The sequence below is a fragment of the Acanthochromis polyacanthus genome, chromosome 2, assembly GCF_021347895.1.
Source record: "Acanthochromis polyacanthus isolate Apoly-LR-REF ecotype Palm Island chromosome 2, KAUST_Apoly_ChrSc, whole genome shotgun sequence".
NCBI classification, from domain to species: domain Eukaryota; kingdom Metazoa; phylum Chordata; class Actinopteri; family Pomacentridae; genus Acanthochromis; species Acanthochromis polyacanthus.
The window spans coordinates 43982306-44126484 of NC_067114.1; the positions used below are offsets into that span (position 1 = coordinate 43982306).

Consider the following 144179-nt stretch of genomic DNA (forward strand, 5'->3'; position numbering starts at 1 on the left):
TGATTATAATATTGGACAATCTGTGCAACAAATGAGCAAGCAAGTAAGTAAACACAGTAAAATAAACTAAGTATTGCAGTTCCAGCAGAACATATTAAAAAGAATCTTGGAGAGGAAACAAAACAAAAATTATGTTTTTTTTTTTCTGGACTTGGCCAGAACTCTGCAATATAATGCAGAGATGAAAAACAAATCACGAACCTCCTCCATCCACAAAGTCATCCGGGGGCAGTAAAAGTCGTGACACCATCAGATTCTGTGTGAAACTTCCTGGACATGAGAAGAAACTCAGCAGAAAAGGAGGAGATGACTCACGAACAACAAACAGTTTGTGTTTCTGCTTTTAGACGGGGATGCCTTTGTGGAATTGAACTGATCTGCCTCGTGCATTCATTCCAAAGAAATTTATTTTTGAAGTTCCCGTCTGAACGGCAAACCACATTACCATAATGCATCCTGGACCGTTTCCATGGCAACAGTCTCTCTGAGCGTTCCTTTGGTGAACTGATATATTTATAGTGTTTTGTCATTTGATGGAAAAACAAAAGCAAAAACACTGCCAAAGTTAATTTTAGACGCTGATAATGAAGTAATTTGCTTGAATGGCATATTGCACCACAGCTTTTGTGACTTTTCTCACTCGCTGAAGTACTAAAGTAAGAAACTGTTTCCTGATGTGGTATTATTACTTAAAGCTATGTCTTTGTATATAAATCATTGGACGACTCTGTAATTGTGAATTATTGATCGATACTGGACTGGATATTGATACGATTTTAGAGTCCAACAACAAACACAAAACAAGAACGCATCTTGAGAATATTTACTTTACCAGGCGCCATTCTCACAAAACAAACCAAGCGATTCTTCTTTTCTTTCTTTTATTTTGCCTGTTTCTACTTGCACAAGCAGAAAGCTGAGCACTGCTCGACGGTCCGACACTCGCTCAGGTGTTTCCACTTATTCTGGCTGATTAAGCAAATAGTAGGTTAGAGGATGGAGCTGTGCAGAAAGTCTGCTGAGGTGAACAAACTGAATGTCCTCCACCTGAATGCACAATAATGGAGGGTTTTTTTTCCTTTCTCAGAAGACATTTAGACATGTCACAGTAAGAAAACCATCGGTGCAGATGATACAATTAATGAATTTCATTTAGCTGTGTCGGTTTCACGGCTCTGCTTCTGTGCATGTCGGCTCACCGTCACACTTGAACAGAAGTTTTTTTTAAATTCCTTAACCGTTTTCTGCCATGCAAAAGGCCTGTCATAAACAGATTGTGTGGGACGTGAGGCCCAATCAGGTGTAATAAGTGCAAACACCTGTGTGGCCATTGGAGCATGGAGCAGGTGGGAGAACACAAACAGCAATGACTGAGAGTTTAAGAACAACATGTGAGGTTGATCTGGTGCCTTAAGCTGCATAAATTACTAAAAAGCAGGAAAATGTTTAGTATTTCTGTTAGCCAAGAGAGCAGAGTTAGCTTTTAATGAGGGTGTTTGTTGGTTTTGCACTGAAATCACAGGAGTAAAAGTTGGATTTAAGGTTAGAGAATAGATTCTGTTATTCTTTAAGGCTGTTTAGTGACGTTTCATATTTTTCCTTTCTAAGGCGCTCCTGGAGCACTCTCATAATCATTTACTGTTTATTTATTTATATTTCTTTCATTGTATTGCATCATAGAAGAACGCAGCAATAAGTGTCACAAATCCAAGGAGTCATAGAAGCAAAAATAAAAATTTGTTTTCTACCCTTCTGCTGCTACTTATCCTTAATTATCTGCAAACATGAAACTTTCCAACACTGGCTGTACACAGTATAAGCAGTTAATATGCCTTAAATATGCATATTTACATGGCATTTCATCTAACAGGAGAATTTGCACAGCCTGCTGTTAATCCAATTGTGACTTTAAAATGTTAGCTACATGTAAAGGGCATCTAAATGTTTTCCAAAAGTTTCATATTCTTGCTAGCAGAGGTGCTCCTGGAGCTCTCTCACCATCATCTACTGTTTATTTCTTTTTTTTTTTTGCATTGCATCATGGGAGAATGCAACAATAACTCACAAGTCCAAGAAGTCATAAAATCAAAAGTTAAAAATTTGCATTACATTTTTCTACCCCTCTGCTACCACTTATCCTTAATTATTTGCAAACATGAAACCCTCCCACACTGTCTGTGTACATTATGAGCAGTTAATATACCATAAATCTGCATATTTACATGGCATTTTATCCAACAGGAGTATTTGCACAGTCTACTGTTAATCTAATTGTGACTAAAATGTCACTAACTTCTGATATTCTCTCACTATTTTTTGCATTGCATTATGGGATAATTGTGCACATCAGCAGCAGACTCCTGCATTCGTGCACACTCATGGTCTGGAGTCTACTTTGTTTTGTCACTTTGCCAGAGCACAAAGTACAAATCCAAACCCTGCTCACAATTAGTCTATCAAGTTTGGGCACGCGGCCGTAATTAATGGTGTAATTAATAAAATTAACGACGTCTCTTCTTCCGTTTAAGAGTCAGAGCGAGTTGTTCACAGCCAGATCTGTAACAAGAGCGTCTGAATGGAAAGCAGACGTCGTTGTTGCTCTTAATTACACCTCCACTCTGCAGAAAAGTCCATTACACAACCCGCTTTGAGAGAAATCTGTTGCTTAATGGATCACTGTGGTTTCAGAGTGAATTCTCATATTGTACAATGTGGAGTTGTTAATTGACCATAGCTACGATTACAGTATAAATGGCAGCTAAGATCATAAATTGTGCTCTTATTTTCACATATAAAATCATTGCATTTTTTTTTTCTGTGTTCTTGTGTGTCAGGTTTTTATTGCAGTCTGTGTTTTGTGTGACAAATCCGATGGAATTTCTGATAAATAATTGGCTTATTTAGTGCGACCCATCTCCAATGTAACCCTCGATACATTGCCTTAAATGAGGGGTGTCAAACATGTGGCCCACGGGCCAAAACCGGCCCGTCAGAGGGTCCAATCCAGCCCGCAAGATGAATTTGTAAAGTGTAAAAATTACAGAGAAGACATTAACTGCAATTTGTAACACTATAAATTTAAAATAATTTCCTGACCATGACAAGTCGTTTGATCATAAAGTACAGTAGTATATTGCTCATTGTTCTCCTGTCATTTTGTCTCATTTTTGTAATATTTTTTCTTTTTTTTGCTGTTTTTTTTGTCTGGTTTTTGTCTGGTTTTTGTAGTTTGTCTCATGTTTTTGTCGTAAGATTTTTGTCAAATTTGTGTCTCTTTTTTGTTTTGTTTCATGTCATTTGTCTCATTTTTTATTCCTTTGTGTCTTGTTTTTGTTGTTTTTTTGTCTTTTTGAAAGTAAAATACTACACTGTTCAGTTGAAGACACCTGTGGCTAAATGTTTTGTGTCTTTTTGTAGATACACTATGATCCGTAAGTTGTATTGTGTAAATAATAAACTGAGGCATAATGTTGAAATCTAAATTATCTTTCTTAAATTTCAGTTTGTTCATAATATTTTGGAAAAAGCAGAATTCCTTAAATGTGAACATTTCCAGAATGTACTTTATTGCACTAAAACAAAGGAAACGTTTGGAGCTGTCATTATTATTTTTAGGTTATTACGCTCTGATTTTACTGGTCCGGTCCCCTTGAGATCAAATTAGGCTGAAACTAATAGACGTTTGCATATTTCTCTCTACCTTCGAGAAGGATGTGAGGTCATTAATAAATCCACTCTGTAATTTCCATTTGGTAATATTTATTTTGTTTGCTACGTGTACATATCGCCGGCTTGGTTTGTCCTTAAAAACGTAATCGTTTAAGTCACATTATGTAATGCAGAGAGAAGTTCATATGAAGTTTAATTCACTCTGGGGTGAAAGTGGCAATGCAGGATTTTTCCAACAGACTGTGTAGTGTTTATGAGAATCCTATAGCGAGTCACACAAGGAAGGAGGAGTTTGAGGGGTTTAAACGTCTTCCTCACTCACCACAAGGAAATAATCATACATTAACATGCAGTATATTACTTCAGATGTCACATACACATATTATTTGCCTTTCAGCTCAAGCATTTCACTCTATTTGAGTAAGAGCGCTTCATGACGGCATATCTTTACTTATTGCACAATGCACCGCAGTAATGCACTTTGACGTGGTGATTAGCATTTATATTTCCTTCAGTAAATGCCACGTCAGTCTATTCAAAATGAATAGTTCGTGATCCATCTCCTCAATTCAAACACAGAGACATCACTGAAAATGGACACTTGAAAGCAGGACATGTTCAATACGTCAGGCAAATGAAATTCAATTCTTCCCCACATTAGACGAGATCTAATACATCTGGTTCTCTTGCGCAGGGAAAAAAGAGGAGAAAAAAGGCTGGGAATAGGGGAAAATGTTTAAGAGGAATTCTGTTTGATATGTGCCTCGGCAAAGATAAGAGAGTTAATGAAGTTGGAGATAAGTAATTTAATTTCTCTGCCACCTCGGTGGGGAGAGATAAAAGCATAATGGAGAGGAGGAAAATGTTAGCTGAAACTGAAGGAAAAGGCCAAGCTTTTAGCCCGCGAGAGGAGATTTCTGCTGGTCAATAATTAAAAGTCACTTCTGAGATGAGACGCGACTCATTTCAAGTTAACGTCTGGCAGCACTGAGAGGCGCTTTGTCCGACGTCACCAGCACTGCTCCGCTTTTGCCAAAATAACATCCTAAAAAAGAATGAATGCCTTTTTAGTCCAGATGAATCGACTCTAATTGAATGCACGCTGATGCCCCACAGAGGTCGTTGTTGAAAAGCAGCCTTAAAGCTGCAGAAAATGTACAAAAATCGACAGAATGCACTGTGGACTGACATGAACTGAACCAAATCTTATCAAATGGTGATGTGACCATCTCAGTCGGAGCATCTGTGTTCTTCTTCTGCTCCAAAATAATGAGCCGACAAAAAAAGAAAGCACTTTTGTTTGCCTGAATTTGGCTGCCAGATTGTTTTTCTTTTCCATTCTGTGTATTTTTGGCCTCCAACACTCAGTAGACGAGTCCCTTGGCTGACAACAAGCAGCGAGTCGGTGCCACAGTTCACACAGACTGATTTTCAAATTTACTAGAAGCTTCTTATTTCCTGCAGATCCTCTCCTCTCATTCCTTTCCCTCCTGTTACTCTGCATTCATGAAGCCATACAGCTAGAAATCTTGCCTTCAGCTGGAGCACACATCGGTTCACCTGAAATTGCAGAGTGTGCAGCAAATCTGATCCTGTTAGAGGGCTGATTTTGGTTGCATTCGAGCCTCACCTTTCTATCAGTTTGTGCTGTAAACTTCAACTTGCTATGGACAGGGAGGCATGTGCCAACTAAAAGTGTTTGTCAAACTTTTATCATTTTGTTGCAACTTTTTTGGCATCAGGTTTAGTTGTTTAAAACTGTTTCTTTATTGAATTCTGTACTGACATCTTTTTGCACCTTTTTGCTAATATTGACTCTACTTAGACCATGATACCTGCTGGAGCACACATCCGTTCACCCTAAATTACAGACTGAAGCAAATCTAATCCTGTTTGTGCCTCATCTTTGTATTGAAGCTGTAAGCTTCAATTTCTCATTGACGGTGCTGTTTGTCATCTTGTTGCAGCTTTTTTAGCATTCTGTTCTGATTTATTTACCCTTTTATTACAGTTCCTTCTTTGCATTTTGCACTGAAATCGAAAAAAATGCTAAATAATCTCCTCTTTTTCATGTTTTTCCTAATATAGTGACTTGACTAAGACCATGATATCTGCTGGAGCACACAGTCTGCAGCGAATCTGATCCTGTTTTTGTGCTGAATTTGATTGCATTTGTGCATCACATTTGTATTATTTTGTGCTGTACACCGTGTCCCAAAAGTTTGTTCTCCCCAGAAAAACAAATTTCAAACACTGAATATCTAACACAATCAATTCAATACCCAGTATTTCTCCCTTTCACTTTGATCTTGGCTTTCAATCTTTCATCCATGGAACATACAAGGTTCTTCAGTGTGGATGGTTCTATGTTCCCTCACTCCTGCACAGCCCTAGAGTTGAGCTGTTTCATGGTGGTTGGTGGTGGACTGGTAAAGATTGTTCAGGACTCCCCAACAATTCTCAACTGGGTTGAGGTCAGGGGAGCTTGGTGGCCATTCCTCCTTAAAGCCAGGTAGATGCTCAGAGCATCATTGCTGAGTCATTTGGGCTTCACCTTACAAAAACACCAATTCTAAGCGTCTGGTAAACATTTTCCGTTCACTCACAAGCCCTGATTTTTTTTCCTCCTGACCAAAACTGGAAGCCGTACCTTTTCTAGAATGTTATTGGTATAATATTGTGCATTAACAGTGGAACCTTGAGGAACAATGTGCAGCTCTCACAGACCTGAAGTGGACATAAAACCCCAAACCACACAATGGGCACTGAATTTCACTGCTCAGCAGATGGTGCTTTTTCACCATCATCTGTATAGATACAGTGGTTTTGGCTTTTGAGTGTCAGAAATAAGTAGAGAGGGCATTCATCAGAGACAATCCAGTTCTCCCAGTCCTTTTTTAGTCAGAGTTATGGACTTCTTTGCGACAGCCAGTCTCTTCTTCTTCTGTAGTTTGGTGAGTCATGGGGTACGCTGCCTCTTGTAAGCTTTCAGCCCCAATGTTTCTGTTAAATAATGATGCACAGAGCTCTTAGAAACATTTTCTCCAAGATTTTTCATCGTCTGACTAAGTCAATGGTATGACTGGTGTCTTTTACGCTTAGCCTTTCTCATCAGATCTTTAGTTCTTCTAGGAAAGATGGACGTCCTGAGGGAGGCAAGTCTTTGAAGGATTGTTGCCCTTTGTTGTGCCTCTGTCACCACTTCTGCACCCAGCAGATACTTCTACCAAGGGCTTGAGCTACCTGCTGACTAGTTTTTTTTTTCTGCATTTCAAAGAGCAATGGCCTGTGCACGACTCTCAGACTTTGAAAGAGTAGCTTACTCTTGGCCATGGTACCAACGCTTCCACAATTTGGTTGTGAGTGTAATGCATTTTGGTCAAGCAACACATTTGTATACTGGGACTTCACAGTTTGAGCAGACGAACAACCAAACGGTACCTGACTGAGCAGGTGTAACTCATTTTATTCAGAGCAAACTTTTAGGACATTGACATTCGTGTAGCTTTTTTGGGATTGCATTATGATTTATTTACCCTTTTATAACAGTTCCTTCTTTGCATTTTGTACTGAAATCTAAAAAATACTAAAAAGCCTCTTCTTTTTGCATGCTACTCCAATATATTGACTCGACTTAGACCACGATCTCTGCTGGAGCACACATCAGTTTACGTGAAATCGCAGCCTGGAGCAATTCTGATCGTGTTCTGATTTATTTAGTTGTATAAAACAGTTTCTTATTTACATTTTGTACTGAAATCTAAAAAGAAAAGCTACAAAATAACCTCCTCTTTTTACACACTATTCCAATATATTGACTCCACTGACACGATGATCTCTCCTTTCAAAGTCAATCAAAGCTGACTGCAGCACCGAACACTTGAGAAAAGACACACTTTATATAGGAAGCATAACCTTCAGTGTGCTGCAGCTTCAAAAACTGTGACAAAAGCCAGATTTTTCCACTATAGAAGACAGGATTAGTCCTTCTTTGAAATTTGCAGTAGTGTGAACTTGCATTGCTCAAACCAGACGGCATCCTCACAACATCAGCTTGCTTTTCATCGTGAAATTCTGTTCCGAGGTCTCACATTTCCAAACAGAACAAACTGTTCTCTCATCTCGCAGCAATAAGCGTCCACCACGGCACACATTTAAGTGTCTCGTGAGCCCGAAACAAACAGGAGGAGCAGTGAATCTATGGAGAACATGAAAAAGGCAGATTTAAGAAAGAGGCCGGGTAAACCGCAGTGTGATTTCCCACCGGGCCAGAAAGGATAAACTCCATGGGATTTCTCGCCGTGTTTTTTCATATTGAAGTTTGCCCAGCAATCGACCCAGCGCCACACAACTTCCTCCCAAGAATGATTACCTGCTAAAAAAAGCGGACCTACTTAGATGCCACTTTTTTTTTCTCCCTTCACCTTTATTTCCTTTTTTTGTGTGCGTGTTCTCTATTTTGCTCCACCTTTACTATGCTAATGCCACAGTTTCCCTTTAGAGAGTTGGGATGAATTGAGTGGTTATACAGGGAAAAAAAATTACCCTCATGAATGTTAAAAAATGAGAGATTGACAGCTCAGTGTTTTGGCTCTGAAAAGCAGTGACACTAGTAATTACCCTCACTGTTTTGTCTAATGCAATCATAAAATATGACATTTGGAGCCTTCATTTACATTTTCTTTTCAAACGCTATTATTCCCTTTACAGCAGTATAATCCATTGTAATATTTATGTCATTTTGAAAGACAAGACCTTTTTTATTTTAGAGCAGAATGGGTGATATACACAGCAGGTATGCCGGTGTATGACTTCAATAAAGATGTATAAAGAAGGTCGTCTATTTCATTCATTTTTCAACACTTCTTCTCTCACATTCTCCACGTTGCTATGTGCTGTTGTCACCATGCTCACTTACACTCTGTAACTGGATGGTTCGAAACTAGGGATGCAAATTATCGAGTAATTCATTAGTCGATAGTTATTTCATCTTATCAATCAATGATCGACTAATTGATAAGCGGCTATTTTTCTGAGAAGCTGAATTTCCCTCTGAATCAATAGGTTCCTTTCTACGAAAATGCTATCTTATGAAAGAGAAAATGCAAATCATATTCCTTAATAAAAGATTTATTCTTAACAGCAGGGAACAACACATTCACAAATGGAACAATGCAATAACAAGGCTACTTTAAGGCTACTTGAAACATGAAAATAAATAAGTGCACTGTTTGTTGATAGACTGACGGAGCACAGCACACACGGCCCAGTCTATTAAATCAGTCTATTAAACATGTCACTGACCGAATTCCACCTGGTTTTGCAGGATTGGATGAGTTTATGAGACAGCAGCTGCATTTGTTGCCGTTTTGCTACAAAAGCTTTGTTTGCTGTATTACTGTGACTGAAGTGTTGTACCAGTCTGCTTGCAGCTACAATGACTCAGTTCATGTAGGTGGAGAAACTGTCGTTAATGGCCAGCAGCAGGGTGTGAGAGAAACAATGGAACTGAGTGCCAACTGACTCGTGTGGGAATGTTTGCTGAGACAATATTCCGTGGCGTCTTTGTCGTCATTAACCAACTCAGAGTGGTTCCATACCGAACTCCGTCTCGTCCTCTTCATCCTGTCAGCTTACCGCTTCTCGTTTGTCTTGTTGTTGTCGTCAGAGGCCAGCTTTTCTTGTGTTCCCGTGTGTGCGTCAAGGACGTCTGGCGTCAAGTGCGCCCTCATGCGGGCTGGTGGGGAATTACGGATTCAAAACGCAATTAATTGCAATTAATTAATTTTTTTAATCGAGTAATTTCCTGTCAACAATTAATCGATAATCGATTGTTTGCATCCCTATTCGAAACCCATTGACTCTGTGTTGTGTTATTTTTGTAAAAAGAAGTCGGAAGGCTGAAATGTCGTCTTTCTGCCGTTATTTCTGATAAATGTAACAAACACTCTGATCAGCGGGCTCGGGTGTCTCGTGCACAGCAACTCATGCACGTCTCTCCGAAACTGACAGTTTATTTTACACAATTATACAATATTAAAACAAAGCAATACAGCAGAATAGATACCTGTTAAATATAAGAAAACACTCTGGTCAGTGGGCCCAGGTGTGTCGTACATAGCAGGCTAATGGATAGATAGATATAGCTTATGGAGTGTCTCAAACTCCCCAAAAACATCCATCCATCATCTATACACTGCATTATCCTCATTAGGGTCTGGAGTCCCTAATGAGTCTATGAGCTGGAGTCTATCCCAGCTGACTTAGGGTGAAGAAAGGGGAGACCCTGGACAGGTCCCCAGTCTATCACAGGGCTACATACTAAACCATATACCAGAATTACAGAGACAATCACACATCGCATTCACACCTACGGTCAATTTAGAGTTACCGGTTGACCTCAGCATGTTTTCAGACTGTGGGAGGAAGTCAGAGTTCCCGGAGAAAACTCATGCATGCACAGAGAGAACATGCAAACTCCATGCAGAAAGATCCCAGGAAGGTGGGGATCTTTCTAGTTGCAAGGTGACAGTAGTAACCACCAAGACACTGTGCAGCCCCCCATAAACATATTTAAAGAAATAAAAACATTGAATACACCACCGTTCAAAAGTCTGGGGTCACTCAGACAATTCTATGTTTTCCATGAAAGCTCACACTTTTATTCATGTGCTAACATAACTGCACAAGGGTTTTCTAATCATCAATGAGCCTTTCAACAGCATTAGCTAACACAATGTAGCATTAGAACACAGGAGTGATGGTTGCTGGAAATGTTCCTCTGTATCCCGATGGAGATGTTCCATTAAAAATCAGTTGTTTCCAGCTACAATAGTCATTTACCACATTAATAATGTCTAGACTGTATTTCTGATAAATTTAATGTTATCTTCATTGACATAAACTGCTTTTCTTTCAGAAATGACAACATTTCTAAGTGACACCAACGTTTGAATGGTAGTGCATGTGTCAACACATTCCAGTGAACATCCCAGTAGATCATAGTGGACATATTTTCATAAATACACACAAGGAACTCAAGAAAACGATCATTTATGAGACTGTGCTGCAAAAACTGAAGTTGAAAAGTGAAAGGTAGAAAATGGCGGCTACACGTGAATTGCAAGGTTAAACAAATGTGAACGAAGTGGCTGCTGAATGGGCAGAACACTTCTTAAAGAGCTTTACTGGAGACGCTGCATAGTCTAGTTTAAAATGCTTCCTGTAGATGGGAGGATTCTTTATGAATGCAGGTATGAATTCCATTGATTAGTTAAGAAATGCAGCAGAGCTGTTGGTGAATTACTTGTCTGCTAATCGACGCTGCAGAAAAGCAGCTAAAATAAAGAGAAATGTGCAATCTAAGTTTACAAATCAGCACTACAGCACTGAAGAGCAACGGAAAGCAATTTCCTGAGCTGATCTTTGCTACACAGCCATGGTCAGTTTCCACTTAGAGGATTTTGTCGGACAGGTGTGAACCTGATAACAATTGGATCCTCTGCAACTGCTATTGAGTGATATATACTTTTATCCACCGCAACCAAGCGGAGTGTGACAGATGGAAATGTGGGGAAAAGGGGGTCGGAACAGCTTGCTGCCACACGCTATCTTTTTCCTCTCTCTCTGACGCACACACACACACACACACACACACACCCACACACACACTCTCCAGTCAGTAGGAAGTCCTGAAACTGTCTGCTGCTAGCCCATGAAATAAGCTGCTCCCACACTGTTCCACCATGTGCTTTAATTTTGGGCTTCAGTGGACAGAACTTCATTCTGTGACCTGGATTCTCTCAGCTGAACTTCAGAGGTGTGGCTTTTTTCCCCAAACTTACTTCTCAAGTGAATTTTAAAAGTAAAAGTGAACATTTTGTTGACGGTTACTTTGCAATTAAGCCCTGACATACTGATTCTGTTACAGGAGACATTAAACAACAGAAGCTATATCGATTCTAATGTGAGGATTTGCCTCAAAAAGTAGCTTTTTATACCCACAGTCCACATGAGTCCATTACTAAATCATGCATAGAAAGTGCAATAAAAGAATGACTACAACCCTCATTTTTTATACTTGCCATGGATGACAAATAACAACTGCAGTTTTGCTGATCCGATGTCTGTTAGATGAATATCATGTTTTTAAATTTTTATACATGCATTTTTTTCCAAGTTTATTTTTTCATGAACTTCGCATTAGGCCATGCATCAGCTGCATCTGGCAACAGATTGAATTCGACTCGGCTGGAATGTCTCCAGGAACTCTGCATTGGGCTGACTCCATATTTTGACGTGTTCTGTGCCTCCGCCTGCCAAGATTGTCACTAAAATATGCACGGTTACGGGTGTTGCTTGTTTGCACGCTGCATGTCGAATATCGCGCTACAACACATGTAGGGCTGATATGAAGCCTGATCTCACAAGGTACTCAGCTAACATAGCTCCTTCAGCAGTGCATTTACAAACTACTACGCTGGCTCCGTCTCAGAGCGCGTCATGAATCAAAAGCTGCAGCCAGCGCAGTTCGGTTTATCAGCAATCCAGGTAATGAAACTCCAGAGTGGCTGCAAAGCTTTCACTCTGCAGACAGTTAGGGCCACCTTGTGTGAGCAATGCAAGACATAAAATATCTGCAGAAATGAAAATGGCTGTCAGTAATGGGGAAAAAGCATCACAGTTCTGAAAAGGATGATTTATTTATTTCATATCGGCTTCTACCTCGAGGAAAACGGAGGAAATAGTGGTTTGCTTTGAGGTATATGACGTATACCTTTGGATGAGTAATCACTATGAAAGGAAACTGTATTTTTGGGTCATAATGTTCTGCTATTTTGCTAGAAATGGACTGTTTTTGCCTTCTACATTTAGCAACACATTTGACCTCTGAATGCTCTTTCTTAAAAAGGAAAAGACATTGGATCTGATGCATCAAAAACTGAAAAATCAGCTGCTGAACCAAATTCCCTTTGTGCATCAGTTCCTCTAAAGCCCACAAAAAAGAATAATGTGTATGTTGTTGCACCTATACACACTATTGCATTCAAAATAGAATATCTGGGTAAATATATGGGACTTTTGAAGTCCTGTGATATTCTTCATTGCAGTTTTATTAAAAGTAAAAACAAAACTAGTGTTCATTTTGATCATGTTTTTACAAATTCCATAATTATTTATTATGGAAACAATCACATAGTAATTAAAATGACTGGATATCACTAAAATGTCAACTAAATAACCATCCGATTGTTGATTTTAGGCCTGAAAACAGCAAAAATCTCACCAATGATGTTACAAAAAGTCCCGCAATTATATAGTGACTCATCCATCCTTGTTTTTGGTACCATTTCCATGGAACTACACTTCACAACTGCTAATAGCTAATCAAATTTTTACAGCAAAGTCATACTTTTTACATCTGAAGCTAAAAGCATCACACTTCAAGAGTCGACTCAGTGAACGGACCCCACAGAAACACTGTAAATGGCATATGTATAGACGATAAAGCAGAATGCAATTCGTTTTGTGCCCCGGAAACGGATTTAAAGGACCAGTGTGCAGGATTTAGTGGTATCTAGCTGTGAGGTTGCAGAAAGCCCTTCTTTTCCAGTCACATAGGAGAACATATGGTGGCTGCCGCTTCAGTATAAATACACAAAGCTCTCTCTAAAGCCAGTGTTTGGTTTGTCCATTCTGGGCTACTGTAGAACGATGTTAGCAACACATGACAGGCAGCACTGTGCAGGTTCACACCTCAGAGGAGCACTTTACACAGATTAATATGTTCACTTTTTCACAATATTGAATTTTTAACATATCATTGCCTCAATACAGCAATTTTTGGTTGTAAAATATGCATTTTTATGTGTAAGCTGTGACACCATGAAGCCTATTGGGGATACTTTGTGGTTTGGACAGTGAAAACCTGCTGGTATGACTCGACTCACATCTAAATATAATAGTGTATTTAGGTGCAATTACTACTAAAAGAATGACTTTTTGCAATAAGCTACTAAATTAGCATTATCCTTTTTGTCTTTTGTGGGTTTTAGATGCATCAGTTCCACCGTCTTATCCTTTCATAAAAGAAAATATTCAGTGAAGACTCAACGTAGAAGATGAATGTCTGTAATTTCTGGAAACGGAGCCGATAAATATGACAAGAAATATGATTTTCTGTTGTGGCGATTACTCATACAAAGGTATAAATCATATATTCACCTTTAAATCCAGCTCTACTGAGGGATTAACTCAAATAAGCCACTATCTCCTCTGTTCTCCTCGAGGTAAAAGCCAATATGAAGTAAAAAAATCATCCTTTTCAAAACTCTGATGCGCCATCACTGACAGCTGTTTTTATGTCTGCAGATATTTTATGTCTTACATTCCTCACACACGGAGGCTCTAACTCCAGTATCGCTCCCACAAAGATGTAACAAAGATAACAAAGCAAACATTTAAGATTGCTGTTGTCTTTTAATGGCGGATTCTTCAGGTGGAGGTCTGAACTCTGCATTGAAGCGAACTAAACCCAACAGGACTAAAGTTCCTTGAACCCAATGTCTCTCTTAGCTCTGCGTCAATAATGCTGTCCACATTTTTTTTGTTGTAATCTGATCATTCACTGGAAATATACAGCAATATTTTAACATTCTCAGCACGGATGGAAGAGAACCCGCCTATGTGCACATGAAGAGCTCATTGTAAGCTAAAGCAAACATTATTCACAGTCTCAGGTGATTATAGTCTAATAAAAACAGAATTATGTCAGCAGATCTATCTAAAATCAACACCCTGCTCCTTTAAAGTCTCTCCTACAACGACCAAACAAAGTGTTTTTCAGGCCTTCCTTGTTGAACTCCACACCAACGTCCCCTCGACAAATGCCATTCACTCGTCCTTCACACCCTGATCAGACGGTATTGTGCTCACGCTATTGTGAGTGACATCAGAAGATTCACTGCTCACACTTCTGCTGACGTACGAAAATCCAATACAGTCTATGACAAAATTGATTGCGGATTTGTAATGACGTTCGGAGCTGCCGGCCCTGGTTAAAATGAAATTAGTCCTGCCGTCCGGAATCCCCACCCCCCGCTTTCAGTCAAGAGCCCATTAGTAAACCGGTGACAGACTCCATTCTGTTCCAGAAATATATGGCCCTTCGCTGGCCCTGTTTGATTGCATCGCTGCTCACCATTTCTCTTTTGTGTGTCCAAGAAAGGACCTCCTTAGTCAGGTTACTTACCCAAGTATCAGTTCCTGGATTGATTTCTGGCGCACTCTTCTCGTCATTAGCATTGAGAGTGAGCAAAAACCCATGAAAATAGATGGGAGGCTTTGCATTTTCTGCTTATTTTAACAGACAAAGACAACAAAGAAGGTTTTTCTTCACTGCTTCATAGCACCGAATGACAACCAGGAGCTGATTCTGTTATTGATTGATTAATATTGGACTCCCGTAGCATTAGGTATTATTACCTCCGCCAAGGAGGTTATGTGACACCCGGCATTTGTGTGTCCGTCTGTCTGTCTGTCTGTCTGTCTGTCTGTTAGCAGGATAACTATAAAATGCCTGGGCAGATTCACATGAAATTTTGAGGGGATGTAGACTATGGTAAGAGGAAGAGCTGATTTAATTTTGGTGGCAATCCGGAAAGGATCCTGGATTCTGGATCACTTTGAATTTTTTAGTATGTTTTAGTATGTGGTCCAAAATAGGACAAAAACATCATAGGTTATTATGTCGTCCAACAAATTGGAGCAAGGTGTCCAGATAGCTCAACTGGTTAAGAAGGTGATTTGTAAACAGAACTGTGTCAGAGACACAGGTTTGATTCCAGCTCATGATCCATTACTGCATGGGTTTCCTGTTTTCCTCTCTATCCTTGGTGGAGGTCTGCACTCTATGAGTGCTTTTGTAGTTATCAGATGTGAGAAACCAAATGGAGTAAAGACATTTTAATTTGTGTGAAATTGGACTAATCATGGCATTGAAATACATTCTGCAGTCTCAGTCACATGGAAAAATGTTGCTGTTATTTATTTGCAGGCTCCTTTATTTACATGTGCACACAAAACAGCTGCATATCCGGTAACGATGACGTGACACGACGGCGAGATGCGCACACCAATCTCTTGTCTGTGACACTTCCCGACTGTTGCACCCGTGAAAAACCGGATAAATACAAGACTGCGATATGGCTCTGCAAGCTCAGCCGTCAGTGTCACATTTCAAAGGCGATTTGTGGATGTTCACTTGAGCCAGCGCCCAGCTCTCCGTACTCACCGACGGTAACAAAGAACAGAGCAAACTGGTCCATTTTATCTGGCTGAGTGGCATCTTGGAGTCGTTTTTTCCAGAGTGCATCTTTGTGTTTGTGCTGAAAGACGGCGTGTATTTACATCCGTCTTGGTTAGAAGGGTTGCACTGTTTGGATACCAAATACCCAAACTGTGTTGAATAAATAACATATCAAAGCAGCTCTGGGTGTTCACAGGATCTTGAATTGTCATTATCTGTTTTGGTAAAAGCATCTTAATATGGATGGATTTAACCTGCTTGAGTGCAGATCTCTTTCCTGCTGCACAAAATCAAATATATAATAATATAATCATGCAAATATCTATATAACCTTCCAGTTAAAATGATTTACATGACTCTTCTGTTGGTTTATGAATATTTAGAGGCTCTATAATCGTCTCCTGTCCAAACAAGGAACCAACATAATCATCCAGTAAGCATGAATTTTAAATGAGAAGAAACATTTCCTTACCGGCCTGAATAAGTGAAGCTATTTTGGCCTCGGTTTACATGCACAGCTGTGGAAACTTTGTAAAAGGGTCACCCATTTGCATTTTTGAACTCCAGAGGTAATGACCTACCAGTGCAAACACGCAGATCCCAATGACAAACAAACAGTGGCGTGTTTGCTCGCAAGCTGAGCATCTGTGATAATTCTGCTCTCTCTGCTTGTTATCTAAACAGGTAGCAGCGCACGCATATAATAGCGGTTTGCAGCTCCGAAGTGTGCCAGTGTGATAATAGCGGCGTGATAGACTATTTATCCCCTCAGTGTAAACACCGCCGCCTTTTGTCTCCCCCCCAGTAAACACAGAGTTCAGACGCATTAGGCTATGAGGCCCGTATGCAAATGGTAGCTATCACAGTAATAAGATGATGTATTTAAGCTAAGCTTTGAGAGCTAAGCTGGGATTGTTTATACGCTGTCTTGAGTCAGATAGCATCGCATTCCACTACAGGAACAAGGATGACTGAAGTGGATGGAGGGTTTCTCAGGTCAAATGTAAATCTACACTGAACAATAAAACTTCTTGGTCCTCATTGTGCCAACAAAATAATTCAGACCCAACATGATATGGTCTCTGCAAGGACTATAAAAATGTCCTGTGGTTTCAGGCACCAAGACTTTCCTAAAGTCTTGGAAGTTGTCAGGTGGAGTCTCCATCATGGATCAGACTTTTTCAGAACATCCCACTGATTTTCTGAACCGTAATTGCGATGTAACCCACTTCTGTGTATGTACACGTCGCTACCTAGGTTTGTAGGAGCTGGAAGTAATAGTAACAACCACTGGACACAGGTATATGTTGTTATTGTGATGAAGCTGAAACGTCATCAAGAACTTAAAAGAGAAGTCCAACTGCTTTCTACCAAATCTCCAAGGGTCTCCAACAATGTTTAGGTAGGTGTCAAAGTTGCGTCCATATAAATGCCAGGACTCAAAGTTTCTGAGTAGTATCATACTGTCTCTGTCCTTTTTCTTATAGTGGATTCTGCTGCCATCTCTTCTCCAGATAAACACTGCACACACAGTTGACCAGGAAACGCATTCCATTGCACGGTCCAGTTCTGATGTTCATGTGTCCATTGTAAGTATTTTTGGTAGTCGACTATGTGGCTACGCAGCTCTATGAACTCATTCGCTGCCATTGACGTCTATAGACGTCAATTGAAATCCAAACGTTCGCTGCCAATGACGTCTATAGACTTCAATCATGTTTTTTGACTGGGGGGGCTGCAGGACAGTCTGTCGGAGCTTGTCGGTGAAAATCCTGGAGTTTTGGAACGTGAGAGTGTTGCGGTGGGCCAAAAGAATGACAAAGACAGTGACCATGGTGGGGCGACAGCAAAAAGTGCCGTTGCCAACAGCCGCTGGCGATCAAAGCCGCGCTAGTTTTCGGTTTCGGTTTCGCCACCACCGATCTCTTGAGCTCATCTGACGAAGCCGAGTCAGATGAGTTTAGAGCGAGCACACATACACACACAGACACACACACCTAAAAATAGATTGTTTACATTTTGTAAGATGTACTGTTCTGAACCAAAATGTTGACTTGTGTTGTTTGTTTGTAAATAAATGATTTAGCTAACAAAAGGTTAAAAAGTTGACCTCAAAATGCTTTTTCCGAGTTGTTTTTGTTGTTTCGTATAAGTAAGCAACTGTTCAGTTGTGTGGGATGTCACTAAACCAAAAAATATTGGCATCAAAGTGATTGATGTGCCGCTCTGTACAAAAAGCTCGTTATCTCTGTTTTTTGGTCAAAAACAGGTGTTTTTGCTGAAACTACCCTATGTTCTGCTGCCGATAACTTTAGAACCGAAAATGCGAGAAAGAAACTTTTTTTTCCTGATGAAAGAAGAGAATCTACACTTTCTTTCGATAGGTTCAATGTTTATGTAGTCTAAAAACTTGATATTCTGTAGGTCTTGAAAAATCTGTCAAAATTCTTAAAAACTCTGGCAGTAGGGGGCTCTTTGCTCTGAAAACAGCTGGCAGCCAATGAGTTAACAGCAAGCTGCAATACACTGTGTTCTGATACTTTTCTATCATAGTGGGGGTGAGGTTTTCAGTAATTTGTGGTATAGCAGTTTTTTCTGTGGGATCAGACCTCATGCATCAGTGAGCCTGAGGCAGCAGTGACTTTGTCACTGGTTCACTGGTTGTCCTCCCTTCTAACACTTTTGGTCTGTCCTAACCTCTACATACCAGGAACACCTTACAAGAGCTATCATGTGCCTTGGCAGAGTCACTCAGATCCTTCAGTTCCACTATGATCCTGCTTCCAGTGCATCAACTTCAAGACATGAGCATAAAAACGCAGCCTCCTCGTTTCCATAAAAGCACAGCATTAGCAAAGGCAGTGTAAAAATAAAGATCTTTATCATGCAGTAAACTTTAACCGTGCTCAACTTTAACAGGACACAATGCAGCATCATCCAACAACACACTTCACTGCCAATCAGATAAGTGAAAACATGTCTGCTGTTGATGCAGAGTGATTAACCACGCCTGACAAATGTCAGCGGGGTTACTGCATTTGGTGCAGTATCTGGCTGGGTAAGTATGTATGTATGTATGTATGTATATATGTCTGTATGTATGTATGTGGCTATGTCCATTCCGATATCTCTGCAAGTGCTGAGGTCAGGATAATCAAACTTGGCACTGAAGATCAGTCTAAGGTCCCCTGCTAAGTTGTGGAGTTACAGGTCAGCAGATCAGGTAGGAAGAGAGATACGTAGGATGATCAAAATTGATACATATTGCATCATTTGTATAGGGAGGACAGGGTTTTCGCCAGTAGAGGGCGTGGTTCTGCCTTCTACTGAGGGCTCGTCGAGTTGTCTCTGTGATGACTTCTTATTTTTGTGCACATTACAAGCTTTCTAAACACAAGGATGTGCTGCTGAAACCGAATGAGCTGATCATACATCATCATCTTACTGGCACCTGAAAAACATGTCTATACCAACTAGTTTTACGTCTGAGCTGGTAAATAAATCCTTGTCATATGCTAATGTTAGCATTTCTGCTATTGCAGCAAGGAGGTCTGAGTTGACACTTACTTATTATTTCAAATGTTCAAAATGTAAATTGAGGTACAGAAACAGTCTGGAGGTCAAGGAGGAAGTTAACTTTTTGCTCAGTTTCAAATCATTCATTTTTAATATCTGCAACGTTTTCCAAGAAGTTTTATTTCAGTATGAGACATTGTCTCAATTAAAGCCTTTAGATATGTGCATTGGGATGCAAAACATGGAAGGAAACTTGCAAAAAATACACTTTTTTTTTAAGTTTCATTGGAATAAATGGTCCAGTATCTAGGTCTGCTTTGGTAGAGATGAATGTTCTTCAGTTCATCTGGTGTGATTTTACAATAAAAAGCGATCCTCCACACACACTCCTTCTGCACCATATTTAATAAAAATACTGAAGTAAAACTACGTTTACCCGGGAAATAAAATGACAGCTCCGGAGATGAATTTGACACAATAGTTGGCTGTCAGTCAAAACTCTGGGAGATTCGGTCTTTTGTGAGTTGCACCAAACTGCACAGGCTCCATTCAAAAACTGCACCATTGGAGGCTGAGATATCGCATAATACGAATAATGAAGGACTGAAAATACTATCAACCTTTCGGAGGAGATAAGTTGTGCTTTTATTGTAGAGGAGAATACGTATTTCATATTCATCTGCTGATCTGTGTGTCAGTCATCTGTATGCATCTACATCTTCAACAATGCTTAAGTCCAAAGTGAAAATGGCACCGCTGACTGCTCTGCCAACTTTATTTCCCTCCTCCCACTCATCACTGACGGACGGGCGACAGCCAGCCAGATTGTTTTTGACCGTTTCATCAATCAAATTCTCAAAACACCCAGCGGCGCTTCATGAGTTTGCACATTAAGCGATAAACCTTGGGGTGATGTTAATGTGCAATGTGATTCACAAGTAGCCGCCGTTATCTGAGATCACTCCTCGACGCTGTTATTGCTGTGATGGATTTCACAGGTTTGTCAAAGGTAACTTCGCTGCACTCTGCAGCGTAATGAGCCTGTCTTTTTTTAGTTGATTGAGAAATTTAAACTCACACGTGTTCTGTTCTTCACATTGTAGCTGATCACAAATCTTAAGCTCGGATTCTTTGCTTTTGTTGGTAAATTCAAGCTGAAATTTCTGATTATGGTGCAGAAAAAGCTTAAAGTCTGCACTATGTACTACAAATCCTATTGGTTTTTGATTCATTAATCGGTGCTTTCTTAGCTATGTGTTCTTTCTGTTATATAGATTTTTAGGTTGTTTATTTATTTATCAGAGGTCTAACCTGCATTTACTGCTAAATTTATTCTGTACGCTGCCAGGACTGAGTATAAATTTCATTCCCTCATGTTTTTTACATAAATAAACTGAACTGACCTGAGAAATGCACAGAAATGTTTCCTCTCTAGTGTTTTTTATTTTATTTTATAAATTCTACTGCTACTGCTTCAAATTATATTTGTAAAACTTTCCAAAAACGTTTCCATATGAGACATTATCTCAATTAAAGCCTTTGAGCATGTGTTTGTTCAGGGGGAATGAATCAATACTAAATATCCAAATTGACTCAAAATGACTATTGAAAAAATGTCCAAAACAACGTAAGAATTGTCCAAAATAACATAAAATCTGTCCTAAATGACTCAATTTGGGGGAAAACAATGAATTTAAAAAAAAACATATATAAAAGGTGGTTTTAAACTTGTCCTAAGTAAATCTTGCTGTCAAAATAACTCACAAAACTCCCCATTTGAAACATCTTAAATGACTCAAGCATTGCCCAGATTGTTTTGAAATATGTTTTATGCTCAAAATGACAAAAAAAAAAATCCAGTATGACTAAAAATGCATCCAAAATGATTTTAAAATTGTCCAAAAGTGACTAAACAGCTGTTTAAATCAACTGGAAACATGTCCTCAATTACTCCAAAAATTATTTCAACGATGCAGTATTTCCAAAATGACTTAGTACTTATCAAAAATGATTTGTTACCTTTTCCACCTTACCTTGACACGTGCCAGAAATGACTCAAAAGTTGACCAAGTGGATGTTGAATATGTCCTAAAATACTGAAAAATAGTCAATAAAAGTGTTCAATAGAATTAAAAACCCATCCAAAATAATTTAAATGTGCCCTAAATGACAAAATAAAATTGCCCAAAAATGGCAAAAATGACTATGTCCAAACAGATTGAACTTTTATCCAAAATTATTTGAAACATGTTCAAAATCACAAAAACATTGTCCAAAATGGTTTGAAACTTGCCTTAGATGATTCAAAAACTGTCAAAATGACTCAATAAATACCAAAAATCAACTAAAAATGTCCAAACCCAGAGAAAAACCCAACTATTTTTGCCTTTGTTAGTAAATTCATGCTTAAATACTGCTGCCTTTATACCATCACCTATAGTAGTAGTAGTATCAATAGTAATTTCTGATTATGGTGCAGAAATACACAGAAATGTTCCCTCTCTACCTCTTTTAGTGCATCCGTTTCTATGAAATCCAGTGCTTCTCATGCAACAGGTGCTCTATCAGACAATACTGCTTTAAAAACTATTAGATTTTGACTCCTCTCCTTTATTCTGAAACTCTAAAGCAGTAAAGTCAGCCAGACAACCCTGAGTGTTCCGAGACGTTGTTAGTTTGATGAGCTGAGAAGAATTAACGACACTTTACAGGCTCGTTGCAGACAAAGAATGTACTGTCTAAACAAATTCAGCTTTTATGGGTCTAACGGTTTGTTCTTGAGCAGACGTATCATTGAAGTCTGGCAATGTGACATTTAATAGACTCTTTATTTCAAAATGAGTCACAAATGGATGACGTGGATGAGTCCAGTCAGTGTTTGTAAAACTGCACAGACCAATTAAGACTTCTGCTTTTAGGATACTTTTAGAGGAGAAAAACTAAAAACCTAAGTGATAAGTGATGGAGGGCCATGAAACTGATGCTTCTCTTTCCATAAACTCTAATAACGGTTGGTAATCTTTGTTGCTTTTTTGTCTGGTGCTGAATCATTTTTTCATAATTTCTGTTTTCTATGACCACATATGTATTTGCAAACCTGCACAAGTCAAACCAATTCATCTTTTTATAGTATATTTAATATAAATATGTAAGTTTTTCTCATTTCTCCCCAATTTAACCTAAAACATCTTTTTGTTTTATCATCTTTCAACCACTTCAGAATTAAAAACATCTTACAACTTGAGACATCACGACTAAAAATGGTTATTTGATTGAATGAACAGCGAAGAGTTCACACAACTCATTTAATTAAGTTTTTTAAGAAATGTAATTAGCACATAGTTCCCAGGATGCTTGTTAAAGAGAGTTTTAAAAAATGGCAGTTAGAAATAAAAGACCAACTGTTGTGTGTCTTTTTTTAATTAAATTAAGGTTGTTTCTTTTCAAAATACTAACAAACAAATAAGCTTATTATGCAAAAGTTGCCAATGAATTCAGTCTCTACACCACCAGGTGCAGAACCACAGATTGTATTTGATCAAAAATGGTTTGAGGCTGTAAGTTTTCAATGATAAAGAAAAAACTCTTTAAATTCAGGAAATGTGGAATTAAAGCAACTTTCTAAGCACTGACTTGTTGATTTAACTCAATTTTAAGTTTATTGAACCTGTTTCCTGAAGTTATGTTCATTTAAAGGGGAACTTCGGTTTTTTTCAACCTGGGGTCTGTTTTCATGTCATTTCATACATGTGAGTGATGGAGAAATGAATTTTCGACATAGCTCCAGTATTTAGCAAGGCAGGCAGCTTAGCAGCTCAGCTAGCGAAAAGTATGGGGCAACTGGCCCCCCCACGTCAAAGTCCGCCCTAACGTGCTTTTTGCCCATACTGACCGGCTCGGATAGTCTCAACGAGTGTCCCACAACATACTAGAGATGAGAAGTGAACAAAAACCTCCACATTACCTGGCGATCACTATTTGTTGTGGTCTGTATCCAAAGCTCAGGACACTAGAAGGCAAATCTTGTTCCAAAATCGTACGATAGCTCGCGCTATCACCGGTGTTTTGGCGCGAGCTATCGTACGATTTTGGAACAAGATTTGTGTTCTAGTGTCCTGAGCTTTGGATACAGACCACAACAAAGAGCGATCACCAGGTAATGTGGAGGTTTTCGTTCACTTCTCATCTCTAGTATGTTGTGGGACACTCATTGAGACTATCTGAGCCGGTCAGTGTGGGGCAAAAGCACGTTAGGGCGGACTTTGACGCGGGGGGGCAAGTTGCCCCATACTTTTTGCTAGCTGAGCTGCTAAGCTGTCAGCCTGGCTAAATACTGGAGCTATGTCGAAAATTCATTTCTCCATCACTCACATGTATGAAATGACATGAAAACAGACCCCAGGTTGAAAAAAAAACGAAGTTCCCCTTTAAGTCAGCTAGTTTTACACTTTTACCATTCATAAGGTGACTTTAAGGTAACTTAAACTTAAGTTGCATTTCAAACTTAGAATTTTTGGTTGAATGAACTTAAAATCATTTACAGTTTATCTGCTAACAACAGCATGTCAGCAGTTTTAATGTGAACGTGACATAGGGGCTGTTGTTCCACCCTCAGAACCCTTTATTGCCCTTTTTCTGTTAGCAACTTAAAGCCTCATGAATTAAACTACAGCAGGTTGCAAAAAATGACTGTAAAACAAACATTAAATGGATTAGGTGCACAAATTTTGCATATGCAGATGCAATATTATATATAATATTCAAAATATTTCCTATACCAACGATCTCATTTCAATTTTCCACAAATTGTGTCTGGATAACACAACAGCTCTACTAGTTAAAACAGCACACCACTTCAATTATCCTATAATACCTGGCTCTATTACACAATTTAGGCTCCATCACCCCCAAAAAACTCATTTTTCTTTTCTATTGAGCCTTCTAACAAAAGTAGTTCATATTTATAAGGCTGTGAACCGCGGCACATCAGAGGGAGCAGCCATATGGCTCAGATCAAAACGTCCCCCTCGACTGAAAAGAAAACTCCGCTAATTAAACGCTTCCCGATTAATTCAGCTGCTCTAATTAGATGGGAATTTATTCCGCATCAATATTTCACCATGTCAGCAGAAACAGTGCCGGAGCCACGAGAGAACCGAGGATACAGCTTCTTTTTACCTCCCCATCACATCCACACGAAGACTGGATGCCCCACTTCTATAAGCATTTGTCTTTTTACGCTGATGAGTTGTTTTCCCTGGCGGCTGAATTTAAAGGACGAGGTGAAGCAGGAGATGAAAAGTCAAAAGCTGACCCCAAAATCACACGAACCACCACTTAATGAGTGCTAAAAGACTTAATTAACACAATAGAAAACAACAGTTCTACAGTGAAATCACAACATATTGAGTATTTTTCTAAACTTTATGCTTTTATTCTGTTGGATTTAAATGAAAACCGTGAGAGTGTTGTCTTCTTTTGAATGGTTAGTGCCTTATTGAGCACAAACAATTTTAGACTTTAAAAAAATCATCAAATATCTGACAAAGTTGTAGCAGCTGCTATTGTGCAGATAGATGCAAGAAGCTCACAGAATTTAAGAAAAAAACAAAAACTGTATGAGGCTGATGGGTTTATTTAAGACATCTTTCAAGAGAAGTTAATGAAAGATTTACGTAGTCAGACATTAACTTTGACTCGTATTAAGGCAGAATTTGATCCAGTAGTTGTGTTTGGTTTATTTTCAAGTTTTATTCTAAATGTCCCAATGTGTTGTGATTCACACGGAAAAATGACATTTTGGCTCAACAACATAAGTTAGTGAAACAGTTTCCATCAGTGCTTTTAGGTTATTAAACCCTATAATAAACTTATGGGGGCTGCACAGTGGAGTAGTGGTTAGCACTTTTGCCTTGCAGCAAGAAGATCCCCGGTTGATGTCCCGGGGTGGGCCTGGGATCTTTCTGAGTTTGCATGTTCTCCCTGTGCACGCGTGGGTTTTCTCCGGGTACTCCGGCTTCCTCCCACAGTCCAAAAATATGCTGAGGTTAATTGATTATTCTAAATTGTCCGTAGGTGTGAATGTGAGTGTGATTGTGTGTCTGTATATGTAGCCCTGTGACAGACTGGTGACCTGTCCAGGGTGTCCCCTGCCTTCGCCCGAGTCAGCTGAGATAGACTCCAGCACCACTGTGACCCTAGTGAGGATAAATCGGTGTACAGAGCAGGGATGGCTGGTATAAATGGGCTAACAGGGCTAAGCCCTCCCAAGCAAACACAAAAAGATGAGAAAATTTTTTTTTAAATAACTTACAACAGATTGTTTTAAGTTTAGGTGAAAAAGCAACAGCACCAATCAGTCAAAAGAAAAACATAGAATATCTCTAAATGGGCTTATTTTTTACAGCCCCAGCAGATACAGTCCACTTTCATTCATTTCATTCTTGTAAGTGATTGACAGGTGTCATGTCCCGCCTCCGTGATTTACTGATCATTTGGGCTAACTTCGGTCAGCCCACAGGCCTTTGACGCAGCGAGAAAAGGTTAAGCTATGGCGGGCGTTAGCATGAACGAGGTGGATGTTTTGCTTTCATGTCCATTTTCCTCAATGTCTTTGGAGGAAAAGCTGGAAGTTAAGAGACTGGGATCACATCGGCCGTCGATGTGAGCTTCTTTTCAAATAAGGTAGACCCATGCTGACCTGTTAAAGGACTGTGACGTCTTGTTTTTGCTGAGGTCATCTGTTGTACTGAAGGCGTGTTTTGCACTACATGTCGCCAAACAGTTGTAATAAGACAGTTGCAGCAGGCTATCTGTGGGCAGTCGTTGCGGTTGGAACACGTTTTGTAGTGGTGTGTGTGTGTGTGTGTGTGTGTGTGTGTGTGTGTGTGTGTGTGTGTGTGTGTGTGTGTGTGTGTGTGTGTGTGTGAGAGTGTTGATGTAGAGCACTAAATAAGTATAGTGTACCTGTAATTGATGTAACTGTGTGTATCATAGGTGATGTTGCTTTTGCAGCTGTTTTAACCATTTAATCGGTATTATGCATTTTTTTAACCCACCCAACAAATTTCACCACCAGCCGCCACTGGTACAGAGAATGGATGGATGGATGGATAAACTTATGTTCAACCAAAAGACGATGATGAGGTACGGACATTATTTGATCTGTGCAGCCACACCTATTTTAAATTACTCATTAAACTTATTGTATATGACTTTAAGTAGATTACTATCCATCCATCCATCGCTTAATCCTCATTGGGGTCACAGTGGGGCTGGAGTCTATTCCAGCAGACTTAGGGTGAAGGCAGGGGACACCTGGACAGATAACAGTCTATCACAGCAACATTCACACTTAAGGACAATTTAGAGTAACCAATTAACCTCAGCATGCTTTAGGACTGTGGGAGGAAGCTGGAGAACCCGGAGAAAACCCACACAGGGAGAACATGCAAACTCCATGCAGAAAGATCCTGGGAATACTGGGATACAAACCAGAGATCTGAAATCTTAAACCTAAGGTAAAGAAAATTTAAATTCAAATCAATTTCATGTAGTTACTTTAACTCGATTTGAGTTCTCAATCAGCAAATGCAACAATCTGAGTTTAAATTACATTTGAAACACATTGTTAAGCTGATGCAATTACTGACACTAATATACCATCCCAACCCATTAAAACAAGTTTCCAAGTTAGAGGGTTTATCTAAATTAGCACATTAGAATTTTTATCTTGTAATTATGCATTTAATTAAGTGATGGTAACAGGTCCCTTGACTTACTTTTGTAAAGCACAGGAGCTTCTGATCTTCAGCAGTCACATTTCTGATTAACTTCAAAGCCGTGTGGAGTCGTTTTTGGTGTTTTAAATCAGAATTAATAGACATTTTCAGCTCATTTAGACAGTTAGTGGCTGGATTTGGTACCAAACTGATTAAATCTGAGTCCCCCAGTTGCTCTCATTAACCTGTGTTTTTCTTCAACTTGTGAGAAAATGTGGCGATAATAAAATAATGAATTCATCTGCAGCACACCTCCTCAGTAATAACTGCCAGTTAGCATGTATCATTAGTGTTATCACATCTAACAAGAAAACTGGAAAAATGTGCAACAGTATTGTGATTTTCGCAGCATTAAAAGACAGTAGAAATACTACATTTGATAACAAAAACTAATCCCGCTGCTACATGTGTTGGGATGTAGTCAGCAGTAAATGAAAAAAAAAAGTGCATTTCAAACTTCAGAGATGCTCAGAAGGACTGGCAGAAATAGAGGCAGCCGAGCAGGAGGAAGGTGCAGGACGTGGGATGTGTAGGAGACGCAGAACTCACGACTCCGTGGACACAAACACTGCAGGTGGAATGGCAGCAGATTGTTTCTGCAGAAGCCGAACCCTCGCTGTGGACGTTACGACATGCTGCCCACCTACGGTCACAACTCATCCACTCACCGGGGACTGGAGAAGCTACCATGCAAGCTGCCTGTGCTTCTTCTCTAGTAACTGCTGGTTTAAGTGGAATAAATCACACCTCTGTCAAACTGATGGTGCAATTTTAAGCCCAAAAGAAGCAAATCTCCTCCCAAAATAAGTTGTAGCAGAAGCTGACACTGGACTTGCTGTATAACAGCTGTTGAAATGGGAAGGAAAAGAGATCAAATGTACCATAAAAGTGGACAAAACACCTCAGAAAGGAGAGAAAATCACAAAGAGCTTCCACGTCCAACATCAGAGACAATATTTAGACTCAATCTACTGATGAAGACCATCCAATGCTATTGAAAGCCTCAGATACACAATTATAAAACAGCTTCTACCAAATCACATCTATTATATAGCTCAATTTAAGCAACCCGATTTGACCAAAGTAATTTATATATCAGACAGGAAGCAACAAAATTATTGTATGTGTAAAGCTTCGCAATACTAAAATAAAATATAATAAAATTCTAAAATAGGCAAAACAGGACAGCCACTTATAAGATCAAGATTGGAAAAAATAAATAGAATACATTTTCAGACATCATTTTAAGTTCTGTTTTTTGTTGTTGTTTTTTTTTACTTTGTGTGTTTTATTTTTCTCTTATTTTTGATTTTCTGATATTGTGACGTGTTTAAAATTAATAAAATACATTTTTAAAAAAAGACAGAAAATGGAAGTAGCAGTTTTTAAAAGATAGAAAAAGTTATGAGCAGAGAGCAAGTTTTGTTGTGTAATTTTATGAACAAAATTATGCGGAAAACATCAAGACGGTAAAATAAAATAATAAATAAATAAAAATAAAATAATAAAATGGGCAAAACAGGACGGCAACTTTTAAGACTAATTTCCTAAAATAAGTATGAAATAAATGTAAAATATTAATATTTAGTGAGTTCATTATTATTTTATTTATTTTAATTCTTATTTAATTAATCTTATAAAATGTGTGTAATTATTATGTTTATTTATTTATTTATTGCATAAATTTATTATTGGTTAAAATCTAACAACTATTTTTAACAAATAAATGTATTTTTGGTTAAAAAATGTAATTATTATTAATAAAATTCTAACACTTATTTTAACCAATAAGAAATATATCTGTAACTAATTACTTAATCCTATAAAATCATTGTAGTAAGTATAATTTATGTATTTATTTATTTTTTAAATGGATTTATTACTGGTTAAAATCTAACATCCATTTTATTATGTTTGTGTCCTGTCCTTTTACTTTGAATCCTAAAATAATACATTATCTGTAAGTCGGTATTAAAGAGATGTGAAGAGCTTGTATTGTGAACACAGTCCTTTTCTGCATACAGACAACATTCGTTCATGTTACTTTACTACAGTTAAACATCTTTCTAAACGGCTGATATATCTTCTCCTGTCTTTTCCTTTTGCTTTGCTGATTTCAAAAACAGAAGGAATGCGGGTGTTTTTAGCAAACTGCTGATGTATGGCAGCATTGCTAAGTAAAACTTCACTTTCATTTGCTCGTTTTTGATCCATCCTGCACAACAAAAACCTGCTCCAGTCAGAGAGGCAATAATCCATAAGTTTGGTAATGAGGGAAGACTCCCTGACAAAAATCCATTTTATTCCATAGCTGAGGGATTCTGTTTGTTTCTGTCGGACGACTGATGCTTTCACTGCACAAAGGAAATGTTTGGTTTTCTTCTCTGATGCCTTAATTGGGGTGCGTTTTTACTGTTTTTCTTCCATTTTCTTGTAAGAACAAAGACTTGTTTACATTTAAAGCTTCAGATGTACATTTATTTTAGATTTTTTCTACATTTTCATGCATTTTTCTACAACAGCACAACATTTCAGTGGGCTGTGTGGTATTGATCCTACTGTATTATCACAGTAAACGGTGTCCCTAAAGTCTGGACACATAGGAAATCTCATTAACTATAATTTTCTTTTGTGCCTCCATGGAACAAATATGGCTTTGTTGAAAGAAGACAGAGTTGAAGTGGTACTTGTCAGTGGATGTGAAGGATGGACATATCGAAAGATAGGGTTAAGGGTAGGGTAGGGTCAGGGTTAGGGTTGGGTTAGGGTTATTGGTTTTGGGTTAAATTCAGTAGCACTGGCCTACTGAGATGTAGAGATGTTGTGAAGGACCAGGATGAAGTCTTCAGGCAGAGTGGTGAGGAGGAGGAGAGCGGTCCAGGAATGAGGTCTGGGACAACCATGCCAGGAGCTGGTGGTTTAGTCAGTCAGACATCACTGTGAACCCAAATCCTCTTCCTCTGTCCTAGAGACCAATGATCATTATGTTCTAATCAAGAAATTATGAGATGGGTAGGAGAGTGTAGTTGGAAATGTGTGACCAAGGTTGGTACTAAGACGACCTTCCCTAAAGTTGTATAGATGTTGGGACAAACTGGTGTGGATGGAGTGTTTTGTTTCGCCTATGTAGCGTGCATGCAATGATTTATCTGACATTTTGGTGGTGATGGAGAGGGAGCCTAGAGTGGGAGCTGCTTTACCGGTAGGTGGATTGTGGATAAATTTTCTATTTTTGAAGTGATGGCTGTGTTGGAGTTGTGGTGTGGGATCATGGTTGGAGAACTTGGATCTGAGGAGTATTGAGTGTAGGCTTTTGTTTTCTCTGTAGGCTGAGATGATTCTATGGTTGTTCAAGGCCGGTTGTTGAGACTGAAATGCTGAAAATTGTTGTTTGATTGTAAAATGGAGACCTTTAGTTTAGTGTAGGTAACTGGTGCTTCTCAGTGGACCTGAAGGATGGGCAGATCCTAAGACAGGGTTAGGGTTAGAGTAGTGATTTTTTGGGGATAACGTGACCAACTCTTTAGTTTCGGCTGATACATTTAGTCGTCCAGAATGGGGTTTGTCCATGACACTGCCCATTTCTTTGAACTTTTTACCCACCCTCACCACCGAGGAAAAGCCAAGTGGAATCCTGCTTGGATGCGTTAAGTTCATCTGCTATCTTTCTGTATTTCCATCCTTCACGTCCACTGAGAAGTACCAGTTCAGCTCTTTTTTCTTTCGACAAAGCCATATTTAATCTGTGACGGCAAAAGAACATATAATTAATGACATTTTCGTATGTGTCCAGACTTTAGGGACACCCTGCAGAGACCAGACTGCATGGTGTTATGCCTTTGAAATAAAGGAGAAGAAGGTACAAATGTTTAATACATTGATTTAAAGGTTGAAAATTATGGCTTCCCTTCTGTTTATTGCTCGTAAAATTATCACTGGAAGTGCACAACCTTGAAATAATTAATGAATTCACGGACAAGAAACCCAGAAAGTAACGAAGAGGCAAATAGCAAAAAAATAAACAAGATTTAAAGCAGAAAAAACACAAACAAGAGAGGGAAGCAGGTGGAATCTGTTGCTGCTTCGTATCGATCAGGCACAAATCGCTCGTTCAACCCACTAACTGCACATTCTGGGCTGGTGTGAGAACAAATTTTTAAAAAAAAAACAAAACAAGGAGCTAATTAAGCGAGCCCTTGGGCAGCGGTGCAGAGGAGTGGAAATACAAGTGTTGCAGTATACAACCACTTTGGCTTCATTAGCAGCGAGGTAATCTGCCGCTGACCTTTGCAGCGAAGCAGCGCGCACATTGTGTGTGTTTCAATTCTCAGGAATGAAGCGGTTCGGCTTAATTCGCTATAAATAATTATCCGAGCCGGAAAGATGTCCCAGGAAATGGAAATAACTCTATATGGTGCATTTGTTTCTCTTGTTTTCAGGTTTATCAAGAGATTCAAGGCAATTCCTTTCTGCTCAGTTGAACCAGACACACATGGACATGACATGTTTTCCACAATTTTTCATATTGTAATGGTTTTAAATATAAAACTTCAGTATTTTAAAGGCTGAGTTTGTAAGATATTGCAGTGAAAAGCCTCATGCAACTCACTAACATGCCATTGGTGGCTTGCATAGCTGCAAATACACAGAATTCCTGCTGCATAATTTATACGTAAGATGGATAAAAAGGCAACAAAAGCTGGAATTAGCATAAATCAAGGTGGTGATGCAGTGAAAATGTGACTGGACGATCAACTTACTGGACTTGTTAGTGTTGAATACTATCAGGTTATTAAGAAAACTGTCACTGCTGCAAAAGCATGCAACTTTTTCCTGTACGTTCAGGCTTTAACTTAATTCTTAAATGAAACAAAGGTGTGGAAAATCTCTCCAGCCCCTCTGACAGTGTCACTATTAGTTCATCTCTGACAACGTCTCATGCTAGCCCACATTTGGTGCAAAAACAATAAAAACTGATCAATTTCTAATAAAAATCATTACAAACTAGATAGAGTGAAACTGTGTGGCAAATGAGTAAAATGAGCAGTCAGAGCGTGAAGCTGCTGTAAATCAAAAGTAAGATATCACACCTTTTTCCAGAAGAACCACTTTGAAATTCATTGATTTAGTTCATTTCAGAGCTGTAGGAAATTCAAATTGAAAAAGGCATTTGCTCATAGCACCACGAACTGCACAACTTGAAACAATCTGAAGAAATTAACAATAAAAGACAGTTTCAAAAATATAATATTAAGGTGTTCTTGGGATTACTAAAGAGGTATATAAGTATAGGGTTGGACGCAAACAGGAAACAGTAAAATATGAGATGTGCAGACTTTCATCAGACTCATTTTCAGACATCATTTTAAGTTTTTTTTTGCTTTTTCTTCATTGTGTGTTTTTTATTTGATCTTGTTTGTGCTTTAAAGTTACTTTATCGTGTCTGAAATTAATAAAACACATAAATAAAGCAAACAAAAATGGAACTAACAGTGTTACAAAATAGAAAAAGTCATAAGCAGAGATTCAAGTTTGTTTGAATAGCATGATTTTATATGGATGCATTCACTGTCTTTTTGTAACGTTATTAATATCTTAGTGTCTTTGTTTTGTAAAATAAATACAGATTAAATTATGATGTGCTAAAACTACATCTTTCTAATAGGAAAAATATCCAATCATTTAATTTTATTTAGTTGAGTAAATGTTTTACAGACTAATATAGAAAATGAAAAATAGAAGCTCCAGTTAAAACTTCACTGAGGACTTTCTGTGTGAAGATTTCATGTTTTCTCATGTTGGGTTTATTTGTTATCGTGCGGTGCTTTAATTGGAGCAAGCTTTTATTATTTTTTCTTTGATATTCTTGTAATTAGAGAAGACTTTTTTACATTCTAAGCTCCAGATGTACATTTGATTTCCATTTTTCCCACACTTCTACGCATTTTTCCACAAGAACACAGCACTGACATAAGCATTTTACTTTGCTTTTCTACTCTGGTATTGCTCCTATCACAGCAGAGACCTAAATGGATGTTTTATGCTGCTGCTGCTGCTGCTGCTGCTGCTGCAACCAAACCTTTGAAATAAAGGGTTTTCTTTTATCTACTTTAGTGTCTTCAAGCCTAAATGTTAAACAAGCTCATGCAACGGTTTAAAATTCCATTTAACATTCTTTTAATTTTAAATAAAAGCATCTGAAAGTGTGCAACTTTGAAATAATTAAGGAATCAAGAGAAAAATATACATATAAAGAGAGGATTTAAAGGGAAAACACTCACAAGTCGCTCATTTAACCCACTAATCGCACATTCTTGGCTGGTAATACAGAAAATACAAGATAAAAGCTCCAGTTAAAACTTAACCGAGGACTTTCTGTGTAAAGATTTCATGTCTATATCTCTTTCTTCAGTCAGGGACATGGAGCCCAGGTGAAAGAGAAAGTACAGATTGGTTTCAGGAGTTAACGTGTTTGTGCTGTGTGGGTCTTTGTGCGGTTGGACCGGTGGGCTTCAGGATGAAAAGACAGGATGTGGAGCTTATTTGTCGCCACGACCCTCCACATGTGATTGTTGTTCCCAACCAAAGGTGAGTCATCAGGCTTCAGGATCTACCAGCCAGCCGAGCCAAACCAAACATGTCAGCCTGACACTGGTAAATAGGACGCCTGCTGCAGTATTTCATGCTGCAGGCGGACAGGTTACTGTTTTCTGAATAGCTAAAAGGATTCTTAACAGCCCCGTTCTGCTGTCTGATTCTGGGAGAAAAGCTCATTCATGTTTTATGGTTTCCAGGAGAACGTCTGTCCTCTTTTCCAGGACCTGAAATCCTTACGAGGTTGGGATGTTTTATGTGCCATGATGTCCAAAGAAGTCCCTTTGTGGCGTCGTTTTTGTGGAAAAATCCTGGCCAGCTTCAACAGCAAGAGCTCTAAAATATGTCCCAAATCCTATATGAACCAGTAGGTATTCATCATTTTATCCAGCTGGGACTGATTGTTCCTGTAATATCTGGTATCTGTCTCATAACGAACCAGTGGTTGAGGTTACTGCCCTAAAACATGCATGATGTAAGTAAGATCAGCCACTTCTGACTTTTAACATGATATACCACAGAAAAAAAAGAATAAAACACCACCAGTCATCATAATAACAGCTGATTGAACAAGCTAAAATAAAATGATTGTTTTAATAGTTACTTTCAATAGAAAAAGAATAAAGAATATCAGTAAATCTAAAGCATTTCAACAAGTTACTACTTATGCTGAAATATGCTGTGAAAATATCTGTTATTTACACAATTTCCCTCATATTTTAAAGATTTTTTCATGTTTTTTAAAGATGTAAATTATCAACAACATTCTAAAAACAAATTTTTACAAAACCTACATTTACTTTTCTAATGTAAAATAAAATAAAAAACATGCAAATGTAATGAACTAAAATGTGCATCTGCAAAGCTGACATATTGTCACTAATATTTCCTTTTAATTTAATAGATGAAACAGATTTAGTAAATAAATCTATTTCTATGGTTAGATGCAATTATTGACAACAAAAAAAATAGGTAAATCATGTTTTTCACATGCAAATATCTTTTTAAAAGCATAAAAAGTAATCTTGCAATAATATTGAAAAAATTAAAGCCTAGAAATTTGTATATAATAATGAGATGGTTATCCTCCAATATTTTACAATTTATTTATTTATGTTAATTTTTAATAGTTATTTTTATTAATTGTTTGTTTATTTTTTGTGCTCGAGATTCTGGAATATAATTTTTTATGACACAATGTTACATTTTTATCAGAATTTAACAAAATATTTCATCAAAACTTTGCAAATGTAAATAACTAAAATGTACATCTGCAAACTTGACTTGTGGAACAGTGTGACAACTTGAAGAAAGAGATTAAATTTAAAATTCAATAATTTCAAGTTAAATGAATAATAATACTCATAATACTAATATTACTCCTAACAATAATAATAATAATTATTATTATTAATAATAGTAGGATTATTATTATTATGAATAGTGGGATTATTATTATTATTATTATTATTATTGTTATTTTATTTTATTTTGGATGCAAGTAGTGATACAAAAAAAGGGGAAATTTTGCATCGATTTGGTTGTTAAATTATGTTTTTACACATTAAATAATCATGTAATAATCTTGTACAATTAAAGGTAATTTTGGTAAATGACCATATATCATTTAGATGATTATTTTCTATTATTTCCTTATATTTTTCCATGTGTTGCTCTGTACCCAAGATGCTGGAATATTACTCTTTTTTTAAAAAAAAAAAACAAAAAAAAAACAAGGTAATGTCACAGTCAAATCCCACATAACTCAGTGTTCCATTTTTATGTTTTGTTCATCACCTTCACTACTTTTTTTTTTTGCCCCTTTAAGCCTGCCATAACACTTCAACTGTGCGGAGAGGATTCTTAAGTAGGACCTCTTGTGCTTTCTCCTCTCTAGACAGAGAGGAAGTGGAGGTTGTTCCAACCACAGGGAGATCAAAGCAGTAAAAGCAGTGTAGCTGGGAAACCAACTTTGGTCCACAAGGGAGGATTATATGTGCTTGAAATTAAGCTGCCCTGTGGACTGTACCACACATCTCACCCTCACTGGCCTAATATATATGAACCCTCATTGCTGGAAGATTCATTATCAGCAGTAATTAGACCAGAGCAACAGTGTTCCTGGTGGTCACAACAGCATGGTTTAATGATAGCGCTGCCATTAATAATAAAACGGAGGCTCATACGCTTGGAAGTTTGTTTCCTGCTTAATCATTCATCAACAAACTTTAACCAGCAGCACGATACAAGCTTGTTCCATTTGTGCGGTTTTACGTGGCACAGATTGGACGATCTGTTTAAATGTCAGCTTTACTGGAAATGAATGGAAGCAGCTGTTTTTTACGATGTTGTTGCATGTCAAAGAGGAAACAAGCGGGCGTCACTGTACACTGAGCACAAAGACAGGGCACAAATGTTCCAGTGTGTGCAACAGAAAAGGCCAAAGTAATAAATCTTGAGCACAATTTTGTAGCATCATGTTCGCATGCACCTGTTCAACTCCACCTTACACCGATCAGGTGTAGCATTACGGCCACTGACAGGTGAAGTAACACTAATTATCTCTTCATGGTGACAGCTGTTAGTGGGTTGGATATATTAGGCAACAAGTGAATTTTGTGTCCTCAAATTTGATGTTAGAAACAGAAAAAATAGGTAAGCGTAAGGATTTGAGTGTCACGCCCCGCCCGCTCCTGTGCTCGGGTTCGTCTCGTTAATGACAAGCGGCTGTACTCCCAGCACAGCCGGTGTGAGTTTCAATCAGTGCCGCATAAAAGCCTGACCCTCTGTACGACTCACTGCTGGTTCATTGCCTCATCCTCCATGCTGCATGGCGCACTCTGCTACATTCTGCACACTGTCTCCTACACATTGTTCCCCAGACACTGTCTCCCCATTGGATACCTTGTCTGTTTCCCCACTCCCAGACTCCATCTCCTCTCTGGATTACCTTACCTGCTTCCCTGCCATCGACACTCCCTCCACCGGCTCTGTCAGTTCAGCCTTCCAAACACCGGACAGTAAGTGAGCCACCTTCCCTGTTAGTTTAGTTCTCGCTTTTTATACCCTCCAGAAAAACGCGGACAAAAATCCTTGATTATGCGAATGAATATGGGGGGTTTTATGCCATTTTATGCGGGGAAATTGCGGAAAGTTGCAAAGTATGCAAATAGTTGTGAAATATGCAAAAATATGTGCGATTCACCTGTCATCTGGACGCGGAGGGATGTGTCCTCTAATCAGACACTGGGACTGCTGTGGGGTTACTGGACTGACAGCCTGTGCTTTGGGAGGGGGAGAAGCTCACAGCAGCACCTGCTGCTTGTTGAAAACAGTAACTGCAGAATGATCCAAGTTTTCTTGTCAGTCTCCAAAACGGCAGAAAAAGTCCTAGATTTGTGGCTAGTCGCTTTTGACAAAAAAAGTCGCTAGGAGCTTTGGAAAGTCGCTAGATTTAGTGAGAAAGTCGCTAAGTTGGCAACACTGGCGCCGCACTCCACATCAGCTCGTGCTTCTAGTGTGTGTGTGAATGCCCGAACTGATGACGTCAGGCCGAGCGTCACATAAAAACTCACAACTCCATTTATATTGGTTATAGTTTTCTCATTTTATGCGGAAATTGTGAAATCAAGCGGGACCCGCATATTTCTCTTTTTTTTTCGTGGAAATGTGAGATTCTTTCCGGAATTATGCGCTGTTTTGCGGGGATTATGCGGCCTTTTGGGAAATAATTGACCCCCGCATAGTCAGCAGCATTTTGGTGATAAATGCGGGAATTCATGCGATCGAATAATCGCGTTTTTCTGGAGGGTCTAGCTTTTATACCGGCCATCTGGTCCGCCTTTAGTTAGTTTAGTTTGGTTTTCCCCATTCAGTTATTTCCCTGTGCCTCTCCCATTGAGTGCTTTTGTTCTTTTAATTTATATGTATTAAATCCTGATTCATTTTACCCACCTGCCTGTTTGCCTGCTGCTTGGGTTCACACAGCCTAGCTCGTGACATTGAGTGAGTTTGACAAGACGGCTGGGTCAAAGGATCTCCAGAACTGCAGCTCTTGTGGGGTGTTTCTGGTCTGCAGTGGTCAGGATCTATCAAAAGTGGTCCAAGGAAGGAACATTGGTGAACTAATGACAGGGTCATGGGTGGCCAAGGCTCACTGATCCATGTAGGGAGTGATGGTGCGACCCAACAGACGAGCTACTGTTGCTCAGATTGCTGAAGAAGTTAATGCTGGTTCTGATAGAATACAGAGTGTATCAGTTTGTTGCGTATGGGGCTACATAGCTGCAGACCCATGCTGACCCCTGTGCACTGCCGAAAGACCAACAACGTGAGCATCAGAACTGGACCAAGGAGCAATGGAAGAAGGCGGCCTTGTCTGATGAATGACGTTTTCTTTTACAAAAAAAGCGAGCAAATCGTGCTGATATTCCTTTTTATACACTATTCTCCCATCTGTGCACATTGTTGCAAGTAACAAAACTACTAAAAAATGATCAAATTAACGAAAATCATGTCAAGAAAATACCTAAATCTAGTCCAAAATGACTAATACTTGTGTACAATTCCTAAAATGTGTCCAAAATTAGGTGATATCTGTCCTAAATGACTAAAGGTTATCCAAAATGCATAAAAAATTGTCCCGAATGACCCAGAATTAGTCCAAAATATGCAAATAGAAGAAAGAATGAGCAAAATAACATTCCATTGTGTGCACTGTTCTGCTTCTAGCTGCACATATCAATGCAAATACACAAAATTAGACTCAAAATATGTCTAACATAACATAAATCCTGTCAACAATAACCCAAAAATAGTCCAAAATGACTAGAACTTTTCTGAAATTAGGTGAAATGCATACAAAAGTACTTAACTTTATCCAGAATCGATCCAAAATGACAGAAGAAAGTCTAAAATGACTCAAATGTGTCCAAAATAGTCAGATTGTGTCCTTAATGACTGTAGCATTGACTACACATCAATGAGTTTAAAATTACATAAATCTTGTCAAAAAATATTTTCTAAATGTCCAAAATAACTAAAACTTCTTAAATGTGTCAAAATTTGGTGAAATATGTCCAACATGACCTGAATTTATTCAAAAATGAGTCAAAAAATGACTAAAATGTGTCCGAAATGCATAAACATTTGTCCAAAATGGCTCAAAATTCACATGGCACCAGGATGCACTATGGGAAGAAGGCAAGAGGCAGTGTGAGACAACGTTCTGCTGGGAAACCTTGGGTCCTGCCATCCATGTGGATGTTACTTTGACACCTACCGCCTACCTATGCATTGCTGCAGACCATGCACACCCTTCATGGATTCCCTGATGGCTGTGGCCTCTTTTAACAGGATAATGCTCTGTGCCACAAAGCAAAAATGGTTCAGGAATGGTCTGAGGAACACAACAACCAGTTTGAGGTGTTGACTTTCCGCCCAAAGTCCCCAGATCTCAATCCAATGGAGCATCCGTGGGATGTGCTGGACAAACAAGTCCGATCCATGGAAGCCCCGACCTCACAACTTCCAGGACTTAAAGGATCTGCTGCTAACATCTTGGTAACATCTTCAGGGATCTAGTGGAGGCCAGGCCTCCACGGGTCAGGGCTGTTTTGGCAGCAGAAGGGGACCAACACAGTATTAGGCAGGTGGTCATAATGCTATATCTGATCAGTGTATGCTACCTGAGCCAGTATGTTCTAGTTAGGTGTAAAGGCCCGTTTCTAGTCTTTTTATTATGTTTGCTCTATTTTTCGTCAATATCCAGAATAAAACTTTTCTTTTTTGCATGGTTTTGTGGATGCTTTCCTCACCAGGCCTCCTAGTACCGATCAATATGTTTCCTTTACACACAGTGTTCAAATGATGAAGCACCAAATGCAACAGGGAGGCATTTAGATGATGGTATTTATGTCGTTCCATCATCTCTCCCAGATGTTCGCTGAATGACACTCTTAACATTTAATGGACGGCGTGAGGGAAAAAGTCCATAAACGATGCCCTTGGTGCTTACATGTAGGCTTCTTTATGTGTGTGTGGTGCTATTTCAGGAACAGAGTCACAAACAGGTTGAGGGATGGAAGAGATTTATATTAAAGGCATAATAAAAGAAACAGGAAGAGTGATGTTGTATAAAAGTGCCATTTGTTTCCATAATGACATGCAACAGTGGCTTAATGTAAAGCTACGTGTCCGTAGAAGGCAGATTAAAGGATGCTTCCGGAAACATGCTCACTGTTTGGAAGTTGTGTGTTGTATTTCATCCAGTGTTACTATTGTGTTCATCTTTGTGTCGGAGCCGACAGCCTGTTTGCTGTGTCTTCTTAGCACTACGCTGTGATGTTGGCTGGAGATATATTAAGGCGCAGTATAGATGCTCCAGAAGTTTCATCATCCGAGGCACCACCTGCTACATCTCCCTCCATTTTCCTGCTCGCTAATAAAGTGTGGAAAGCTCCCCAGCTGGCAGGGGTCAGGGAGGCATAGCGTTTTGTGAATATTGAATCTGCTGCAGAGAGGCATTTCTCTCCTTCCAAAAAACCTGAGCAAAGAGGAGCACAATGAGGGGTCAGAAGCTCACCGATGGATGAGCTGAACAGGCCAAATCAGACTCCTAGCTCCGTGTTCTTGAGAGAAAGATGGAGTTTTATTCTTGCTGAGAGCAATGCACGGGTCCACGGGCATAGCTTACCAACTCAGCGGCTAACCCTGGCACGGCGGCGAAGTGACTCGCTGTGTGCTGTGGCAGAAAATATAACTCCCAACAAACAACACTCACTTACAGCAATTTTCCAGCAGCTGAGCACGCTCACTGCTGTGGAACAGTGTGACAGCAGGAGGACGAAGTCTGGGCTGGAAAGAGAAGCACAAGTTAAACTTTCTGTATCATTTTTTTTCTAAAAGCGACACACCATTGGGCTATCAAGGCTGCAGGTCTATTTTAAGAAAATGCATGAAAAAAGGCAGACAGGGAGTGCAGTCTGCAGATGCAGCTGATATATGAGATGAGTGGAGATGTGCAGATAAGGCCGGGGAGTAAAAGACAGAGTCATTCTACAGCAGTGGTCTAAAAGCTCAACAGCCCACTTCAATAAAACGAAGGAGAAAGTGAAGCAGGGTAATTAAACATGTCTTAATATATACTCTGCCCTGGTAGATTACTGAAGCGCTACATGGTTTGAATCTCCTCATGAGTTTTTATTACATGTTATCCACCTTTATATCCTCAAAAAAACAGTAATAAAAAGGTGTGTATGCTCATATGCCAGATTACTAGGAACACTGAGCTAAAATGATTGCAGTCTAATCCTATAATACATCCCTTCAAACCAATTAAAAGAGCTGTTGATTCAACTGTGTGTGTAGAATTTAATAATATACATAATAAAACACAAATTACATCATCCAAAGTGATCATACAGTTGAATTTCGCCTCTTTTCAGAACTATTACAACATAAACTGTACATTATAACAACCACAAAGGGGGATTTAATGCAGGACTGTTGCTTTAAACGGCATTATTTTCCATTCGTGTACCTTATATAACGTGTAGATCATATTTTAACCATATGCAGTAGGTGATGTCGAGCTGCTCATATGAAAAATGTGACAGGTATAATGGGATGTAAATTAGATAATTTGCTGTATGAGTTCAGACAGCCGTATGGCATACAGACGACTGGTGGTATTTTGCGTCGCTACACAGTGGTCTTTGTTGTAGATTTTTCTCCACTAAAGACTAAACAAGGAATTATACAAATGAGCAGCAGCAGCCATGTAATGTGAGCAGAAGTTCAGTGTCAGTTTGAGTTCATTATTCTGCAGCCAGCAACAGAAACAGCACCGATGATCATTTGCTGCCACCCGCTGTCTTGAAGCTGTAAATACCTGCTACTGAGCCTGTGGATGGAAGAGTAAAAATACCACAAGGATAAATCTCTGTTTAAATCAGGGGTGTCAAATTTATCTTAGTTCAGGGGCCACATTCATCCAATCTGATCTCCACTGGGCTGAACCAGTAAAATCACGGCATAATAACCTATAAATAAACACAACTCCAAATTTTCCCTTCGTTTTAGTGTAAAAAAGTACATTCTAAAAATGCTCACATTTAAGGAATTATCTTTCTACAAAACATCATGAACAACTTGAAATTTCTTCAGAAAAATAAGTTCAATTTCAGCAATATTATGCCTCAGTTTGTCAGTGTCTACAAAGGAACAAAACATTTAGTCACAGGTATCTGCAACTGAATGATCTAGTATTTCTCATTATGATCAAAATGACAAAAATTAGACAAAAACAAAAAAATGAGACAAAATATTGCAAAAACGAGACACAAAGTGACAAAAAAAAATGGACGAAAGACACAAGCAAGACAAAAACAGACACAAAATAACAAAAGCAATGAGTAAAGCGAAACACAAAATGACAAAAATAAGAGAAAAACACAAGCGAGACAAAAGGGAAACACAAAACGACAAAAACGAGAAACAAAATGACAAAAACAGGAGACAAACGAGAAAAGTCAGACAAAAAAACAAGGAAAAACATTATGACAACGAGACACAAAATGACAAAAGAACAACAAGCAACACAGTATTTTACTTTATGATCAAGATAACTTGTCATGGTCTACAAATTATTAGGGTCCGAGCACCGACTGTGCCAAAGGACCCGATTGAAACCCTGGGTTTTCTTTTTCTTCTTCTGCACTCTTTTCAAACTCCACTTTGGCGGCCTCAACATACCCCAAAACACGTCAAACTTGGCATGCACATCAGGACTGGCGAAAAATTTGATATTTTATGACTGTTGCGCACATGTGACAACATGGCTCCATAGTGCCCCCTGCAAAATTGAAAAAGTGGTCATCAGGCCAACTGCCATAACGTTTCATCTGCAGCTACAATATTTGGGGGCATATGCAGCCCATCAGGACACACCAACAAGTCAATCACGGTCACGCCCTAAACACAACAGGAAGTCAGCCATCTAGAATTAGCTGTAAATTTTTTCTGATTAATAACTCCTCAGGAGTAAGTGCGAGAGACCTCAAATTTGGTCAGGATATGCAACAGTTCTTCCTGATGAAAAGTTATCAAAATGCTCCGCAAAAGTCAAAGGGCGTAGAAAAGGCGAACCCTGGAAATTTACAATTCGCCATGAACCAGGAAATGCCCTGAACATGCTCCAATCTGTCTCAAACTTTACATGTATGATCAGAGTCCCGCCCTAATCACGTTCACATGCTGATTTAAAGCCACAGTCATAGCGCCACCTGCTGGATGGAAGGAAATGCTCTAAAACTAGCCTGTACATGCTCCGATCTGCTTGAGATTTTACATGTGTGATCAGTCCAACCTTCATCACATTCACAGTTCGACAAGCACTCTCGGTCAAAACGCCATCTGGTGGACATGCATGGACTCGCCGACCAGCAAGGATGCGAGAACCCGTCTGCTTGCAGATTTAATTGCTTTTACTTTTTCACTCCATCAAGAGGCTGCTATCTGTTTCAGGAGCCCGGCCAGATGGTTTATCGGCCCCGGCTCATGGCAGCAGTGTCGCTAATGGACTGGAGAGTAAAACAACAACAGCAAGCGTGAGAAAAAGCCCACAGCTGAGCGGCAAGTGTGGAGGTACAGAACACCTGGCACGGTGTGGAAAGCAGGAGTTCATAATGCAAACTGCTGTTTTTTTAATCACCTGTTGAAAATGGAGAAAAGGAATGACATAAAAATGAACCTCCAAACCTTTGGCCTCATGTAGATCAGGCGTGTTTGTTTACAGTATTTCTAAGCTTCTGTTGAAGAGCAGCAACGGGACTTGGTTTTAAATACTGGCAGCCATCGACTATGTGCTGAAAATAAGGCTGCTGCATCGAGCAGTAAAGCCAAGAGCAGGGTCAAGTGCTAAGAGGAAGCTGGCACTGAATACCCTGGGGAAGCTTCCTCACCCCACCCCACCTTCATGCCAAACCTCTGTGACCTAGGCCAAGATCAATAACGCAGTTTAAAGAGGATGAACTGTAAATAGAGATGATGGATCCTGCCAAGAAGGAAGCTTTGAGCACTGATGGCCTCCAACCTCAGGCATCTGATCAAGTCGAACGTCGATGGCTGTCAGTTCGCTCACAACAGATTTTTAGATTGTGTCTTGGAACTGTTCTGGAATCTGGATGAGTCGCAGCAAAAACAGTCGAGGTGCAACAGTATAGATAGATAGATAGATAGATAGATAAGCTGGGTTTCCATTACAGTTTTTCGCAAAATAAAAGCGATATTTCTAAAATTTCGACAAAGTATATTTGCGCTTTGAATGTGTTTCCATTGAAGGTTGTTCTGGGCAGAAGCTTTGTAACTCTCGTAAAATATCATCCCGCGAGATTTCACTGCAGGAAATCATTTCCGCTTCTATCTCCTTCTAACACTCTGCATTCCTCTGCTGTTTGCTGTCTAGTATGGCAGTGATGTTTTTCTCAAGAATAATGGCAAAAAAAGTCTCGGTCTCCTCTTCTGTCCACACGTACCGCGCCATGTTTACTCCGAGAGAACTGGTCATGTGACCAGGTACGTCACGTCCGGTGATGTATAATTGCGGAAAAAGTGTTTCCATTGCACTTTTGCGATATTTTTCAATATCGAAATGTCTGAAGAAGCACCTCATGAGAGTGTAAAAACGTTTTTGCAATATTTTAGTCCTTTTTCGAAATTCAGGTGTTTCCATTACCAGTTTTTTATTGCACTATTTACATTTTGCGCATATCTAAGGGTAACGGAAACCCAGCTATAGATAGATAGATAGATAGATAGATACTTTATTAATCCCGAGGTAAATTCAACGGAGCTTAAACCTTAACTGGTTTGTTTCGCTGGCAAGACTATTGAAAAAAAATGCATGTAAAAGAAAAACTGCTGAGCTGATAAACTGATTGAATGGTTGAAGTCTCGGTATAATCCATCCCTGCAGCGTAAATCTGAGCAAGATTTATATGTTTTTTTGAATGAGGAAAGCAACCAGTTTTAAACTTTTGTATAAACCACATTAGCAGACAGCATCTTGTCACCCAAGTGAATATTTCTTTGGTGAAAACAAAAGCATTACTCACCCACATTTACACAGCATGCATATCAAACGCAGCACTTGGGGGAAAGGCAGAATGTGTTAGTCATAATTCTGCTTGTCTCACATGTGTGACAGATCACGTTTTAGTGTATAAACCGGCCCGTTACCACCTCTGTAAGTTACATGCAGCATCAGGATGTGCTGAACCTTCTTGTGGTCTCCTGACATCTTCATGATTGATCCAGTTGGGATTCTGTCGTATTTGGTGTTTGTGAAGGGTCTTAGATTTGTAGCTGGTTTTAAGGTGTGAATTAAAGAGCACAAACAAATAAAATGCACCTTTTCTCTTAGAACACTGTCTATGCCTCACCTTTCTGTCTGTCCTGTGTTTGTTTTATGTTTCACTTGGGTGTGCACAGCCCTCAATGGCATAATGTAGAAAACAGCTTGAAATAAACATGATAGGTTAATTTGCCATGAGGGCAGGTGATGGTCACAGTCACAAAGAAGAAAAAAAATTGCATGAAGCTTAAGCAATGACACCATGGTTGGTTGGTGTCATTTTTGAGCGGACTTGCAGACAAAAAAAAAAGGATGTGCTGAACCTGGAGCCGGCCAGCTGCTTGTATTAATCAAACAGCCCACTTCAAGAGGCTGCAAGGTCCCCCAGCCCTGGTGTCATCAGACACAGGTTATACTAACCTCCCTAGGTTAGCATAGCGGCTGTGTTAGCTCCCTATAGTCTAGCGCAGTTTGGGTTGAGCTTTTGGGTTTTCATGCAGAGTTCTGGTTGCTTAGTTTTTGTTCATTAGATTTCCCTTATTTTGTTCTCCTGCCTTGGTGTTGCCAACAGTGGGTTAACCTTAGCTTTTGGGTTTGTTATTAGTCTTCCCTGCCTCTAACGGCTCACAGCTTGGTTCCCTGAGCTCACCCTGAGTTGTACAGCTAGTTCTGGTTGTGGTTGTAGTTTTGTATTCTTCCTGGTTCTGTGAATAAATTCATTGTTGTTGTTGCAAATCTGTCTACTCGTTCATTTCCTGCATCTGAGCCTCTGGTACCCACTCTAACATGTTTTAAACAAACACACTAATAGAAATCATATATAATAATAAAATCTCATTTATATTTTTATTATATATTATTATCATTGAATTTTAAATGTAAATTTAAATTATACCTGCAATGATTTTAAGAGCCAGCAGGTGTCAGTGTGGATAAAACAATAAAACAATAAAACAAAACTGCACCTTTCAGAGTGTCCTTTTATTGTGGGCAGTCTAAGGCACACCTGTGCACTAATCATGGTGTCTAATCAGCATCTTGATATGGCACACCTGTGAGGTGGGATGATTATCTCAGCAAAGGAGAAGTGCTCACTATCACAGATTTAGACAGATTTGTGAACAATATTTGAGAGAAATGGTGATATTGTGTATGTGGAAAAAGTTTAGATCTTTGAGTTCATCTCATAAAAAAATGGAAGCAAAAACAAAAGTGTTGTGTTTATATTTTTGTTGAGTGTAGTAATGTAAAAGATTAGGTTAGAATAAAAACCTGCCTGGGTAAATAAATCATACTAGACTTGAAAAACTGGTCTGATAGGCGAGTTTTTCAAGCACTGACACCGATTTGTCGGCACAGCTCCTCTTCCGTGTTGTTGTTCAGCCGTCCAAACATCCACGGTTTGCATTAGACGTTACATTCCTATTCTTTTCTTTGGCTGCTGGTGAGTTTTAATTTGAGTTTCTGTATTTTTGATCACTTTTAGAGGAAAGCAAGACCTAGAAAACACTCCTGTCTTTAATGAACCAGTGCTCAGACTGAAATACTATCATGCAGGAAAGCAGGATCACAACAGAAACCAGAGTAAAAACATTCTCCTTTACTCACATCTGTAGCTGGTACAGCTTGTTTCCTTGTGCATGTGTGTAGATTGTATTTTGAGAGCAAAGAAAAAAAAACTACTTCCTTGTATTGAACACGTACATTGCCAATAAGTTAATTCTGATTCAGATCCTGAAATGTCAGGAGTAGTTTCAAGACCTTGAATCACATTATTTATACAGTATATTGCATTGTTTTTATCTTCTCATCTCTCCCATTCAGTATCCAGGACAAGCTGCAGATCAGTAAACGCAAGTCATAGAAAAGCCACCTGTAGCATTTGCATCACAGAAGAGGGCAGGAACAACAGACTGGCTCTGCATGCTGCACTTAAGAAAAAAAAAAAAGAGTTCAACTATATCAAAATAATGCAAAAGTTTTCATCGTGTATCTATTTATTTAGATTTATTGCATTAAAACAACTTGTAATGAATGACTTAGAAGAATTTGCTTTTGACTTAAGTAATGATTGGTGGCACAAACACGAGTTGTTGGGTGGATTATTCATAGAAAAGCATTTCCACAGTATTTACTGCAATACTCAGTAAATACAAAATAAAACTGAATCACATCTATCAAATAAAAGTAAACAGCTGAAAAAAGGCAAAAAAGAGAGATGAGAATAAAAAAGTAGAAGGTAATACTGCTTCTGAAACAGTAAATTAATATTACACATGAAAATAAAATATCGCACTGAAACTGAAATATTGTGAAATATTATTGTTGTTACTATTATTCAAAGAATCAATAGCAGTATTTGACTACGTGGGAATATGTATGTAGGACACTGTCGCTTTAAATAAAATGACGTCGTTCAAACGAGGAAGTAATGACGTTGTGGGATTCTCCCGGTACGTGCGGGAGCCTTCAAAATAAAAGTCTAGAAACTTTGAAAATAATTATTGTCTAGCATTTGGAGCAAAATATCACTTGTTTCTAACCTTTCCGAGAAACAGGATGAAATTATATTGAAATGTGTTTTTAGGATTTGCTTAATAGCAGGAAATTAACCATCTAATTTGGGTCGCGCTTTTGTTCTGAAGGAGCGAGGCTGAACGTGTGTGTGTTGTTACCGCTGCTTGTGTTTCTGCATTCTGGGCCATGTAAAGGCTCCGGTTCTGACCCAGGTTTCCGTCCTTTCTCCCTCTAACCATGAACCGGACCCAGCTGAAGCGGTCCAGTATCCTGAGGATGGCTCTGGCCGGCTCGGACGCGTCGGACCCGGACGACTCCGGAGAGACATTCCTGCTGCGGGCGGTCCGGATCGCGGCCGTGGTGGTTCTGTACTGGTTCGTGTCCATCACGATGGTGTTCCTGAACAGCTACCTGCTGGACAACCAGGACCTGGACGCGCCTCTGTTCGTCACCTTCTTCCAGTGCGCGGTGACCGTCGGCCTCTGCTGGATCATGCAGCTGCTGTCCAGGATGTGTCCGCGGCTCATCGACTTCCCGGTGGTCCGGTTCGACGTGAAGACGTCCCGGGAAGTCCTGCCGCTGTCGGTGGTCTTCATCGGCATGATCACGTTCAACAACCTGTGTCTGAAGTACGTCGGTGTGGCCTTCTACACGGTGGGTCGGTCCCTGAGCACCGTGTTCAACGTGCTGCTGTCCTACTTGATCCTCAGACAGACCACCTCCCTCAGAGCCCTCATGTGCTGCGGGATCATTCTGGGTGAGTTCGAACAAAATAAAATAAAAATAAACTTCCTACAGGAACATTATGTGCAAAATATTGCTCAGAAAAACAATACATAACATAAATAAAGATTAATGCATCACAGAAACACAATTAGTGCAATACATCCCTAAAAATAAGTCAAAATAGCACCATAATAATAATAATAATAATAAAGGTAATACTGGTAATGCTTCTGAAATAGTTCGGTAATAGTACACATGAAATTAAAAATTTAAGATATCATGAAACTGATATTGTGCATGCTACTGGGAAAGGCCAATTTAAATAAAATTAAGTATAATATATCAAATGTTGTAAGCAAATGCACATATGTTTTGAAGGTTTTTCTTTGCATGTGTGTAAACCTTCAAACTTATTAAAAAGTTTGATTTATTCTTTGCATTTTTAAACATGCGTCACTGTAAAAGTTGCATCTGCTTATTTTCGTTTTTGTATTATATTTATGTTTTTAAAGTTAAAATCAGGGGAAAACAAACTATAAATACAAAATATGGCACAGAAAAAATACAATATATGAAGAAAATAAAATAACAAGCAAAAATAAGACGAGGACAGAAAATAGAAGGTTACAAATTTTATTTTTAGGGCAAAAATTATATATATATATATATATAGAGAGAGAGAGAGAGAGAGAGAGAGAGAAAGAGAGATATTGATATGTAGCAAGGAAATACATTTTTCCAATAAAGAAAATACCTTACAGGAAAACCATAACAATAAGTAAAGTAAATCACAATAAATAAATAAATAAATAGTTAAAATATAACTAACCAAGCAAAAATAAGACTGCAGTAGAAAAGTAAAGTCTTACCTTCTAAACTACATTAACTTTTCTTGTGTTCTTGTGTTCAGGTGTTTGGTATTTTGGTATCGGTGTAATATTACACCACTGTCATTGGTCGGATTTAAAGTTAGCTTCTTTTTTTTTTCTTTTACTGGATGTGATGTTATTTTCACAGTTTGGCAGCTGACGTATTATTCAGTTTTTTTTCATGAAATAGGTCAGCAACTATAAATGAATCTAGTTCATCTTTGAGAAACAGGGGCGCCTCCAGAAATTTCTCACAGGCCGTATGGGGCCGTTGAGCATCTTGTGGTGGAACACAAAAACCAAAACCTTCAACTGAATTTCAATAATTCTGTTATATTCATGTATCTGTACTGGATTTCTGTGCTACAGGCTTTAAGGGTCAGATCGCTTACTTACCAAACGAATGCAGCCGCTGCACATGGGGAACTTCTTTGTGTGTCCATTTGAAACTTGGCGTAGTTTCGGTGAATACAAACCAACCAGAACTAGCAGATCCTCCCGTCATTAAAGTCTGCTGTCTAGGAACACTACAATTTCTCAGCTAACAGGAACAATTAAGAAAAAACAGGTGGACCGGACGAAGCCTCTAGTTCCCTGTAACAAGCCATTGTAGCCTTTTACAACCAACACAAGCTACAGATGTGCACAACTGATCCAACATCTGCTCTTCTGACTGATGAGTGAACATAAAGGGCTGCAGAGTTACCTGACAGTAATGACACAGTTCCATATAATGGAGCAAAATGACTCCATTATAAGCTCATAATGACTCAAAATGTCCAAAATGACAAAAAAATCATTTAAAATGTCTTGAAATGTGTCTAAAAAAGGATCAAATAGTGTGTAAAGTGAGTCAAAAATTAGTTGAAATGTGTCCGAAACAACAAAACATTAACAGAGATGACTCAAAAACATGATATAAATGTGTCTTTAATGACACACAGTTTATTTTTCAAATGCTGCCATTTCTGTGGGTTTTTTCTAATGTAATTTACTAAATGCTGCACTTTAATCGGTACAGATTTGTTATTTGACAGAATATTTGTTTTGCACAGTGAACCTGAAAGCTGCCAATGCAAACACAAGTACAGAACTGTTCCTAAATGAACTTTTTATGTTGTGTTTTTCTATCTATTTAAGAGCGTATGTATTTTGATTTATTTTTTAATAGATAAATAAGTAGATGAGCACATTTTCAATACAAATACGTGCACCGTCTCCATGAACTAAATGCACAAACAGTCCCAGTTTTTACAGTCATTTAATGGTATTGTCGCTTGGGTTTTTATATATCCTAGTTGCATCCACTGAAACTTGGACGTCAGAGTTTCAGTGAACTTCACCTATCAGGTCTTGTCAGTGAGACCATCCATAATCTTCCTTGGTCCTGCTTGGAGATGCCAATATATATCCTGATATGAGAAGAATTTAGTTCACGAGCCAAGAGAAAAAACAGCTCTGTGCAAATAAAATGTGTAAAAATGAAAAAAAAATCAAGCTGAAAATTGACTTCCATTTGACTGAATCTTCTGGAGTCACGGTTCCATTTTTGTGAAGAAAACAAAGCATGACTGCCTGACATTTTTTTGTTACTTCACCATTTAAGTCCCAGTTTAGAGTGTTTGAGGAAGCTGACATTATGACACATAATCAGGGAAGAAAAGATTTGTTAGTCACCAGTCATTTTAGTGACTCATCAGACAAAGTAAACATTTATTGGCTTCAGCCTCTCAAAAGGGACAATTAGGTTTTCTGTTTTTTGTTATTGTAACGCACAGTGTCACTTTTAACACAATCTCTGGTCATATTTATTCAATTTTATCAATTTTTATTTGATTTAACTTACTTCCCATGCTGTATTGTGTATACTTTGCCTCTTCTGCATATGTTGTAATTCTTAATATAGTCGGGTTTTATATGTACATTTTTATTATGTTTTGTTGTTAATTTAGCTTCTTATCAATGCACTGGCCAGTGGCAGCTATTTATATTTTTGTCATACCCCCATGTATGATGGAAATAAAGCTCTTCTATTCTATTCTATTCTATTCTATTCTATTCTATTCTATTGCATTTAGTCATTTTGTAATTCTTTGGGTTTGGGATTTTTGGTCTATTTGAACGTACCATTTTTGCCACTGGGAACTTGCTGATAGGCATTTTTACATATTTTCCTCACACAGACTCTTATTTATCTGACAAATTGAGCATTTTTTCAAACAAAAAGTTAATTGTTACAGCCTGAGTTTCAGACAGTTTTTCCAATCTTGTCTAACAGTTCAGGTTCAGGCATGTGGGTTCTGTAAAGCATCTTTAGACCACTGAAATTGTAATTAGCGCTTCATAAACAAAATTGAACTGAATTGAAAACGACTGAAATACACTACAGTTTTACAAGTTTGGGGTCACACAGGCAATTTCATGTTTTCCATGAAAACTCACATTTTTATTCATGTACTAACATAACTGCACAAGGGTTTTCTAATCATCAATGAGCCTTTCAGCACCATCAGCTAACACAATGTAGCATTAGAACAGAGGAGTGATGGTTGCTGGAAATGTTCCTCTGTACCCCTATGGAGATATTCCATTAAAAATCAGCTGTTTCCAGCTACAATAGTCATTTACCACATTAACTATGTCTACACTGGATGTCTGATTCATTTAATATTATCTTCATTGAAAAAAAAATGATTTTTTTTCAAAATTGAGGACATTTCTGAGTGACCCCAAACTTTTGAACAGTAGTGTACATCCAGTTCTCATGATTATTCACTAGCATGTCTGAAATACTGGTGTACTGTAAAATCTGAGTCCATGTGTCCTTTCAGGTGGGTTCTGGCTCGGCGTGGACCAGGAAGGCACCACGGGGTCCCTCTCCTGGTCCGGTGTGTTTTTCGGGGTTCTTGCCAGCGCCTGCGTCTCCTTAAACGCCATCTACACTAAGAAGGTGATGCCAGCGGTGGACGGAAACATCTGGAAGCTGTCCTACTACAACAACATCAACGCCTGCGTCCTCTTCCTGCCGCTCATTCTCGTGTTTGGAGAACTGGGCCGAGTCGCCACCTTCAGCCGCCTCACCGACCTCAGCTTCTGGAGCATGATGACGCTCGGGGGGGTGTTTGGTTTCGCCATCGGCTACGTCACGGGCCTGCAGATCAAATACACCAGCCCGCTGACGCACAACGTCTCGGGGACGGCCAAGGCGTGCGCGCAGACCGTCATAGCGGTGGTGTACAACTCGTCCAGCAAAAGCCTGCTGTGGTGGACCAGCAACATGATGGTTCTGGGCGGATCGTCCGCCTACACTTGGGTCAAATCTCTGGAGATGCAGAGGAGCCCCCGCAAAGACCCTCAGGATCTAGCCAAAGAAAAACTACTGCCGGGCGAGAAAGACAGCTTAGGAGTGTGAGAACGTAAAACAAAAAGATCAGAATAGTTGGAGTTTGGGGAATGGGTTTGGAGCTACTTGGATTCTTTTCGGGGCCTTTTTTTTTACAATTATTTTTGTGACTTGTATAATTATGTCTTTTAGTCGACAAACGATGGAGGAAATGAAGTTTTTACAAATGTTTAAATTCACTCTGATCGCAGGAAATGGTGTCAAAATGAAATAGGAACTTTTCTACGCCGGTTGTTCGATTCTGATTTTAACATTTTTACTAAAGAGGATTTCAGTCATTTGAATAGTTGCCCTTTTAATAATGCAGGTTTCTGTGTTGGTGTTGCCTTCAGATAGGAACTGATCTGTTGTAGACGTAAGGATATGTGTAATATCCTGCTTTTTACGGCGGTAATAAGAAACCTGACACACAACAGGCCTTTTCTTCTCACAGAAAACACTACTGCAGGTAGAAGCAGGGTGTTTTTGAGCTGAGCCAGATTAAATGTGGGTGTGAGTGTTTCAGCGTCAAACTGGGTCAGACTGGAAGAGGACCTGTTGGAATATTCAGGTGCAGGATCGGGTTTCAAGTGTCGTTCTGATGGTCGAAGTAGGACTGACAGTATCTGTCACAGCAGTACATAACTGCACCTGTCATTCTGTCATATGACAAAGCAGCTTAGAAACCACAAGGAAAGAGTTTACCTGTCAGGAAAAGGTCCAGGAAACGACAGTTTTTATTCAAAGCTAGTTTGTTAAAATGACCTTAAGTCATTTCAGCATCTCAGTAAAACAGAAACAGGAAGGATTGTGCTTTGTGCTTTCATTGTTTGGTCTTTTTTATTTATAAATGTGTTATTTTCTGCTTTAAATAAAATGTGTGATTGTTTTTATGTACATATTTTCTCTTCATTTTCCAGTTAATTCATTAATTATAAAGACGATGTTGTAATATTCCAAGAAACGTAGCAAAAGTCTGAGCTTTTATCTGTTCTGGGTAAAATGTTTGAGGCCATCTTGAATTATTTTTATGCTGGAGCTTTTTTCTGATTGAGAAATTAGACTTTTTTTTTTTTTTTGCACATTGACAAACATCACACATGGACCTTGCTGTGTCATAATGTCTGTTTCAAGAGTAAAATCACCAAATATCTCAACACAGACCAGTGGATCCCATGCATCAGTGGGCTTTGCATGTTTAGAAGTTAGCCTAAGTATAAAAAATGTTTGATTAGAAGGGTAAAGAACAGATCATTTTTTCAAGTGAAAATTATCTCTTTTAGCCTTAAAATGTCTTAGAGGCAACTCCTACTCTGCTCAAACTTTGTAAAACTACAACTGCAAGTTAAAATAGTAGAATAATTCAGACATTCAAACACATTCAAGGTGTTCAAGATGATGCATCCTAAACTTGTCCTGTTATCTGGTTGACATTTGTGACATTTGCCATGAAATTTGAATTTTAATCCCTTAAAATTCCTCCCTGGTCGCTGATAAACCCCTGATTGTTTATGTATGCCGCCCTCTCTATGCATTTTGATTCATAAACACTGAAGCACACGTCTTACTGTTCCTCGGGTTTATTGTAGATTTTTTAACATGATTTCCAACGCCTAGAAAACCCATACAAATTTTTTACGGAAAAATTGTGTGCTATGGCTTTTGGTGGTGATTTGCTGTTCGTTTTTTATTTTAAAAAAAAATCAAAAATCAAAATTAGCAGGAAAAAAAAACTATGTTAAATATCTTTTAAAAAGCCCTTCCATCTTTGGAACCCAGCATACTTGACAGGAGAACATTATTCAAAGTTTAAACAGGTCATGAGGCTTTGAATGTCATATTTTTCTTGAGACTTTTAATAGTTTTAAGCTTCAAATTGAATTACTCCGCCAAGGAGCGCAGCGATGATTGGCACACGTTTGTCTGTCTGTTAGCAACTTTACTCAAAAACAGACTAACGGATTTGGATGAAATTTTCAGGGAAGGTCAGAAATGACACAAGGACTAAGTGATTAGATTTTGGCAGTGATGCAGCTTATAGTCTGGATCCACGGATTTGGTAAAGATTTCTGTATCACTGTGAGGTAGCAGCACGGCGTCACTGTAACCATGACAACAAGTGAATACTTCGTCAGCTGCCTGTTGACGATCATAATACAAATCCACCCCTGTGGACCACGAATTGTTTACAGATTTGATCCGTTTTCATCTGCAAGTTTTTAAAATTTTATTTACATGTTTTCATTTTAGGATTCAAAATGTAGAGAAAATTGAAAATATTTTCTGTTAATTCTTGGATTTTTTTCTATATCATATGTCTTCTTGCAGGGTGCATGTCACTGGTGCAGCACTCTAATCTAAATTTTTCTTTCTTGCTACTTTTGGAGCTCTTTTCCCCTTAAAAGAAGCCAAACAGATGCGTGTGTTACTGAAGAAAACTGTGAAGCTGCTGTGAATAATGTTGGATATTTGGACATCCGTTGCATCTGATTGAACTTTTAAATGTGATTTTTTAGGTTTGAAGGCAAGACGCTGCAGGCGGAAGCATTTTTCAAGCTTTTGAACTTGAGAAGTTGTTTTTTTAAAGCTGTATTTTGGTGCAGAGTGTCTTCTTTGTTTCACTGTTGCCAGTACCAGCAGCTCGGTTATTGTCATTGGATGGAGATGAGGAAGGTCAATAGATGCTGCAGCAGAGGGTTGGACGAGACGGTCTCCAAACGGAATATCTCTCTGAGCAACAAGGGCGCTAAAAATAGCCGACAGAGCACTGTGGGTAATTACACGAACCAAAAAAACACTGGTCTCTGATGTCTAGAACTCATTTCAACAGTGAGTTTAGCCTTGTGACACCAATGAAAGTTTTATAACTGTGTCATAATGTGGAATGCATAATCCCCCCCCCAGTCCTCGTCTTTTCTTCCTGGCGTCTGGCTGGGGTCAGGTTCAACACAGCTGTGATTGGCAGTTCAAACGGCTCAAGTATCGCTCGTGTTTCTTTACATCTGTCGTCTCTGAGTGCCGGTCAGAATATGTCTGTCGCTTCGCTGATGGCAGAGTTAATTGCTGCTGTGATGCTTTCATTTCAGAATCACGACTGCACCGTCCTCCTGCTGCGTGTAGAAACATTCCCGGGGTTCATGTGTTCCATTGTTTAATACAGTGTAATGTCATGTTGATTTAGCCCCTAAAAATACATCTTTGTGTAGCAAAGTTATATATTTAAAAAGCAAAAAAAAAAAGTTCAAATAGCTCATTTATGACTCTGCTCACATGCTACAAAAAGTCAAGTTGTAATATTTGAATAATTCAGCCTTAAATGTCGGAAACCAGAAACCGATTCTGTAGAAGAAGAAGAATCCAGAAAGCTTCAACCCACAAGCTGACACGGCTGTTTCATTTGGTTCAAAGTCTGAATGTGTGTTTTCATTGATGCACTGCAGATTAAAGATGCTAATCTTCGATGTTACCTGCTTATTTCACCCATAATGTGTCTTTTATAACATAAAAAACAACATACACCCCCTGTCAAAAGTTTTAGGACACTTTCTCATTCAAATAAAGTAGAACCTGTCCTACAACTTTTGACAGGGGGTGTATCTACCAAATTTGGTACACACATGCAGCACATCAGGCTGAACAAAAAAGTCAGTGACAGCCACATTACAAACCCAACAGGAAGTGAGCTATTTTGCGTTGAATGTCAGATTTTGCCCATTTTTCATTTTTTTCTAGAGCCAACTCCTCCTAGGGGGAAACTCCAATTCACCTCAGATTCAGCCAGTACATACAGGAGGCCTTAATGAGCAAAAGTTATTAAAATCTTTTTCCGCAGTCAAAGGGCGTGTCCGTGGCAGCCTTGAAATGCCAAATGCTGTGTAAATGCCCTGAACATGCTCCAATCTGCCTGAAACTTTACATGTATGATCAGAGTCCTGCCCTGATCACATCCATATGATGAAATACACCCCCTGTCAAAAGTTGTAGGACAGGTTCTACTTTATTTGAATGAGACAGTGTCCTAAAACTTTTGACAGGGAGTGTATATTGATTTTCACCATATGGGGTCTTTAAACCAATTTCAACTATTTTTTTAGTCAGGCAAAATTCCTAAAGTTAGTTACTCACAATTATAAAAAAAATAAACATATTTTTAGTAATATCACACTAAATATAGGCTTATTATGATTGCATAGTTTTAGAAAAAAGTGAGTTGTGGAACAAGAAACCGATTCTACAGAAGAATATTGACGAGCAGACAGGATTTTTTCTTTTGGTTGGAAGTCTGAATCACTGTTTTTTAGACTGTCATTGTTATTCTGCAGTGTCAAGATGCTAAACTTTGATGTTCACTGCTTATTTCACCCATAATGTGTCTTTTATAACAACAACAAAAAAACAACAACATAAGTAGATTTTTACCAGATGGGGTCTTTAAACGATATCAGCTGATTCTTAGTAAGGAAAAGTCCTTCACAATTATAAAATAAACACAATTTTAGTAATATCACAGAAAATATAGGGTTAATATAACTGCAGATTACTAGAAAAAGTAACTTGTGGAACCAAAAAGACTCATTTATAGAAGAAACCCCTAAGTTGACATTGTTTCCTTTGATTGAAAGATTGTCATTGTTGCTGCAGTTTCAAGATGCTCCACATTGGTGTTAGCTGCTTTTTCACTCATAATGAATATTTTAACACATAAAAAAACAACATATGGACATGTTTCCCAAGTAAAACCTCTAGATGGAGTCTTCAAACCTGTATTAACTCACTTTTGGTCAGCTAAAGAAGCTGTAGACACCATTGACGTACATCATCTTAAACATGTTCTAAACCTGTTGCTTATAGATCAACATTAGCACCCATTTGGAGCCATTATTCTATCACCCTGACAAATGAACGTTCAATATTCGCTTTCTTTCCAGTTTTATTTTGCTGTTCACTTGCTAGGAAAACGTCTGCTAATTGTGGCTAACGTTTATCTGTGTTTTTGTGCTTGGCAGAGAGAATGAAATGATTTCCTCTGAGCATTCTTTCACTGAAACCAGCTGCTACATGTGGAAATGATGCGACCGGTCCAGTCAGGAGGTAATAGTTTCCATGAAAATGTTGATAATAGAGGCTGTAAGTAAATGAATCACTGCACATTTCTGTCAGGATTGTTGCCATAAAGTTTGGACTAAAGGATAATATAGACATAAGTTAACAGACTGTGATTCAAATGTAATCACGGTTTACTTTTTTAATGTTCAATAACAGCAAAAAAAAAAGATGTTTGTACTAGAATGACAGCATTAGAGCATGACTGGATAATTATTTCCATTTCTATTTAAGTTTGAAATGCACAGATAATGTGTACTCTAATATACTTGTGTTAGCACCTTTGGCACTAATTACAGCTTTTATTTTCTTTGACAAATCTGTAATTTTACCCTATTTTTTCCCCTTTGATTTCTCCTACATTTCACACTTATCAAGCCGGACAGACTTTCACATCAGCTGCTCGGCACCAAAAAGCCAGTATAGTGAAGAAAAGTCAGACTATAAGCTGCATCACTGCCAAAATCTAATCACTTGGTCCTTGTGTCATTTCTGACCTTCCCTGAAAATTTCATCCAAATCCGAGAGTCTGTTTTTGAGCGATGTTGTGCACAGATAGAAGAATAAACGTACACCAATCGTCACATAATATAACTCTGCCGCGTTCCTTGCCGGAATAAAAATGTGAACAGTTTTAAATAAGTCTTAAATATTAAAAATCAATGAATAAATAAATAAATGTCATTATTCTCTTGGTTAAACTACATCTTATTTCTTTCAGATTGTCCACAAGGTGAATCTTTTATTTTATTTTCTTATCTTTATCTAGTCAAGATATATTTATGAGCTCATAAAGGGTCACATAATCCTTCATATTTTGAATATATTTGGAGATTTGTAATTTTTAAATCAGCATTATTGCATACAGTAAGTTTACAAAGAATGATAAACAATAAAAATGTGCATTTTTCAGTAATTAGTCAGCCTACAGCTGCTTTATCGCATCTTATGAATGAACATTTTGAAATGAACATGACTTTCGTGATGAGAACATTTCATAAAAAGTCAGACAGCAGTCTTAGTGAACCGTAAATAACAGCTGATGTATTTATCTGTCTGCTGACAAGCTGCTGTAAAGGAAAAAAGATGAGAACAGATACCTGAGTAAAGCCTTATGTAATGGAAAAAACAAATATCGGCCATGAGCTGCTCTGTAATGATCCTGTCAGCTTCGTTCCTGCAAGACTGACATCATAAACACTTCACAGCATCATTACAGGCGACATCTGTTGTCTGTCTGGGAAGATGTTGTGGAATTACCGCGTCCACTGTGACAGCTCCAGTCTCAGTAAACACATTAGCTTCAATGCACATGCAGATAATAATTCCAACAAAGGAATCATTCCGAGTAAGTCACTCGTCGATGCACAGAAAATCATTTCTGCTCCTAATGTCCTCAGAACCTTTCAGTCAACTGACAGTTTTTTCCTCCTCTGGACTTTCCTCATCACTCCTCACTGTTTTTCTCATTAGCATGTCTTTATTCCCCCCCAAATGCACTTTCCACTTCCTCTGCCAGCACTTTTCCCGTGCTGCTGTTCACTCCGGACTCACGAGAGCAAAGCAACAGAACCTGATTGAACTGAACCGTTTCAGGAGCAAATGAAAGCCTAATGGAAGGAACGGGTTAAGCATCTCAGTGCTGATATGGGAAAAGTTCATCATTACATTTTCTGAGCAGACTGTGTGACTGTAGATAACGCTGAGCTCCTGCAGCTTTCTGGGAATTTCTTTGGAAGTTTGTTAGTTTGGCAGCCGACATGCCCACTTTTCTCACCAGGAATGCGCCCGTGTTCGCTGTTCCGGAGCCGAAACTCTGGTACCTCCTGCTAAACCTCTGCTTCTGTGTAACTGGGTGGCCTCACGGTGAGTAAAAGAAAACAGTCATTGAAGGTTTGATTGAAAGTTGTAGAGGGTCTTTGTCTTTTCTTTGTGAAACTGTTGCAAACACCTACCAAGAAATAAGCATGCTGACTTAGTTTGCTGACTAACTGGGGAGTTATTTCATCATGATGAGTCACTTCTTCTGCTTGTCTGAGCTCATGCTTCTACGTGCCTCACTGAAATGAGAATTTGGACGTGGTTTGAAGTTTTAACTATCTAGGAGGCTGTTGCATTTTATTTAGCACAGAAATCCTTCTATTAATGTGCAGAATTAAAGCTGGGAACATGAAAATTGGCTGTTTCCCTTTCAAATTTCAACATGGGTCTACTTTTTTGCTGCTTTTTTTGTTTGATTACTGTGTTTGATTGACAGATAACCTACAACAGAACATGTAGTCACTAAGGTATTGCGATTGCATTCAAAAAGAGAGGAAAAACTGGCATTTTTAGCTGGTGTTAGGTCATATTTGAACCTGTTTCTGTATACTAAACTGCTCAGTTTGGTACATCATTGTAGGTCAACTCAAATATGAGGTTTCATTTACAAGACTTGCTTCAAAATCAAAATCAAATGGATTTTTTCCCAAGTAGATTTTTCACATTAAAGGAATTTGACTTGGTGTTCTAGTGCATTTCAGTAAAACAGTAGTAAATACATTTAAAAGGGTTGCCAGTCAGTAGGTGTTAAGTGTAAGAAGATGAATAAGAAGCAGTGTTAAAGGTCAAATAATACCATCAGATAACATTAAAATCTGCACCTCTGTAATAACAAAAATACATCATTTATTGGCTGTAAATGACTTTATTGTGTCTAATTAAAAAAAAACACCTGCACCAGCCTAATCCTGTAAAAAAAAAAAAAAAAAAAAAAAAACTGCACACCCGGCCATAATTCTGTCACTTTTTACTAAATTGCAGGCAGTTTTGGTACAGATCAGATGAGAGACCAGCGTGGAAACAAATTTTGAGGAAAATATAACATACCTGATCAATAAAAATATACAGCATGGTTCAAAAATGGTTTGGAGAGAAGCAAGATGTTAGACGATACATTGGCATGGTGTTTAGTGTAAGAAGCTAAATAAGAAGCAGTGTCATCAGATGACATTAAAATCCTCTAGAGAGACTTATTTGTATCTGTAATAACAAAAGTACATCATTTATTGGCTCAGATAACATTAAAATACTATAAAGAGACTTATTTTTACCTCTGTAATAATAAAAATACATCATTTATTGGCTGTAAGTGGCTATATTGTTGTTTGACAGCCAACAGCAAACCAAGGTGTTAGAAACCAGATGCGTCCACAGGTGGTTCTTAAGTTCAAGGATTTTTTTAATTTATTTTGCTTCCACAGCTCTGACAGCAGACAACTGCCCGAGCTCCAAGTGGAACGTCATGTGTCGCCCCTGTTGTGAATACGACCTGATCCAGTGTCGGTGTCCCTCGAAGGGAACGAAGGTCGGATACACCGTGCCCTGCTGCCGCAACGCTGTAAATCAGTGCGACCCTTGTATCATTCACCCAGGTGAACCGTCACATTCACTTACAGGTGTTACTGACCTGCGACGTGCTTCTTTTGTTCCCTTGTTTGCTGCTCATGCTCCTCCTCTGCTGCTTTCAGAGACCAGATAATACACTTTTTAGGGTTTTTAGATTATATTTTGTTGGAAAAAGCCTATTTTTTTAGTATAATCTAAATTTTTCAGGTGTTATAAATAAATAAATTGACCTCAAAGTGTCAAAAAAGATTTCCGCTTTCTGCTTTTGTCTTTGCCAGGCTGCAGCCTTTTCGAGAACTGCAAAACCTGCCACAATGGAACATGGAAAGCGAATGATGACTTCTTCGTCAATGGAAAGTATTGCACAGAGTGCCGTGAAGGCTGGAGCGGAGGGGACTGTAAAAGTGAGTTAAAGTGATTTACTGCAGAGTTGCTGTGAGGCCTTGAATCTGATGTTCTTAAACTCGCTGCTGATGAGAAAGCATGGATCAAACTTTGCACATGTCTCAGATGTACTCATTTATGAATTCTGAACAGCTGCACATCATCATGCTACGGTGTTAAGTGTTCCTGTGCACCATCTGTTGAGCTTTGTTTCAATATTAGATTGCGTTTGCCAATTAGAAAACAGATTTTGCCACTATAGTGTTAATTGGGTGAGGTAAGACAAGATAACATAGCAAAATATAACATAACATAGCATAGCATAACATAACATACCATAGGATAGCATAACATAGCATAGCAAAGGATAGCATAACATAACACAGCATAGCAAAATTTAGCATAACAAAACATAGCATGGCATAGGATAGCTTAGCATAACATAACATAGGATAGCATAGCATAGGAAAGCATAAATTTCTCCTTTGTGAGATTAATAAAGTCTATCTTATCTTATATCATGACATAGCATTGGATATTTTCACATAACATAGGATAACATAACGTAGCATACCATAGGATAGCATGGCATAACATAGCATAGAATACTTTTACATAACATAGCATAGCAAAGGATAGCATATCATGAATAGCATAGGATAGCATAGCACAACATAACATAGGATAGCATAACATACATAACATAACATAGGATAGCATAATATAACATAGCATAACATAGGATAGCATAACATAACATAACACAAAGCTTTATTAATCCCAAAGGAAATTCTTGAACCAGATGTTGCTCAGAATCAAACAAAATGACTAAACATAATAAATACATTTCCTAAAAGTAGAGCATTACGATATAATTATGACACATTGTAAAATAAATCCGCTAAAACAAAGCTAGAATAGAGCAGCAAACAGCTAATTTGGCAAATATACAAAAATAGTAAATCATTTCACATCTTATTATAAAATATTTAAAATAATATTGCACATTACAGTGGCAGCAGGAACCAGAAACACCTTTTAATATTACAAGAACTCTCTTTGACAAAAGAAATGCTGAGGGAAAAAATATTCAGTTTTGTAGAAGTTAAGGAAACTTAATCCCCATGTAATTTTAAATAAACCTCCTTAGTATCTATTAGGAATTATACTATTAATTTGTGTAACAGATGATATGGGACTATCATCATAATGACTTCTAATAAGACTGCCACATCCTCAGTTGCAATGCATGAAAAGGACACTTGGGGGCGACAGTGCTTTTTTATTTGGCAGCCACAGCTTGTGTCTCACTAAAAACACTGAAATAATAACAAGGAGTCCTTTTGTTCTGAGTCTTTTGAAGCTTCAGTTATTAGCATTATGATACAGCAGCTGTCACGCCGAAACCATTTAAATCAAATAGTAAATTCCACTGCAACATCATACAAACTACTATCTGAGTTTAAAAAAGAAAAAACAGGTTTCCCAAGTCGCCACGCCTCCTCTTATTCACTCTTGCTGTATTTTTCCATCCTCTGTTTTTTCATGGCCCAAGGGGGGGAGAAATGCCACTTGGATGCCGTTCTATCGGTTTGATGTAGACAAGAGAAGGCCTGGAGCCATTGTGCAGATTCTTTTGTCCTGTTGTGCACTTTAAAAAAAAAAGTATAATAGACAAACTGAGGTGATTGAACTATTCTACAAGCTTAAACCTTTGTTGTTTTGCTTTTCTCAGCCCTTTGAAGAACACACATCTGCACGAACACGAGCAGGATGTTAATAATCGTTATTATTCAAGTGGCTGGTTGGGTCCCGTCATTTTATAAATTCTTGGTTATTATCTGCCGTCTTACCCAGCATTCCCGTAACGGCCAAAATCTGCAGCTCCACTGTGATAAAGACACATTTGGATGGGAATGTACATGCACTAAGCGAAGGTAATTATAATTCTCCTGTGGGCAGCATGCGGAGGCGTCCTTCAGCGAGCTCAGGGTCACATCGCCCTGGAGAGTTACCCAACCAACGCCCGGTGTGAATGGACGCTGCGGGTGGAACGAGGCAGCAGCATCCAGCTCAGGTAGGCCACTTTTTCCAAGGCCGTGGTACATTAAAGCCATTCTCGAATGGCAAACAGAACAAATTTAATGAGTCTTCATTTGAAAAAGCTCTAAAGTAACAACGTGGTATTAAAAGGACCGCTGAGCTTCAGATGAGTCAGTAAGTCTGGAGATTGTTGCAGGATTCATTAAAAACACTCTGAAGTTGAGATTCTTTAGAGTTCAAATTGACATTTAGGCTCAAATTGTGGCAAGAATTCCAAATAAGCAAGTGCTTTTTTGATAAGCTTTGTTTTTCTACTTGTGTAGTATTTGAGCAGCATAAGAAGGCATAAATATAGTCTCTGACTCAAAACCAACCTGTAAAATGTGGAAATCCTTTCCAAATCTGACATTTGGACTGACATTAAGAAGACCTACGTATCTGTAACGCTAATCCTGCCTTGTAGGAAAGACCGAGGTAGAGGATTTGTTTTGTTTTTATGTGCTTCTGAATTGGCTCTTTGGGGATCAACTCACCATCGGTCTGTCAAGTGAAGTTTACGGTGGAAGTAAACTGAGTCCTGTGTGGTGTTTACACACTTCTGAAATAGAAAAATCACACTGTCCCTGCTGTTGCGCTGCAGGTTTTCACTCCTCAGTCTGGAGTCTGACCACAACTGTCGCTACGACTACGTGGAAGTGCGCGACGGCGACGACCTGAACTCTCCTGTGATTGGCCGGTTCTGTGGGGATCGGCCGCCTCCTCCAATCAAAAGCTCCGGGAACGTTTTGCACATTCTGTTCGCCTCAGACGGCTACAACAACTTTGACGGATTTGTTCTTACTTTTCAGGAGATTGCAGGTATAATCAATGTTAAGGCTACTGATAAAGTCCATCTGCAAGTAATGGATACAGGACAGACAAAATAACAGAAACACTCATACATTTACCTCAAACTGAACACTCTCTTTTAAATGCTTCTGTTAAGTTTAGATCCAAAGTGTTGGATTGTCTTGCATTATATGTGCTGTTCCTCTTCTTCTGACGGTCTGCAACAGTTCTCAGTGTTTGCCTGCACAACATTTGCCCCTTTTCCTTGCAGCCTCCTGCACAAAGCAGCGATGTGAGACGGACTGTCAATGACACAGATTTATCATTCCCGCTCCTCTCCTCCCCCGTTTTCTCTGAAGCAAATCATGCATCTAACTTGCATCACATTTATCCTTTTTTTTTCACTCAGTAGGTATCGACTCCCGCTGGCTGACCTGAACAAATCAAAGTAGTGCAGCATGAATGAGTGTCACCAATATTTCTGTAAAGAATAGTTAAACGTACGGGGTTCCTCAGGGCAGCATCCTGGAGTCATTATTCTTTTCACTACAGCAGTTGATTTTAAAGCTTTTCTGATGTCTTTGTTTATGCAAATGATAGTCTGTTATTTCTATCAAAGTACAAGATATGCTTGTCTTTATACAGGAGGTCCTCAACTTATGTCGGAGTTCCGTTCCGTTCCGACATAAGTCAATTTTTACCTTAAGTCGGAACTCCAGCAAAAATGTAAACAAAGCTGTTACGTGCATCACAATATCGATCAGGTCAAAAGTCATAAATTCCAATGACTTTTATGCATGTGTGACTCATTTTAAAAGAGAATAACAGAATACGGTGCACTGTTTTTACAACTAGAGTGTTTTTTATTCTGATTTCACTTCCATGGAGATGGCTTTCCTTTTTTTTTAAAGCACTGCCATCAAAAGAGTCTGACTTACACTTGGAAGCCATAATGAAGGGCAAAAAGTTAGCGAATGTAGCACAATCCAAGGTGGCGAGCAACCCGCGAATGTAAACAAAGCTGTCCTATAGCACCGTGTGACAACGTATTCGTCTGCTAGCCAACTAGTTCCCTATAACCAGTTTGGATGTAACAACGAAACGCCGTACGTCGTAAAATGAGGACCTGTAACCAGTGTCCGACATAACGATGAAACGCTGTAGGTTGAGGACGTCGTAAACCGAGGACCTCCTGTCGTCTGCTGTTTTTCAGATTTATTTAGGAAAATATAGCACATTATACATATGATACATGCTGGACTACAGTCTTAACAAACTAACAGCTGATTGTTTTGTCAAATGAAATAAGTAGTTAAAGAAATGACAAAGCATGAAGTTTAATGTAGAAAAATTTAACTTGACAGATTCATGCAGATCTGCTAGTCTGACAAATACTGCATAAATTAAAATAGAATAAAACATGTTGCTTACAAATTACCCTTAACCAGACATCAGAACTTTGCAAACTGAAAAACTTTAATCACTTTTGTTTCATTTATGTTCATTTAAAAACTGTAATTGTATAAATCATGGCTCATTAATGACATATTTTAGGTCTTAAACTTACTTGAGAATCTTTCTAAATTTTTAATTTTATTTCCTTTAAACCATCTTTTATTTCTTCAGTATTATTTTTTACTTTTTGACACTTTTGTTCTTAAATGACAAACATATCTGTTTCTTAATCCTGATGATATTACATCTGTATGCTTTATTTTGCTGCTTTTAGATGCACTTTGTAACCGAAGCGCTCTATGAATCAACGTTAATATTATCAGAATTACTTTGACAATGCTCAGATTTGTTTTTCAGGTGTGTCTTTTATTTGTAAAATGTCTCCATAGGTTCTACCAATAAGAATGCAGCTTGTTCACTCCCAGAAAAACCTCTGAATGGATATCTGCTGCCTGTATTTGGCCCAAAGGAGGAGCTTGTGTTGGTGAACCACAGGTGTCGTCCACCTTTTATTCTGACCGGCAGTGAGCAGAGGAGCTGCCTGCCTAATGGCACATGGAGTGGTTCAGTCCCCTCATGTGTAAAAGGTACTTTCTTCCCTCCATATGGATCCCGTTCCGTGTTACTGGGCTGTATAAAAACCACACACGGAATTTATTTGGGGCCGTTTTTTTCTCCACATGCAGGCCAAACAAGCCCGCTCCGGTGCGGCCCTCCGCCCAAATTGCTCCACGGCTACCACAGAGCTGCTGGAGGCGCAGAGTCGATCGAGTTTTTCTGTAAAAACTCCTACATTCTGAGTGGTAACCGCCGGAGTACCTGCCTCCCTAATGGATCCTGGAGTAGCAGGTCATCCAAGTGTGTGAAAGGTAGCTGTTTTCAAAAACACATTTGGGTGGGAACACACTGTTACACACACACACACACACACACACAGCCTATTTTCCCACTCCGTTGCTGTGTGGGGACATCAGAGCGTCGCTGACATATAGTGAGTCCCGCTATTTGTTTCTATGAGTCCCAATTTACCTGGAAATTCACATATTATGACGTAAAACAAAAAAAAACAAAAAAAAACGGTGCTTTGTTAGTAAAGATGCTCATGAATTTGTCCTTGTAACTGATGGTTGTCACTGATATTTAAAGCATATAATCAGTTGTGTTTGTTGTGTAAATAACTTGCATTTCTGCTCATATCCTTGCATTTTGCTGATTGTTAATTAGTTCTTGATTCGCTCCTACAGTCTGTCGAGAACCCAGAGTGTCTGATCTTGTGCGGCAAACTGTTGTGAAGTCACATCTATTAACAAGGTATGTTTCATGCGTGTAATTCCACAATGTCATCACAATTAAAGCCTTTATGTGGGATTTTATTTGCGTTATTTTGCAGGTTATGTTTGGAGAATAATTATATAATGTCGAAAAAAATACACTGTCAAAAAAAAACACTGAAGTTCTGGTAGCTCAGGCACCAAAAACTACTACAAAGTAATAAAAAAAATCAATTTAAATGACAAAATAATAATCTATAGCCTTAATTTCTCTGTGTTTGTTTATTTTTGTTTTTAGTTATTTATTTTTATTTTTGGTAAGTTTGTTTTGTGAAAAATTTTATGAGATTTTTTTTGAATAATTTTATATTATTGATACTCAGGCTTCACACTATAGACAAATAACATTATTATTTAGGATTTATTTTGTAATGTCAATGTAAAAAACATCTTCAAAAATGCAGAAAAAAATCTGTGACAAAGCAAACATTTAGTAACGTTTAATTTTTCAGTTTTTTGTTTTGTATATTTTATTTATTAGTTTGTTTGTTTTTTGAAGTGAGCTGCTGTCTATATGTTGACTTCAGGCCATTATCTAAAATATTTTTGTGATATTTGTGCAGTGTGGCGTGCATTACTATCTGCCAGTGTCTTTATATTGCTTATTTTAATGGGAACATTATTGCAATTATTATTGCATTATTACAATATTTTTGGTGTCTAAACAGCCAAAAAATAATCATTTTTATAGAGTATAGTGCGCTGATGATCGTCTCAAAAACACAGAATCAGACGCCAGAAGTTTCTACATCACAAATCTAAGGAACCACTCTTGCAGGGTGGAGCGTTTGCATGAATTACTTAAAGATGTGTGGCTCAATTTGTCTAATATTACAACTTGCCTTGCATATTGTAGAGTAGTTTTACAGTGTTTGAGTTTTTGCAGAGCAGAACATCAAATGCTGACAGATTTCCTCTAATGAAATTTTATGAGCACTAAAATGAATCAGACAGTCCACCTCTAAGAAGAGCTCAGATGTTCAGTGCTGACCTTGGGGTAAAAAACAAAAAAGAGCAACAAGACTGTTTACGAGAAAACAGCAAATAGGTTTTGTTCCATCTGCTGATGAAGGCCAATTGAAAACTCTGGAGCATTTCCTGGAAGTGAACCTTGTGCTTTTGTCAGACAACCTTTTAGCATCCTAAGGTATGCTCCGCTGCTGTTTGGATTTATAAATGTATTCGTATAAAGATAAGCAGTTCTCTTCCCACAGAGACAGTTCAGAGCAGAGACTCCACCTGTCATCCAGGTACAGCTTCCACGACCTGCTGTCAGCCGGATTCATCCCTCTGACGTCGAACAGACAGTCCAGCGGAGATGACGCCGCCTTGGAGGAGATTCCTCGAGGATTTCATCCCGTCTACACCAGCATCGAGTACAGATGTGCTTCACCTCTGTACCGAACCAGCGGAGCCTCCAGACGCACCTGTCTGAAGACCGGCAGGTGGAGCGGAGGCCACGTTACCTGTTCACCAGGTGAGATCAGCAGACAGGAAGCAGAAACCCATTAAACCGACAGAATAATTGATGAAAAAAGCTCCATCCTGCAAGATTAGTTCCTGAAATTTGTGGTATTTACACAGTAAAAAATGTAATAAATGTTAAAAAAAAAAAAAATTTTCTGGCACCAAAACATACTGTACAATAATGGAACAAAACTGTGTTGCAAAAATAAAATAATTTTTCATAATTGAATAATATATTTAATTATATAGAATAATTTAATTGAAATAAATCTTAGTAAAATTACAGAACCAGCACTACTTCTTCTGTTATTAGTCACTACTTGTTCTAGAAATATATTTACAGTATTAAACTTGAATTTAACAGTTTAATATAATAAATAAAATGGAAAAATTTGTGACTGTATTTTAGCTGTGTTTTTATGTGAAAACATTTCAGTTTTCTTTTTGAAAAATGGGAATGTTACGGTTTATTACTTCACATCACACGTGTAATTTAAAGTCTGTTTTTTAATGTGTTAATGTTTTCATGTATTTCAATTCTGTAAAATAGAAAGAAAAAAATCTGCAAAATTACAAATGTACAGTTTTATGTCGTTTCACTTTAGCTGACTGCTTATTCTGCTCATGATAAGCCTTCCAGATTATAATAACATTTTTAAGTACTTTCCTTTTAAAGAATCTCAAAGTTCTTCAAGCACACAATAAAAACACTACAAACATTTAAAATTACAATTTTAAAAAAGAATAATGTCATTTTACCTGAGATCATGTGTATATTTTTGGCTGTCTGATGTGTAATGAAGGATATTTACTTGTGTGAAAGCAATTAAATTACCGACATACATAGCAACACCAAAAATAACAACTCTAGAAAAATATTTAAATTATTAATGTTGATTTTAAGTTTCATCGGAGAAAAAAATGGAAATACTGTAAAACTTCTTTATGACTTTTTGTTTCTATTTAATATTAGCCATGAGACATGTAAATTCATTGTCTATTCCTGCAATTAAAAAATAAAAATTCCTCCTAAAAAACTACCAGATGTCTTACAGATTTATAATTTTATGTCTCAATGGTTAACATAAAGTCTGCATACTTCATACTTTCTTTCTCCTCTTTGTCCTCCTCACAGTTTGTGGTAAATTAGACTCTTTCAGTCCACTCAACCTCTCCGACACTCAGTGGCCGTGGCACGCAGCCGTCTACATCCGCTCGCCTCCAGATCACACTGTGAGCACCCTCGGGTCCCCTGGAGGGGCCATGTTGGACCAGCAGGGGGCCTCGGAGGAGTCCTCGTTCTGGGTCCTGGCCTGCAGCGGGGCCCTGGTGGCCCAGCGGAGGGTCCTGGTGGCGGCTCAGTGTGTGTTCAGCAAGGACGAGCAGCAGCTCCTTCACCCCCAGCACGTGAAGGTTGTGGTGGGCGTACACCGGCAGACGGCCGGGGATCGGCTCAAAGGCCTGCATCAGCTCAGGGTACAGCTCAGTCCACACCGAGGTTTCACTGACAGTTACGTTTAAGTTACATGACGAGGGGAAAACCAGGCTAAAGGCCTAAATATTATGACTCCTCTCAATGAGAAAAAATACCAAAAACATGCTTCTAATTGTGTGTACAGTTTTTTGTTTTGTTTTTTTCATATTTCTGTGACACTAATGTTTGCAATGACAGCGAAATCATGATGAAATATTAAGCAAGGAGCGTTTGAAAAGAAAATGACTCATAAATAATGAATAATGAATAATGTTATAATACAAATAATCAGCCTCAATTCTGCAGAAACGTGGTATTATTAGTTTTCGGCTGGACTTTATTATATAATTTTAATTAATAAAAAAATTAATAATAAAAATCTTGCAAAAATGCCAGAATATTGTTGGAAAACTAGTAATTCAGCTTCTGAATGTGGGATTTTTTTTTTAAGTTATGCATCTTATCTGGGTGGAATGGAGGTTTTGTCTGGAGAAAAATTACAAAATCTAAAAAAAAGAACTACACCGTACAATCACCAAAAATAGATAAAAAAATTAAATGTGTAAAAGTGTAGCAGCTGGGGGCACCAAAAACACTATAAGATAATGAGCACAATAATTTCACATTATTATTTTGTTGTTTTGTTTTTTAATGTTTACTTTTGGATACCTACATGTGTAAAACAAGTTACTAATAAATATAGTTTATTCATGTTATAATGCAAATAATCTGACTTAATACTGCACAAAAGTGGCGTTGTTTGCTGAACTTTACTATATAATTGCAATGTAAAAAAATCTTGTAAAAATGCCAGAATACTGTTGTAAAACTAATATTTCAATTTCCAATTGCAACAATTTGCTGTTGATTTCAGATCATATCAAGTATCCATAAAAATCGTGTGTATTTGACAGTTTTTTGTGATGTTAAAAACTTTGTCCACCTATAAGACTAATAGATTTACTTTTGAAAAAAAATGTAAAACCAGATATTAAACAATATTTATTAGTATAGCTCCAATAATATGTTTTTTATTTTAGATTGCATCAAGTATAACGTGTATTTTTATGCTGCATTACATCAAATTTGTGTTTATTTGACGGGTCTTTAATGCTAGAAAAGTATGTCCACCTTTTAAAAGTCATAGATTTACCATTAAGACAGTTTTGAATCATTGTCATTAAACATTTGTGGTTATATTTACAATAATTACAATAACTGTTAATTTCAGATTTTGCTCATTTCCTTACATATGAATATTGTACATTTTATTGATTTTTTAAAATTTCTATCAGTACTTGAGACAGGTCAATTTTATTTTTCATCTATTTTTGCAATTTAATTTAGATTTTAGTGGATTTGAAAAAAAACTGAAAAAAATCTGTCTAAAGGAAAACATTTTGCAAAATTGCAAATTATCATTATTTATTTATTTTTACAGTGTACTGCTGTCTATGTGTGGGCTTTAGGACAATTACTTCAGGTTTTTAATGCTTAAAAAACTTTATCCACCTATAAAACTGATGGATTTACCGCTAAAATTATGAAATTGCAGTTATTAGACAAATGTTATTGATTATATTTACAATAATGAACTGTTACATTTAGATTTTATCAAGTATAACATAAAAGCATGTCGGCCTGCATACTGATATTTGACTGATAGTGACATTTAGAGATTAAAACCAGGTTAAATCAGTTTAAAGGCAGAATTAACACCTTTTAATGAGCAAAAGTACCAAAAATGTGCTCATTATGGTCTGTACAGTGGTGTAATGTCTTTTTGTTTCCAGGTGATGGAGCACAGTAAAGTTTGCCATCACTGCAAAACATCCCAAACAGCCGCGATAAAGTATTAGGCAAGGAGTCTTCATTAAATAAATATAATCTCCTGGATGAGTTTGTGTTTGTGAACGGTACAGGGAGAAATCCTTTGGCGTTCAGATGTGCACTTACAGCTTAAACCGGATCTGACCGTGTTTGATTTGGACGTGAAATATTTGTGCATCTTGACGCATATTATCAGATCCCGACTCATTTTCCAAAAACAACAAAACCGAGTGCGTCCTGTGTGGAATCAGGCTCTCTCAGGTATTCTAACTTTTTTTTATTTATGTCACTTCTCAGGTTTCAGACATCTCGGTTCACCCAGACTTTCCCTCCTCGCCGGACTCGGACGTCGCCGTGCTGAAGCTGAAAGACAAAGTCAAGATCAGCGAGCGAGTGCTGCCGGCGTGTCTGCCCCAAACGCAGGGAGGAGAGGTGACAGCTCAGGAGGCTTACGCTGTGAGGTGGATTTTAACAGACGGCCGCGAGCACCCGAGTCACTCCACAGCCGGCAGCCAGACGAGGCAGGTTGAGCTGAGCGATGCGGCCCAGTGTGAGAGACGGTTCGCTGGAGGGTCACGCTCCGCCGCCATCAGCGACAAGACGCTGTGTGTCGTTAGCAAACCGTCCACCTCTCCAGGCCCGTGTCCCGCCGTTATCCCAGGCATCACTGTCGCACCGGCCGGGGTTTCACCTGTGCTGTCGGGTCACGGGGAGACTCAGGGAGGCTCCGGAGAAACCTGGCAGCTCCTCGCTTTGGAGAGTTTAGTTCATGAGAAAACCAGCTGCGGCCGGCAGAGTCACACAGTTCAGATACGAATAGCTAACTTTCGAGATTGGATCGAGGAGAACATGAAATAATTACATGTCAAGGAAAGCAGTGAATGTCAGAGTCGGTGGAAACAGTGTAGATGACACGAAGAGAAGCAGAGAGCATAACATTAGAGATATTTTGTACCTTCTATCCACTTCAGTATCATGTAATCACGTCAATTACTCTCTCTTCTCTTCACAACCCAACATTAGATGACTAAGATGCTCACAGATCTTTGAAGGATTTGTCGAGAATGTATTTTTGAGATCTTTTTTCAGGGCTGCACGGTGGCTTGGTGGTTAGCACTTTCTGCCTTGCAATGAGAAGATCCCCGCCTTCTGGGATCTTTCTGCATGGAGTTTGCACGTTTTCCTTGTGCATGCATGGGTTTTCTTTTTCCTCCCATAGTCCAAAAACATGCTGAGGTTAAGTGGTAGCTCTAAATTGTCTGTAGGTGTGAATACGAGTGTGATTGTTTCTCTCAACGTGTAGCCCTGTGATATGCTGTTGACCTGTCCAGGGTGTTCCTGCATTCGCCCTAAAGGCTGCGTTATGCTTTCTGCATGAACAAGCTGCGCAGAAATGAGATGCTTGGAAATCCGCTCGACAGACCACGTGTGGCTTTATACTCCATGTGGCATCTGCTCACAAACTGCAGGGGGCAGTGTATCGCAAACACATGTCTACCTCGTCTGCTCTAACACTAAACTAGAGTAGAAGAAGTTTGACATTGCTTACACCACTTACAACATGGCATTTTACCGAATAGTTGCACTTTAGCAGTTAGCTTTCATCTCACACAATGACTTGTTCATAACCTGGTTGCCACGGTGATCTGTGTGATGGATCATACAAGTGTCTGTATTTCTGAACTTCTGCTGCTCAGAACTCCTGTTCTTCCACCAGCGTGACTCCGTCTGCATAGTTAGAAAAATTTGGAGGTGCACGACATGGAAATTTTTTGCTTGAGAAGGGGGCGTGGCTTCTAAAATGATGTAATTTGTCTGCACAGACCTTGCGGACGTGGCAAGCTTAAAACTAGCTTTAGTCAGCTGGGATGTGGTGCTTTTCCAGGAGCACCTATTCGACTCTACTCAGTTTGTGAGGTTTTCCAATAAGACGTAGTACCTGGTACCAGTTAACATTTTAGTACCGACTTGGCCGGGGTTCCAAGCGACCGCCGATAATGTGACGTCTACAGAGTGCAGGCCTCTGCTTGGACAGGGAGTGATGATGCTACACAGCATACATATTTTAATACCTAATAGCGATAAATTGCAGCCATTACAGGGTTGCAAACTGAACTGACATACGATAGCTATAGGGAACTAGCATTAGTTTATGATGCATCGTGTATTTCATATCCTCTTGACTTCGGCTTGATGCTGGTGTATCGCCTCTCCTGAGTGTTTCGACTTGCTGCCCCTCAGCTTTCTCTGACTCGCTGCTTTTACTCTGAATCTGACAAAAAGCCACAGACCGAGCAGCAGGTGTACCATTGCCTTGATGTCCTCCATTGTTCTGTTGTGTTTCTGTCACAAATGACATTAAGGGACTTCCGGGTCGCCATGCTATGAAGACTCCACCCACGATAAGGTGGTGCTCAATTGTAATGGACAACGACCTAAACCGAGCCGAGCTGAGTAGAGTCGAGCCGAGTAGGTGCTAATGGAAAAGCGCCTATAGTCTCCAGCCCCCTCCGACCCTAAGGAGGATTCAGCAGTGTTTAGATACTGGATGGACGGATGTCATTTTTCACATCTCTAGTGCTCAGTATCTCAGTTAACATCATCTGTTTCTTGTGGTTTTTTTAAATCTTCAGGAACTCTCTAGTCTCTGGATTCTGTGTTAAAACCAAAATGGATGTGACCGTCGGTGTTTAACAGATAAATAACCACAGTCTTTTTTACATAAAAGATGAGCTGAGTCCTTGTAGTTCCAGCTCTCCCTCCTGCTGAGGCTTCTTTTGGCAAGTCACTGAATCTCTGTCAGCTTCAGGCCTCTTACCTCCGACTATCTCTGAGACAAACAAGAATCACTATTTGCAAAGTCAGGCACACATTAGTACAAATAAGCATGAGTTTCTTTCTCTGCTTAGCGGAAATTATCACCTTAATTATTCAGTTTGCATGCCCAGTTGCAAATTTCCCCTCAAAAATCAATAAAAACTATATTTTTTCTGCCTGATTCAGAGCAATGACACCCACACAGCCCTTCAGTTAGCATGCACTAACAAATCATTTGCCTTATTTGCATGTATTTCCAAAGCAGTGCATGTGTGCACATGCACGGCGGTACACCATGTACCGGCTGCTCATCTGTAAATATGCACCGAACCTGTGTGTCTGCAGCGTGTTCGCATGTGAGGTTGCGCCTTCGTGAGTTTCTCTGCAGACTGTCCAACATGTGCTGTCATTGAGAAACACACTGAGAGGATTTGCTAAACTTAGCTCTTACTCCTGAGACGCAGACACCCGCTGTGCTCTCCGCGGCTTTGTGCAGGACACCTTTTAAGCCCAGCCAATTAAACAATGAGGAGCTCAGTGGTCGGTCTCTGCAACTTGCAAAGTGAATCGCCAGCAAATAAACGAGAGACAGCTCAAGATGTTGTATTTCTGCTGCAATCAACACAACAGAGAGAATGCAGGTTAAAATGCTTTACACTGCGGCCATTGCGATCCTTTTGCTCATCTTAAAATAGTAGAAAACCCTTACGCAAGCAAAAACACATACAAATAATGCAGAGTAAAGGCACATAAATTTGCAAGTTTTCACAATTTTTGCATTTAAACTGAAGTAATGAGCTTATGTTTTACAAAAGCAAAGGTCTCCATGTTAGTGCATGATGTCATGATGCTAAAAATGGGTGAAAGTCTGCTAATCTATTACTCTTTCACTGAGAGAACACCACACCCACACCTGAGAGGAGGCACTGACCTCTCATGTCAAATCCCCACCTCTGTGTGCGCATCGCCGAGCGCACTGTGCATGTGCAAGGTGTTTGTTTAGCTTGCTTAGATTTCTGCACCATAGAGTAGGAGGAACCTGCTGCAGCGCCTGATTTGTCTGCAAAAAACTCTGCTAACTGCTTGTTAACGCCGCACGAGGAAATTAATCAGGAAAAACCAAAAGTTTGAAGAAAAGAAGACTTTCACAGGTGAGCAGTTTGAGTTTAAGGATGCTGGAGGTTTATCTTACAAGAATATCAATGCAGCATGTAAATAACAAGCAGGTTAATTCATAATTTAAAGAACAATGCCGCCTGCAATGAATCTGATTTCCTCAGGGTGACCCAAACCTAATCTTCTCTTGTGCTATTTAGCATGCTGATACTGAATGGTGTTCCTCCTGCCGGTGAAGCTATTGTTGCACACAGCTTTGTGAGCGTTGTGACCCACTTCTGAGCATACCTGAATGTGATGCTCGGTTGTATTCCCACTCAGGTCAGCTCGGGGCGGCTGGCAAAGCGCCGACCAGTGAAAATCATCAGTGCACAAAGTTCTGAAATGAGCTGAGTTTGTTCCTTAACTCCTAAACTGTTGGTGAATTAAAAGATTAATGACTTCAGCGTCTCGAGACGGGAGCGAGTCAACTAGTGCGTTTCGTGGAAGGGACAGTTTCTGAAAGCAATGCAAAACTGCTCGCCTTGGGCCACATGTGCATCATTAAAGATATAGACTCCACGCCACGCTCCGAGAACTCAAGACGAGGCAGCAAGAGGATGAAGTTGAAACAAAAAGCCCAGAGGGGGTTACACTGTAAATCCCAAGGAAAGTGACTCAATGGCTGCACATCAGACTGCTTCTTCCTCTTTGCCTCTTGTTAGAGAACAAAACAGGTTTGCCCGGGAAGTAGGGGGCACTAGAGTGATAATCGCTAGTTAGTTGGGGTATTTTTCTTTTTAATCTTAACTTTTTGAAATATGCTTTTTTAAAATGTCATCATTGGTGGATGTAAAGACACTAAAGAGTTCTCTAGTCGGTGCAGCAGAGTTACCAATTGCTGCCTGACAAGCTGCTAATTGCCTCTGAGGGCAGCACGGAAAAGGATAAAGCAAAAAGCCAACAGGTTTGACACAAAGAAACAACAGGAAACCAAAAGTAACATGGGCTACATGGAGGGAAATTGTAATTAATTTGATAAAAGTGGTGTTTTTTTTTGTTTTTTTTTAGCAAACTTTTGGGTTTTTTTGTTATTCTTGTCTATATTTTGTTGACTTCTGAAGATCATTTTATTGCTCTGTGCAAAAAATAATGAATCAGCCATTCAATAGTGAGAGATCATATGAAAGTAGAGAACTAAAGTTCATTGCGGAAGCATGCTAGCATTAGCATGCAATATATTCTGGTGGTTAAGAAGCAAAATCAGATGGAGGTCAGAGGTGAGGACAGTCTGGGTTCTGACTGTCAGGTAATTGTCAACAGTTTAATTAATCATCAGCTATTTTAAACATCGACCCATATTTAGTGAAAAAAAGTCTCAATTTTCTGATTTTAGCCACTTAAGTTTTTATATTTTCAGGGCTTTTTTTCTGCCATTATGACAAAAAAATGAACATTTTTAGGTTTTACACAAAGCAAGAGGAAATAAATTTGCAAAATTGACTGACAACTAAGTGATTATCCGGTCGGCATGTTGGCCAACCCTAAACGCCCTAAATGAGGAGGAGGGATGCACCATCAACGTCCTCAAGGGAACAGTTATAGACTGAATTTATGAAGCAGGGTTGAGATGTTGAAATTGAGAACAAAGCGTTTTCAACTACATGGGAAAATTGTAATAATGAAGGGAACAGCGCAGTAAGAACAGCCGATAATCACCAAGAGTAACGGAAACAGGTTACGCTCCAATATCCATACTACCATACTATATAGTATACCAAAAGAAAGATCCTAATGTCACCTGTAGTATGGTATGATTTAAATCCAAAAGATAAAGCTAGTATTGAAACATTGCACTCATAAATGTATCTTTGCAAGTTACACCGTGTACAGAAGACTATTTGAAAATGAAAAACGCCAGACACACCCAGATGTCCAGCTACACCAGTATGGTTTGTCTGCGCAGTTACATCTTGAAGATCACGGCGTCTCGCACAAGGAAAAGAAAGTTTGAGTTGCAGAGAGCACACACAGAATGCTATGCTGTGCTAAAGTTTAAGGCCCAATATTGTGATGAAGCAGTTTGTCCCACTGCATGAATCAGCAGGTGAACACACTGTGGTAAGGGTGGCTGTAATACTAGTATTTAAAGTACAAAGAAAAACTAAACAGATCTTCTTCACTGAACGTAAGCATAAACTTTTAGTTAGTTTATTGTAAAGTTTGGTGTAAAAGAGCAACTGCAACCTAGCCGAGCCGCGCTAGACAACCCAAGGCAACGATTTTAATTCTCTGCCAGGGTGGGTCTAGTTACCCTCCATAAGGCTTGAGGCTGGATTCTCCTAAAACTGGCCGACGAATCACCATGAAGTGTAGAGTCAGAAGGCGGGCGTAACTAAGTGATGACAGAGGCGTGACGATTCTGACAGAAACAACCGGCAACAACTAGCCTAGCCGCGCTAGACAACCCATGGCAACGAATTTAATTCTCTGCCAGGGTCGACAACAAAAACGACAACAGTCGTTGAGCTCCATTAGCACCGACTCTGAATAATCTTTCTGTCAACATGACTGTAATATACTTGAGCTTCACCCATTGACTGTATAAATAAGGCTTCACCAAACTACCGCATCCTCTGATTTCCGGCGCTCTAGGAACTACGTCAGCCTATTCGTTGCGCTAATTGGTTGTATACCTACCCAATTGCTGCAGAGTGATTTGAAAGACAACCTTTTAGCCCGCCTCCCTCCCTGTCGAGAGTTCTTAGACCCTTGTGTCTTCAGACCTGGGTCTAGCGCGGCTAGGCTACCAGCAACCTAATATCAAAGTAAAATGTACATACAAGTCTGCTAATTCATACAGCTCAAAGATTAAATGGATGCAATCATAGAAATACCATTTTTTGCTTTACATATAACATGAACTATTGTGGATATAAAACATTTGTCACTGGGTTTGAACCTGCTTTGGTTTCCTCCACCAGTTTGCTGCCAGTCCAAACACTTCCAGGTTGCTGTGACTGGTGACTCTAAATTGCCAATGGAGGTGTGAATGAATCGTGAACGGTTGTCTGTTTCTATAAGTCAACAGTGTGACTGACTGGAGATCTGTTGTGGGTGAACCTCACCCTTCGCATAGTGTCGACCGGGATTAGCTTCAGTTCCCAGCATCCCTCTGAAAGTAAAGGCTAGTTGGATGGATACTGCACATTATTCTTTGTAGACAAAAATCACCTACAAAATTAAGATTGGCACTAAAATGAAACTTTAGAACAGAATAGAAATACTTTGTTAATCCCCAAGGGGAAATTTGGATGCAACAGCAGAAAGAGTGCAGTTCTCATGAGCATTAATACAGATTTTTTTTAAAAAAAGCAGAAATGTGCAGTAAATAAAAATAAACAATGAGAAAAGTATAAAATGCAAAATACCCTATGTAAAGTATGTACAAGGGTTTTATGTGTAGTGCAAAAGTAAACAAAGTGTGCAATTTCAAATTACAAAACCATTTACTAAAATGTTTTCTTGTTTTAATATTATTATATTACATAATACCTTTTTAATTATATTATTCTTGTCGTATATGATCATATTAAAACTGATAACTTCTGAGATATTTATCTGACAACGCGTCTTAATCAGCCACCTTTTTAAATGCGTTACTGTGCTTACTTTCTAAAACAAAGATTAGTCGTCAGATCACCTCCTAGCTGCAGCAGATTACAAAGTACTGCCCGTTATTCTGTCAGTTCAGCTCCATTATGTTCTTTACACTGCACACGGGCTTTCCTAGAAACATTTAAGTAGTTGAGATAATTCAGTCATGCATGTATAGATAATGTTTTAAACACAATTTAAAAGCAAAGCTCGTTAAATCCAGTAACAAGCTGGTCTGTATTTGCAGAGGGAGATCCCAGTCCTCAAAAAAACCTTTATTTCTAAGCATGTTCGGGATTAAAAACCATCATTTCCCCTATAGAGGAAGTCACAAACTAACTCATCATTGTTTAATATATGATACCTGAAAGTCTGACTTTGTTGATTGGGTTCAAAAATTATATTTCCATTTAATTGTTTTCAAAAATACAACAATGAAATCTTTACATGTGTGGGATCATTAGAAGAGCTTTATCTTGACAGTGTTTCTGCTGCATGTTGATATCAGTTCTCATCACCTAGACACTTTTCTCCTGCAGGTGAACCAACTTTCTAATCCCACTGCGACTTTTATATTCCAGACACAAAAAACACTGTAAATTCAGAGCTCCGGGTCTATTTTCTCTCAACATCTTGGATGCATTTTACTCTTAGAGCTTAGAGAGAGCGAGACAACGACTCTGCGCACTGATTAAGAAAATTACAGAAAGACGCCACATTGAAAGGCTTTAATTCACTCCCAAATGGGTTAAATCCTTTCACTATTCTGTACAATTTAGTCAGCACCTCCTCTCCAGGTTCGACCAATTTAAAATGCTTTTTTAGTCATTTAATATTCCACCTCTTCCATTTGCCTTTTCACGGCCTCGGGCATGAGGCAAATTATTAACCTTTAAACGTGCAATTACTCTCAGTAGGCACAGAAAGCATCAGGAGGCTGAACAGCGGCGAGAGGCACCTTGACATGTGTCGAGCTATAATTTACAGATGCAGCCACTAAGTTCAGCTCTCTTCCTATTTTTTCGTGTCTTTAATGAACTTTCACAGGGCAGTAAGTGGCAGTGACTGCAAAGACCCGCAGTGTCTTGACTGGAAAAAGGAACAAAAAAAACGAAACTTAACATTGATTAAAGCTTGATATTTCATTCAAACAAGATTTTGGAGCAGTTAAAATGTTTATTTTATGATATTAATGCTATTATTGCTTCAAGATAAGCTACACTTTCTTCAAATTTCAATGCACAGAGATATAAGCTGATGCCACAACAAGCACGTGCACGAAATTCAGCTGAGAGAGAACAAGAATTGGGTGGAAAGCGCATTTCCTTTTCTGCTTCGAGTGGAGGGCATGATGGCAGAGCGAGTCAAGAGCTGCTTATCCCATCGGAAATTTTTTAATTGTACATCTCCTGCATAAGTAAGAGCAGTTAACTGTCGTAATGAGGAGCCGGAGCTGCAACGCTGGATCGCATCCAGCTGAAAACCTGCTCTTACAAGATAGATGACATTAAAATCAGCACTGAAGCATCCACATGTGTAACCTGCAGCTCGGAGTGATGTGTGCATGCATGACGTCACATTTCTGCATGTGCAGTGTATATCTTTGTTAAAATTTAACCTAAAAGTCTGAGCCAAATATCAGAAATTCATGATTAAATTAAACAAGACAATTCTCTAATATACACTACCAGTCAAACGTTTGGACAGACCTTCTCATTTAATCTTTATTTCATGACTGTTTACATTGTAGATTCTCACTGAAGGCATCAAAACTATGAATGAACACATATGGAGTTATGTAGTAAATAAAAAAATGTGAAATAAGTCAAAAATATTTTTTTCTTTTTTACATTAATAAAAATAACCACCCTTTACTTTGATTACTGCTTTGTGCATTCTTGGCATTCTCTCCATGAGCTTCATGAGGTAATCACCTAAAATGGTTTTCACTTCACAGGTGTGCCTTTTCAAGGTTCATTTGTGGAATTTCTTGCCTTCTTAATGGGAGTTGTGTTGTACAGAAGTCAGGTTGGTCCACAGTTGACAGTCCTATTTGACAACTGTTAGAATCCAGATTATGGCAAGAACCAATCAGATCAGTGAAGAGAAAGGACAGCCCATCATTACATCAAGAACTGAAGGCCAGTCAGTCCACAAAATTGCAAAAACTTTGAATGTATCCCTAAGTTCAGTCGCAAAAACCCTCAAGCACTACGATGAAACTGGCTCACACGAGGACCGCCCAGGAAAGGAAGAGTCTCCTCTGCTGCTGAGGAGAAGTTCATCTGAGTCACCAGCCTCAGAAATGGCAAGTTAACAGCAGCTCAGATCAGAGTCCAGATAAATGCCACACAGAGTTCTAGCAGCAGACACATCTCTACATCAGCTGTTCAGAGGACACTGACCAATCAGGCCTTTATGGTCAAATAGCTGCTAAGAAACCACTACTAAGGAAAAGTAACAAGCAGAAGAGATTAGTTTGGGCCCAGAAACACCAGAAATGGACATTAGACCAATGGAAATCTGTGCTTTGGTCTGATGAGTCCAAATTTGAGATCTTTGGTTCCACCTGCCATAGAAAAGGTGAATGGATGATCTCTACATGCATGGTTCCACCATGAAGTATGGAAGAGGAGGTATGATGGTGTGGGGATGCTTTACAGGTGACACTGTTGGGGATTTATTCCAAATTAAAGACACACTGAACCAGCATGGCTACCACAGCATCCTGCAGCGACATGCCATCCCATCCAGTTTATGTTTAGTAGGTCCATCATTTAGTTTCCAACGGGACAATGACTCCAAACACACCTCCAGGCTGTGGAAGGACTATCTGACCAACAAGGAGGGTGATGGAGTGCTGCTTAGATCAGATGACCTGGACCCCACGGTCACATGACCTGAACCCAATCCAGATGGTTTGGGATGAGATGGACCACAGAGTGAAGGAAAAAGGACCAACAAGTGCTCAGCATCTCTGGAAACTCCATCAAGACTGTTGGAGAACCATTTCAGGTTCTACCTCATGAAGCTCATCCAGAGAATGCAGAGAGTGTGCAAAGCAGTACTCAAAGCAAAGGGTGGCTTTTTGAAGAATCTAAAATAGGAAACATGTTTTGACTTATTTCACACTTTGTTTACTGTATGATTCCATATGTGTTCATTCATAGTTTTGATGCCTTCAGTGAGAATCTACAATGTAAATTGTCATGAAACTAAAGAAAAACCATTAAATGAGAAGGAGTGTCCAAACTTTTGACTGGTAGCGTCTGCTCACAACTTTTGCTGGTTTTTAGCTGAAAGTTAGCGCAATTTCTCCCTGATTTTCGCTCAGGCTGGCATCACTCAGGACAAGTATTTGCAGAAAATCAGTGAATGTGACTGATTCATCTTCAGCAATTAAAGCTTGGTCCAGCGTAAAAACATCAGACTTATTTTCTTCAAAACGCAACAGTAAATTGGTGTTTTTTGTGTCACCTCATCACGCTCAGATTCCAGATTAGCAGTCGAGGAGACCTTGGTGTGATGAAAACACACGCTTGGAGAAAATCAAAGGACAAATGACAAAAAAAAATAAACAACTTCTGTTTGTTCTATAAAAGAAATGGGGCTTTCAATTAGCTTTCCTCTGACTTGCAGAGTAAACACACCCAGCACATCTACAGAAGCTCGTATTACACATTGCAGCTGTCAGCGAGCTTCACTACAAAGACCGTCCGTCTTAATGAGGCGTTCAGTCTCATTTTCTGTCTTAGTTTTTGTTCCAGCGAGGGGAAAAAGACTCCAACTGAAGTCAGAATTTTCCAGTTTTGCAGAAAGAAAAACGAGACTTTAACTGGTTTAAAATCTTGAAAAAGTTATTCTTATTATGGATGAAATTGTGCAACATTCATTTCCGTTTTACTTAAAAAGTACTTAAAGCTTGGAAGCATTTTGTTAGCTGGAGTCATGCAGTGAAAACAATGTGCAGCGTATATAGATTTAAGTGTGTCCCTATAGGTGAGAGAACATGTAAGAACCTATAATTAACTGCTGCTGCTACTGTTTTTAATCATCAGCTCTGCTTTCAGATGATGTATAATCAGAGAAAATGGCATTGAAAATGTGTTAAGCGTCTAATCTGATGTTCCATAAAGACTAAAATATCCGTCAAAGTTGCTTGAATGCTTCAAAACCCATCAGTAACTCGCTATATTTCTGCATGTCCTGTTATTTTGTATTACTTTATGACCCCCTAAGATGGTATTTTCTCTGCACTGGAGGTTTACCATGATAAATGACTGTTTATCCTAAAAACTGTAGGCAGAATAGACAGAATATTGGATCAAATTTGGCATACATGGCAGTTTTCATTATTAAACTGTGAACAATATACATTTTTTTAAAGTTTTTTTCTCCACTACCAGGTGAGATTTCTCAACTTCTGACTGATCTGAAAGCATTAAATCCCTCAAAGCACCAACAGTTTTGCACTCTGGCTCCTAGAAAACCTCATTAATCCATTCAGTTATGTCTATTTTACCAACTGACTGGCTGGTCTCTCACTAAATCTCTGTGCAGCTAATGGACTTTTCACATTTACTGCAAAATTAATGCTATTAACAGAGTTGGTGCTTGTTGGGAGTTGTTTTTATTTGTATTTACAGTAGAAGGTGTAAATATATAATGCTGAGTCTTCTGTTCTTCTGGCATGTTTATTCGCTTAGGATGGGTTATAATAAGATGATCAAATTTGTTTTACTTCTGAAATCAATATAGCAAAACTGAATTATTTCTGATGTTGGAATAGTTTCTGGTTTTATTCCAGCATTAATGTAGTAACCAACATTTAGTAAGTTACTGTAACTGGAAGATGAGATTTTCCTAAATAGTCTAAAGAAAATGTGTTCCTGAAGACATGTGAAAAGAAAAAAAATCACTTAAAGAGAGAAAATCTGGCGGCAAGGGTGCCAAAAACTATTATATATATATTTTTAAACTGTCAAAAAAGCTGTGACAATGTGGCAGAAGGAGTGACACAAAATGTCAGTAAAATAGGTGGAGTTGGTGGATGTTCCTCAAATACAGTATGTAGCTGCTATTTGACAGTTAAAACTCATTTTTAAAAATATAACTTATAAAACAGTAACACCTTTAAATGACATTCAAATAGCTGAAACTTAAAAACTGTCACTCAAAACACAACTGAAAAATTGTGTAAATATATTAGAATTGGCATTAAATAGACTACTAAACTACTACTAAACTACTGAAAAAGAGGTTAAACTCGAGGAAAATCATTTTTAAGTAAGAAATTAATTGACATTATTTACAGTTTTTGCTTCTTTTTTATACAGTTAACATGCAAATGTTTTTTGTGGTTTAATGAATCCTGATTAGTAGTAATTAAAGAAAACATGTAAAAATGTTAAAAACCCACATTTATTTTTTTACACTTTGCTTGAAAAAGGGGCGATATCAGGAGAAAAATGTTCACCAAATACAGTTCTTAAATGTAGTTTCATTGTATTTTAAGGTTGTTTTTGCACTCAAGGGTTTTTAAACAGTTTATTTTGTCATTTTGCAACTGATTTTAAAGCGGTGACTATAAAAATCAAACTTGATCTGAATGTACTGTAAATATGCACTGTGAAATGTAACACTGTCCTCATTGGAGTTATAAAGCTGTACTTCTGAGGCAGGAAAGCATCACAAATGTCATCAAAACAGGACAGATTCAACCACAAAACACAAAACTGGTGACACACACGTACTAAAAATACGTTTGTCTATTCACAGCGATCTTTTATGTGTGAAAGTGTGTTAATATTAAGTCATGAAAAAAGGTTTCATGATGGTTAAAAAATAAGGAAAGGTGTTACTTGATTCCTTTAAATTAAATGTTAGTCATTGAAGGCCAGTTTAATTCACAAATGAGTAGGACAAGCACCTGTTTCTTCAAATCTATAGTTCAAAGAAAGAATTTTTTTCCCTTTATCTTGCACAAATTAATTGGGATATAAAAGTATAAAGTTTTGTCATTTTCATTTATTTTTCCTACATGTCTAAGAACCGTTGTGGGCTCCGTGTTCGTGGTCCTGAGGAGGATTTGTGGTGTTCATTTCTCAGAGCAGAGATGTGTGCAAACACTGAAGCCTCAGAGCATCAGAGTTCACACCGTAAAACAAAATATTCAGTCTTTTTGCATTTTACATGCGTTACTGTTAAGCTACTTTATTACCTGATGGCAAAAAAGAAATCTCCAGAGTAACCGTGATCGTGTAACGAACGGCGCCAAAAAGACGAGTCCTTGGTTTTGTGATTTTTAGGGAATATCTTGCAGGGTTTCAGGGAAGTCATTCTCAGAGGTGTGTCTGATCCATCGCGGTGTGTATGTGTGCTGGATTAGCGTGGCTCAGGACAGATTAGTTAATAATAGACACCTGCTGTCTAAGCGTGGCGTCGTGTTGTCAGGTGTTGCAGCATGAGGCGGGCCGCTTGGCCGAGGGGAGAAAAGGCGTGGCGAGGGACGAATGCTCGGCCATGTGCTCTCAGATCGCCTCCCTTCCCCTCTCTCATGGCCCTGAGAGCCGCTCCGTAATTGGAATCTTCACACACACGCTTCAGCCTCACCTACTCGGCACACCTACACCCGGTAACTCTGGCGATAATAGGCCCATTTCTTTAATAATTGATCGCTCACTGGATTCTGGGCGGCGTGACAACTGTCAAAACTGATAAAAAGCTCCTCTGACATTATTACGCGCACCTTTGTAATCATCTTGTCCACACAGCATTGAAAGAATAAACGCTGCCATGGCAACAGCACCAGATTGAATGCATGTAAAATGTTCTCGGTATGAAGCCGTGGTCACATCCAGGAGGAAAATAATCACAGCGAGAACAGCTGCACCTCCATTCAACGCCCAGATCGCTGCCGCTGCTGTTGCTATGCTAAGTTTCTGCTGTTTAATTTGTCTGAGAGCAACATAAGGAACATTCGGTGTCATGTTAACGGAGCACAACAAACATGCAGTCTAACTTTGCTTTTTATGTGCTTCAACCAAAACATCAAACATCCCACTGTTGGTTTAAGCTGAGGAGCAGATATGCAGCTTACATGTTGAAACCGCCATCATAATTGGTAAGAAATGTGAAATCTTAACCAAACATGAGCCTTAACTGATTAAATATTTGAAACTGAAGACAAAAAGAAAGCATTTTTCTTTCAGTTTTGCTCTAATAAACAACCTCCATTCTGGTAAACAAGCTTTCTTATGCTCACAAATTTGGAAATTATTGTTTACTGTCAACATTAACCTAGCATGAGACCTTGGATTTTTAATTTATTCCCGTAGAATGCCAGTAAAACTGCAGATTAATCACACTACAAGGGCATTATTCATACTTTTAAAGATCTTTTTATTTGTAGATATTTGTACAAAGTCCTTTTCAGTCCCCCGAAACATGAAAATTAGCCGCATCTGATCAGCCATTACTGACTCACAATGAGTCATATCAGATTATTAAAGTTAGATTTCAAGAAAAAAAACACACACACAAGTAGTAATTTAATGTAATATTCTTGTGCTAATGGCATTTTAGAATCCAAGACTGTGTTTACTGAACATTTTCAAAGTGGCCAGTAGCACCAAGGTGCAGCGCAAACTCGTAAAACACAAGATCTGATATCATCAAGTGAATTCTGTCCTTTGATTTTCTCCCCATTAAAGTGTAGTTTTGAAAGGCCTGGCATCTTTTAAAAAGGGAAAGAAACTTCGACAACTCTCACACTTTTTGCGTCTTTGCTTGCAAACGCAGCATTAGGACACTTAAAATTTTGCTTCGTGCTTATTAATTACAGCAAGCAAACCATTAGCTCTGCAAAGACGAGTGAGCAAAACACAACAACAACAACAACAAAAAAAGGGCAGCAACAAGGATTTTCACTGCCCGGCTAATCTTAGCAGGCTGACTCCACCCTTCTTGTCTGGGATCCTTCTGTCAGACCTCCAGGTTCATCAGTTTACCTTCATGCACCTCCCAGCAGCTGACTGAGCACTTTGCTTGTGGATGTACATCAGATTCCAAGGAAGAAGGTTTTCGAACAACTGAAGCAACTTTTTCCATTCGGAGATTCTGACCGGATTTACGAATGCACGAGTCATGACTTTGTTAATTTTTGCTCTGGACGTGTAGTAGCTCTCCACCAGTAACAATTTCATTTCAAAGCAGCGTACAAAACAGCCGGTAAGCATTGCTAGTAGCTGCGTAGTGGTGTGGTGGTAGTTGGGGATGAGTCATCGAAGCAACTGGCACTGAAGAAGTGGCATCAAAGCGGCGTTTAAGAGTTCCTGAGCTGCTCTTCCCAAAGAATCTGATGCAGAAGTGATGCAATAATAACCACGGTTTTTTAGATCCAGAAATAAACGTCACAAGAGTATGCTTTCTGCCAATTTTGCATCTAGTAATCCTCTCTAGTGTCCTTGATGATGCAGAAATAGTATTTATTCATGGTTTCTTTGCAAACACAGAACATATACTCAAGTCTTGTGTGACTTTTAATGGAGATATCGCTCAACTTATCAGAAAATAGTCCTCTGTTCGTGACTCATGCAGCTTTTTTGGCTCTCTAATGGAAGAAAAAACAAAGAAGTTTGGTGTGAGGTTTAGAATTTAAACTCCTGTAAAGCACTTTGAAGCAGGTGGTGGTGGCAGGTTGACTTTCTGTGGGAAGGTGCAATAATAATCGTGTTTTGTTACATCCAGAAATAAATGCCATATGGGTACGCTTCCATCAATTTTTCATCTATTGTAGCGCTGCTGTCCTTGGCAATTAGTTGGATAGATTTTCTAATCTTTGCGCTCTAAACACAGAACATAAACTTTGTGCTTTTCTGCCATTTGACCTTTTAAAACAGCTGTACATCCAATTAACTTGTCAAAGTGTTTCTTGTGTGACTTTTCCCCCCAACAAAGCAAAAAATGTTCATTATTTGCTTCTAATTCTGCCAACTCCTGAAGCTCTTCTTCCTTCTTGAATGCTTTGTCCACTGATTTCCTATTACCCAGCTGTAGAAAAACAAACAGAAGCTCGGTTTGGCCGCTGAGGTTTGCGATTGAAATTCGTAATCTCCTGCATAACGCTTTCTGGCAGGTGGTGGTGACACCTTGACTTTTCCTAAGAAGCCCCTTTTCTGTTACATAACTCAATCACTTGTGTGCTGGGGGTGCTAATTTTATCCTCTTTAAAGGGCTTAAGTCCCATTAATGCTAGAGCACAGTGTATCAGACGGGCGTGATTGACTTGGCAGTGGTTCTGTCCTCACCTTACTGTTACCTTTCATGTCTTGAACCAAAGGGAAATACTCAAATCTCAAATATGTTACCGAATGTGGAAATAACAGCACGATATGCTTCTATAGCACACAGAATTGAAGCTATGTGCAACTCCATCAGTTGGGAATTCTCATCTGCAGGGGAGTTTTTAATGGAAGAGAGGTTTCTAGTTATCCACAACCTTCGCTGAGAGACGTTTGTGTGTTTTTATGTTGTGTTTTTGCAGCCAAAATGTGATGCGCCAGGTGTTGAAATCACCAAGGTTATCCAAAAGACACGAGAATCGCTGTTACATAACCACATACGTCTGTACTCAACAGAGGATTTAAAGGCTGCACGGGGGAGAGTTGATCTCTAAGTCAAAGAGGCTTTACGCCAGACCACAACAAACCTGAGTGTTGCTGCTGAGGCACGATGGAGCCGTAAGTTGAGGTGCATGGTCGGGCGGATGAGCTCGTGATCTGTAATTAACGTCCAAGGAGTCAAGAAGTCGTGGAGACACCGAAAACAAACGTCAAGAATTACTGAACATGTACGCTGCCGTTGAAGAGTTTGGGGTCACCCAAACAATTTCATGTCACATTTTTATTCATGTTCTAACATAACTGCACAAGGGTTTTCTAACCATCAATGAGCCTTTTCAACAGCATTAGCTAACACAATGTAGCATTAGAACACAGGAGTGATGGTTGCTGGAAATGTTCCTCTGTACCCCTATGGAGATGTTCCATTTAAAATCAGCCGTTTCCAGCTAGAACAGTCATTTACCACATTAACAATGTCTACACTTCTTTGTTATCTTCATTGAACAAAACAGCTTTTCTTTCAAACATAAGTGACCCCAAACCTTTAGTGTAAATGCACCTGAATACCAAACACAAGCTTGTCAAAATTACCCAGCAGTCAGTTAAACCCTGCATGCAGGCTTTTTTGGGCTCACATCTGTGGTGTAAAACACGAGCAGAATATCTGGAATTATCATACATTATCATGCAAAGACATCAAGCAGAAGCGGCGCCAGAGGGGAGGATATGAGGAACAGCTGGTGTTGTGTTTATTCGAATTTACCGAGTAAAACTGCAATAATTTGTTTAAAATGCAGATTATACACGAGCTCCTTATTGACTCTGTGGTAATTGTTTGGGAATGTCAGTTGCTAATTCCGAAAAGGCCATCTGCAAACTTTTCACGACTTTTGCACGCGCTCGGAATGCAGAGTGTCGTAGAATTAAGCGAAATTAATCACGTGTCTCCGCGAAGCGCCTCATGGCACACAGAACGCTTGTAGTGCAAAAATCAAACCGCATTCCAACACGGTGCCATTTCAGCACAGCTTATTTCTTGATTTTGGTGAGTCAGTTTGGACTCACAAATACGTTGTAGTCACTGCTCTCTGCCGCTGAACTATTGAGCTTGTAGACGAGTCAATCAATTTTTTATTTTCACCTACCAGTAGTGATCCACAGCATCATTTGTAGGAGGCTGACATTATCCTCCACTGTTCCCACTCTTACTTGTGCAGGCGTCTCGGCCAAAATGTAGGAAGTGCTTAAACAGTGACACAAAAACATGATCCCTCCTGGCCTCCCTCCAACAAACAATGCCAATTATGCACAAACAAGCTGGAAACAACGGCTGCTAGGAAACCCCAGGACATTACAGCGGAGGATGCTGCCCTTGTGCACCCTGTTCCACCTACATTCTACTCTTTTCTGAGTTATATATGTGAATTATAAAGCCTCTCTTAGCACTGGGTAGTTCCGCATAAAGCCAGTCACAATAGAACATTCCATTTAAACGTCTTTTATGTCTTCAGTTAGCTGCAAAACACACAAGTTTTATAACTACACATGCTCAAAAATGCATAAAATATGAGACTATAAGTGTGAATGTTGTTAATTATCATCACTCATTATTATCTTCTTTCTTCTTTCAGTGCCAACAAAATGCAGAAGCAAGTGGAGGTCAGGATGGACGAGAACCATCTGGAGCCCATAGTGGACACGTCCGATAGCTTTTGCAGCTCCTTCTGTGACAAGATCATGAAGAACATGGTTCTTACTCTCACAATCCTTGGTAAGTTTCAATTTCTGTTGCCCCTGCATCCCATTCAGAGTTTCTGATGAGTTGGGGCATTTCCAAACGTGCATCGTGACACAATTTAAGTTTACAGATGTGAGAGAGCCGTGGCTAAATGTGCCGGATTCACTGTGAGGCACGTAGACCGCTGGCTGATTTGGAGATGGCGAAATGAAGACAGCGAGTCTGGTCCAAAAAAAAGAAAAAAATATGAGCCACTTGGAAAGTGGACAAGAGCAGCAGGCGGCCAAAGATAAAAAGCTGCAGTGGAGATTGAAGTTTCCAGCAGCTTTCATCGTCTGCTCCGGGAGTCCATAAACACTGGCATCCTGTTAGATACCATCATGATCTAATACCGTGTTGTCTGACCAATCTATCTGGCCTTTTCTCTCCTCAGTTTCCAATCATTGCACTTTTTATTGTGTTTTTTGTATGACAGAAGAGCTAGTTGAAGTTATATATGTGAGAAATCTTATTATCATGATGATGTTTATGCTTTAACTTCCACTTTTTACATACAAATTAAAGAATTATCAGGTAAGATGTGACAGTATGTCACGCAAATCATTCAGCAAGGCATTCAAAACACAAAAAATAGTCAGAAAACCTTTCAATATTTCTCATTATTTATATATAGACTACACTATTTAGCATTTTATGAATTCACACATTAAATTTGTTGGCAAAACTTGTGTGTTACTTCATAAAACTTCAAAATTACAAGATCAATTGTAAAACTGAGAGCAAAAAACCACCCAACACTTACTCAAACAAGTGCAAAATGCAAAATCTGACTTAGAAAAATTGAACAAATCTAATCGATTTCAAATTAAAGCTTTGCCAGAATCTCCTGCTGTTGATCCAGGATCTGAACTAATCAGGTTTTCGGTCAGGTGAGATGTTTTCTTCCATGTGGGAGGATTTTCTTCTCACTTGCATGTCTTTGGGCAGTTTTAGGAGTAAAACGCCTACATTTTATTATGAAAAATCCACTCAACCTTTTGGGTCAACCATCTTCTTCTTCACTTTATTCCATTTAAATACATCTGGATGTTAAGAAAAAAAACAAGCATGCAAAAGAAAGATGGCTTCATTATATTCTGGGTGCATTTAAATTGCACTGTAATACAGTAAAGTGACAGTTAACTTGAAGGTTTAATTCGAATGTATTAAAGAAAAAACTGCCTGATATAGAATTTATTTAATTGTTTTGTTTTTTTTTGACAAAAAGCTATCTGTCACTACTTGTACAGCAAGCAGGGAAACATTTAAAGCAGCGTTAATTAGCTTCTTGGTTTGCTTACAGTATTTTATTCCGTGCTGTGAGAAGAAACATGTGACCTTAAGAAGTTTTATTTTTAGTTGGAGTCTTTAGATAACACACCGTGGCTCTCAGATGAAAGGTTGGGGCGGCGATTAAGCCTCCAGATGATTTTATTTAGCATGCGGCTGTTGGTGTTGGCTGTTCGGACGCTTGTGGCTTCAGAAATAAAGGTTGCAGGTTTGACATTCGCCGGCTTTGTCTTTTCTCAGGTGTGTTTCTGGGCTCCATCGCCGGGATGCTTCTGCGGCACATATCGCCTCTCCCCGCCGACGTTATAATGATCATTGCCTTCCCCGGGGAGATCCTAATGAGGATGCTGAAGATGCTTATTTTGCCGCTTGTTGTTTCCAGTCTGGTCACAGGTGGGTGAGATACGGTGGCCGCTGCTGCTGTCGTGCTGAATTTGTCGCACGCTGCTGCTGGTTGTTGCCTGGGAGTTGAGTTGCAGCAGCAGAGATGAGAGTGGGTGTTGTTTTTATTTTTTTGGTTTTTGTGTTGTTGTTTTGTTTTTTGTTTTTTGGGGGTTTTTTCTTTGGGGGGGGGAGGTTATTTCTTGGCAAACTGAGAAATGCCTCTTAAAATTCTTGTTTTTGTGGGGAGACAGACAGGAGCCACAACAACACAGATGTTACTGTTTTTCCATCTTGAAAACTACTTTCGGTGGAAACATAAACTGCATGTGATTTTGGAAAAACTACAAGATCCATTGTGATACAGTAAATAGACATAGCTACCTGTAGATCTGCTGTGTTTACAGCATGTCCACTAAAATACATATATATGCAAATAAAAGAACATATCACAGGAACATTTTCCTTCATATTATGCTTTATGTATATTATCTATATTTATAGATTATTGTAAACTTTATTTAATTTACATCTTTATGTGAGTTGTGTCTGAAATATCTTTTTAAAAATGTAGCTTTGGACATAGTGTCTAATAATCTTTCAAAATCAAGTTATTTAGCATATACACTAACTTTTACCATACCACAATTTTATGAATCAAAGAGCATCATTATATATTCAGAGATGATATGATGCCAGTGCAGATATGCAGCTGATATAATGATGATAATATAGCGTGAATTTGTACACAACTTTCTTATATAGCCTCTTTGTAATTGTGTTTCCACACAGTAACTGGGTTTTTCTATTGTTTTTTTATCTTTAGTCAAAAGGCGAAGCTTCTTAATTAGTGTGTTTGCAAATACACTGATACTGAACTTGTCTGTAATATTTTTACCGATAATGAGTAAGTCTACTTTAATAATTATGTCATTTAACTTGTTTATCATCATCTCTGTCTAGCTACAGACAAATATGTAATTAGAGTGGATGTTGAGATTTGTTCTTCTTATAAATCTTAAGACTTTCAGTCACTTTGGAAACAATTCAATTAAAATATTCTGGTACAGACTTTTTCCTCATAATCACAGCACCTTATTACTAGATTATATAATCCTTGTGTGCTGAGCCTTCGCAGTTCACAGCACTGACTGGAAGAACTGGAAGCAATTTGAGGAGGTTAGCTGATCAATTTAAATGTGATATTTTAATCAGGAAGCAGCTCCAATCGACCACACAATATTATATATATATTTGCTATCATTTAAAAAAAACTTGGATATTGGTTATTTTTTGCCATATTATTATTTATAAATTGATTCTAATAATACATTCATACAGAAATGCATTATTATTATTTTTATTATTGTTTATTTTTTACAGTAGTAGTTGTAATAATAATAATAATAATAGAATCGTTGTTGTTAATAATAATAATAGTAATAATGTATAATTATAAATGTGTTATGATCATTGATTTATAATTAGATTTATTATTATTATTATTATATATCATACATATATAATAATGTAATAATTGTTATTGTTATTTTAGTTGTCATTATAATTAATAATAATAATAATAATAATAATAATATATACATTTTAAATGTATTATTATATTTGATTTCTAATTATTTTTATTTTTGTTATTATTATCAGTAGTAGTAATAGTAGTGGTAATAATGATAATAAAATTTGTAGAAATAACAATAAACCAATATTTAATTTAAATAACTTAATATGTAAAAATTAAAAAATAATTAAAATGTTTTAAAATATAAATCTATAATTAATTAAATAATTACAAATGATAATTGTATTCTTTATTTGTCATACATTGTTATTTGTTTTCCTGTTCCTATGCCACCAGGACTGGCCGGTTTGGACGCCAAATCCAGCGGGCGCTTAGGAACCAGGGCCATGGTGTACTACATGTCCACGACGGTGATCGCAGCCGTCCTGGGGGTGATCCTGGTGCTGCTCATCCATCCCGGAAACCCCAAGCTGAAGGCCAATCTGGGACAGGGCAAGAAGAACGACGACGTGTCCAGCGTGGACGCCTTCTTCGATCTCATCCGAAACCTGTTCCCAGAGAACCTGGTGCAGGCCTGTTTCCAGCAGGTAGGAGTCACGCAGAAGAAAGCGCTCACCCACCACGAAATACAAACATCTGAATCATATGTCAACTGCTCGTTCTTTTCCTTCTTCCTTTCATCTAGATCCAGACGGTTATCACCAAAATACCGGTGCCCACCAACAGAACCAAAGCGCCTCCACAGTTCACAGTCAAGAGGTCGCTTCAGTTCAAGAGTGGGATGAACGTCCTGGGTAGGTGAAGAAGTTTGGGCTGAAAAAGATCGAACAAACACTTTTTTATTTTCAGTCACATAAAACTGGAAAACATGAGGAACCAGCAGAGCTGCTAAAGAAAACAAACAAAACCTTCTTGGCTCCATGTTGTAATGAATTCAGATCCAGCTGAACTTTTACATCCTTCCATGGCTTTTTTACTTCTACTTTTGGTGATATTTTTATGCTAAGTGTTATAAGTTTATTATAAGATTTGCATTTTGGACAGTTCAAATGAGATCCTTGTATTGTGCTGCAGAATGTTTGGTTTGTTGCCGATTAATAATAGGGATGGAACGTGACCTGAAAACAGCCCTGCATTCACACTGAGTTCTGCGTCTCCCAGGTCTGATTGGATTCTTTGTGGCTTTTGGCGTCATTATGGGCAAAATGGGAGAGAAGGCCAAGCTAATGTTGGAGTTTTTCAACGTCCTGAATGAGATCGTTATGAGGCTCGTTGGCGCAATTATGTGGTGAGTGCGGATCGCCGCGAGCATCGTTTCACATCAAGTCGAGCTGCCAAAACATTCCCTGCGGTAGAAGGACATATTTGTGAAGAATATCCCACAGCTTGCAGCATACTGCACACATATTTTGGTGTAAAAGCATGCCATTATGTCTTCCTCTTCAGGTACTCTCCTGTCGGTATCGCCTGCCTCATCTGTGGAAAGATCATCTCCATCGCTGACTTGGAGATGGTCGCACGGCAGTTGGGGATGTACATGGTAACCGTGATCATAGGCCTCATCATCCATGGAGGCATCTTCCTTCCGCTGATCTATTTTGTGATAGTAAAAGAAAACCCCTTCACGTTCTTTATGGGAATATTCCAGGCCTGGGTCACTGCACTCGGAACAGCATCCAGGTATGAAAAGAGAAGAAAAGCCAATTCAGGCTTTTGTGGCAGCTTGTTTTGATGCATACTTGAATTCTTTACATCTATGGTCAACAGTAACTTTCATATCAAGTGGTATCTAAGCAGCATTCTTGCCAGAAACACCTTTGGACTTGGCCTCCATGTGGGATATAGCTCCTTTATGTTTTATTAATGGCAGGACATTCACTCTTTGCTTTTCTCCTGAGGTGAGCTTTTTTTAAAAAAAGTTCCTGCCTCCTCGCTGCTCCGCCACCTACGAGAAAAAACACTTAATTTTCAGACAAAACAAGCAGAGCAACCGCTGAGTCACAACCGCCGCTGTCCTCATGAAATTCAACACTTCAGTTGAATTTAAAGTTTATTTTTTTGTGTTTCTTTTTGGTGAATGTAAAGTCAAGAGAAACTTTGGCCTCAATGAATCAATTTTATGTAAAAAATGAGCAAGAATGAATAAATTAGCATAGTTCAGAGGGAATTTATTTCACTATGATTAGAAGAATGGTGTAATTAAATTTAAAATCTACCCATGCAAGTGTGCTCCATTTAAACCAAGTCTCAACAGGCAGCTCGTAATTTGTTGTGGAGTTCTTTATTCCTGCAAGTTTTTTCGCTGCCAAACTGGGTGCAAAGTTTGCAAACTGAGCCGCCCTGCATGCTGTTTGTGATTGCCATAATGATGAATCTTCATTTCCCTGTTGTTCTCGCTGCAGCGCCGGCACCTTGCCTGTCACATTCAGATGCTTAGAGGAGAACCTGGGCATCGACAAGAGAGTGACGCGCTTCGTCCTCCCGGTGGGCGCCACCATCAACATGGACGGCACGGCACTGTACGAGGCCGTGGCAGCCATCTTTATCGCTCAGATGAACGGGATCGAGCTCGACTGGGGTCAGATTGTTACTGTGAGGTGAGAGTTTGGCACAAAAGAGTGGCATCCTTCTCTAATTGAGGGTTTTTTCCCCATTAACCCTGCAGAGCCCAGCGTAGCCCTGGCGCTGTGATTGCATATTCGTTTTTGATTGGTGGTAGATTTGAAACCAGATAAGATAGGTTGATTGTTCTTTTTGCATCTAAAATCTGGGGAGTTACACAAACATTACACACATTCAGTGTGTCTCAGAGCGCTTTTTCATTGCAGTGATGGGTTTGTAAAAATACACAATAAAGTAAATAACAGAAGTCTTTATAAACGAGACCACGGGATGTTGTGCAACTTTGTTACATTTACAAATTTGAAGGAATACAGCAATTTCTGTATTTTGCAGTATAAGTGAAACAAAACAAAAACTATTTTATTTTTTTAGATTTATTGCATTTTTAAGCAATTTATTGCAGCCGTTTCGACATACACTACCATTCAAAAGTTTGGGGTCACTTAGAAATGTCCTTTTTCTGAAAGTAAAGCAGTTTTTTTCAATGAAGATAACATTAAATGAATCAGAAATCCAGAAAACCATCACTCCTGTGTTCTAATGCTACATTGTGTTAGCTAATGCTGTTGAAAGGCTCATTGATGCTTAGAAAACTCTTGTGCAGTTATGTTAGCACATGAATAAAAGAGTGAGTTTTCATTAAAAACATGAAATTGTCTGAGTGACTCCAAACTTTTGAATGGTAGTGTAAGTCAATACATTAAAACTTGGGATATAAGGGTTATGTTGATGTAAAGCAAATAAAAATACTCCAAAAAATTGCACTACCATACGTAAAAAGGTAAGAATATGTCCTTGCACAATGATAGGTCTTAAATTGTGACAGCCCCCAAAACCCTGACATTTTCCAGCTGACATCATAAAACCATAACCCTTGCATTGTGCACACTGTGTTTGAAGTGTAAAATAACAGCAGTGTGTTTAAGCCTTGCAGCCTGTGCTTTGTCCTCCTGCTGAGAGCTGAATTTGTCTCCTATTTAGCATGACAGCCACCTTGGCCAGCGTCGGAGCGGCCAGTATCCCCAGCGCTGGACTCGTGACCATGCTTCTGATCCTCACGGCGGTGGGTCTGCCCACTCAGGACATCAGCCTCCTGGTGGCTGTCGACTGGCTGCTGTGAGCTCCACATCAACACCAGCACCACTATTAAAAACACACAGACACATTACAACGGCTTTTACTTTTTATTTAATGTCCTTTTTTCACTGTAAAGCTTCACAAAGTTTGCTTGCCTTGTGACAGTCCACTGCTTTACAGGCTTTAAAAATCAACCCAATGCTTAGTTTTCTTTGACTTATTGACATTCTTCCACTTTATAATTTATCTGTTTATCCATGGCCTGAGGATCTTCTGTATATATTTTGTACTTTCTAGAGCTGCACATGTTTTGCAGCCAAAAAAAAAAAAGCTTCAAAACAGATTTTAATTCACAGCTGTTTGCAGGTGTAAAATAAGCGCTGTGCTTGTTTGACTGGCCTATAACATATGTTTAGGGGGTGTAAAATAAACTTACACAAGTTTTCTAAATGAAAACTGTTTTTTTTTTATTCCCACTCAGTGACACCTTTGTGTTAATTCCGAAAACATGCTGGGTAACTACATGAAATGTTTACAAAAACAGAAACAGGGTTCCGGCACCGATATTACTCATCTGGGAATAAACTGCTTCCACCTACACACTTGCCTCAGTGCAGATATCATGTAGGCTATCTGTTCGCTGAATGAGGCTGTGAGTAATCCATATGAAAGGTGGAAATTTAAAAAAAATTAGAGTCTAACTATTCAAACAGCCTTCCTTTTGTGTACTTTCTATATGTGTTTCCTATTTCTACGTGCCAAGTAGCGCAGAAACATTCTGGATTTGGCTAATTTACCCATAGTACTGACATAAAAAAGTGATGGAGAAATGTAAATTTTGGCCTGATAATTCCAGATTAAATGTTAATCGATCACTAAAGTCATTAGAAGTGAGAGAGACTAAATTTTGTGTCAATCCATATAGGTTTTTGCAAGATCTTTGCACAAATCCTCATTGTAAGAAAGTCCAGAGATCACCATAATCATTATGATTCATCATCTGGAGACCATGAATGTCTCTGCACAGTTTTATGTCAAACAACTGTACATCATCAGACATTTTTATTTTGAAAGCATTGAAAAACTGAAAATTTTGACCTGATATTGGCAGATTAAATGGTAATGCATCGCCAAAGTCAATAGAAATTAAAAAAAACAAAACAGAAATTCAAGTTGTCATAAAAATTCAGATGAAACCTCACAGTGAGAAAGTCAAAGAATCCCCAGAATCATTAAGTTCCATCATCTGGGGACCATGAATGTGTATGTCAAATAGCTCAATAGGTTTTAAGACAGTTTAGGTTTGAAAGCATTGAACTAAATGGAATTTTTACCAGATAATGACAGATTCAATGGTAATGGATCAATAAAGTCAGCAGAAATAATAAAGATTCATCATCTGGGGACCATTAATGTCTCTGCACAGTTTTACGTCAAACAACTCAATAAGTTTTGAGATGTTTTACTTTTGAAAGCATTGATAAACATGTAATTTTGACCTGATAATGGCTGATTAAATAGTAATGGATCAATAAAGTCTCCAGAACTAATAAAGAATTATCATCTGGGGTCCATGACTTTTGTTTCCTAATTTTATGTCAAATGACTTAATAGTTCTTGAGACATTTGAGTCTTGAAAGTTTTGAAAAAATTGCAACTTTGACCTGATAATTGCAGATTAAATGTTACTGGATCACCAAAGTCATTAGAATTCATCAAAAGGCGTAAAAAAGATTCAATTTTGTGTCAATACAGCCAAGTTGTTGCAAAAATTCACCCCAAAAAACTCATGGTGAGTCAAGACTCCTCATCTCAGCACGTCAAACCACTTAGTGGTTCTTGAGATATTTCAGTTTCAGCCGCAGTAGAGGACTGACAGCAGAGAAACATACCACTACCGAGGCTAAAAAGATGATTGCATTCAAAGAAAAATGTGTTTGTCTTGCTCCAGTGTGGTTCTTAGATGTTATTTTCTTCTGCCACCTGCAGGGATCGTTTCCGTACCTCGGTCAACGTGGTCGGAGACTCGTACGGAGCAGGAATCGTGTACCACCTCTCCAAAGACGAGCTGGACTTGTACGACGCCCAGCAGGCCCGGATGGACGAGTTTGAGATGGCAAAGACACAATCATTCTTTGAAAATAACACCAACCAGAATGTATACTCTCACCACAACTCAATCTTGATAGACGACTGCAAGGTACATTTCACGTTAACGGACATAGAGACGTGCATGTAGGAGATCCTCCCTGAGCTCTGTGTTCACTCGTGTCTGTGCTCGTGTTTCCTCTCTGTGTGACTTCCTGCGTCGGTGTATTCGTGTCTAGTAAATGTCAGACTGAAAGTGTTTTTAATAAGATAAACATTCGTCATGTTTCATTAAATGAAAAAGCAGTTTTTGTGATACCAGCCTCACCAAAAAGCTGTTCATTTTTATATTCCACTTGGTTTTTACCATCATCATCTCGTGAAACCCAAATGAAAGTGTTTTTATTTTACACATCAATCACACCCAATGCATTGTCTTGTTTTCATTTGACTTGTATTTTGTTGTTTTATGCACTGATTTATTGATTTTTTTTTCTTTTGCCTACTTAATTGGACATGTATTTATGGCAGCCCTGACCAAATTACACTTTTATTTCTTTATAATTGGGCATCTTTTCAAAGAGTTGGTACACATAAAGACTGCTGTTTCACCGAATCTCATCCAAAGCGATGCATACTTCCATGAAATGCCTATTTTCAGATTTGTTTTTGCTGCTAGATTCCTAAACAAACTTCAAATTTTGTCGATATTTCATTGCCTGTGTAATTCTGAGTATTAGAAATGTAATTCGGTTGGGGAGAGAATCCATAAAATACATGGCCAACTCTGGAAAACTCTAATTATTTAAGCTTCAATGTCAATAACGAAGCACAGTATGATGATTTTGTAAACGGAATCGCTGTTTGATTCCATCAGCGTTTGAGATGACGTGTTGTCTGTGTTCACAAGTTCAACTTAAGCCCAGGGTCAATGGCCTGAATGTAATGAATTGATGGCTTCTCTGCTCCCAACCGCTGTAAATAACGGTGCCTTGGCCCCAATAGTTAGCTGTTCTTGGTAATTGCTTTCAGGTCACCATGGGCAAAAATGGCAACACCGCAGCGTTCTCTCTTGTCGAAGAGGAACCGTGGAAATGCGCGTAAAGCAGACGCAGCCGCTGCACCTTACCCTGAGTTTCACCAGCTTTTGCTTTCTGCCGACACAACTGTTAAAAAAAAAACACACAAAAAAACGACGACAACAACACAAGAAAACACACCAAAGAAAGAGAAGGTTAAAGGACGGACTGTCGGACAGCCAGTGGAGCGAACCAACAACTTGCATTAGATCTTGCATTTGCACCAACAACACAAACTGTCGCATTTCATTCAAGGAGGAATCAGTTGACAACACTCAGGGCCTTACTTGGTGCTGCTGCAAGCTTCCTGTCCTGAAAACAAACACAAAAAAAACCTTCTTCTTTGTGCAACAACTCTTGCTTTTTTTTTCCCTTTTCTATTGAAGCATTTTTCTTTGTAGCTTAAACGGCAGAGAGATGATGTGTGAACGATGGCCTTGCCTGTTGAATTAAACACAAGGACAGAGTGAGAGATAAAATAAAGAAAAAAAAGCCGGAGTGAAATGTTCGCAATCAGCGCATCTTCATTGTTGTTGCACTGTGAATGGCTTTTATGACTTCTGAAATGCTCTGACGTCTAATGAAAAACTAAATTTATGTAGCAAAAATACAGCGCTTCTGGTGGCGCTTGCAGGGAAGTGCAGGACGTTTAAATCACTGCACTACTTTTGACTGTTTGACTTATGGGATTATTCCCTGATGTCACACACGGTCAAGCCTAAGAAGTGAAGCTTAGGACTTAAGAGGAGGAAGGCGTGGCCTCTAAATGTGGCAGCAAACAGTACAGAATGTGTTGCAGAGAGCAAAGCTGAAAATAGAGGACATGAAGGGTGCCCTCGTAGTTCTCTCTCTCTCTCTCTCTCTCTCTCTCTCTTTCTTGTTTCTCTTTTGTATGTGTGTGTTCTTTCATGTGTGACGCACTGACTTTCTGTTAGCGGTCTGCCTGTGTCCTGGATTCATGTGTGTTTCCTGAGAGCAAGAGAAGAACTAGAAAGTTGGAGGTTGAAAACAAAACAAAAAGAAAAAAAAAAAAAAAAGAGAATCGCCTCTCAAACTCTCTGCAGGCCAGTGCATTGTTCTGTGTTTTATTTCACACTGTTTATTTTATCTTTGCTATATGACAACCTTGCCTTGAAGATGTCACATGCAGAGTGCAGTCAGTATGATGACTAAGACGTTTCTGGATTCATTATTTCAGTAGAATATTATTCTTTAGCAGAGCGATTGGAAACAGCCCCACCTTCTAACTTTTACTACATTGAGTGCTCCTACTTTACAGGATTATTACTATTTTCTAGACTTCACACTGCAGATTTAGATAAGAAAGAACAAGCTTGTAAAGATATTTTTTTAGTTAATAAGCTATGGTCATGTCTGTTTAGCAAGTGCACACGAAATTCTGCCTCCAGCACTCGCATAAGTCTGATGCCGCAACAACAAGGTCATTGATTCCAGTTTGATATGAACGTGTTTTTGAGTTTCACTCTCGGTAGAAACTCCTCATAAACCTGAAACTGGTTTATTTAATTTCTCTGTCATATAAGCAACAGCTTATATACTCTTTTTTTAAAGTGCCTCCTTGCACTTTGTGTATATATTCTCTTTAGATAAAATGTACAAATCAAATGTATAGAACTTTTTGTCATCATAATTGTTTTTTTTTGTTATGCTAAACATTTCTATAAAGATTCTAACTATACATATATATATACATATATAAATATATGCAACAATGTTAGTAGAAGTTAAGTTTCTTCTCTGGGCCACTAGATGTCTCAGTAGCTTGTGAATTTAGCGTTGTTTATTTGCAAAAAAAATGCTGTTTTTAGGAGAAACTTCTGAGCTGCGAATGGTTTTCTGGAAAAGCAAGTCCAATATTTCACAATTTTCTCTTCTTTCATGGCTGCTGTTCATGACCCATTTTGGCTATTTAAAGGCTGAGGCGGTTTAGGAGGCGTGAGAATATTGGTGTTGGCAGCTACAGTTTGTCTACTTGTTGTGAGACCTCAGTAAGCCGTCCAGCGATTGGCTCAACGCGCCGCCTTGGAAGAGAGTCTTTCTCATAAATTATGAGCAAAAACCTGATTTCATGTCAAAAATCCCATCTTTTATTCATTCATTACTTCGCTTGTCCATCCCTTTGATTCTCTACTGGTCCTCGTTCTGATTTAGAATTTGTTCTGGCCTAGTGTAGCGAGTGTTTTCTATGAACATGTGACACTGTACCATCTTTAGATGATAAAACTTGTATTTTCTATTTTTGACTCTATGCACATATTGGTCCGAGAATGTATTGAAGAAAAAAAAATGTTCCTTTTCTTTCTTGACTGACTAAATGCGAGGACGTAGGACTGAATGGACCAAAGAAATAAAAGTATTCGTCCGGAAAACGGACTGAAAGTGTGTAAAGGTTTTAATACTTGTCTGTAAATATTAATGGAAACAAATAAATGTTTATTGATGAACTGCTGTTGTGTTTATTTCTCATTTAAAAGAGGATACGATACAGTGAATGAATGAAGAACAAGTGCAGGTTACAGCCGCTGAAGTGCTGTTTGAGTTTAGTACAGTTTCTATGATGAACACAGAGAAAATGACAGAGCAGCTTAATATAAGTTACAGTCCACAACAGTTTTCAATAACATTATTACAAACATACAATAAAAAACACAACTCTTTTCATCAAAAATCACAATAATTAATTACAACGGAAAGTCAGGAAGAGGAAAAAAACAACACTGTAAAGACTTTTCAGCTGCGTTTTTGAAATAATTGACATTCACACTGCCTGACCAGTTTTCTATATTTTACATGAGATTGTAGCATCTCAATAAATATACGAAATATTACCGCAGCTTCAAAGTTAAGGTAAAAGCTTTTAAAAGTCACCACTGGAAAAAAAAAAATAACGCAACAGACCATCATTCATACGAGGCTCAGAGATGCTTTTTGAACAGCTCGGTTCCTCTGATGGAATTCATCTGCTTCAAATACAGTCTTAGGTTTGTGTGATGGGTGTCGAGCCTCCGGAGAGTCTGTTTCTGAACCGGGCTATTATGAATAACTCTCTGAGAGCTCATCCAGGGGGATGACTGTGTACTCCGCTGCCTTTCCGTTCTCCATGGGCTCCTCCCTGGGCAGGAAAGTCTCCATCTCCAGCCCCTTCTGCTGGTTCGAGGGGTTGGTTTCGGTCTTTGTTGTGGATGCCTGGCTTGGTCCGTTCCACCTGCACAATTAGACGCAGCAGAATTTAATTATTATAAACTCAAAGATGTTAAACATTAATAAAAATTGCTGCTTTCCTTTTAATTTTCAAAACTCACTTGTCTCTTGTAGCGATGGCGAGGCAGAGCAGCACAAGTGCTGCAACACCGACGATGAAGCCGACGATAATGATCCAACCTGGACATAAGGGAGAGCAGGGGTTAGTCAAATGAAACGTCTCAAACCGAAGCAGAAATGTGGTTGATTTTTGTTTTGTTTTGCGGTACTTTCGCTGGACTTACCTGGTGTAGTGTGACCTTTGTGCTGTTCGGGGTCTTGTGTTTCCACGACCATTGCTGGTTTTTCTTTACCATGAAAGAACATAAAAAAATATTATAAAACTCTCAAAAAGGAAATATAATACCAATTCTAGGATCAAGTATTAAGATATTTACCCATATTGACCAGTTGTACTTTTCCAGTTTTGGATACTGCTGGCTCCTCAATCATTCCTGAGCCCAAGCCTGAGCCTAATGTATTGACTGTGGCGGGGAGGACAAGCTCTTCATCTCCGGATCCAAAATCAGTACTCAGTGAGCTGACGGGTGAATCGGTGCTGGTGGAGGTTGTGGTTGTGGAACTTCCGAACCAGGGGAAGGTTGTGGACATGTCTTCGCTATCTCCCATTGCGCTGCCCTCCGACATATCATCGGAGAACGGCTGCTGAGAGGCTTTGACGGTTGTGGTTTCGGCCGGTAGTTCGTTGGGATCAAACCCGCTGGTCATAGACTCGGTTGCACCGAGGGCTTCCTGCATGGAGGTCGTAGTTGTGGACTCGGTTGCACCGAGGGCTTCCTGCATGGAGGTCGTGGACTCGGTTGCGCTTGAGGCTTCCTGCGTGGAAGTTGTGGTCATGTAGCCTCCATGCCAGAAATTGTTGGTGACTCCTTCTGCACTTCCTTCGATGTCTTCGAAATCTGGCTGTTGAGATGCCGGAACGGTTGCGTTTGTTTTGGACACTTCAGTTGTGAGTACAAAGTCTCTGGAAACGTCATCTGCGTTTGAGGTGGACTCAAAATGTTGAGATGCTTCGATGGTCGATTGCGTTTTGGGTGTTTCCGTTGTGAGCGACAGGACGATAAAGCCGTCCGTCATGGCCTCCCGGAAAACGTCATCCTCATTGTTGACGGGGACTTGGGTCACAGCTGGAACAAAGAAGATGGGAAAAAAAAACACGGATCAGATTTAAGTATTTACCTGCCAGCCCTGACATGAGCGGAAAGGAAAGTCACCAAGTGTTTTTTTTTTTTTCATGGATCACAAAGGGATTGCTTAGAGCTTACGTGCTTCGCCCCAAATTCTTGTGTTAGCTTGTTTTGCGGGCTGCTTTGATAAGGTGTGGTGGGACACAGTAATGATTAACCTGGGTGACTAATAGGCACATTAGTGGCTGAACAAAAGCGAAGCAGCTTCATCAAAGCATCAGTTTTAATAAATGACACACCCAGTACAACTTGAACAGACCGTGAGTTTTTCCTTTTTCTGAGCTGTAGTTGGAAAAAAAGTAATCGAGAGGGGTTTACATCATTAAGGAAAAAAACGGGAGAATAATTTGGGCAATAATGTGCCACATAATAAATCAAAATATCCATGGTTTATGATTTGATCTGCCTGCATTATAACTCAGTCATGTTTTACAATAATAATCCCTTCAATGAAGAACACATTTAGGGTTTCCTCGGGTAAAGTCTTGTAGTTCTTTCATTTTATGCTGCTTTAAACTTCTATTCCACTACATTTTATCAGGAAATATTTCATTTTTTTCACTTTATTTACCTACAACTACAGGTTACTTTTAGGAATAAGATTTTCCATCTTAAAAAAATACACAAATTTGGGGTTTTTCGCACCATATTGCTTCCAAAAAAGAAGTATCTTTGAGTTTCTTTGAATTATAAGCAGTTCAACTGAAGAAAGTTTTCACTCAGATAGCTTCATTTAAATTATTGCTCAGGGCCCAGTGAGTCTGAATTGTTCAATATTTCATAGCAAAAAAAAGCAAAGATTAAAGCAAAGTCAAGGATGGATGCAAATTTGTTCATCAGTTTGTTTTTTCTTCTTTCTGTATTATCTTTGGGCAGTAAAATGCTGTAAAAAAAACACTATTTACACACTGCTAAAACAGCCTAAACAATCTAATTTTCCAACGTGAAATGACGTAAATGTCTGCAGAACACCTGCTTTGGATAATTTAAATACATTTTTGATATCTTCAATGCTGTAATGAAGAACTTTTTCCATCACTGACTGTAATAAGACATAATCTGGTTGAAAAGGGTTTAAATAAAGTTCATTAAAAAAGGCCTGAGAATCAAATCACACATCTCCACTGTGCATTTCTGCCCAGTCATGTTCGACGCCGGTGTTCCCTCTGAGGTTACTTTGTGGATCTTTGGTTTCACCGTATTCAAGACAAACGCATTAATGCGCCTCCTGGAGCAGCTCGGAACATTTTACAAAGACTTTCTGTGTGTGATCTGGAGGTGCCGGTGAGACCTGCGCACCAATGAAACAGGATTCTCACAGAAAGAGTCGGAGCTGAAACATAGAGAGCATCTTAGGTGGCGGCAGGGGAAGTGCTGACTCACAGGGTGAAGGAAAGGACACCATGGGAATTATTGAAATTTCAGAGGTCTCGCATAAAAGAATGACTTTGTCGGACTGACAAATCCATTTCTGCGGCCCTGAGATGCTGGAATGACATTTTACCAGAGAATTTCAGCGACCGTGAATAAATATGTGGCTGCTATTTTTTTCCTTTTGAATCAGGATGTAAGCAAGAAGTCTGTCTTCTATGATTTAGCTTTCAAATCCTTTAACAAACCTCAAAGACGCACAGCTAAAATATAAAATGTTGATTTAGGAGAAATAGTGTGAAAACAAAAAGAAAGGATGTTAAAAATAAAAATAAAAGTCACTTACAGGTAACAGGTGTTGAATGGACAACAGCAAGAAGTCCAAGAAAAAGCCCCAAAAGAAGTTTCCTCATCTTGGCGTCAGAGATTGTCAGAGAGCTTGAAGTTACTGAGGCACTCAACTGATTATTTGAAGTAGATGAATCACGCTGCTGCCTTTTATACACAGCGGCAGGCAGGTGTCACAGCATTACAATGCCTAGTTACACACAAACACACACACACACACAGGAAGGCTGGCAAACCTGTTGGACACACCCTCTTCCTTACCCACATTCTCACGCTGTTTCTTTTTATTCAATTTCTCGTCCTCGGGCACACCATATGAGCACTCGTGATAAAATGATACAGATGAAAACTAATCCATGTGCTTGGGAGGTTCACTCTGATCAACATACCGTGAAGTAAAATGATGCTAAATACGACAGATGAGGGTGTAAATCTTTGCCAGGTGGAATATTGTACGAAGTATGGCAGCAAGACTGTAGAAAATATCAAAAATCTGTATTAACACATCAAAAAAAGCGACAAAAATAGTTACAACTTGTCTAATCAATAGAAAAAGCACTCAAAAAGCTAACTTTATTGCTATATTCTAACAGTTTCTAATGTTTTTAAAGAAGCACACTTAAATTAGTAGTGCATTTGCTTGGAAAGTTGACTCAAGTCCACATTAATGGGAAGTAAGATGACAACAAATGGCACAGAAGAGGCTGAAAATATTTGCCATGCTTTAATATTCAAGAATATAATGAAAGATATGGCAGCAAGAATTAAGAAAATATCAAATATCTGTATTAAAACAGAAAAAAAGCTTCAAAAATAGCGAAAACAAAATAGAAAAAGCACCAACAAGATTATTTTTGTGCTATATTCTGACAGTTTTCTGCTGTATATAAAGGAACAGACTTAAATCAGTAATCCATTTGCTTGGGAAGCTCATTCAAGTCCACATAATGGGAAGTAAAATGACAAGTAGCACAGAAGAGGCTGTAAACCTTTGCTATGATTTAATGTGTAAAAATGTAATACAAGATATGACAACAATATATGTATTAAAATAGTTTTTTAAAAAATGATACAAAAATGCTAGAATATAAAAAGCACCAAAGAAGATAACTTTCTTGGATTGTCCCAACAGTTTATCTTAAGTGTATACAGAACCTGATCAAGTCTGTAAAAATATTCAACCCTATACAGTAGAACATGTACTATACAATATGTAAACTTGAATTTTCCTACAATTACAGTTGTAATTGTGGAGTCAATGATGTCTAATAGGCCAAATAAGTTTCCACATGGTTCATAACAGTAAAAAAAAAAAAAGTGGATTTTGTCAGTTTTATACCAGAAATGTGTTAGTAAATAGAAAAAAAATGGATCAACACCAACATAAAAACCTCTGACCGGTTGAATGAAAAACACTGATCATCTCAAATGCAATGTTTTGGTCCTGACGTGTGCGTAGATGTTACTTTTACATGTACCACCCCCTAGAGCAAGAATACCTCCCCCAAAACAAGACAACGCCTTCTGCCACGCCACGAAAACTGGTCACGAACACCTCGAGGAACAAGACAAAGATCCCACGGTGTTAACTCCAAAATTCCCCAGATTTCCGTCTGATGAAACATTTGGAAGCTGTGACGTAAGAAACCTGATCGACGAAGGCACCAAAGGACACTGCCAAAGGTCCCATGTTCATGCCTCGATGCATCCGAGATGTTTTGGCAGCAAGAAGGGAGACTACACAAGATTCAGTTGGTAAATTTAATGCTGTAGCTCGTACAGATTACCCAACATAGCAGACAGTATCAGGAAGCAAAGGCAGACAAACATGCCAACAGACAAAAGAGAAACTAGCTAGTAATAAGTGGAAAATTTACACAAGTTCTGGTGAAATCTGCTATCTAAGGACTTGTCACTAAAAAACAAGTTCTATTCATTTTAACTGTGATGAGACCGTTCACACAAATCAACATTTTGAGGCAGTCTTCACCTTTTAACCAACATTTTACATGAATACGTCTGTTTCGTAATGTAATCTGACACACAATAAGAACTGCAGCAGGATTAAAGCACAATAAAGGCGACCATTGTTGTTAAAGAGGAGGGCGGTTGTGTAAGAATATAGATCTGCACTTCGGGCAAAACAGGTTGGAGACACAAAAACAAACAAATACAGCTGATCATCTGCGGTGACTGGAGTGTTCTGTAATGCTGATCAACCAACAGTTCGATTACGGGAAACAGTTAGATTGATCACCGTGTGAAACGGCATTCGTGGAAATGAGGAATCTGTTGGCTGACTTGCCTTGGAAACGGCTCAAGACCTCAGTTAGACAAACAGCAAATTATATGCGGTCCTGGAGACACATTAAAGAACAGCACACCCTTGTTTTTTTTTTTCCATCTGTGGTTATCTTATAGCTTTGCCATCTCACAGAAGAAGAGACACACCTGAGCAAAACAGCACAACAGCTTTGGTCTTGGTTCCAAATTTCAGTATGCAAATTCACACAGTGGTATAGTGGTTAGCACTTTCGCCTTGCAGCAAGAAGATCCCGGTTCAAATCCCGGGGTGGGCCTGGGATCTTTCTGCATGGAGTTTGCATGTTCTCCCTGTGCACGTGTGGGTTTACTCCGGCTTCTTCCCACAGTCCAAAAACATGCTGAGGTTAATTGGTTACTCTAAATTGCCTGCAGGTGTGAATGTGAGTGTGATTGTGTGTCTGTATATGTAGCCCTGTGACAGACTGGTGACCTGTCCAGGGTGTCCCCTGCCTTCGCCCAAGTCAGCTGGGATAGACTCCAGCCCCCCCCCCCCCCCCCCCCCCCCCCCCCCCGACCCTAGAGAGGATAAAGCGGTGTATAGAGAATGTATGGATGGATGGCTGGAAATTCACTGCAAAGATAGGAAGAGTTTTGTCTCCCTCCAGACAATGTAAACGGTATACGATGACTGTTGAGGTATTTGACGGAAGTAAGTGCGTCACAGCCTGCAGGTTTTCTAGCACGTTCGCCGAGTTGCGACATTCGTCATGAATTACTCAGCGTGTGTGGGTGCGCTCTTGTCCAGACTTGCAATCCACACCCAGTTGAGGTTCACTTCTGTTACTGTTAAGACTGGAATCTTTCATTGTACCAACAAGGGAAGAACCGCGAGGCAGAAACACAAATGAGGCTTTCACTGGCCAGACACTGATTCAGAATTAAAATTATTCTCATGGTGTGCGCTCCTGATGAGCAACGCAGGAGTAACACGCTACAGAAAAGGCAGAACATGAGGAAGTAAAATCACTGATGTTCATTTATTTAGTGAGTTTTTGATTTAACTATAGTCCCTCAAGGTCAAACATTTAAATTCTCATTATCCCTCCGAGTATATCATCAGTTTCAAATGGATAAAATAACATCATTTTTTGGGGGAAAAAAAGCCAGAGATGCAGCTCAGAAAGCTAACTGTGTGTTTCATCATTCCTCAGACTTCAGTGGTTTTTCAACCAACGCAAGGTGAATCAATATTGACTGACTCCTCATTTTGGGTCGAGCCGTTCCTTTACATTTTGAGATGTTTGGACCCGGAGCAGTTTTTCTCTTTGGTTGAACATTTTTTCATTTTTCAAAAGCAGGCCTTGATATGAAATAGTTGGCCTCTGGTGCTGTGAGGGGTTTTTTCTTCACGAAAGAAAAAAATAAATTCAAGTGCATTTATGTCCTGAAAAGCAAAAAAAAAAAAGAAAGAGAGAAAAAGCCTGGATTTTAAAAACATGGTCTGAACACAAGCACCGTGAGCCAAATGTCTAAAACATGAGGGATACATTTTAGCATTCATGTGTTTTTTTTCTCTCCCTCCATCTCAGAAATGCCCAATTTTGAAACATGAAATACAAACTTTCTCTGTGCTATGATAATGACATGTATATGAATGGATAAACACTTACAAAGCAGCAGCAAAAGGGCCTTTGAAGGGCACGTCTGCTGGCCTGTGTAGGCCAATTAGCAGCCGTCCTCCTCGCTGTTATCTCATGTTTCATGGCAGCCACCATTGTTCCTGTCTTCTAAATCCCAGGACGCCGGCGCTGCAGCTCTCGCATTTATTACCGCCACAGATAAGCGGGAGAAAATAGCCTTTATCACCTGTATTCTACTGTGGACAAATATCCACTCCGGCTTTTCATATTTCTGCATCGCATTCATAAAAGCTCGCTTGAAATAAAGTTTTGGGTGGGGAAAACAGTGTTATTCATTGCTTCACTACCATCCAATTTTGACTGTATTAATGAGATGTGAAAAGAATTTATAAGGCCAAATCGAAAGAGAGATTAATGTTTCAAATAAAATGGAAATATTACATTCGCTGGGCGTTTTCTACAGTTAATGTATCATTTTTCGTGCCAGTCATCCCCGATATTCTTCAGTTTTAGAGATTATACTGCGCACTTATATGCAACTTATGCATTTACAATAAAAACATGATTGCACGTATTCATGTCAAGACATCTTTTGCTATTTTTTGTTCACATTTTATGATATATAATTATTATTCTATAATTTATCATTCATTTTATCCTCTTTTACCCTTTATTTATTTACTTAGAGTGTCACAAAAGTAAGTGCACCCTTCACATTTCAGCAAAAAATGTAATTCTATCTTTTCATGGGGCAACACTGAAGAAATGACACTTTGATACAATGTAAAGTTGTCAGCATACAGCTTGTATAACTGTTGCCTCAAAATAACTCAACACACAGTAATTGATGTTTAAACTGCCAGCAACAAAAGTGAGTACACCCTTAAGTGAAAAGTTCCAAATTGGGCCCAGTTAGCCATTTCCCCTCCCCACTGTCATGTGACTCATTAGTGTTACAAGGTGTCAGGTGTGAATGGGGAGCAGGTGTGTTAAATCTGGTGTTATGGCTCTCACACTCTCTCATACTGGTCCCCGTAAGTTCAACATGGCATCACATGGCACAGAACTCTCTGAGGATCTGAAAAACAGAGTTGTTGCTCTACATAAAGATGGATTAGGCTGTAAGAAGATTGCCTACATCCTGAAACTGAGCTGCAGCACAGTGGCCAAGACCATACAGCGGTTTAACAGGACTGGATCCACTCAGAACAGGCCTCGCCATGGTTGACCGAAGAAGTTATAGGTGCCTTTGGAAAATAAATGTATGAGTGCTGCCAGCATTGCTGCAGAGGTTGAAGGGGTGGGGGGTCAGACCATATGCTGTACACTGCATCTAATTGGTCAGCATGGCTGTCGCCCCAGAAGGGAGCCTCTTCGAAAGATGATGCACAAGAAAGCCCACTAACAGTTTGCTAAAGACAAGCAGACTAAGGACAGGGATTACGGGAACCATGTCCTGTGGTCTGGTGAGACAAAGATAAACTCATTTGGTGTACAAATACAAATACAAAGACAAGTGTGTCTTGCCTGCAGTCAAGCATGGTGGTGGGAATGTTGTGATCTGGGGCTGCATGAGTGCTGCCGGCACCGGGGAGCTACAGTTCATTGAGGGAACCATGAATGCCAACATGTACTGTGACATAATGAAGCAGAGCATGATCCCCTCCCTTCAGAAACTGGGGCGCAGGGCAGTATTCCAACAAGGTAACGACCCCAAACACACCTCCAAGACGACCACTGCCTTGCTAAAGAAGCTGAGGGTAAAGGTGATGGAGTGGCCAAGCATGTCTTCAGACCTAAACCCTATTCAGCATCTGTGGGGAATCCACAGACAGAAGGTGAAGGTGCACAAGGTCTCTGACATCCACCAGCTCTGTGATGTTTTCATGAAGGAGTGGAAGAGGATTCCACTGGCAACCTGTGAAGTCCATGTCAAAGAGGGTTCAGGCAGTGCTGGGAAAAAATGGTGGACACACAAAATATTGACACTTTGGGCCCAATTTGGACATTTTCACTTCGGGGTGTACTCACTTTTGTTGCCAGCGCTTTAGACATTAATGGCTGTGTGTTGTTATGTTGAGGGGACAGTAAATTTACAGTTACACAAGCTGTACACTGACTACTTTACACTGTATCAGTGTCATTTCTTCAGTGTTGTCCCATAAAAAGATAGAATTAAATATTTGCAGAAATGTATTTCATTATTTTATCTGGATTTGTTGTACTAATTTCTATTGAAAATCTTTTACCATGTTTGGACTGACCAGGCTTATGTTGTTCAGTGTTCTTCCTGAGTATCCATCTGTCTGTAAAGCACTTTGTAAGCTGTGTTTTTAAAATGAGTGCTATATAAAGTTGCACAAGTTTTGCAAAGAGAGTTCACTCCCTATCTAAAAAAACTTCTTCAGTTCTTACAGATCATATGATTTAAGGTGCGAATGGAGTCTCTGAAGAGATGCCAAAACTGCATTGTAAGTATCTGACAGCACCTGCGCTGTATAGTGATGGTTGTTCTAATTGAACTTAGATGACTGGAATGAAAATATCATATTTGCAGGATGTTTATGTATCTTTCTTTGTGCCAATCATCCTCGACATTCTGCAGTTTTGAGATTTCACAGTACACTTCTTTGCATCTTATGTATTTTATGTATTTCAATTTAAATTAAAAACATTATTGCACTATTTGTTTCAAGTTACTAAAGGAGTTTGTCTATATTTATGTCTGCACAAGTACTAAAATAAAGTGTTAGGGTTAGGTTTTTTCAACCCACATTCAAGTTACTGAAGGGGTTTGTCTGCATTTACATTACCAGTCAAAAGGTTAGACACACTTTCTCTTTTATTTAAGTGAGAATGTGTGTCCAAACTTTTGACTAGTTGTGTAAGTCTGCACAAGTGCTAAAATGAAGGCATGTGAAGATGATTTATCCCCTATCTAAAATGTTTCTTCAGTTCTAACTGGTCACAGGAGTCAAGGTGTGTATAAATGTTTGAGGAAGGAATCAAAGACTGCACAGTAAGTATCTAATATGTGGTGTCAAAGCCCACCTGCTGTGTTTAGTCATGGTTGTTCCAGTTGGATTCAGATGACTTCTTCCACTCCTCTTTTAGAATCTAAGTAGCTTGTATTGAGCCTGGGTTCTTCAAAACAAACGTGACTGATATCATGTTAGTGAAAAATAGTTTGAAGAAGCTCTGGGAAGGACTACCTCAAGATGAAAACTAATTCAAGACTTTTTTATTTTCTCTGGCCAAGATGTGTGTTCTTTTGTCCTCAAATGACGGTCCTGGCCTGTGGATTTGGCTCTCCTATGTTTTACTATGCACTTCTGAACTTGTTTGTACAGATCTGCACTGGACCGCGCATGCTACAATGCCATGCTTATGCCGCTATGTTTGATCCCATTCAAATATCCCAACAATGTATGGAATAACGATATTGTTTGATTAATTGTTCTGTCTTTCTGTGGTTTTGACAAACGTTCAGGTTGGGTAATCACACGTTCTAACGGCTTCGTTGATGCATTGGTGCTCAATTACTTTCTCCTCCCTGTCCTTGTGGGCACATTTTTCAATGATGAGTGTTTCTACAGAGAGAAACACAGCTGCACTCCCTGGTGTTTCCAATGTTGGCCAGTCGAGTCTTGATCTCCTTTTGCATCAGCTTCTCCCACCCACGGATTCAGGTTCATGAACGACACCTTCACAGGACACATCGATGCAGTGGACAGGAATGTAAGATTCACCTGTGAGGATGTCTGACGGACAAAGTCTGACCTTCTTGGAGATGGCAAAAGTGTCAACAGTGTAGTGATCAGAATCTTACCACGATTCTGATCACTACACTGGAGCACAAGCTGGAGGTTATCAGAACCTAACACCATCAGGATCACAATGTGTCTACAGGGACAACAAGCACCTAAAACACCAATAGCCTGGCTACCCAAACTGGGCTTTTGTCAAAACTAGGCGTCACCTCATGTGGGTTTTTCTGGGCTGATACCACTGGCTCTTGGTGATCAAGAGAAACCAATAACTGATATTTTTGAGCTGATATACACTAGATGTGATGCTTTAACAGAATGTGATGGCAGAGAGGCTGTCATTCATTCATAACTAGGTATCTGCATTGATCAGTACCGTTCTTCTCTAGTTTCTAAATATTTTACAGTTATATCGCTTTTACTGTCCACTAAGGTCCAGGTCTTAAAGCGTGATTAGTTGTTGTTATCCAGACTCTGTTTCAGATTAATCTGTGGCTGCCAGCTAACTTAGCCCCTAGCCGTTAGCATTGCCTTAGCTTCTGTGAGGGAAGCTAATTTCCTGGTTTGTATAATTTATCAGTAATCAGTCAGTAAAAATACAGATACCGCTAATCGTAACAATGGCCAAATATTGGGAACAATTGGTCCATCCCTGGTCAAAACCAAAAAAGGCACAAAGCAGAGAGAGAGGAAGAGATAGTCAACAGAACAACAGTATTATCCCTTGACATTGCAAGAGTATCAGAAAAACTCTTCAACAAACACGACATCCTGGTGCACTTGAAGTCCAACAACACACTGAGGCAGAAATTTGTCCACCCTGAGGACAAGACGGACAAGCAGAGCAATGTAGTGTACAGGGTTCACAACAGGGAGCAATTCACAGACTTGGACACTGAGGAAACGAAACAGCTGTTTCGAAAGAGCTCAGCACAACACAAGGGAGACAAGTATTTGAGGACAAATGTGTAAAGATTTTGGCAAAAGAAAACAATGTAAACCACACAGGAACCGCCACTGAGGTGGTCTGTGACACCAGTTATCAGACACTTACAATGCAGTCTTGGGATTCAGCACAACACCTATTTCCAGCTCAATTAACAAGACTCTAATGACCTCTCACTAGATGGTAAATACCTGGGACTCCCCAACAATCACTTAAAAATGAAGCAGCATTTTCGAATGATAGTTAAAACACCTCCAAGAATCTAAAGAAAGTCAAGCTGCCTTCATTTTATCACCTAGTTAAGCTTCTTGGTATTATTTCTCTGCTGAACATACTGAGTTCTATCTCTTTACGATGTCTTAACAGTACAAAATCAAATCTAGTTGCCTTCATTTCAGCATTTAGATGACCATAATCTCTAGAACTGACAGTTTTCACAGGATCTGTGAAAATGAGCTGCTGTTTGTTCACTTTATGACTTTTATATATCTTTGTTTTTGGGGAATCGTTTCATGTTAGTAGAGTAACTTGAATGTCACTTAGCATAACTGTAGAAGGGTTGCCTCAACGGTCAAAAGAGTCGAATGTGAGATAAACCTCAGAGGATGTTTACACCCCAAAAAGGCTTTTGTTCTTGGGAAGATGGACTCTGTGTATCCCAAATGATTTGAAAATGATGCATACAAACCAACAAAAATGAATTTCTGTCAGTCTGTTTACTATAAAAGCTGTCGAACTTCTTCTTTGAGAATTTGGAGGAACTCCATGTTTTTCTCCATCAAGTACACTGTGTTAAATCTGCTGGCAACAGAGCAAAGTACGATGTGTTTCATGATTTATGATAGTTTAACAATACTGCAAATATATTACTTTTATTATATGCAGCACAAACGTCTTCTTTTTGGAAAAACGCCAGAAAGCACTCCCTTTATATGAGTGCACATCTTGTACCTTAAACAAATAGATATTCAACTGTAATAACAATAATAAGCTCGTGAGTGATGACTAAGTGGATAATAAATTAAGTTCTGACCTTTAGTTGAGTTACACTTTAGTGAGTCAGTGACCTGCAAGGCAATTCTGAGGCATTATAATATATTATAATAAAAACATAGAGGCTAGCTGTGCTGGAAAAAAACAATCATGAAAAACAAAGAGTGTTTTTGTGTGCTGCTTCACACGCGCAGCTGTGGAAATACTTAAATTTTGCACATCTGGCCCTTACAGGAAGGCTGTGGTGGCAGCAAATATTAAAGGTAGTATCTACAGATACGGACCCGTACCTGTAGCCTGTGGCCTACGGATATGGCACTTTCCATTTGCCAGACAGATACGGACCCTTACGCGAGTCTCACGAGTCAAGAAGCTGCTAACCACTGCAAACTGTTGAAAGGTAAGCAAAGGTTAAGGTTAGGGTTAGTGTTAGGGTCAGGTTTAGGGTCCGTACCTGTAGTACCGATGCTACGGGTCCGTACCGCTAGCGTCTACCGCTAGCGAGTCACGTGATCTGATTGGCAAATGGAAAGTGCCGTATCCGTAGGCCACAGGCTGCGGGTACGGGTCCGTACCTCTAGCAAGTACCAATATTAAAGTTAACTCATATATAGCTACATAAAATGGAAGGGAAGATAGTATTTGCATACCATTAATTTTATCAGCTGCTCTTGTGTTTTCTCTGTGGTGACACTAGCTGGATGGCATTTGAACCTCGCAGTTTGCCAGCAAAGAATCATTTAACTGGAGGGCACCTGGCAGGCATTAGTCTCAATTATTTAGGGCATTATCAGACAGCAGATAGTTTCGTTTTGACGGGGGAGATGGTCTAGATAAGGGAATAGATTCATTAGAGTTTACTTTCATTTGCATGTTCCCATATGAACTGTCTTCAGCAGCCACATACCAATAACTTTTTATTGGTTTCACCTTGTCAGCAGCTGTGATGGAGTATAGCAGGTGTTAGTGTCACTGTGTGGGTCTATAGTGACAGCAAGTAAGTAGATATACTATATTGCATTTGAGAATAATTTTAAGGTTCCTGTGATTTTACGTTCCTATTTTCCACCACATTTCAAAGAGCAGCAACACACTTTTTACACCACTGCATCCGTCTGACACCTTTAGTTACTTTTCAGAAGAAGATTTTACACAATGAATGATAAAACAAGCTTTAAAAATGCATTGTTAAGGACTTATTTAAATTTTTTTGCCTTCTTTTGTTTTAAAAAAACAGTATAATATTACGTTTCACATGTGTGAGAGCTATGAACAGCTCCAGCAAAATGTGATTTTTTCCCTTTAAGCTACTCACATGGTTTTATTTCAAGACAGGTTCAAATGAGTCAATATCTCACCAAAAATCTAAACAATAAAGAACTTTTTACCCCTTTTTTCATCTCTTATTAATCATCTGACAAACCCTGAGATTTATTTGATGTCCCTGCCTTTAAACTACATGCAAAGTAGCTGAAACTAGCTTCACCTGCAGCAGTTGTTACAGGAACATGCTGCTGGCACATCGATGCCTCTGTACCGACAATAAAATGTTTTCATAATATGTCAGTAAGAGGGACCAAACCAGTACTTTCACTTTCTTACTGTAACCTGATGTTGCTGCTGACAGTTGTGTATTGTCACTTCAGTGGGAATTTTCTTGCAGGACTTTACTAGAGTCTATTTTTTTAATGGAGTTTTGCTCTTTATGGTCCTTTTACTGAAGCGGTTCCACCACCACTGGTACTCGTGGACTAGAACGTGTACGTGCTGTTGGTCTGCTCCATGTGGTGCCCAGCATGTCATGCTATGAGCCAAATGTGCTGTACTTTGTCACACCCAGGACAAATAGTAGCTGTTCTTGTAGAGCAAGTCAGTTAAAAAAATGGAAACCTTTTTTTTTTTAATGTATTTGGACAAGCAGACATTTGATTTTCTTTCATGCAGCACCTACAGACAAGAACTTGATGAGCATCACAAAGAAAATTCGCTCCACCAAACAGTGATATTTGCCCCTTGAACTACTCAGAGGGGTTTATATTTCAATACAGGTTCAAATGATTTCACTTGAAATCTCTTAAAATCACGCTGCTTTGAAATGTGTAAATACCGTATACTGACCTTTAATATATTTAACATTTATATAGATTTTAAAATTAGAGATGTTGTTTTATAGTAGACTGCACAGTGAAATAGTGGTTAGCACTTTCGCCTTGCAGCAAGAAGATCCCCGGTTCAAATCCCGGCCTGGGCCTGGGATCTTTCTGCATGGAGTTTGCATGTTCTCCCTGTGCATGCGTGGGTTTTCTCCGGGTACTCCGGCTTCCTCCCACAGTCCAAAAATATGCTGAGGTTAATTGGTTACTCTAAATTGCCCGTAGGTGTGATTGTTTGTCTGTATATGTAGCCCTGTCCAGGGTGTCCCCTGCCTTCGCCCGAGTCAGCTGGGATAGACTCCAGCACCATCTATCTATCTATCTAATATCTCACCAAAAATCTAAACAGTAAAGAACTATTTACCTCTTATTTCATCACCTATTAATCATCTGACAATCCCTGAGATTTATTTGATCTTTAAACTACATGCAAAGTAACTGAAACTAGCTTCACCTGCAGCAGTTGTTACAGGAATGCTGCTGGCACATCCATGCCCCAGTATCTACAATAAAATGTTTTCATAATATGTCAGTAAGAGGGACCAAACCAGTACTTTCACTTTCTTACTGTAACCTGATGTTGCTGCTGACAGTTGTGTATTGTCACTTCAGTGGGAATTTTCTGGCAGGACGTTACTGGAGTCTATTTTTTTAATGGAGTTTTGCTATTTTTTGTCCTTTTCACTGATACTCTTGGACTAGAACGTGTGCCGTTGGTCTGCTCCATGTGGTACCCAGCATGTCATGTTATGAGCTGATTTTAATTAGAACGCCAAATGTGCTGGACTTTGTCACACCCAAGAGAAAACAGTAGCTGTTCTTCTGAAGCATCCACCACCTACTGAAGTTGAACTAAACATGCAGCGACACATTTAACTCCTGTTCAGTTCTGAAATCAATTGAAAAAATGGAAATTGCTGGCTTTTTTGACTCATTGGACAAGCAAAAATTACATTTTCTTTCATGCAGTGCCTACAGACAAATACTTGAAGAGCGTCACAAAGAAAATTAGCATTTTTAATAATTTATTCAACAAAAATATCAATAGCAGCTATATTAATCTTTGAAAAAGTAGTTACACCCTTAGCCACACAAGCTCATATCCCACCCTTTTAGCAGAAATAACCTTTTCTGAGTGTTTTGAATAATTGTCCATCAGTGTCTGACATTGACTTGGTGATTATTTTGGAGGTCTTTGATGCAGAATTCCTTCAGCTGCAAGATGTTTGAGGGTTTCCTCGCATGTGCTGCCCATTTCAAAACCTCCCTCAAGATTTCAATTGGATTCAAATTTAAGCTTTTTGTTTGTTTTGTTTTTTTTCCTTGACTGGGCCGCTCCACAACCCTACATTTCTTCTTTTTGAGCTATTCCTTTGTGGATTCACTAGTGTGCTTAGGATCATTATGCCGCTGAAAGGTCCACTTCAGCTTTCAGACAGATGGCCTCACATTATCTTCAAGCACTCTTTGATATGAAGCAGAATTCATAGTTGAATGACTGCAAGCTGCCCGGTCCCCGAGGTGGCGAAGCGACGCCAACACATTACGTTTCCACCACCGCGCTTCACAGTTAGCGTGGGGTTCTTCTCCTGAAAAGCTGTCCTCGCTCTTAGCCAAGCATGGGGAAGGTTTCTGTGGCCAGACAACTCGATCTTTGATTCATCTGTCGAAGGCTCGTCATTCCAAAAGCGTTGGCAAACCGTGGTTTTCCTCTAATGTTTGTTTAATGTGTGTCTTTTTTTGGACAGAAAAGGCTTTTTCCTGGCACAAATCCCACGCAGGTCAAAAACATACAATCTTTCTCTGATTACTGACGCATGCACGTAATTACTTTTTTCAAAAAACTGATATGAAAAACACTACAAATTGTCCTTTTTATGTTTCAGTAAGTCAACACATTTCATGGGATGTACTCTTTTTGCATATGAATGTGGGTTAATTATGCCCGAAATGTTGGAGGGAGTCTAATATCTGGGATGTGCCTATTTCAATTCAACATGTTAAATTTATTGTAATTAGACCCACTGAAAATTCACAAAATGACTCAAGAAACCTATTGAATAGTCATACAACAAACGAATTACATTAAAGGAAAGAAAATGTGTCATATTTGGATCACATAATTGGAAAATCTGTTCATTCTCTGGCCTTTTTTGAAGTAAAATGTTTTGGACATATCTTCAGTGTTAAAAAAAAGAAAGAAAAACACACAATAAACCCACTGATGTAACATTTGTCCATGATGACGAACGTAAAACCACTACAATACTTTTATCTTATTACTTTGAGATGACTCAAAGTTTCTCTTCCTGGTCGATTAAGTTGGAACTTTGTTTTATCAGTTGATCAAATGTAAATAGAGCTTACCAGGCTCCAGATCACTGACATATATCACCAGATATAATGCTGAATGTTTGTGATTATTAGTTTATTACTTGGCTTATATGATTTTATGAACCTAATTTGTTTTTTTTGCTACATGTTATTCTTGAACGTCTCTTTCCTACAATCACATTTATATCATTTCATTTTATAGTTAATGTGTAACTGGTTTACAAAGCTTCGTATGAATTTCCAGGTGTTAGAAACAATTTATCTTGCTTGAAAAAAACAAACAAACAAACAGCCAAGATATGAAGTTTCAGTTCCATGGGAAACTTCAACAATAGCTCCTTTATGATGTCACATGTGGATGAGTCATTCTAAGAACACGGTTTCTTTTCCTGGTTGGTTAAGTGGGAATTTTCATTTCCTTGTTGTTCTTTTTCTTCTTGCCAGCTTCCTCAGATCAGTGACAGTTATTCATATTAAATACCATGCGCAGTTTTTCCCATTCTACAGCTTCATTGTCAGTTTATTTGTATGCTCTGTTTCTGTCTTCTTCTTTTTTTTAACCCTTGTGTCGTCCTGCAGGTCAAATTGACCTGTATTAAAGTTTGTGGGGCAATGTGGGGCAAAAAATGTTTTCACAGTGAAAACTTCCACGTTTTCAACATTTTCGGGTAATTTTTGAAAATTTTTTGGTGGGAAAAAAAAGATGTTTAAAAAATGTTTCTTTAAGAACATTCAGAGAAAAATCAACCAAAATCCAGCGAAATTCGCTGGATGTTGGATGATTTTTTTTCTGAATGTTCTTAAAGAAAATATTAGAAGTTTTACTCATATATATGTAATCACTTTAGATATTTTTAGAATTTTTTTAGAAGATTTTTAGCCATTTTTTAAAATATTTACAAGAACTTTCTTGCCAAATTTGGGGGGACTGGTGTAAAATAAAGCTTTTAAGGAAAACGTTTAAGGAATTATTGGAATTCTCTTCCTGAAGGTTTTGCAAGTTTTTAGAAATTTGGGGAATTTTTTTGCTGAATTTTTGGATTTTTTTCAGACAAGGGAACAATATTTTTTGGTGCCTGTAAATGAGGGCAACAGGAGGGTTAAAAACCTGTTGTCTCTTGTTTTATTTTTAAGACCCTTTATGGCAGGAAAGTGGTTTTTGTCCCTCTTTATTATAACCTGTACCACATTTCATGGCAGAACATCCAGTAATTGTCTAGACAGTTCACAAAAAGGCTTCAATCTAATGATGGCCCTGGATGAAGAGTCTCCGCGTCACCGCTTGGGCACCGTATCAAAGCACTAATAGTTGTTTTTGAAAGAGCCATGCAATTACAGATTGCCATTAAAGTCATGAAATACACAGTGCAGCTCTGTACAGAAAACATGGCATGAACCTCCTTCTCTTCAAGCCTGTTCTGTTTGTATGACATGTGTTTACTCCGCTGGTGCAGATGGAAAATTTAATGACACTCTAATCTGAAAAGCACTTTGACAAGAGGCAGACCCTTGCTGACATGAGCCAGATAAAAGATGTGAACCTCCACAGAATCCTTGCAGGTCACTCATATGCAGTAAGACTTGGAGTATATTCAACATTACACAAAGCTGAGTTTCAGGAGGAGCGACAGCAGATCATTTGAGATCGCCAAGCTAGCAGCATGTTCAGACAAGACCTCTTTTAAATGTATAACCTGTTCTCAATTAATCACCAACATGGTTTTGCATTTACGGGTCGCATAGCCACTGTACGCATTTTTTTTTTTTTTTTTTTTGCATGACATTTAGGTGGATTTGAGAAAAGAAAGAAAGCAGAGGCCTTGTCATTTACAGTATTTATTGGCAGTTATTACTTGAGGCAATGCTTATTCCACAGCCCTGTGTATGGAGCATCATGATATGTGTGTGGCCTTCATTTATCCTCTAATTCATGCTTGTATCTTGTAGATGTACTTCAAGCTTGTATATCTTTTTATTCTCTATCTGTTGTAAAAATTGTATGTAGAATCATTGACAACCTGGATACATAAATGATAGCTTGGATTTCCAGAGAGAGAGAATGTTTACTGACATGGGTGGTGGTTCTGGAGAACTTTCACAGAGATGAAAGATTACAATAGATGTACTGGACAGAATAGATTAGATTCTACATTATTATTGTTGTAGATGTGAATGTGAGTGTGATTGTGTGTCTGTATATGTAGCCCTGTGACAGACTGGTGACCTGTCCAGGGTGTCCCCTGCCTTCACCCGAGTCAGCTGGGATAGACTCCAGCACCCCCCGCGATCCTAGTGAGGATAAAGCGGTGTATAGAGAATGGATGGATGGATTACTTTTGTTGTTCACAGGAAGCTTAAATGCATCAGAAAGCAGTTTAGCATCAACTAGACAGTGGAAACCACACAATCAAGTTATGTAGCACATTTAAACACAACAAAATATTGACCAGAGTGCTGCACAAAATCAAATTAAAGCATTAAAACCAAAGTAAGAAGAGAAAGTCAGTTAAAAACAATAAAACAATTACAAGACTTGTAATGTTTGTCAAAGTAAGACAAATTTGAACAGGAAGTGTATCAGTGCTGATGCAGTTTTAGCTGACTGTAACCTCACTGTGCCATACTGATGGAGCTGATCATACATTATCAATTAAATTAACTAGAATAAAATAGATCAGTAAAAGCCTTTCAGTACAATTCAATTTTTCTTTTAGATAGATAGATAGATAGATAGATAGATAGATAGATAGATAGATAGATAGATAGATAGATAGATAGATAGATAGATAGATAGATAGATAGATAGATAGTTTAATCAGTTGTTTCTTTTGGTTTCAATGGATAAGTCCTGATAAGACTGCAACGGTTGATTTGTAGTAGGATGGTGATCATGAGATTGTCAGCAGCTGACGTAGTGTTCACTTGTTGTCATACTTACAGTGATGCTGTGCTGCTATCTCATAATGATCCAGAAATCTTTAACAAATCTGTGGACCCAGACTATAAGCCGTATCACTGCCAAAATCTAATCACTTGGTCCTTGTGTCATTTCTGACATTCCCATTGGCCCATTGTTGAGTAATGTTGCTAACAGTCAGATTCATAGAACTCCACCGCGCTCTTGGTGGAGTAACAAGTTATTGTAATCCTTGTAAGATAAATAGAATAGCCTCCATTCAGACAGTAACTGGAATGGCATCCAATATGGAAAAAGCAGTGAGAAAACACATTTTTATTTGTGATTCAGAAAAAAAGAAGTCTTTATTTGTCACAAATGCATTACAGCTCAGTGAAATTATCTTTTCATGTTTCCCAGCTGTGGTCAGCAATGATAAGGCACTCGTGGAGGTGGCAGGTAATGGCCATACCCAAGGGAACAACAGTAGTAACCTGGTGGAACTGGGATTCGAAAAACCAAATAATTTGATCAAAAACCAGAGCCTGAGCTGTCATGCCACCATTGCACTAGCAATTAAAAACCGGTCTTGAAATTATACATGTTAGAGTGGAGAATAAGTGGAACTAAAGTTCTGGAGCTGCCACTAAGAAAACCAGGTTAACCTTAAGTGCCAGTCTAGGTCTAGGAACAAATAAGACATAATTACAGTGCAACAGGTCTGAGAGATAAGTCGGGGCTCGTCTATTCAAGCGCTTATAAACATTAATCCACCAAACAGGTATGCCAATGAAAGGACAACAGACGAAATGTGGTCCCACTTCTGTGTACCAATCAGCAGCAGGCTGAACTGACTGCAACTGGGATATTAGTGCAGAAGTTCAGTGTAGTAGTAACAAAATCATGGGTGACCTTCTCAAGACCTGCAGTTATTTATAAAAGGAAAAATCTGGAATTATGATCCTGTCTTCAATCAAAAGCATTGTCTTTTGAGTGCAATATTTCCTAATTTTACGTTTAAATGTTGCATTGTTTTCACTCCAAACGCAGCCATCTGTCTCAAATAGCACCTACTCGGGTGTAAATTGGCTCTGCTACTCAAAACTGCAATCAGATATACCGCTGCTTGGACAAATGTCCCGTGCTTCAGTTTTTGAGTGTTTCTCTCTGTGGGTTTGTGAAATTACTGCTCTCAGATTCGTGCTCTCACGGTGTCATTGATGCTTCTGTGGCTGGTCGCACTGAAAAGAAAAGCACTGAGCCAAGTTAGAAAAAGCCCCGAGAGCAGAAGGAGTGCATGGACTGCACTAGTATTTCTGAGTGCGAGGAGATACACTGAAACACAGGACATTTGTGCCAGCAACAGTATATCTGAGTGCAAACAGTTTAAAGCAGCAGAGTAGGTTTGCGCCGGAGCAGGGTCTGTTTGAGAGAGAGGGCAGGGTTTTGAAAGGAAAACAGTACGAAATGTCACTGTAAAAGGAAGAGAAATGAAAACACCACACTTGTAAATAAATTTATCACAGTACCCACAAAGGAAAACAACAAAACAATACTCCACAATATGCATGAATACAGTACAAAACAGACAATTAGTGAGTGACCAGTATTGTAGTCTACTATATTTTGACTCCTTCTTAATTTTAAGCTCTTTATGTTATGCCATCATTCCATTCTTCTATTTAGATTACTATATTGAAGTTTCTGTCTATGTGCATAAAGAAAGGATAACATATTCACTGCTATCCAGGTACACACACACACACACACACACACACACACACACACACACACACACACACACACACACACACACACACACACACACACACACACACACACACACACACACACACAAATAAGCTAAATAAGTTATTCAAATAATAAATAATATAAATGTTACACTAACATGCAGTGCAATGGATGCTTCATTTTAAGAGTTACAAATACATTTTGTTTCCAGGACAACAGCACTTTTAATTGAGTGCATTTTGCAAGCTATGGTTTTATAAGGAAATTAGTCCTAGTAAATACTCATTTTTCAGCATTTATCATTATTATTATCATTATTATTACTATTATTTTACGAAGAACTTCTTTAACGTTAGTATCGTTTTCACAGTTGACAGAGACAACAAAGGGCCCTAATTAAACGTAAATTACTGTCATCTTGAGGCGAAATGTTTGACAGGAGCATGTTTGATGAACACAAACATCCGGAGACGCAGCCTGTTCGGGGTCGCACGCTGATGACGTCACTTTAGCCCGTTTGGCTACTGTCACATCGGACGCTTTGCAGGACAGATTTCACACCTTAAATACGGTAAATGACTGTTTTATTTATGTATGTTTTTACGTGTCTTACGAGTAAACGCTAAATTATGGCATGCATGACACCTGACGATACGTTTTGAAGCTAAACTGACCTGTTTTTAAAGTCAGTCTGACTGTTGTAGATAGTTAGCCACAGCTGTTAGCACACAACTTAACTTGTTTAGAATCTTAAATAAGGTTAAAACGTTATTTCAGGAAACCGAACGACTTGTAAAACTTCTCAGACTAGTTAAAAGCAAAAGCTCTGTTGATATAAATGTTAGCTTTATTGGTAGATTCTGCTGTAGTTGCACTCACTGCAAGTGCTAATGCACATGCGACGTTAGCAGATGGCATTACCACATGGCATTTGTTTACCTAGGAATAAAGTGATCAAATAGTAAGTATACAATGACTTTCTGTGCAAGATTGCAAATATTTATTGAGCTGAATGGAGTCTCAATCTAATTAAAGTTGTCAGGTCTGTGCCAGTGTTTGCACAAGCTTTTATTTCTGCCTAAACATGTATTCTTTGTTAATAATAATGTTAATAATATTAATGAAATCTCTTAATAAAAGACAATACTGCTTATTCAAATGTCATTGTTGGAATGTGACATCAGTTGTGTAACACAAGTCACAGCCAGAAAGTAAAAAGAAATCTCTCAGTTCAGCTGTAATTTGTAGATTAGTCATCTAGATCTGTACAATGCAGCTGTGAATATTTGTAGAGAAGTGTCAGATTTAGTCCAAAAGTGAATGACACAAATATATATATATATATATATATATATATATATATATTATCATAGAAATTACTTTTTTCATTCATATGCATTATTTATTTTTACAGTTGCAGTTAACAGAACTCCAACATCTGCATGTGAACCTGTAACAACAACATGTAGACATATTTTGCCCTTTGGTTTAGAGGCACAGGCTGTACAGAGAGTCATATTTTAGTGGCATGTAGCTGTGTACCAATAGCTTTCATTTTTATTAATCAGTGTGCTTATATATGTACCATATGGCATGTGTCTGTGAATGAATGGGATCAACAAACTATAACATGGTGACTGTTCGAGTTTTTAATAATATAATTGATGCACAACTCTTTTTTTTAACCTAATACAGTATATCAAATCTAATGTCTGTTGATGCCTGTTGTACTCTGCAAGTGTGGTAGCAGTTTTTGTCAACTAGAATATGAAGCTCTCACTGAACGCAGAATGAATGCAGTATCTTTTATCTAATCTGAAATGCCAGTAGTCCTGTTATAGCTCGTTAAAGTTTTCATTCCAGTCCTGCCGTAGTCTTGATTGACACAGAGTCATTTGATGTCGCAGTAGGAATTTGCATACAGTCTTTAAAGATGCAGCTGTGCTTATGCAAATAATGCACATGTGGTGGCATGTATTATAGTTTAACAACACAGCTTCAAAAGAGTTTGTAGCAGCAAACAAGTTTCAGTTCCTCAGGTGTGGCTAAAGTATCCTCCATGAAGTCAAAATCAAAGTAAAGTATCATTAGAGCTGCGCTACTTAAATATGGAAGTCAATATGTCAGATATTAAATAACCAAGGAAAAGTGCACTCTTCGGTCATTTGAGGTGAATTCAAAACTAACTTTAGATAGTAATTATTCACTTTATGCTATTCTATATTTTACTACATTAGATTTTAGGATTGCAGCTTACATTTAGTTATTTTCAGTTGAGTTATTCTAAATAGTTTTTTCATAAATCTCAATCTATATCAGGTCAGGAAAGTATGTAAAATGCATGAATTCCCTAAAGCCCACTGTCTCTTCTTCGGATTTATGTATTTTTTTGACCAACAATCAGTCCAGAAGGCAAAGATCTGCAGTCTGTAATGGTATGAAATGATCTAAAACACACAAAAGTCATATCTGCCTGACAAACTTTGAACTCTATTAATTGGTTAGCAAAGTATTGTTGGCTATTAAAGATAATTTAAAATAGCTAAATATGAATGAATGACACAAAAAGGAAAGTACAGTGAACGTTAAAATATTTCATGAGTTCCCTTTTTACTCCTGCATATACTGGGTCATTTCATATGTTTAACAAACAGCTGAGTCAATTTACTGTTCATCACAACACAAAAGCAAGACAAACAGACTTTTATATTTGATCTGTTTTAACAATTTTTGCCCTTTGTTCCAGAACAAATTCCTCCGTCCAGTAACCTCATATTCACCTTCAGGCAATCCCAGCTATTTACAACTGTTAGCATTAGCTTATAATGCTCCGTTCGCCCTGTCAGTGTTTACTGTAAGCTAACAAACATTGTTAGTTAGCTGTCAGCATGCACTGAGAACCCTGCCAGGAGGATCCCTCAAAAGGCCTCTTATGTTCACTTTTGTGCAGCACAATCTGTCTATTAAAACTGCAGACGATCAGATGTAGGTGAAGTCAGTGCTAATGACCCTGCAGACAGCGAGCCCAGAGGAAACTGTTCATGTGAGAGGTCGTCCTGTCTGTCGTGGCTTGTTTTTGTTGATTGTCATATTCACAGTGAAAAGGTGTTCCTAATTCAAGAGGAAAGCCTCAATCACATGACCTCATGGAAACTAACGACGAATGCTTCATGTCTAGTTTTGCTCTCTGCCTGATCGCACCGAAACACAACATACACTGCCTGTCCAAAAATAAAGTCACCACCTGGATTTAACAAAGCAAAGAGGTAAGAGCCTTCCATTGGATAATTACTGCAGTGATGAATATGTTTAAGCTGGAAACAACTTATTGAAACCTGGCTGATGCAGTGAGGAGTTTCTCATTTCTTAAACAACTGTTGGAAGACGTATCCTGTGGTCATGGAAAGGATGTTAATCTGTCTCAGAAGGGTCAAATTATTGGCCTGTGTCAAGCAAAGAAAACAACTACTGTAAGGAGATTTCTGAAACTACTAAAATCAGGTTAAGAACCGTCTAACGCATTATTAAAACCTCAGGGATAGTGGTAAACCATCGTCTTCGAAGAACAAATGTGATCAGAATAAACTCTTAGATGAGTGTAGGAAATCAACAGTAGAAATCACGGCTATGTCTAATAGTGAAAGTAAGAGCATTTCCACATGCACAATGCAAAGGGAACTCCAGGGATTGGGACTAAACAGCTGTAGCTCTAAGAAAACCACCGATCAGTGAGGCTAATTAGGAAAAAAAAAAAGGCTTCAGTTTGTAGGTTAGCATAAAGATTGGACTCTGGAGCAATGAAAGAAGGTCATGTGTTCTGATGAGTCCAGATTTACCCTGTTCCAAAGTGATGGGGGCATCAGGGTAAGAAGAGAGGCAGATGAAGTGATGCACTCATCATGTCTAGTGCCTTTCAGCCTGTAGGGGTTAGGGTTATGATTTGGTGTTGGTCAGGTTCAGCAAAGTTATGTTCCCAAAGAATGAGGTCAGCTGACGAAATGGTTGTATTTATATAACGCTTTTATCCAAAGCGCTTTACATGATACGTCACATTTACTCATTCACACACTGATGGTGGAAGCTGCCATGCAAGGCACTAACCACAACCCACCAGGAGCAATTAGGGGTTAGGTGTCTTGCTCAGGGACACCTCGACATGAGCACGACGGGCCGAGGATCGAACCGGCAACCTTCCAGTTACAAGACGGCCACTCTACGCACTGAGCCATGCCGCCCCTCCTGACTACCTGAACATACTGAATGACCAGGTTTTTCCGTCAGTGGAGGTTTTCTTCCCTGATGGAATGGGCATGTTCTGAGATGAAGATGCCAGGATTCATGGGGCTCACACTGAGAATGAGTGGATCAGGGAGCATGAGACGTCATTTTTACACATGGATTGTCCTCCAGAGAGTCCAGACCTCAGCCCCATTGAGTATCTTTTTGATGTTCTGGAGAAGACTTTGCTCAGCGCCTCGACTCTTCCAGCAGTGCAAGGTCTTGGTAGAAAATTTATGCGACTCTGGACAAAAATAAATGCTGTGACTTTGTAGAAGTTTTCAAATGATGCCACGGCGAATGTGTGTCTTTCTCAGAGCTAAAGGTGGTCCAATGAGATATTGCATGTGCGACTTTTTTTGGACAGGCAGTGTATCTTTTGTCTTTCTTTTCTGTGTTGTGATTTAATTCTAATGTAGGAAAATTCATGTCACAATAACAACCAATTGGCTGGATTATTAAGACAAACAGTGGAATAATAGTCTTTCCAACAAATGTTTGTTGTTGTTTAATTAAAGTATAAATGCATCATAGAAGCAGTCAAAAGGGAATATATGTAAGAATGCACTTTCACTGTATTTTCTTTTTTGGTTTGTTTATTATAAGTTAATTTCATGTATTCTGTTGGTGACTTCTTACTCAGAACAATGAAAATAAACTGTACCATGTCATTTTATTCACTTTGTGTCTTAGTAATACAAATCATGTTGCTTTTTTCCTCAGTTTCCCTTATGTAACTTTTGTTATATAATTAGAAATAGAAATCAATGGTAGCATCAGAGATCTTTGCAGGCTTGTCTGCCTTTCGATCGCAGAGAACCACGGATTCTCCCTAACTGGCATGTGGGAGGAAAAGAATTTAGCTGGAACTATAAATCAGTTCTCTGTTAATCTTTCTTGTGGTATTTGATTCCAATCAGGAACAAGTAAAAACGAGGAAGTAAGGCGTCGACAGAATGCTATCTGCTTGTGACTCAACAGCACTATGGCTGTTTTGTGTCACCAAAATGAATGGTGCTGCCAATATTTCCCAGACGTCTTCTCTGGGAATCATGAACTGTTTCTTCATGTCAACAATTGTTTTTCCGCAGGGGATGTCATCTTCATGTGGTACAAGCAATGGCTGCCAAGTTGCTGTTGAGGAGACGGCGGAGAAACAGGCAAGCAGAACATGACAAACAATTTTTTGCTTTTGAATGTAATTCTGTCATAGTAATGTATCTGAACCTGTTGAATCGAGAAATATTAAATATATTTTCAGGGGTTTTAGGCAGGGCAAGGCAAGTTGTATTTGCATAGCACAATTCATACACAAGGCAATTTAAGATGCTTTACAATGGCAAAGAAATACATTCAGGCAATTGATTCAAAAGTTTGGGGTCACCCAGGCAACTTCATGCTTTCCATGAAAACTCTCATTTTTATCCATGTTCTAACATAACTGCACAAGGGTTTTCTAATCATCAATGAGCCTTTCAACACCATTAGCTAACACAATGTAGCATTAGAACACAGGAATGATAACCTTGCCAGCAAGTTGATTTCTTGCGATATTTGTGAGTTCACAAATCTCTCAAGAAACCATCTTGCTCCGCTCCCGCCTTCACTTTTCGTACAGCACCAAGTTGGTTCGGGCCAATCACGCAGCAGTATTCGTGTGTGGGGCGGGATATCCGGGTGTGACGACGACACCAAGTGCCAGTAGATCAAAACAAACATGGCAACGGAGGACAACGATCGTGTAGATGCTGCTATTAAGTCAGTTTTAGCTGAATCTCCTATTGCTTCTTTGAAGGAAGAACAACGAGAGGCGCTTTGCACATTTCTGGATGGTAAAGATGTTTGTGCTTTTTTACCTACGGGTTTTGGTAAGAGTTTAATCTACCAATTGGCTCCGCTCGTTGTGAAGATCCCGCGATTGGCTAAAAACAAACCTGTCAGAGGCGGGACATACTGTTGCATTGTCCAATCCGTGCCTCTTTCCTCCGAACGGATTTACATGGAGCGGTCCCAGATTGATATTGTGGAGTACTATCAAGTACTACACAATTATTAATCTGGCTATTGCCAGGTTACAGGAGTGATGGTTGCTGGAAATGTTCCTCTGTACCCCTATGGAGATATTCCATTAAAAATCAGCTGTTTCCAGCTAGAATAGTAATTTAAAACATTAACAGTATCTACACTGTATTTCTGTGACGTGTGTAACAGAGCAATTTTATCTTCATTGAAGAAACTGCTTTTTTCTCAAAAATGAGGACATTTCTCAGTGACCCCAAACTTTTGAATGGTAGTATACATTGAAATCATGTAAAGAAAACAAAAAAGTAAAATAATAATAAAATAGAGCGAACATCTAAGACAAAGCTGCAGTAAACAATCTGGTTTTCAGGCCTGATTTAAAAGAGCCGACAGTTTGAGCAGACCTCAGGTGTTCAGGAAGTTTGCTCCACAGATGAGCAGCGTAATAGGTGAATGCTGCTTCACTATTTTTGGTTCTGGTTCTGGGAACACAGTAACCCTGCCCCAGTTGACCTGAGGACTCTGGATGCTTCATATGGAGCTAATAAGTCCAGGATGCATTTTGATCCATGACGCTTCAGTGCTCTGTAGACCAGGAGTAACATTTTGAACTCTATCCTTTGACTAACAGGAAGCCAGTGTAGTGATTTGAGGACCGATGTACTATGTGTTAGTTTTTAGGAAACCTTTAACTGCAGTGGTCAGGTCTGCATTGGTTACCCTGAACAGTAATGATTGTGGCAAAGTTCTGGTACAGCTGCGTTCCAAACATGATTGAGTAAAAATTTGTATACAGCGCATGTACACTGGTGGTATTCTATGTTTTTCTTACTGGTCTACAAAAACCATCTGTCATTACTTAGACTTCACGAACATACACCCATCAAATCCCAAATCCCTGTTTGTAAGTAAAAGATTAAACTAAAGATGATTTTATTTCCTACAGCAGTTCACATCTTATTTTTTTAGCAAACAGGAAGTGTTGTTCTTCTGTGGAATAATGCATATTTCAAGTTCTAATGAGTATCTGCATAGAGATGATGTGGGTTAGATTGAAACTAAATAAATACACTTTCATACTAATGAATGCACATGCCATCCTGTACAAGTGTGTTCAGAGTGTTTTAATAGTCTTTGGGCAACAGTGAAACTCAGTAATACATAAGAATAATCTGATACTGACTATTCCTCATCTTGATCTTTTCATGGATTGTTGGCAATGACAAATAAACAGAACATCGTTAAACTTTCCCTTTGGTTCATTTTGTGGCAACAACAATGATTGGAATGCAGTGGTTACATAATGAATACGATGATATGATCTCAAAGATCTGGATCCTGGCTGATTGTGGCATTTCTTAACTGATCAGTGTCGTAATAAATCTCAGCAAGAAACTTTGTTTACATCTGCTGTCACGCAGGCGTCGTAAACGGCGGTAAGATGTTAGGGATGCAAATTTTGAGTGGTTTTGTGATTCAGTATTACTAATCAGTAATGGATTCACTTATGACACAAGTTGAGCACTGTGTTAGTTTGGCTTTTTAAGTCAACGGACATACAATATTAGCCACAAAGGCTGCTCTGTTACACACGTCACAATAATATAAAGTATTTCAGCTTGTCTTCAACCCATGAGCTTCCTTTGGATGTCATAAAACATCACGGAAGTCTTTGTCATGGTGCCTGCTGCTAGCTAAACTCCCACAATGATCTCTGCTCGTCAAAGTGGAACTGCCTGCAGTCCCAGTTACCACCTTTTGTGGTTGCTAACATTAAGAGGCTCCACCTAGTGGAGCTTGTGGAGCACTGCTACACCCTACCCTCTCCAAATTATGTTTCAGACCTACTATAGTTTTACCAGTTTTTTGACCTCCCACATAACATTACAAAGCAGATCTAATACAGAAATACGTTTTTTTAATGCATTGCAGAGCTATTCATTTGTCAAGCCCGTACATTTGATAGATTTCAGTAACTTCATTGTACCCAAAATGTGTACTATGTAGGAAAATGGTATCAGATTGGGATCTGGTAGCAGCAGATGCTAAATAATAAATGATTCGATATGCATTGAGGGGGAAACAAACTTTATTGGGACATCCAGTTATTCAACAAGTGATCAGTGCATTTTATTTATATAGTGCCAGTGTGCAACATGTCATCTCATAGCACTAAACATAGAACCCAACAAATCCAAAGTTGTATTGCAGTGACACACTACTGTTGTATGAATACCTGAATTTATTTATTTTTTAATATCCCTCATTAGTCCCACAAGGGAAAACTTGCAGTTTTTGCATATCCCAATTGGGGTCAGATCGTAGGGTCAGCCATGGTACAGCGCCCCTGGAGCAGGAAGGGTCAAGGGCCCTGCTCAAGGGCCCGACAGTGACCACAGTGGGGTTTGATCCTCTGATCTTCTGATGAGTAGTCCAGAAACTTAACCATTGCACCACCACTGCACCAGTATAATAATAAATGCACGCAAATGCAACATCACGCCCGTACGTTTAGGAATGCGGATTTGATAGTTCTTCATGTTGATTTATACAAATGGTATTAAACTTGTGTCATTCTAGCTTGATTAATAGTTTTATGTGTGTTTCAGGCAAAGGAACATCCCCGTGTCCTGATTCCTGAGCTATGTCGCCTCTTCTACCAGCTGGGATGGGTGACGGGGACGGGCGGCGGGCTCAGTCTGAGACAAGGGTTTGTACATTTATTTACTGTGAAGCATTGTATCAGAAATGGTCGTTTTCTTATATCTCGACAATGCTAAAAATCATATTCTGTCATGGGTACGTTTTAGAACATCTATACACTGAGAAAAGTGCATTGAGGCTAATGGGAGGTCGGTTATACCAGTTTTGACAATGTGGGCAAATCTCGGTTGAAGACAGACGGCTGTAGTTTGGCAGTAATGAAAAAGAATTCAAATTGAAGGCTTTGACAGGTTATTACAAACTTGTTTGAACTGTGTTGTTTTGGATGGCAGCTCCAGAGAAAGCACCACCCATTCGCAAATCTCCGTTTGTAATGTGGAAAGGCAGACATTTATTTAAACCAACAAAGAACTTTGATGAAACCTTTAATGAAACCAAATAGGACTCGGTGACTGCTGATCCGTGTACACTGGTATTTCATTCAGATAGAGAAACGCTAACTCGAAAATGATTGAAGGGAGAATTTCCTTTTCATCTTTTTAAAATGATTGTACTTTTAGACTGAAAATGAGCAGTTTAAGCTCCAATGAAATACTTGAGCTGTGTAAAGTAACATTCCTGGAAATGGCAGATTTTTTTCTTACATTCTCTCAAAGAATAGGAGACACAGGACAGAGTCTCAAATTGTGGCCACAACATTTATCACTTCAGTGCATTTTTGAGATGATTGCAGATGTTCTCAAATAGCACAAATCAGATGTTCTCAAGCAGATATGGAGTGGATCAAGCAGCCTGAACACACAAAACTGAAGTGTCGTCAGATGTTTTACACAAAAGGTCTATATTCTTCCATCAGTGCAGGTCTGAATTTTAAGTTTGAAGCATTTTTTTTTCTTCCCACGGTTGCTTTGACTCAGAAATGAGTCACAGCCCGAGGCGGACTCACCAAACCTTGCACTCAAAATCAATAAGCTACTTCTTTATCTGGAAATGTTTGTTGCTCAATAAAGAAGAGTGCAATGGTTTTACCCACTGCATTGTAACGGGAAACAAAAGGGCGCTAAACATTTAAGCAAAAATGCAGTATGATCACTGCAAAGATCTTGAGAGGATCAGCTAAAGCCATCTATTCAGCTCCGCAGTTCTGCATTTATATATGTACATTTCATTCCAGGTTTTGTTCCCTTAGGTCTTCAGACCGAGGCTGTGGAATACTGAATTTTCCTACAAAGACAAAACTGTTAGGGAGAGAATTCAGCAACAGAATCTTTCAGATAAATGGTCAACTTTGGCACCAACTGAAACCATCTGAGGGAGGAGTATAAAGAATTACTTGCAATAACTACTTTGGGGATTGGGTGCTTTATGGATGGCTGGAAAAGCTTTAGTGAGTGTTTCTTTCACATTTGCAATGGCCAGAGTTTCAACCCCGGTACTCACAGTAACATTTTCTTTCAGGCAAAGACAAAATAGGCTTAGAGCAGTTCGGTTTTTTGTCTGCTGCAGAAAACAATAATGTTCCATTATGTCATGACAAACTAACTCCAGAGTTCACTTCCTGCAAAATGCTACTTCATTTCCTTTATCTTTTTTCTTTTTTTTTTTTATTACTCACAGAGACCACATCTACATTGCACCATCAGGCGTCCAGAAAGAGAGAATACAGGTGAGCCGGGTCTAACCACAGAGCGAAACTTCATTCTTCTCAGTAGAGACAATGACTCAGTGTTCTGGTGGAGTGATATTCAGAGAGAGATTAATGCATTATGGTTTAAATCATACCTTTTTCTAATGTTTGTGTTATTCAGCCAGAAGATATGTTTGTGTGTGACGTGGAGGAGAGGGACATTAGCTGTCCACCTGCTTGGAAGAAGTTTAAGAAGAGCCAGTGTACGCCGCTTTTTATGAACGCCTACACCATGAGAGGTTAGTCAGTGCAACACATCAGATACCAGCCATTCTAACTGCTATTTACAGACAGCGAGACAACTGATAGGTATCCCAAATACTACAAATGAACTTTGTAACTGAGAGTCAGAGAGGTTGGTCAGATGACAGTATGAGATACCTGCAGAGAGGACAAACCAATAAGTTGTACCCTTTTATTGCTTTTTAACAATGAATCCTTGTCAATTTAATTTTGCTTTTTTGACAAGAAAACACAATTCTGCAAAGTCAATTATATAAAATATCTAAAATGCAATGTAAGTGAAGATTGCATAAGTCTTCACCCTCTTTATAGTGACTCACCTAATTCGACACAGGTGTAGCCAAATGGTGCAAGAAGTTACACAATTAGTGAAACTGAGATCATTTGAGTGCAGTGAATGTGTATTAGTGATTGTAGTATGAAGACACTTGTATTTGGAAAGTCCAGCCACTGGTGAATCAACACTCCTGGATAAACCTACACCAAGAAGACAAAACAAGAAATTCTGGAAAAGGTTAAAATTCTACGTAACTGAGCATCTCCTGGAGTAAAGTTAAATCCATTATTAGGAAATGCAAGGAATATGGCACATATGTAAGTCTGACTGAGCAAGAAAAAGACTAGTGATTGAGGCCACCAAGACACCTATGACTCCTCTTAAGGAGTTACAAGCTTCATTTGCTGAGATAGGAGAGACATTGCAACATGCAACAACTGTTGGCTGTTCTTCACCGGAGAAAGACTCTGTTGGAAAAAGAAAAAAAACCTCATGAATCCAGGACTAGATTTCACAAGAAGGCATGTGACAAACTCTGCAGTCAACTTAAAGAAGGTTCCAGAGACCAGCATGGAACTTATTGGCCGACAAACATGGTGGTGTCAGCATCATGACATGAAGCACGGTGGTGGCAGCATCATGACGTGAAGCACGGTGGTGGCAGCATCATGACGTGAAGCACGGTGGTGGCAGCATCATGACGTGAAGCACGGTGGTGGTAGCATCATGACATGAAGCACAGTGGTGGCAGCATCATGATGTGAAGCATGGTGGTGGCAGCATCATGACATGAAGCACGGTGGTGGCAGCATCATGAGGTGAAGCACGGTGGTGGCAGCATCATGAGGTGAAGCACGGTGGTGGCAGCATCATGACGTGAAGCACGGTGGTGGCAGCATCATGAGGTGAAGCATGGTGGTGGCAGCATCATGACGTGAAGCATTGTGGTGGCGGCATCATGACATGAAGCATGGTGGTGGTAGCATCATGACATGAAGCACGGTGGTGGCAGCATCATGACGTGAAGCATTGTGGTGGCGGCATCATGACATGAAGCATGGTGGTGGCAGCATCATGACGTGAAGCACGGTGGTGGCGGCATCATGACATGAAGCATGGTGGTGGCAGCATTATGATGTAGGGGTGTTTCTCAGCAGAAGGCCCTGGAAGCCTTGTAAAGGTAGATGGTAAAATAAATGCAGCAAAATCAAATGAAATCCTGGAGGACAACCTGCAATAGAAATGAGACTTCATTGAATAATTATTTTCCAGAAAGACAATAAGGCCAAAAAAAAAAAACATACAGTCAAAGCTACACAGAAATGGTTTAAAGACAAGGTGAATGTTTTGGAGTGTGCTGAGTCAGAGCCCAGACCTTAATCCAACTGAGAATTTGAAGCTGGATTTAAACAGGGCTGTTGACTCACAATCCCAGGGCCACCAGGCAGATGTTGAGCAGTTTTGCAAAGAAGAATGGGGTAAAAGTGCAGTTTTCAAGTGTATAAGGCTGGTTTAAATGTATGCACACAGGATTAATGCTGTTACTCAAACCAAAGTTCCATCTAGTAAATACTGACATAAAGGGGTTGAATACTAATTCAGTCACTTATTTTACGTTTCCTTTTTTGTTCATTTACATCAAAAAAGTGCAATTACATTTGCAGTGATTCAATGCTGCGAACCAATAAAAGAAGAAACTTAAAAAGAAGGTATATACTCTCTAAAGGATGGTTCAGGGTCACCTGCATCACCCTAATTATAAGATCTATCAAAAAGAAAAGTTTTAAGCCTAATCTTAAAATTAGAGAGGGTGTCTGCTTCCTGAACCTTAACTGGGAGCTGATTTCATAGCTGAGGAGCCTGATAGCTGAAGGATCTGCTTCCATTGTGCTTTTAGAAAGTATAGGGACCACAAGTAAAGCCTGCACACTGAAGTCAAGAGCTCTTATGGGATAATATGGTGCAATAAGGTTTACAAGATGTGATGGAGCTTGGTTACGAGGAGATTTGTATGTCAAGAGAGAGATTTTCAATTTGATTCTGGATTTTACAGGAACCCAGTGAGAACTCATTATGCCACTCTTCAATAAGGGCACTGTAATTAAAGGTTAACATTTGACCTCAAAGTAATGATATTCATATCAATTATTCATCCTCTCTGTTCTTGTAATGTCAAGTCAAAGTTCGTGTAGTTTTCATTCTTCACAGATAAAGAAATCTCTAAATCTAGAACCGATCACTAACAGTTTAAATTCCAGCTAAAAATGCAAAGCACAGTCCATGCATGCTCTTGCCTCGTTACAGTTATCAGTTGAGAAAGACAATACGAGTCGAGAACATTCAAAAATCTAAATCTGCTTTTCCTTTGCTAAAATACAGGGGCACAGGCAGTTATACACACCCACTCCAAGGCTGCTGTCATGGCAACGCTGCTGTATCCTGGCAAGGAGTTCAGGATAACACACCAGGAGATGATCAAGGGGATTCGTAAGGGCACCTCAGGCACAAACTATCGGTATGTAATCAAGCAGCAAGGATTAGTGCAGTCCAGAGAGCTTCCAAGCATTTTTACTCCTCAGCCGAGGAGCGGTTTGTGAAGCCGTTGTTAAGAAAGTATCTGTGCACTCAGAGCAGAAAGCACAAACTTAAACATGATTGATGACACTTGACCTGCTGAACTCGACATGGAATGCTAACCCTGTGAATACTGTGTTTGTTTCTTGGTGTATTTCACTCCAAAGTGTCCAGAAGTAATGCTGCTCATCTGCCACGGAGTAGAGAATTCAACTAAAACTTGCCCGTCCAGAATACTTCTGGCTCACGTTCACGGGCTGTCAGTCAGACAGCAGAAAATTCCAGCATTCACAGGTTTTATATCTGCCAGTTGTTTTCTGGAAACCAGCAGGTTATTGGCTTCGCTAGAATTAGGAAAAGCATATCCATCGTACGTCAGATCAACTGCCTGAAGAAAAAATTTCGAAATAGTTTGCAGGTATTTACACGGAAGACCCGTTACATAATCGCAGCTCTTTCTGGGTCATTTCCGTGTCTGTAAATGTGCCTCGTCTTGCCTTGATTTCCTTCAGTATCTCTGATGAAATTCACAGGCCGAGACATACGGGTGTCTACCATGACACTGTTCTGTACAACAAGGGAATTGTAGTGGAACTTAAGATTTAAAAACATTTTTAATTTTGTGCACAGAATCAGTATCACCTGGGTGAAATTGCGTGTTTGGTCATTTAAAATGCACCAACTCTTCTTTTAAAGAACCCAGGTGACAGTTTGTCAACAATAGAAGAGGGAGAAAGGAATTTTAAAAGAGCCCATATTAGGGTTTTGTATTTCTTAAGATAAGATAGGATAAACTTTCATGAGCCTTTACTGGAGAAATTCTCACATTCCAGTAGCTCCACTACCATTCAGAAGTTTGGGTCACCCACACAACTTCATGTTTCCATGAAAACTCACACTTTTACCCCGAAGTTCCACATAACGCGATCGCAACACCATTATCTAACACAATGTAGCATTAGAACACAGGAGTGATGGTTGCTGGAAATGTTCCTCTGTACCCCTATGGAGATATTCCATTAAAAATCAGCCGTTTCCAACTAGAATAGTCATTTACCACATTAACAATGTCTACACTGGATTTCTGATTCATTTAATGTTATCTTCATTGAAAAAAATGTTTTTCTTTCAAATCTAAGGACATTTCTAATTGACCCCAAACTTTTGAACGGTGGTTTATATTAAAGTCATATAAATAAGACATAAAAGTAGGCATTAAGAGCATAAAAGCGCATTAAAAGACAAGACTGAGCAGCTGAGAGAAAGTTGCAGTAAACAAGATGGTTTTTAGGTTTTCTCATTCAAAAGGTCCGACAGTTTGAACAGACCTCGTGTTCAGGAAGTTTGTTCCACAGGTGAGGAGCGTGTTAGCTGTATGCTGCTTCTCTTGGTTCTGGTTCTGCGAACACACAGTAACCCTGTCCCTGATGACCTCAGGACTCTGGATGCTTTATATGGAGCTAATAAATGCAGAGTGTACTTTGGTCCAAGACCTTTCAGTGCTTTGTAGATCAGAAGTAACATTTTGAACTCCATCCTTTGACTAACAGGAAGCCAGTGTAGTGGTTTGAGGACCGATGTACTATGGTCCAGATTCCTGGTGTTAGTTCATTTTTTAGTTTTAAGGAAACCTTTAATTGGTTTTTCAGTTGCAGCAATCGGGTCTGCATTGGTTCCCTTGAAAAAAAAAAACTGCTTTTCTTTCAAAAATAAGGACATTTCTAAGTGACTCCAAACTTTTAAATGGTAGTGTAGATAAAAATGAAGCACAGTCAATAAGCAAGACAATAAATACAAAACTATAATAAAGCTGAAAATGAAAATATAAACAATATGTACAGCATTTCACCTTTCCTTCAGTACGTTATGTAGCTTTTTTGTGCATGTAAAAGGTCTGCAAAGTTCCAAAAACCCATGAGTTCATGCTAATGGTAGTTATTGTGACTCATAGAAAACACTCCTCCTTACTTGCATGAAAAATCTCAATTAAATTCCAGGCATTTCTTGCAAATAACAATGAGCAACTTTATTAGAAGGTGGAGCTGAAAGAGCTCAAACCTAGTGTGTCAGACAGAAGGTAAACAGAGGTGTGGCTGAAATGTACAGCATGGTGTGTGTTTTTGAAGTAAAGTTGTGTATGTTTCTTCTAGTAGACCTCAAAAATACAATCATGCACCTATAAATGAGCATAGCATTGGCAAGGTTTGACCGTGAGGTAGTTACTCACTCATGCTGCTGAATAACAGTAGAAAATGTTGTATGAAATTCAGCCATCAAGCTTCTGGATTAAGGCAGGAAGTGACTATTTTTATTCATTACAACGGTGAAAGATTTCCAAGGTGACAACTTGTCTTGTTTTACCAGCAGTCTGTGACTAAAACACAGCAAATCGTCGTGTTTCGTGGGCTGGAAATCAGAAATCCTGTGGCTCTTTTGCTTCACACTTAAGCCTGATTCAGTCACTGTGTTCCTTCAATCTGATTTGATTGGCACACAATCAGAGAGCAGCTGCAGGGTTCGTCTTTGAGAACGAGTCATGTAGAGCCTGTATCCGATTGTGAAGGTCCATTGTCATCCCCCGGGTCATTTGGTGGGTTTTACTCTGCACAGGTATGACGACTGCCTGGTGGTGCCTATTATTGAGAATACGCCCGAGGAGAAGGACTTGAAAGACCGCATGGCTCGGGCGATGGAAGAATACCCCGATTCATGCGCGGTTCTTGTCCGCCGGCACGGTGTCTACGTCTGGGGGGAGTCGTGGGAAAAAGCTAAGACCATGTGAGTGTTTACCTCCCGGCATTGCTAGCCTTTTTGAATAATTTAGTATCTTTTTATCGAGGCTATATTATGCAGCCTGTTTACTTTCACGCCAGCAGTCGATAAATCAAGTGATTCGAAAATGAAAAGACTAAAAATCTGCTACCTGTGCCAGTCACAGTCCTGTAAAAATCCTGTCCAATCAGTGCATTCAGGTCATAGGTGATAACTGGATGCCTACCTTGCACCTGCAACATGTTACACTCCTAGAAATGCCATATTTTCACATCTTTTTTATGTATCAATGCATCTTTCACTACTCAGTGGTCTCCATCTTCCCTAAGGTTCTTTAAGGGATGTTTTTACATTTCTAGTATGTCCCACTTTTCTGCAGCGTAGCCTAGCTTTGTCCAAGTGTCGTTTTATGCTTTCAACATCTAAACATGCCTGATTTCAGCATCCATTTATAATTTTTGAACATCTTTCACTGCTGTTTGTGTTCTTCATCCTCCTCCAGTTTTATTAGTGTACGTTTTTTACGTTTCTGTGTCCCCCTCTTCTCTGCAGCGTAGCCTAGCTTTGTGCAAGTGTCTTCTTATGCTTTAAACTTCTAAACATGCCATATTTTCAAGTCAAGCCGAATATTAGGATCGCTTCATATCATAACATCCGAAAATAAATATTTAGATACCACCGTCTCGACCGAATACTCAGATTTTCAGATACTCGTGTCCAGCCCTAGTCTTTTTACGCTTTAAACTTGTAAATATGACAGATTTTTCGGTCTTTTTTATGTATTTGTGCATCTTTCAGTGCTCATTGTGGTCTCCATCCTCCTCCAGTTTTACTAGTGCATGTTTTTTTTGATGTTTGTGTATTTCCCTCACTTCTCTGCAGTGTAGCCCAGCTTTGTCCAAGTGTCTTTCTTTGCCTTAGACTTCTACTCTTGCCAGATTTTCACATCTTTTTTGTGTATTTGTGCATCTTTCAGTGCTCATTGTGGTCTCCATCCTCCTCCAGCTTTACTAGTGCTTGTTTTTTTTTATGTTTCTGTGTATTTCCCTCACTTCTCTGCAGTGTAGCCCAGCTTTGTCCAAGTGTCTTTTTTATTATGCTTTGAACTTTGAAACAAGCCAGATTTCTGCATCCATTTATGGTTTTTAACATCTTTCAGTGCCCACTGTGGTCTCCATCTTCCTTAAGTGGCATTAGTGCATGTTTTTTTATGTTTCTGTGTATGCCCTCCACTTCTCTGCAGTGCAGCCTAGCTTTGTCCAAGTGTCCTTTTCTGATGCGTTGCACGTGTTTAGCTGATGTGATGGTGTGGCTTATTTCTATACATGCAATATTTTTGCATCCACTTATGATGTTGTGCACCTTTCAGTGCTCATTGTGGTCTCCATCCTCCTCCAGTTTCAGTAGAGGATGTTTTTATGTTTCTGTATAGAAGGACCCCACTTCTTTTCATTGTGGCCTTGCTGTGAGTGTCTCTTTATGGTATGCTATGCATGTTTTAGAGACATGGTTATGCAGTCATTTTGCATGTTTTAACACACAACAGTGCTCTCTGTCAGATGAGTCCTTCAGCAGTACTCAAGACGTTGTATGTTTGTGTTTTGCAAAGAGACCTGAAGGACAGGATGGGATTTTTTCATTTGTCTGCTTTCATAATCTAGTTTATTCT

General features: G+C 39.0%; 5 protein-coding genes across 5 annotated transcripts in view; 4 read left to right on the forward strand and 1 right to left on the reverse strand.

Moving 5' to 3' along the window:
* The first annotated feature begins 47855 nt into the window (after positions 1–47855).
* slc35c1 (solute carrier family 35 member C1) lies at positions 47856–53611 on the forward strand. The gene is made up of 2 exons (XM_022204004.2): positions 47856–48494; positions 52164–53611. The coding sequence occupies exons 1-2, from the start codon at positions 47975–47977 to the stop codon at positions 52742–52744; spliced, it is 1101 nt and encodes a 366-aa protein (XP_022059696.1). The 5' UTR covers positions 47856–47974; the 3' UTR covers positions 52745–53611.
* A 5218-nt stretch (positions 53612–58829) lies between these two features.
* Positions 58830–81465, forward strand: pamr1a (peptidase domain containing associated with muscle regeneration 1a). Its single transcript, XM_022204008.2, has 11 exons — positions 58830–59683; positions 61060–61230; positions 61483–61608; positions 63551–63665; positions 64272–64489; positions 66304–66501; positions 66601–66783; positions 67159–67225; positions 68460–68722; positions 69848–70188; positions 72314–81465. The coding sequence occupies exons 1-11, from the start codon at positions 59578–59580 to the stop codon at positions 72872–72874; spliced, it is 2349 nt and encodes a 782-aa protein (XP_022059700.2). The 5' UTR covers positions 58830–59577; the 3' UTR covers positions 72875–81465.
* Positions 81466–90759: 9294 nt separating this feature from the next.
* Positions 90760–103524, forward strand: LOC110957807 (excitatory amino acid transporter 2-like). Its single transcript, XM_022204009.2, has 10 exons — positions 90760–90979; positions 92516–92668; positions 94530–94780; positions 94879–94987; positions 95355–95481; positions 95640–95873; positions 96596–96790; positions 97797–97931; positions 99882–100092; positions 101013–103524. Exons 1-10 carry the CDS (start codon positions 90793–90795, stop codon positions 101082–101084), a joined length of 1674 nt encoding a protein of 557 aa, XP_022059701.2. The 5' UTR covers positions 90760–90792; the 3' UTR covers positions 101085–103524.
* On the reverse strand, positions 103513–107355 carry LOC110957808 (uncharacterized). The gene is made up of 5 exons (XM_022204010.2): positions 107246–107355; positions 104719–105468; positions 104566–104628; positions 104383–104461; positions 103513–104285 (listed from the first exon to the last, which is right to left on the reverse strand). Exons 1-5 carry the CDS (start codon positions 107310–107312, stop codon positions 104114–104116), a joined length of 1131 nt encoding a protein of 376 aa, XP_022059702.2. The 5' UTR covers positions 107313–107355; the 3' UTR covers positions 103513–104113.
* Positions 107356–126454: 19099 nt separating this feature from the next.
* apip (APAF1 interacting protein) overlaps positions 126455–144179 on the forward strand; it is an 18340-nt gene continuing 615 nt past the window's right edge. Inside the window, exons 1-7 of the mRNA XM_022204005.2 lie at positions 126455–126564; positions 131363–131431; positions 134903–135003; positions 136575–136623; positions 136766–136883; positions 139544–139679; positions 142349–142516. Of these exons, the coding sequence (XP_022059697.1) occupies positions 131366–131431; positions 134903–135003; positions 136575–136623; positions 136766–136883; positions 139544–139679; positions 142349–142516 (638 nt within the window). The 5' untranslated portion in view covers positions 126455–126564; positions 131363–131365. The remainder of the gene's footprint in view (positions 126565–131362; positions 131432–134902; positions 135004–136574; positions 136624–136765; positions 136884–139543; positions 139680–142348; positions 142517–144179) is intronic.

Coding starts and splice junctions, on each gene's coding strand:
- slc35c1 (XM_022204004.2), top strand. CDS start 47,975: ATGAACCGGACCCAGCTGAAGCGGTCCAGTATCCTGAGGATGGCTCTG. Junction 48,495..52,163: donor GTGCTGCGGGATCATTCTGG/GTGAGTTCGAAC, acceptor GTGTCCTTTCAG/GTGGGTTCTGGCTCGGCGTG.
- pamr1a (XM_022204008.2), top strand. CDS start 59,578: ATGCCCACTTTTCTCACCAGGAATGCGCCCGTGTTCGCTGTTCCGGAG. Junction 61,231..61,482: donor CCCTTGTATCATTCACCCAG/GTGAACCGTCAC, acceptor TGTCTTTGCCAG/GCTGCAGCCTTTTCGAGAAC. Junction 67,226..68,459: donor AAGTCACATCTATTAACAAG/GTATGTTTCATG, acceptor CTCTTCCCACAG/AGACAGTTCAGAGCAGAGAC.
- LOC110957807 (XM_022204009.2), top strand. CDS start 90,793: ATGTTGTTAATTATCATCACTCATTATTATCTTCTTTCTTCTTTCAGT. Junction 92,669..94,529: donor TGTTTCCAGTCTGGTCACAG/GTGGGTGAGATA, acceptor CTATGCCACCAG/GACTGGCCGGTTTGGACGCC. Junction 94,781..94,878: donor TGCAGGCCTGTTTCCAGCAG/GTAGGAGTCACG, acceptor CCTTTCATCTAG/ATCCAGACGGTTATCACCAA.
- LOC110957808 (XM_022204010.2), bottom strand. CDS start 107,312: ATGAGGAAACTTCTTTTGGGGCTTTTTCTTGGACTTCTTGCTGTTGTC. Junction 105,469..107,245: donor CCATTCAACACCTGTTACCT/GTAAGTGACTTT, acceptor TCTTTGTTCCAG/CTGTGACCCAAGTCCCCGTC. Junction 104,629..104,718: donor AGTACAACTGGTCAATATGG/GTAAATATCTTA, acceptor TTCATGGTAAAG/AAAAACCAGCAATGGTCGTG.